Source organism: Vigna umbellata, chromosome 7, assembly GCF_029865625.1.
Source record: "Vigna umbellata cultivar VRB3 chromosome 7, Vumbellata_1.0, whole genome shotgun sequence".
Classification (NCBI taxonomy): Eukaryota; Viridiplantae; Streptophyta; class Magnoliopsida; order Fabales; family Fabaceae; genus Vigna; species Vigna umbellata.
Window position 1 is genome coordinate 31,680,522 of NC_142171.1, and position 120,270 is coordinate 31,800,791.

Genomic DNA, 120,270 nt, shown 5'->3' on the forward strand with positions numbered 1-120,270 from the left:
TCGTTGTCAACCTTTTCTCGCATGATAGTGAATGATCCCATTTATTTAATCCATTACGCATTTAATGAATGCACAAAGGTAAAACAAATGCTCAAAAAGTCCAACGGGTAGTTGTGATAATCGATTATTGTAAGTCATAATCAATTATGGATAATAAATTATGGTAAGTCAAAATCAATTATGGATAATTGATTGTCATTCTTTGGTAATCGATTATTCTAGAGGCCAAAATAGAGTTTTTAACATTTTTGAAAACCTCTCTATGATAATCGATTATCTTAAGTAGCTAATTGATTATTGTAGATTATTTTTTACTCCAAGGAAAATTTTAAAGCATAAATTACAAGGAATCAAACAGAACATTAAGCCTTATACATAAACTACTTAAGTACAAAAGCTTTAACACATAAACAAGTATTCATGAAAGTCTTCTTGCAAAGTGATCACTTGAGACTTGATTTGGGCATCATGAAAACTTCTATGTTTCATGATTTTGCTAACAATGCTTTTTCTCGATAGGTAACTCTACTAGTTCCCATGTCTGATTGGACATTAAAGTCTTCATCTCATCTTTCATGGCAAGTCCCTACTTACTAACATTTGTCATCTATCATGCTTCCTCATAATTTTTAGGCTCTCCTCCATTAGTTAGCAATAAATAATTAAGATATTTTATATTAGATACAAGAGGCCGAGAAGACCTTTGCAAAATAGGAGCTAAAATAGAAAGTTCTTCATCATTATTATTTTCAATTAATTCCTCTGACTGAGGAGTCTCAATTACAAGAGTTTCTAGGACATCGTCCACCTCCACATACATTGGCCTACTCTTATAGGAATTGTTATTGAATGTGTTATCCTTGTCCTTATACATCACCTTTTCATTAAATATCACATCTCTACTATGGATCATCTTTCTATTTTCATTATCCCATAACCTGTAACCAAACTCATCTTCCCCATAACCGATGAAAGTGCACTTTTTCGATTTAAGATCAAGCTTATTTCTACCTTGATCACTAACGTGCATCTATGCTACACAACCAAAAACTCTAAGATATGAAAGTTTTATCTTTTTACCACTGTATACCTCTTCTGGTATTTTGTGCTCCAATAGAACCGACGGAACTGGGTTGTTTAAGTAAGTTGTTGTGTTGATTGCTTATACCCAAAACTGCTTTAGTAAGCCTGATTGCAAACGCAAGCTACTGGCTCACTCTGTCAACATTCAATTCAAATGCTCTGCCACACCATTGTGTTGAGGCGTACCTGGCATGATCCTCTTCATTCTGATTTCGTGCTCATAGCAAAACTATTTAAATCTAGTGTCTTCATATTCACCACCATTATCTAATCTAAGCTTTTTGATCTTTAATCCTGTTTTATTTTCTACCATGGCTTTCCAAATTTTGAAAGCCACAAATACTTCAGACTTACTTTTAAGAAATTATGTCCATACCTTCCTATAGTGGTCATCAATAAAAGTCACAAAGTATCGTTTACCGCCAAAAGATAATATAGTTGTTGGACCCCAAACATTAGAGTGAACAGGCTCAAGCTCTTTTTCTTCAGGGTTCTTTCACTTGTTTGAAAGCTAACTCGTTTTTGGTTTCCAAGTATACAGTCTTCACACATGACAATTTCTATTGACCGAAGACTTGGTAGTTTCTCCTTTGAATGCATGATCCTCATCCCTTTCTCACTCATATGAACTAACCTTGAAGTACCTGGAAAAACATTAGAAGGGGGGATTGAATAATATTATAGGAAAACTTTTACAAAGGACATAAGATAACATTTTTGTCAAGGATTGAAAAGTTTGGGTATATTATTAAACGTTTGACCTTAAAGATCAACTTACACAAGAATTATTTTTAGCAAGTGATTTTTAGTTGTTTAAAAATGTATACTATAGTATTTTGATAAAATTTTCTCTTTAATAAGAAGTAGTTTGGTAAAGGAGAATTTATATCAACTAAAACAAAGTGCAATTGCCTAATTTGTAGAGAACCGATTAAAGAGAATAAAGCAATAAACACACGGTTGTTTTTATACATCCAGTCTCCTCTAACACCTTAGAGAGTTTCACTATAATCTTCAACAAGATTTCAACTAAGTATTCTCACCACTCTTGGTATCCCTAGTCACTCCAAGTAACCTCGTTACTCTGACTAGTACCAAGTTTCACTCACTCTTAGTTGTGCAATATTCTTCACCACTCTTGGTATTCCTAGACACTTCTGGTATCCTCTAGATACACTTGTCTAGTTGAGTTTCAAGGTTTCCACTAGATACACCCGTCTAGCTACTGTTTAACTTCACCAAGTTAAACGTTAGAGTTTCACCCACTCCTGGTTTCCACTAAACACACTTGTCCAGCTACTGTTTAACTCTTCAAATTTAAATGTAAAATATTTTAATTGTCTTCAGAATTTATAATCAAACAATTGGTTACAAGTCCTTAAACAATAACTCTCAAAAAAAGGAATATGTTCAATGTAAATCAATCTAATAGACTCACCGAGTGTTTTCTCTCTTCTTTCTTCTTACAACAATAAGCTTATATATCGATGAAGCTTAAGAGTGTTTCTTTTCTTTAGTTTATATCATCTAACACTTTACAAGGTATGTTACTAACTAACCTAGATTTCCTTGAAAAATAAAATACACTAAAACACACAAATATATACAAACGACATACATTATCTACGTCGTTTTCTTTATTTTCTATAAATAATTTAATCCTATTTACAATGTCTTTTAGACTTTTTGAATTAGAACTAAATAATTGACTATCAAGACCACAAAAATTTTCATCAAAATTAACCTTCAATCCACCTACACCTAATCCTAAACACATACATACATCCACCATAGTAAATGGTACCATTCTTTGCATCACACCGAAGGATTCATTAGCCCTCACCCAATGACTCATAATCTCCTTCAGTAATAGTTTTATAATTGATTTCGTTGTTGTAAACAAAGAAAATGATAACTCCAAGACACGAAAAAAGAAAAGGGAAAATCATCGAATAACAAAATCCCAACAACAAAAAGAGTCAACTCTACAAACAGAGTCAAACAAACGAAAGGGCGACCAAAGAAAACAACAAACACATACAAGACTACTAATGAATGTAGATTTATACCCTCATTTAGCCTTTAATATTAGATTCTTAATTGGTTTTTGTACTTTAATAGAATATTTTAATTAGGATTTGTTATAAATGGGTTAATTTAGCATTAGATACAAAACATGTTAAAAATAACTTTTTAGTTGCATAAATGTTCTTTGGATAATTTCATGTGTGTTTGTGCAGTTACAACTAAGTTGAGCTAATTGAGATGTGAAAATAAATTATTAAAGTTTCATGACACCTTAAAGATAAATCCAAGAATGACAAATAATCAAGACCATAAGAAGTCAATCCAAGCATAGCATTAAAAAGTAAAGAAATTTGGCTAAGCCAAGAAGATGGAACACAACAAAAATTAGATCTTGCGGTTTTCTTTATTTTTTCTACTAAAAGGGATTTAATAATTGATAAATCTTTATGATTAAAGATCATTTTGGGAAAATATGTCTTAAGATATTTTATTTGATATTGTTAAATAATTACCTTATTTAACTATATCAATAAATATCAAAAGATAATATTTACCAAATCCTTTTTAATTTAGCATATATTTTCTCAAATATTTTTAAATCTCTTCCACATCAATCAAAAATATTTTGAAAATATTAGATTATTTAGAAGATAATTGAAGGAGATTACATTATCATAAAGAAGATTACAACAAAAAAAAAAGTCTGAAACAAAGCCCAATCCTATTTCTATATAAAGAGTCTTAGGAAAACACATTAGGGGAGCTTAGGAATCCTTTAGGGGTTCAAATTTCGTCCAACCTCTCTTCTCTCATGTTTTCCACTCTCTTCTTATATTTTCATGTTATTTGAACATTCCATGGAGTGCTAAGCCTCTGGGGTTGATTCTACTATAATTTCTTAATTGGATTCTAAGGTTAAATAAATAAATTTGTTTGTTCTTTTTTATTCTTGTTGTGATTTATTTTTATCTATGTCTTTTGCTTCTTAATTAAGTAAAAGTAATGATTTTTACATTATAGCAATTTAGCATGATGTTAAGTCTGCATAACATATCAATCATATGAGTCCAAGGGTTTTTATTTTTAATTGAGAATTTACTTTGATTAAAGTTAGAAACTTTCATGTGATAGAATGGGTTTTTGCCAAATAATTGAGAATGTACTTTGATTAGTGATAAAAACTTTAACAAGAATTAATAGGAATGTATTTTGGTTAATTAGCTTTTTACTTGATATAAGAGGTAAAATAATAGATTTGATTAAGCACAATAATATTTAATTGAGAATGTACTTTGGTTAAATTTACTATGATTAATCTACAATGTTCTTGCTTTTAATTGAGAATATACTTTGATTAAGAGTGAGAACACGAACAAATTAATTGAGAATTTACATTGATTAATTTGAAAATCTAAGACAATAATTAGTTGAACAATAATATTTAGATAATCAATGATGAATCCTATTTTGGAAAAGGAGTTAAATCAACCTATTTTCTTTGACATTATTTTTATCTCTTTAAATCTCTTTATAATTTTTTTTCTATTTTTGTAACTTCATTCTTTAATCTTTTCCTTATCTTTATCATTTTTCTTTTATTAACCCTTTTATATAGTTTTTATAAGAACTAATTTGTTATGAATCAGTTCCATTAGAGTTGAATATATTCTTTCTATTTTGTTGACTATTATCTTAACAATAATAAAGTTGCTATAGTGTAATAATATTAATTTGATCGTGTCAAAACGTTATCAACTACCAACAATCAATGCCAAGGTTTTTCGAAAAACTTAATTTTCTCGAAAGGATTTGAAAACACGGAAACATATAACAAAGACGAAGACAATGATGATTGTGAAAAATATGTCAGAATACAAAATCCAAAACACAAAGACGAAAAACATCAAATCAAGTAACACCTAAAAAAATGAAGAAACTGACTACTCACATAACGAGATGCTTATAAAATGTAAAAAGTTAAAAAAAATGAGTTTGGAAAATACGCACTTTCGAAAGCTTTAGCGTTTAACTCGAACTCACCCAATTTTCACAAAATTACCATTCCACATCAAATTTTTCTTTTGGTTTAATCATTCACGAAGTCCCTATTTTCGCGTGGAATATCAATTTAGTCCCTTTATTTCTGGAAATCTCAATTGGGTCCCAAATTTATGAAAATTGCAACAATTGGATCCTTTTCGTTAAATTGTGTCCAACGGCGTTAGTGTGTGTTTGACGTGGCACGCTGTAGTCAGTTTCTTAACTGACGTGGCTGACTGAAGCAGGGGTAGTGAAGCACGTGGATAATAACAATTTTTTAAGTAAAAAGAAAATAAATGTTTTAAACCAAAATGGGGATTCAGATTTTGTGCGGATCGAATTAGGGATTGGGATTCTTCTGAGTACTTCTAGGGTTCGGTTCGTCCAAAGTTCATTTCATTTCACAAAATTGGGGTATCAATTTGGGTATTTAGGGTTTAATCGAAGTTGTGGTTGAAGATGCATCCCTGTTCGTCTTCGTCATGCAGCGGGTGGCGGAAGCAAGACAATAATGTGGTCTGTGGTGGTGCTCGAGGAGTTAAGAACAACAATGGTGGTCCATTGTGCTATTGTGGGATGAAATGTGTTGTCAGAACTACAAGAACAGTTAAGAACAGAGGCAAGCAATTTTGGGGCTGCCCTAAGTTCAAGGTAAGGTTTTTTGTTAGGTTTTTTTGTTGTTCTTATTTTGAGTTCGAGGGTGCCCTGATTGGTGTTTTGTTGTCACAGAATGGTGGTGAAGATGGTGGTTGCAATTATTTCACATGGTGTGCAGATGATGGGGTTGTTGAAACGAAAACGAGTGCAAAGTGTGAAGGCAAGTCTGAGTCTTTGCTGAACAGAGAAGCAATGGAAGGTGGATGGAAGATTATAAGTGATTTGGACTTGTCTGTGAAGAAATTGGGAAATAGGCTTAATGTCTTGTTAGGGATTGTCTCTGTTCTTGTTGTGGTGAACATTATTGTACTTACAATAGTGTTTTTTCGTTCATAGGAATGATTTGCTTTTGATTACGGAGAAGAAGTAAGTGTGAGATTTAGAGTTTGATGGATTTTATTTAGGGATGACAAAAAAATTTAAGTTTGCAGATATCTGCGGATAAAATCTGCAATGGATAGGTATCTCTGGATATTTATTATCCGCAGATATTTTAATATCTTCTTTTAAACGGGTCGGATACAGGTATTATATTATTCGTATCACGGATATATGTTACCTATAAAAAATAAAAATAAAAATTAAATTAAAATTAACATTAATTTATATTTTATAAGGTTATATTTAATTAAAATAAAATTTTAATTTATATTATATTTTATATATTTTTTGTAATTTTATTTTAATAATATATAATAAAAAATATATTACAAATTATTAAAATATAATTTAATTTATAATATAATTATTAAAAATATAATTTAATTAAATTTTTTAAAAAATAATATATTTAAAAACTATTTTCTTTCTCTTTTCTTATTTCTTCTCTACTACAAACATATTATTGATAAAAAATAAAAATTATAATATCACTTTCTCTCTTTTTTTATTCTTCCCTACATTGAAATTTCTTCTCAATTTATTTTTCTTCTCTACACCTTTTGCTATCTATTTCTTTTTTATATATATTAACTTATTTTCTATTTAATTTGTTGATTTCCTTAATCTTTTCCTTTTCATTGATTTTTATTAGATAAAACATTTTTTGACCAATTTTAACAATCTCCCATTTGAAGAATGATTTCAATCTGTCTTCATACCCTAATCATTACAACAATCTTCTATAATATTGTAGCAAGCCAACTAAAGTTGAGCACAATTTCAATTTGTCAATGGTTGCCACTTTTGTTAACATGTCTGTTGGATTCTTATTCCCAAGAATCTTTCTCAATGTTAGCACCTCATCTTCAAGCAAATATCTAATGAAGTTATAATGAACATCAATATGTTTTGTCCTAGTGTGAAATGCTTAACTCTTTGCCAGATGTATTGTACTCTGACTATCACTATGAGAAAAACACATCTTTTGGATGAATCCTAACTCCGGTAACAATCCTTGAAGCCATATTAATTCTTTACTACCTTCTGTTACTGCTACATACTCAACCTCTATAGTGGATAAAACAACAATCTTTTGTACCTATGACATCCAACTAACAACTGTCATACCAACAATAAAAATGTAACCAGTGGTACTTCTTCGATGATCTACTTCACCTCCAAAGTCTGCATCTATGTAACCTTGTACTCTTAACTCTCCTTTGCTAAAGTACAAATACTTCTCTGTAGTGCATCGTAGATATCTCAAAATCCATTTAACAAATTCCCAATGAGCTTTACCTGGATTTGACATAAACATGCTAACAACTCCCACTACATGACCAATGTCTGGTCTTGTAGAAACCGTCATGTATGAACTCCTTTTCTTTCTCCGTCTAAGGGGACTATTCTTTAGACAGGCGAAAATGACTAGCTAAAGGTGTGCTAACTCCTTTGGTGTCACTCATAATCTCTACAAATCACGATTAATGTACTCTGCTTGAGATAACTGCAAAATACCTTTTTGTTTATTTCTTGTGACAACTAGTCAAGTTTTGTATCTCTTAGACCCATCATGATCCTTCTTCACCCGATACACCCATTTGTTGTGAAATGGCTTATCAAAGCGGTACGGTAGAATGATTACCATGAACAAATAAACCAAGAAGGGGGTGAATTGGTTTCCTTTCCCAAATATGTGCCTTTTATAACTTTCTCTCAATTTTATCTTACTTGGCGGATAAATTTAACACTTAAAATAGAGTAAGGGATGAGAGAAATTGCACAGATGATTTTATACTGGTTCAGATCACAAGGATCCTACGTCAAGTTGTTAATCCCAAATGGAGATTAACGTTTCACTATCATAAAACCAATAAACTATTAGAATCACACAGAAAAACAAGTTTAAGAGTTTAGACACACTTCTCTTGTTACCCCAAGAGATGAAAATCACCTTCCCTTATGACCACAAAGGATGAACACCTCTTCTGAATGCTTCACGAAGGATGAACACTTCCTTTGACTTTTACAAAGGATGATAGGCTTCACTTAGCAGCAACAATAACACTCAATCACACTCCTAATGAAAGTTCTCGCTCTTACCAACACCAAGGTCTCAAAGCCAAAGTACAAGAAATACAAAAACCCTAAGTCCACTTTACTCAGTTTAAAATATGCAGTTGTGTATTAGAATGTGAGTCTAAAACATCTTTATAAAGACCTCACTTAAGGACACCTCCAAAAATTCGTTGTCAACCTTTTCTCGCATGATAGTGAATGATCCCATTTATTTAATCCATTACGCATTTAATGAATGCACAAAGGTAAAACAAATGCTCAAAAAGTCCAACGGGTAGTTGTGATAATCGATTATTGTAAGTCATAATCAATTATGGATAATAAATTATGGTAAGTCAAAATCAATTATGGATAATTGATTGTCATTCTTTGGTAATCGATTATTCTAGAGGCCAAAATAGAGTTTTTAACATTTTTGAAAACCTCTCTATGATAATCGATTATCTTAAGTAGCTAATTGATTATTGTAGATTATTTTTTACTCCAAGGAAAATTTTAAAGCATAAATTACAAGGAATCAAACAGAACATTAAGCCTTATACATAAACTACTTAAGTACAAAAGCTTTAACACATAAACAAGTATTCATGAAAGTCTTCTTGCAAAGTGATCACTTGAGACTTGATTTGGGCATCATGAAAACTTCTATGTTTCATGATTTTGCTAACAATGCTTTTTCTCGATAGGTAACTCTACTAGTTCCCATGTCTGATTGGACATTAAAGTCTTCATCTCATCTTTCATGGCAAGTCCCTACTTACTAACATTTGTCATCTATCATGCTTCCTCATAATTTTTAGGCTCTCCTCCATTAGTTAGCAATAAATAATTAAGATATTTTATATTAGATACAAGAGGCCGAGAAGACCTTTGCAAAATAGGAGCTAAAATAGAAAGTTCTTCATCATTATTATTTTCAATTAATTCCTCTGACTGAGGAGTCTCAATTACAAGAGTTTCTAGGACATCGTCCACCTCCACATACATTGGCCTACTCTTATAGGAATTGTTATTGAATGTGTTATCCTTGTCCTTATACATCACCTTTTCATTAAATATCACATCTCTACTATGGATCATCTTTCTATTTTCATTATCCCATAACCTGTAACCAAACTCATCTTCCCCATAACCGATGAAAGTGCACTTTTTCGATTTAAGATCAAGCTTATTTCTACCTTGATCACTAACGTGCATCTATGCTACACAACCAAAAACTCTAAGATATGAAAGTTTTATCTTTTTACCACTGTATACCTCTTCTGGTATTTTGTGCTCCAATAGAACCGACGGAACTGGGTTGTTTAAGTAAGTTGTTGTGTTGATTGCTTATACCCAAAACTGCTTTAGTAAGCCTGATTGCAAACGCAAGCTACTGGCTCACTCTGTCAACATTCAATTCAAATGCTCTGCCACACCATTGTGTTGAGGCGTACCTGGCATGATCCTCTTCATTCTGATTTCGTGCTCATAGCAAAACTATTTAAATCTAGTGTCTTCATATTCACCACCATTATCTAATCTAAGCTTTTTGATCTTTAATCCTGTTTTATTTTCTACCATGGCTTTCCAAATTTTGAAAGCCACAAATACTTCAGACTTACTTTTAAGAAATTATGTCCATACCTTCCTATAGTGGTCATCAATAAAAGTCACAAAGTATCGTTTACCGCCAAAAGATAATATAGTTGTTGGACCCCAAACATTAGAGTGAACAGGCTCAAGCTCTTTTTCTTCAGGGTTCTTTCACTTGTTTGAAAGCTAACTCGTTTTTGGTTTCCAAGTATACAGTCTTCACACATGACAATTTCTATTGACCGAAGACTTGGTAGTTTCTCCTTTGAATGCATGATCCTCATCCCTTTCTCACTCATATGAACTAACCTTGAAGTACCTGGAAAAACATTAGAAGGGGGGATTGAATAATATTATAGGAAAACTTTTACAAAGGACATAAGATAACATTTTTGTCAAGGATTGAAAAGTTTGGGTATATTATTAAACGTTTGACCTTAAAGATCAACTTACACAAGAATTATTTTTAGCAAGTGATTTTTAGTTGTTTAAAAATGTATACTATAGTATTTTGATAAAATTTTCTCTTTAATAAGAAGTAGTTTGGTAAAGGAGAATTTATATCAACTAAAACAAAGTGCAATTGCCTAATTTGTAGAGAACCGATTAAAGAGAATAAAGCAATAAACACACGGTTGTTTTTATACATCCAGTCTCCTCTAACACCTTAGAGAGTTTCACTATAATCTTCAACAAGATTTCAACTAAGTATTCTCACCACTCTTGGTATCCCTAGTCACTCCAAGTAACCTCGTTACTCTGACTAGTACCAAGTTTCACTCACTCTTAGTTGTGCAATATTCTTCACCACTCTTGGTATTCCTAGACACTTCTGGTATCCTCTAGATACACTTGTCTAGTTGAGTTTCAAGGTTTCCACTAGATACACCCGTCTAGCTACTGTTTAACTTCACCAAGTTAAACGTTAGAGTTTCACCCACTCCTGGTTTCCACTAAACACACTTGTCCAGCTACTGTTTAACTCTTCAAATTTAAATGTAAAATATTTTAATTGTCTTCAGAATTTATAATCAAACAATTGGTTACAAGTCCTTAAACAATAACTCTCAAAAAAAGGAATATGTTCAATGTAAATCAATCTAATAGACTCACCGAGTGTTTTCTCTCTTCTTTCTTCTTACAACAATAAGCTTATATATCGATGAAGCTTAAGAGTGTTTCTTTTCTTTAGTTTTTCTCTCTCGGATATTCTTTTTTGAGTGTGTGCACTTTTTGAGCTTTTGCTCGACGTTTCTTCGCTTGAGCTTTGTCTTTCTATATACTATTCTCTTGATTCTCTTTTTGAATAATCTTCTATTTAAAACCATCACAAGAATGATCAAGATTTACTATTATGATTACTCTTTAGTAGATACTCATATAGATGACTAAAAATATGCATACAAATAGAGAAAGACTCACATACAATATATAAACAAAAAAGGACTAAGAAAAAGGACTAAGAAAAAGGACTAAGACTCAAATTACATGAACAAAAACATTGATTGATCCAAATTGAAGAGTTTGCTGCAAGGATCAATCCTACAGTTTTGGTTCTTCAATCAGATGAGCAAAGTAGAAAAATTATTGGAGAAAAGCTAAAGAATTATATAAAATGTAGAGAGATGATGTGTTTTAAAATAATGAAACTTGTTCGTAACAAAATGATTTAAAATAAAACCTTTTAATATTAAAATAATCAAATCTTACTATTTTTTAAACCACTCTCGTTTCTAAAATGTTATTTTTCTAAATCTTTACAAGATTATTTTAATTTATTTTAAATATTCAAAATTCTTTATTCAAAATGGTCCTTTAAGTTATATTTATAAACAACAAATTATGTGTATATGATGATAACTAAGATACCCATGGTTGGTATATATTTGAAAGCTCAACACACAAAAAGAAGAAGTGAGAAATATAATATAACGAATAAATATAATAAATTATATTAAAAATTTCATGTGTGTTTATCAAAAATATCAATATAATTATGAAAAACATGAATAGACTTTTAAAACGCATTACATGTATCCATACCAAAATATCAATATAGTATTATCATATAAACAAACAATACACATTACTAATTTATTAAATCAAATACTGAAATTGTATAATTTTAATATTGAAATAATTGTGTAAGACCCTAAGAAAATGTGGTAAGTAAGGAATAATGTGGTTATGAGGCTTGGATATTATTGTTTGGTAATTGGTGTTTGATGATTAAATGTTTTCTAGAATTATAATTATTATGTTTATTATTTAATGTTATTATTGATTAAGTGGAACACATGATTAACATGTTGTTATTTGGATGATTTGTGTGTTGTGTTGTTACCAATATGATGTGTTGGATTGATGGTAGAAAGTGGATTTAGGATTGAATAGGTGTGAGCCAAATTCTAAAGAGAAAAAGAGTTAAGGTAAACTTTTGTTTAATTTGTATTTTTGGGCCCAAGGGTAAAAAGGATATTTTATCTTTATTAATTGGTGTAGAATCAATATAAGGGGGTGTAGAAAGTAAAAGAATAAAAATAAATATGAAATTAAAAGATTTAGTGGATTTTAAAAAGATTTAGTGGTTGTTGATATTTTAAAAAGTAGTTAAGAGAGAATAAGAGATGAAATCTTGGTGATTTTATAGATTAAGTGAGAGATATTATTTTAATTAAAAAGATAGAGATAGAATAAAAGAAGATAAAAAGGAGAAGAGTAAAAAGGGGTCTGCACATTGTTACCCTAATTCCTAAAAACCAAAATTAAAGAGTTAAGGGAGAGAAAATAGGTTTTCTAGGAGAAAAGAGAAAGAGTTGCAGAAAACCTTAGTGCAAGGGAGGACTTGTGATATTTTTGAAGTTAGATAAAGCTCTAGGATTGGCCAAGGTATGAGGATGATCACATCAGAAACTTACTTTTGTTTGTCTATTGTTGTATGTTATATGTGTTCTTGATTTTCTTGATTGATAATCCTTATTTGATACATGTTTATATGATTATGATTATCTGTTGCTATTATAGGGCAATGGTTTGTGTATGCATGGGCATAGGGTTTACATAATATTTGTGTTGAGTTTTCCTTATGAATGTATGTATGGTTTGTTGGGTTATCCCAACAGAGGATTTGATGCTAAGGGAGAACAAAGTTATGATGCTTGGGGTTTTCCATGCAAATATATGCCGTAAGGGTGTTGCGATAATCATATGAAGTATATTTGGGTTTGTTGAGGTATAACCTGTATATTGAATGGGTTTGGATGATTTAAGTGTTGTAATGTATGTGTTTGAGTATGTTTACAAGGGTATGTGATGCTTGAATGCATGTATGATGTCTTAAGCATGTTTTCACATGATTTGGGATTGATACATGGGGGTTTGGACCCTAGGGTTTGGTCCATGAACGTGACTATTTAGGATGATAATCAATTATCCCTTAATGCGTGATGAATTCTGGTCATTTGTTTTGTGGAACCACTAAGATAATCGATTATCTTAAGTGATAATCGATTATCACAATATAAATTGTGTACATGTGTATGTTAGGAATAATCGATTATCACTTATGATAATCGATTATTTTGGAGTATTTTTACTATAAATGGTGCATTTTGATAAAGAATGAATGTGGACTAAGCTTGAGAAGCTGTGGAATGTGATGATAATAAGAGATTAAGATTAATGGTTATGTTTAAGGTTAAATTTGACTTGTGATTGAGATTGGAGCATGAATGAAAGAAGGAATGCACAAGAGTTTGTGTGGTTAATAGCATGAGGCATGAGAGATTAGTCTACTTGTTGTACCTAGTAAATCATGGTTTTATTTGCGGATAGGTGTTCCCTTTGGCATTGGTTGTTGAAAAGGGAAAGATATCCTCTTTGACATTCCTTGTTGAAAAGGGGGTGACTCTCTTTGGCATTGGTTGTTGAAAAGATAATGTTATTCTCTTTGGCAAATAGTTGTAGAAAATAGAATGGTGTTCGAGTGCTGAATCTTCTTTAATGAGAAGGATAAATGTTTTGCCTTGTGTGATAGGGGAACAGGTCTGAAGCTAGAAGAATGATGACTCGAGTGTATTTATATGGGAAAGCTATAGATGGGACTATAGGAGCGACTATAGTCGGTTGAGGTAGGGTACATGAGTGTGACTGAGTCTTGTCATGATGGAGTTCATGGTTTGGTGATGCTTATGGTGTGATTCATGGTTGTGATAATCATAATGGTGTGTATCTATGATGATAATTATGGTATTTGAGATGATCCAAGTGATGTTATGTGATAACGGTGTTACTATAATAGTTATAGTAGGTAGTTGACATAGGTGTTAATGAATGGATAGACCAAGGGTCTATACGTGAGATGTTAGTGATGACATCAAGGGTTAAGATCAAGGATCAAGGATCAATGATCAATGATTGAGGATCGAGTAATTCCTAGTGATTGAATTGTTATGTTAGAGGATTAGGAATTCTTTTGTTATTACTATTATGTATGTGGTGTTTGATTATTGTTGATATAATCAATATGTTCATATCTTATTATTTTGATGGTTTTAGTAGTAGCTTACCTCATACGTGTTTGTGTGTTTGTCAATGAAATTATCGACAATGATCGTATAATGCATTATACGTGAGTAGATGATTTTACAGATGATGTTGAGACATAATTGATTCGAAAGATGAGAGAGGATAAACTTAAAGTTTTATTCAAGGTTATTGCATTTGAATGTTAAGATAATGTAATTGAAACTGTTTTATTTTCTTCGTTATTTTTATTGAACAAATGTTTTTTAATTATTATTTTTTGAATATATTATATCATTTAAAGGTTAAGGTTTTTGAAAATATATTTTCACATTATGATAAAGTTTTTGAATTTTATCAATTTTTAAATAACTTGTAACTTCCTCGAAATTTGACATTACAAATTAAATAATTAATATATACATATAGGCAATTCTTATTATTAACATACAATTAGTATATCATAATATATATTTAATGTATATTATATATAAATTGTATAGACAAACGCACAATTAATGATAAGATATACATAATTGTACACTAATTATTCCTATGATATATAAAATAGTACAATTAATATATATATATATATATATTATTTATACATATTTATTAATTGAACATTTAATATTCCTATGATATTAATTATACATATGAATTTTTAATACGCAGTTAATTGTATAATTAATATTTACATATATACATATACATGATTCTTATTATTAACATATAATTAGTATATCATATTATATATATATATATATATATATATATATAAATTATATATTAATGTACAATTAATGATAAGATCAAAATAATATTATGTAAAAAAAATTAATAATAATAAAAATATTATGAATATAATTAAAATATTTTTAATTTAATAAAATAGTATAAAAACATAAAAGAAAAAGAAAAACATAAGAAGTGATGATAATAACATCTCTTGGAATTCTTTCCGATTAATAGATGAGTAATAATTGTGTAAGACTTTTTCTGGTAAGACAACATTGATCAAAGTAGTAGCTATTTCTAACCGTTTTAATCACACAGTTGTGGAAATGGCTCATAATTTGGTTCACACAGATTTCAGCAACAAGTAAAGCACGACATTAATTTTGAGAGAAAAGAAGTTGCATTAGGAAGAGAGAGAGAGAGAAAGAGAGAGTTGGTTAGCTGTTAAATTCATTAATTTCAGCCACCAAAAGTTAGGAAGCTCATCCTCTCCTCTATTTAACTTCATCATCTTACCTGTCTCTTCACATGCCAAAATTAACCCTTCATTTTCACACTCTTCTTTCTTTACCCCTCTTATAACCCAAAGCCTGCAAGACCAAAATGCTTCACACCAACAAAATGATTCCAACCACTGCCACCACTCTCACCATCGCTTTACTCCTTGCACTGGCTTCTTGTGCCACATCTGCGCCATCTCCGGCACCGGAAACCGCCGCGGCTCCGGCGCCGGGAGTCGATAGCTGCTTCTTGGCACTGACAAACATGTCAGATTGCCTTACCTTTGTGGAAGCTGGGAGTAATTTGACAATGCCGGAGCAAGGGTGCTGCCCTGGGTTGGCAGGGTTGATCGATACCAACCCCATTTGTTTGTGTGATTTGCTTGGTAAACCTGACGCTATTGGATTAAAGATTGATTTGAACAGAGCCTTGAAGCTACCTTCAATTTGTAAGGTTTCTACTCCTCCTGTTAGCGCCTGTGCAGGTAATTTCTCAATGCTTCTTACTTACATTTATGTTTGTTTTGATCTTGTAAATCATGGGAGTTACTCAGCTCAAATTGCTTTCTCTTAACCTAATTATGAGTGAGATTGTGATAATAGAATTAATTATTTCAAATTCCTTCTAGCATAGATCCGTTAAGTTTGGTGTGATGTTGTATGAAGTGTTCGCCAATAGAGATTGTGTATTAATAATGTCACCGACGCCACCTAGAGAGGGCATGTGAAGAAGCTACAACACTTTTAATATTGAAGAAGGCTAACTTGAATAGGGATGGTACTATTTTTAAAATATCATTGGCAAAATAAATTTTTTATATTATAATGCAAAGGAAAGTTTGACTATTAATTACAAAGTTAAATCCTTTGCAAAGAAATTAATTACAAGGAAATTTTTTCATTATATCCTTGATCAATAGCTTATTACCAAGACCCTAAATATTTTTGTAGTTGGTTGGGTAGAATTATAGAAATATTGAAAGAGCTCTGTAGCATTATTTTTGAGAAGTTGTTCACTTTATCTTTTATTGAAATAGTTATTGTCCACCTCTGAAGTAGCGTTCTTTGTGTTGGGTACCCCCACATTCACAATAAATAGCCACTGGAGCTACCCAACCATAACTGACTTTGTAATTTAGTACTGTGGGACCCATATTTATTACCATAACAGCTTTTATGAAACTCTTTACATATTCTTTTCTATGTCATTTGAAAAAAATAATCTAAATTTTAGATTCATATCTAATTCAATTTAGATTCATATCATTTTAATTAAATTAGGAACAGTTGTATATCTCAGATCATTAAATGTGTCCGTGTTAGAAATATCTTTCTTTTTATTTTTCCATTAACATCATTTTTCCATTTAAAAAATAAAATATAATAATAAAACTTACTGCATAAAAAATAATTAATATATAAGGAACAATAAGTTAATAAAAATACAAGACTAAATTTTTAAAATAATTTAAAACTAAAATAATATATTATTATAATGTTAAAACTAAAAAGAAACTCTTCGTGAATAGATAATGAAGTAAATTCTTTTGCAAAGAAATCACGTTAAAATTATAACTTATAATAATAATAATAATAAATAATATATTAAAATTATATTATAAATTAGTTCAGTTTGAATCAGTTTAATTTAATAGTGATTTAAATTAAAAAATTTCAGTCATTAAAAATTAAAAAATTTAAAAGATTTCAAAAGGTTTCGTTATTTAGTTAAATCAACTTCAGTTTTATTTGAAACAAATATTTTCTTTTATTTTTTATCGGTTCAGGAAACTTCAGAAATTAAATTAAGACTCAAAATTTGTAGTTCTTTTTTATATGGTTCAGCTTTCTTTTTTTCTTTTGCCAGTAATTTAATGTGATTATGGTGAATATTATATATCATCGTTTAATATAAATTAAAATTTTAAAAATAAAAGATTATTTTTGTGTATACTTGATGTGGTATATTATAATCTTTATTAATATATAAAATAAATATTTCATTTAGAATTTTAAAAAGTAAAATAGAAAGACATTTAAAATATTTTAAAACTTAAATATTAACAACATTTAAAATATTTTTTATTTTATAAATTTATTTCATTACAGTTTACAAAGAATTAATTTTGTATTTGTATATTGAAGATTATTTAATTTTGGACTTTCTTTCTTAATTGGCAGCTGTGGGAGTCCCGGTGTCCTTGCCTCCATCAAGTAGTGAAGGTTCTCTTTCACCAAGTAAGTTTTCCATCACTTTTTTATTTTCTTTTCCATAGATTGAAGTAACAAAATGAAAAATATAATTGTGTTATACATTGTTAAAATTTTATTTCCATTTTAAATTTTCAAACTCATCATTAATTTTCTTCAGTTATATTATTTATTTTGGTTTAAGTAACCTGTGACTATATAGTTTTAACAATGTTAATAAATTATTTGATTATAAGTAGAAAATGTTAATGTATCTTTTAATATAATATTTGCTAAAGTTTATTATTAATCATGTAATTCTTTCTTTTAACAATTTAACATCAAAATTGCTTAATTTTATTAGTCATGACTTATTTTTTTTCTCGACAATATAATGAAGGTATGGCACCAGAAGCCCCTAGTCCTTCAAATAATCCTGCTTCTAGTCCTGGTAAGTTTTTTAAATGTTATATGCATCTTATCTTCAGTTCTTATATTCATCTAGTGAAAGTTGATTTGAAAATAGAAAACAACAAATAAAATATAGCCAAAATTATATTTAAGTGAAATAACATTCTCACACACTGGATTTAAACTTTGATAATACAAATAAAATACAGCCAAAATTAATTTAGGTTTACCAATTGAAACATTCATTAATTATGTCTATGGCTATGAAGAATAAAGCTTACAGCTATCAAAACAAGCATACCATCTTTCTAGATATAATTCTTAAATGTCTTTTTATTTCTAAAATATGGTTATTGCATTTTATTTTTCGTCTCTATTCTTTATAAATAGAAAATAAAATATAATTATATTTAAAATATTATTAAAAATTTTATATCGATTAGAAATAAAGTCAATTTATAATATATAAATAATTAAATATTTTATCTTATAATTTAGTTTTATAGAAATGAATTAGTTTTAAAGTTTCACTTATAATAAATATTAAATTTAAATTTTCTTATAAGTTTTATGTATATAAAGATCAAGCAGGTGGTCCAGCACCTTCTTCTTCAGATGCTTCTACAAGCCCTGCTGGAAACATAAATGGAGTTTCAGCCATTAAAGCGTCTGCTTTGACAAACTTCATTTTTGGCCTCTCTACTGTCTTTGCCTCTTCATTCTTCTGATTTTATACACATTTATTCTCCGTGTCATTATTTTAGTGGTTGGTTCTTTTATTTCCTCATTATTTGTGTATTTTGTGAGCCACTTTCACTGAACTTTTTGTTGTAATTTAATGCACTCTTCTAATTATTACTGTCATTATTGTTTGTATTGAACCACACACTTTAATAGCTTCTTCCTTGCATTATTAGCTCCTCATTTTTTAATAAAGCCTTTTACATGCCTTACAAAACAACACTTATCTCGCAATTTACTCACCTAACATTTACAATGCTTATCAATTAGCATTTAAAATATATTTATTTAAATATAATAAATATTAAAAGTAAAAGTAATAACTATTTAAAAAAAAACTAAATATAACGAAATTCTAAATCATTGTAATTTCTTGTTAAGATTCTTATGAAGTAACAACTCAAAAATAATTAGCAGAATATCATACTACCAATTTGTTCATATGATTAATAATAGTTAATAATACTATGAAATATATTATTTATTATAGTTAATAACACGATGAAATATATAATTTATTATAGTTAATAATACGATAAAATATATTATTTATTAGTATTATGAAAATGAATTCGAATCAACACAATTTACTTAGGGTTTAGTTCGGATTGACTTTAAAAGAAATTGAAATTTCAATATAGGACAATTTTGAGTCGTATTCACTAAAAACTCGGTTCACTAAGGTTGAATCTATGATAAGTTGGGTTGTCTTACCAACCCATCCAATTTATTTTTAAGTTATATTATTATATTACAAAATTTGTTATTTTTTTTGGATTATCAACCCATGGTAAACTAAGTTGGTTCACCAACCCAACCAATTTGTTATTTTTTAGTTATATTATTAACATAATTTGGATTGCGCTTTATAAGTAAGCTAGTAAGTCAATCAATTTCACTCCCCAACCCATGGTGGACTGTAACATCTCAAAATATAGTATAAACTACATAATAGAATATTTACATAAATTGATATGTTAGACCAATTAGCCACTTAGTAATAAGGAGTTACTAATACAGTTATATCAAATAACTATAAAATTTAAAACTTTGAATCAGAGACCTATTTTACATAAAACTATGTACAAAACCGAACAGTCTGTACTAAACTAGTGGATCTTCTCCTTTCGGAGCTTGCTCCACCGAGACCTCTTCTACTTCTGCTCACATCCATCGGATGATCATTGCAAAGGATAAACCGAACGGCTAACCATGACAAAACAGAAAAGTAGAGTAAGTTAGTGTAATTTAACAATCAAGTTAACATACAATTCAACAAACAAATAAAGCACTCATATATATATATATATGTATGCATGCATATATATATATATATGTATGCATGCATATATATATATATATGTATATATATATATATACATATATATGTATGCATATATATATATATATATATATATATATATATATATATATATATATATATGCATACATATATATGTATATACATACATATATATGTATATACATATATATATATATATATATATATATATGTATATATATATATATATATATGTATATATGTATATATGTATGTATATATATATATATGTATGCATATATATATATATATATATATATGTGTACATATATATATATATATATATACATGCATAAAACACATACAAACATATGACCGACAATTCTACTTTGACTGTCCGGACTGGTATGAATATGTAGCTTTGGCCGTTCGTGCACTCGTGGGTGTAGTAATTGGAAACCCATCAGCTGTCACACAAGGTTAGCCCGTTATACCTCACCTAAGGTCTTTTTCCTTAGACTAGGACCTCCTGCTATTCTCACGACATGAATTACCCATCTTCTACTTGAGATTTGATAATCATTAGAATGTCAGGATGAACACAGTGGATTCCACTATCCATATTCATACCATACTATTACCTTGAAAACCAACCACCGAGACATTCCTCCTTGGAATTCTCTTTCATATCTACCTTTAGAAATCTCATGCTCGATTACAATATCAACATTATTTCTCATGCATAACACATTTAAACACTAAAATAAACACTCATAATACAATATAACCATAATCTTTTACAGACCAAAAACTTATTAGTAATATCGAACCGAACGATGACGACTACCACCCATGAATATGACTGAACGATCAATTGGAAGAATAAGACTCAAACATGAGCCAAATACTGTTTGAGGGTCAAACACTAGATCAATCGATCACTTAGAGTTTAGATCGAATGCTTATAACTAAAACCAAACACTTAGTGTGAGACCGAACGGTCTTTCACTGTCCATAGAACAGGACCGAACGGTCCTTACTAGATAATGTTGAAGAAGTGGTCGAACATTATTATTGACCGACTACTAAAAGTGAGATCAAATACTATAATATTCCGATTCTACAGCAGGACCAAAAGAAATACTATTAAACCAAACACCCCAACAAAACCGAGTACTAATGTAGACCGAATTCTAAAAGAAGACCGAGCTCCACTAAGGGACCGAACTCTAGTGTAGAATCGAACAGACCAATAGTAGGACCGAACGATATACTAAAAATGAATACCAACTCATAACTGAACGATCATTAACTAGTAATGTCCATAAGAGACCGAACATAGTTAAGATAATACTAATACTAGACCGAACACTATTTTAAAATCAACTACTAGTAGCAAACTGATCGATTATTAACTAAAGTTTTCCATAAGCAGAACCTAGGTAAAACCGAACATAAGAAGAAGGCCAAATGGTTAACAAAGAACCCTTACCAAACTGCATAATTCTGTAGAATAACTGCAGAATTATGATCAACCCCAATCTTTACCAATTTCTTTCATTCTTCTTATCTTATAATCCTCCCAATTTTATTATACAAACCTATACATTTGTAAAGAACATCTAAACATTCCTCATACAGACCAAACTCACACCGAACCCAAATTCTCCACTTTTACTACGATAATTCCTTCCAATACCACTCGGTCACTGAACCAGTAATATGCAGAATCACAATCAACATGAATATAGCATATAATATTGTTCAATAACCATATCAAGCACACAATCATTCAGTTTCACACACATGCATCTCCAACACATAGCATTTTCATACATCATAAACTAAGCAACTAAATTAACTAGCTTCCCTTACCTTTTTTACTGAACCAAACTCTAAACAACTGTAGAACTCAATCACAACCAGAACTCCTAAGAACCTAAAATTCACCGATTCATTAGGATAAACCAACCAAAAGATCATATCTATGATCAGAAATGGGAAGAGGAAATGGATGAACACATGCAACTAGAAAATTGACTTGCATGTGTCAAAAAGTTTTGGAATTTCACAAGAACTCAAGAAATCGAGACTTACCAACTCTAAATAAGACTTTGATCGGTGGAAAATGTTGTTTTGGACTCCAAGATGACTTAAGCTTGGTCTGATTAGAAAGTAGATGAAGTAATATGAGAGATTTTGAGAGAAGGAGAAGAAAAGAAGATTTCAGAACTTTGGAGAGAGAGAGTGCATGTAGAGAAAGGAGCAAAATTTTGAAACTTTCATTTATATACTACCGTCAAAAACCGATCGGTCCACTCAATTACATACACCTGTCTTCCCACTTTCTCTGAATTTCTCAGTTCTTACATGGACTAGGCAAGGTAACTCGTTTTCACAGCACTACTATTTATTTAGTCTTCCAAAAAGTGTTTAAAAAATTTTCAAAAGAAATATAAATATTACATTCCTACGAGGAACTATAAGGTATAATATATAAATATATACCTCCTATTCTAACATTTATGTATTAAGAGGTCAAAAAGGTGTCACCTCGACCAACACATCGATGTGGACTAACATGCCTTTTGATGTACACGCTGACAATATTACTATAAGTCATAACCTAAATTAGATAAAAAGGATTAAGGATAATTAATCCCAAGAAGAAACCTAATCACAAGGAGATCGTCTAACATTTCCTGTTTTAAAGTTTAACAAACAACATTGAACAAAATAAGTGTTTATCAATATAAATTGTCTATTAAATAATGTTTTGCGAAAATAGCGTTTGTCTAGCAATAATCCTCTAACAGACAATATTTAACAAATATCGTCTAACAAAAGGAAATGTCTAAGTGTACACTTAACAAAACACTGAAGTTTAAAATTTTATATCTAAACAATATTGAACATATAAACATTTAAAGAAAATAACCATCTAGGAAAATCTCGTTAAACGATATAATAAAACTTACAAATTTTTTTATAAAATAAGCATTTAACATGTTATATCATCTAAAGTTTATATATTAAATGCTTCGCTTCTTAAACGATGTTTCTATCAACGAGCTGACATGTGTTAAATTGTTTTAAACATGCAATATGCCTAAACATTTACTAACGTTTAAAAAATTTATTGTATATACGAAAAGTACCTCTTTGCTTGTATGTTTTATTCTCTTTATCTGTGCACATCATGAAAGTACATGTGCTCAAGATAGAGCCTTATGAGTTTTTCTTCAGTGTCGTGAATAACCAATACACATGTTGTAGCTTCATATACCTCGTCGATGGAGACAATAACTTCTTGTGCAACAACCATGGTAGTGGTTAAAGATCTTCTTTGGATGAGAGTTTTGGCGAGTTTAGGGTTTTAGAAAGACAAGCGCTTGAGAGATAATTTGAGATGACTTAGGATGCACAAAAATGTTTGAGGTTTTTTACGGTTATGTGTTCAAGGGATAAAAATGCTTTCTTGGAATGGTAACCGTAAACCATTTAAGGGCAATCATTTCATATTAATTCCATGTGTATGGTTTTTTTTATTTGGCATTTTTGAATTTTTCTTTTATCTATGAGCCACCGTGAGGCACCAACAACCATTTTCCATCGCCACTGTGAATCGCAAAATGCGAAACCCTTGTCTTCTCCACGTTCGTCCAACCTTCATCACTCCTCAACCCTAATCGCAACAACATTCATCTTCTTCCTCGCAAGAACCTTCATCCATCATCTACTCTATAAAGGAAAATCAGAAAGCCGTCATGCGAACCAGATTTGCCCTCCTCGCAAGCTTCGTCTTCGCCACCACGCACCTATGAAACAAGAACCAAAAAGCCCAACTATGGCAACGCGCTACTATGACTAGCCAACAATCACCAAAAACCCCTCTTATGCGCGGTCTAGACAAATGTCTTTTGCAGATACCCTGATTTGGGTGAAAAAGGGATTTGCCACGTAGCAGTCCCAATTAGATTGCTCTCATCGGGTGAAAGAGTCAACAAAGTCCCAAATATGGTCAAACCAATGGGCTAAAGTGCAATTAAAGAAATCTTCTGGATCTTTATGCAATTTTGAATAAAATTAGAAAGGTTAAATTGGAATTTTTGGAAAGAATAAGTGTGGAAAATCTATTAGATATTTTATGAGATAATTAAATATGGAAAGATCAACAAAAAATATCTCCCAAATATCTTTATAATTATCTAAAATCTGTCAATTATTTAGAAGATATTGCAGTACAAGATAAGAGATTTTATCAACAGAAAAATCAGAATCCAAGTCCAATCAAGTTCTATATAAAGAGACCAAGGGGAAGTAGAAGAGGAACTCAACACTCTACATTCAACAACTCCACCATTCTTCTCACTTTTATTTTTACAAAGTATTTCACTCCATTCATGGAAGGCTAAGCTTCTAGGGTTATTCCACCCTAATTTCATTATGGATTGTAAGGTTAATTGAATATATGTTTTTGGTTTTTTTGTTATTGATTTGGGTTATCTTTTTTTATGTCTTCCATCTCTCAATCACATTAAAAGTAATGGTTTGTACATTATAAGGTGTTTGAATCTATATACATATTGATCATATGAGTTTAATGGTTTCTAGGTTTGATTGAGAATGTGCTTTGATTGAATTTCGGAACTTTCATATGATTGAATGAGTTTTTGCTATCAATTGATAATATACTTTGATTAGTGGTAAAAACTTTAACAACAATTAATATAGAATTTACTTTGATTAATTAACTTTTAATTTGGTTAGGAAATTAAAGCATAAACATGATTAAACACAATAGGATTTAATTCAGAATGTACTTTGGTTGAATTTATTGTGAATAATCTAGAAAAGTCTTGCTTTTGATTGATAATCTACTTTGATTAATTGAACACCACCCTTAAATTAATTAAGAATATACTTTAATTAATTTGAAACTCGAAAAATAATCAATTGAACAATAATTTGTGAATAATCGATGATGAATTTATCTTGGAAAAGTAGTGGAATTAGCCTATATTATTATAATTGTTTTAAAGTCTCGTATTTGTTCTTCATTTAAACTCACAACATTCTTCAATATTAATTTCATTAGGATAGATTTTCACTTTTATTTTTAAGCATTGCATTCCATTTTACTAACCTTTCAAAGTCTTCATAAGAGTCAAGTATTTGAAAATCAATTATGTATTCATTGGAAAATGACTCAGGGTTACTTTAATCTTATCTAGTTTTTTAACTACTAATTTGACAATACTGAAGTTGCCTTGTTAAGTGGTATTAATTTGATAGCGTCAATGATAATGTATCAGACTGACATGACAAATGATAAGATGATTTGAACATGCAATACAATCTAACGCTTATCAACGTTTAAAACATTTAATGCATGTACAATAAAGTGTTTTGATACTTGTATACTTTGTTCTTCATATTTGTGGAGATCACAAAAAGCATAAAGATATTATCAGAATCACTACACTAAAGAAAAAGACATTGTGAGAGAAGAACATTCTAGGAATGTTTATCTTGAAGCCTTCTACTTTGTCATATCATACAAACTTAGAAAAGAAAAGAAAAGAGAGCCTTTGTTGAATATCCACTCTAACGTTTGTCTCCGTGCTCATAGCGTCTATATGCAAATGCTCAAAGAAGAGAAGAGAGAAAACTAGAGAGTCAGCATAAATCAAGTGCTTTGTTCCGAAATTACATCCTCTAAAGCTTTTATCCATAAAGAGTGAGAAGGAGAAATTACAAGAACTCAGACGTGCCCAAGAGTGGTTTATAATACTCAGTATAGTCAGGATTGACTAGGGGACCAAAAATGGTTGGATACTTGTAAACTAGGAGTGATTTATAATACTCAAACTAGACAAGATTGATTATGTGAACCAGGAGTGGTTTATAATACTCGAACTAGTTATGTTGACTAGGTGTACCAAGAGTGGAGCTAATACGCATTGTAAACCTAAAGAGGTTAAACTCGTTGTAATCTTGTTAAAGATTAGTGGAACACTTTAAAAGTTCTTAAGAGAGAACTAGACGTAACTTAGGTTGAGTGAACCAGTATAACAATTGTGCTTTATTGTTTTCATTCTTTAAAAGCTTTTGTTAAGTTCTCTACATCATCGTTTGAAGCATACCCTCATTTGGAAACCTTTAAAAAATCATCAGACATCTTTTGTAAAAGATTTAGAAAACACTATTCACCTCTTTCCCCCTCTAGTGTTTTCTTGTGTATTTCATCAGATGATATATGCTTTGAGGTAGATTAGAGCTAATATTCAATGATCTTTCTTGTACATGTTCTCTTTCTTTCTCTACTCTTCTCTCTTCTATTTTCACATTCTTCAACTTCAACAACCATTTCTTCTCATATGTGAGACTTCTTTATATAACCTTCTTGTGAGATGACAGTTGAACGCACAATTGACTATAGATATACTTTAGAGCCATTTTTAGGTAGATAGTTAGAATTAGGTCTACATTGTAGGCTGACAATGCTTTATCAAAGCTTTCTTTCATATGTAGCTTGTATGGCCTTTTAGTGTTAAAGCTTTGAGGAAACATTCTAGGAATGACTTTTTATCTCTCAACGTCTTTCTGTCCTTTGTGTAGTGCTTCTGAATAAAGCTTATTGTTGACATTACCTGCACAGACAATGAGAACTGAGCATGCAAGAAAAGAGACATTTTTTCATTAAAAAATTAAACGTTTTAAAACGTTGATGATTATTAAGCACGTTGCATGTTTAAAACATTTTGGCACATGTCACCATTATTTGATAAAAGCATCCTTTAAAGGTAAAGCAATTTATGTGTTATGCTTAGATGATATGATACTTTAAATTTTTGTTTCATAAGGTTGAGTAAGCTTCCATCATTTAGTTATACTCATCAAAGATTGACGTTCAGACGCTTTATCATTTTGTTCAAGCGCTATGGTGATTAGACATTCTATTAGGAGTTCTACGTCGTTTGGCACTTTTTATGTCTTATGTCTTGGGCACGTATGAGATATAAGATAATTATATATGTTTTGATAACGTTTAACATGTTATATTGATATCCTATATAATTCATCTTATCAGACGCATAATAGTTCAACACATTTTGTTATTAACTCTTAAGCACCAGCGTATAGTTCAACGTTTACATGAAATATGTTTCCTTTACATCAGACATTATTTGTGTTTAGAAAGATTTTGCTTCGAACATTGTATTCTTTATAAATCTTGTTCGATACATTGGACATATTTATATCTGATAGACACTTATTTCATTTAGTATTATCCTTTGGTATATGTAAACGTTAGACATTATATCTTGTGATCAATATTTAGTTTAATGTTGTTTGTTAAACTTTAAAACTTGAGTTGTTGAATAGTCTAGTCTCTCTAGACGATCTCGACAACCCCTGGTTAAGGCTCTTGAAGAGTTGCCCTCTTTACAACTTCTTTGGTAGGAGGAGGTGGACTTCTCTCCCTCATGCATGCAGGGTGTTCTTTTTCCCCTTATCTACTTGAGGACAAGGGGGGACAACAATCAAAGATGGATTAAGGAGTTGGAGCAAGCTAGGAGGGAGGATGATGCTCGAACTGCCTCTCTTAGGAAGGACGTTTGGTGGCTCGTTGAGCCTCCTCTATGGCAACGGGCTGTGTGGCCTAGGGTAGCGATGTCAACACCTGGGCGACTGGATGTTTCCATCCCTTTGATTCCACGTTGAGCGACGATCTTCTTGAAAAGACCCTTTTTTTGGATTGAGGGAAGCCATGAGATTTGAAAGAAAACAGAGAATTTAACTAAGTTAACACCGATCGCCCCATAAGTGCAGGTAAATAAGACATCTTACCAAACATCTCGTTACAGTGGTTTCCAAACCTAAGGCAATTGACAATAGTTAAGGAAGGGAGGCGATGAGGTAGCTTGTCGATCATCTCCAATGTTTCCACCTCGACCGGTGACATTGTCGCCTTGTGCCGTGAAGTTACTTTCCTCAAATTCTCAGTCTAATAAAAGGGAAACTTGGACCGACCGACCTCATAAAAAAACTTGGATCAGCCGACCTCTGTTATTCAACTATAAAATATTTGGTCTTGAACCCCTTGAAAGAGACGGTGTATAGGGTAAACAACCACCTCCTCTTCTTGGATATGAGGGAAACCCGCCCCTTTTGGACATTGGGTCGTGTGCGGAAATAGTGTAGAGAGATGAGGGAGCGAGAGTGACGCCGATAGTGATGCACAACATCACGAAAGCTTGTGTAAAGACTCAACTGATTAGGTGAAGTTAAGTAGGTGCCAAGTTAAGCTCCCTCAACACGCTAATATGAAATTTTTTGAAGGGAAGGCGAATGAGCAAGTCTTCAAACAGATAGATAGGGGCACATGAAGAAAAAGTACTTGGGACGACCTTCCTTCTTGTTTCCCAACTAAAATGGGACGAGGATATATTATCACCTGAAGAGTTCATGTCTCTGCTGAACGTCCTCCTTGCTCCTTGCTCCAGATAACCAATCAGTGTAGGGGGATGACCTGCAGAATACACTCTAACGCTCAAGTCAAAAATTTTCTCTGTAGGCCTTTTGGAATTCAATAGTGAGTAAAAATGTCTTTACCTCGAAATTAAAGCCTTATTTATAGAGTTTAAAAGAATCTAACCAATTAATTACCTCTTAATGATTATTAATGCAAACCTTAACCGCTTAATAGTAGCCGTTGTGACATTAATTGTGCCTTAACTCTGCTCAACGGTTGTCGGGACTGAGCGGTCATGAGATGCTTTCTCGCACGTCAACTGCTCGGTCCTTTCCAACTATTTTGCTACCTTACCTGATCGGTCAGATATAAGCCCATAGTAACATAGGCCCCCCAAGCCCTAACAACATCTTAGATTTTGCGTAGGGTTTTGAAGTCTTCACCGATTGGTTTAGGGTTCTTGGGTTGTGACAGCTCATCAATCGTCGCGTCCCTTCAATATCTGCAAAATGGCGAAAGGAGCGGAAGTCGAAGAGTCACGACTGAAAAAATGGGCAGGAAAAGGTGAAAACATAACGTCACGACACTTGAACCGTCAGATCTTTTCCCTTTGAATGCTCCATATAGGTTTGGTGAACCGCCTTTACCATCTATAAATAGTGGTAGGGTCACCCCATTTTTTCACTTTCCCCCTCGAGCTCTCTAGCAAACCGAGCGTTCTTCCTACTCTTCCCTTCTAAAAAGCCTTAAACTCTTTGCTTTAGGTAACCATGTATTCTCAAGCTTCTTTTGACTCCGCCGGAGGAGAAGGCGAGGGGTATACTGACAACAGGGTTGCTACGTCTTCCTCCTCCACCTTGGGTGCTGTCGACGAGAGAAATCCCCCTGCCGGCAACCAGACCGGGATGTCGGGCAGTGAGGATTCTTAATGTATTCTCGAAGACAGCGACGCTGAACAAATTGCCATCCACGTGGATTTCACCGGGGCTTGGGATGGAAAGCCTAAAAACTGGCCTACCGTCACCGACTACGATTGGGCTCCCCACGAGGTCAAGCAAAACGCTTCCTTCTTCCATTCTTGTCGTCCCATCAAAGAGCTTATCGCGACATTAGCCTAGTGAAAGCGGCCGAGGATGCAAGCCATTTTAAAATAACCATCTGCCAAATGACCGAGCGGGTGTGTCATGGTCGGGAGGGCTATGCCTCAAACTTCTTTTACCTCCACACTGTTCAAGGATTTAAAAGTCCTTCTTCCTTTCTCTGAGTTCCACATGGGCGTTCTACGAGAGCTTAGTGTGGCTCCCACCCAACTGCACCCGAACGGTTGGGCATTCATATAGGCGTTCTCCGTTTCCTGCACGGCTCTTGCTCTTTATCCCACTCCTACACATTTCTCAACTTTTTCCCCGTGTAGTCTCAACCGAACAAGCCCTGGGTTTCCCTTAATTCAATCCAGGATAGACAACATTTTACGCTGTTCAACACCTCCTGTAAGGATTTTAAGGGGAACTTTGTCAAGGTTGTCCCTCTAGAGGTCGGGCGTCCAAGCTTTTACTTCCCGGATGGCCAGCCCAAATTTCCCTTCTACTGGACCGATTGTCCAATGAGGGTTGTTTCTTGGGCCAAGTCCAAAATGACGCCCGAGGAGTTGGATCTGGTCAGTCAATTAAGTCAGCTGCCCCTCAAGTCCTCCTCCCGCAGGCTCATTAGTTTTTTGAACAATAAGAATCTTCACAATAATGTTTTTAGTAAGCTACTTTTGACCATTTTTCCGAGCAGTTGTTTGTAACTTATCTCAATTTGTTTTTGTCGTGCAGATTATCTGTCATCGATGGATCCTTCCAAGAGTAGCACCTTTGCACGCTTGTTTTCCCTTAGGGAGGTGATTTGAAGAAGTCTAGTGAAAGGACTTCATCCCGTGCACCCATTACTCCTTCCCTACCCATACCAACTGCGCAGGCCCAACAGGCGCAACCTCAACCGACCATTCCTGGGGCCCAAACCGCCGCTTCCGCTCGGCTGGCCACTACCATTGTCAAGAAGGTGGTTGAGGCCATTCACATCTCTTCTGATCCAAATCAGAAGAAGAAAAAGAATAAAAGGAAGGCTGCTCGGGAGCCTTTAGTTTCTTCCAAATGTAGCAGGAGGGCCCTTCCTAACAGTCCTCCTCTTTCCGGGCCGCTCGACCCCAGCCTATGGGTGGCCAAGCGCATCCACTTCGACCTTTTCACTAAAGAAAAGGGCTTTGCGAAAGGGATGACTGAATAGGAGGCTTCAAACATGGCCTTCGAGTTGACCGCTCGGTCAACCATGTGCATGGCCTATGCCGTTGAGAAGAAGGCAACTACCTCGACCAAGCTTCAAGCGCTTCAAGAAAAGTATGAGGAAGCAGTGAAGTCGAACAAGGAACTAACCCTTCAGCTAGCCGAGGTTGAGAAGATGGCGGAGGATGACAAGAACAAGGCAAACACTCTGCTTGCCGAGTCCTGACAACTTGAAGCTTGACCTGCAACGACCCACTAGCAAAAACAAGAAGTTGGTGACCGAGATGGACAATCTTCTAACCGTGCGGAGCGCACTGCGCAACACAATGCTGAAGTTGGAAAATGATAACAAGTTCCTGGGTGATGAGGTTGTCAACGAGCATGTCCTCAGTTTTGAGAAAGCGCTCGCCTAGTGCAACTTGCTTTTTCAAGTGCCTATAGAATACCCCCGCCTCGACGTCGAAATGATCGTAGTTAACAGCGAGCTGGTGCCCATGCCTGTCCCTCCGCCTTCAACCCCGATTGTTCAGGCTGCCGAGCAACCCCAATCATTGAAGTGATTGAAGAAACCGTTGGGGCCAATGCATGAATGTGATAGTTCACCTTGTTTCCTGTGCCAGGTCCGGTTTTAAACCCTTGCTTTTTTGTAATAAACTAATTTCAACTAGTATACAAGTTTTTATCTTGTTTACTCTTTCCTGTTTTTTCATTGTTTGTTCCCGAGCTTTTTTACTTAGCGTTTCCGTGTGTTCGTAGGAGTTCACTTAGAACGTTCGCTAGGCCATTAAGGTAAGAGTTACTAAAACATTCCTTACCGAGCGTTAAACCCTAGGAGTTCACTTAGAACGTTCGCTAGGCCATTAAGGTAAGAGTTACTAAAACATTCCTTACCGAGCGTTAAACCCTAGGAGTTCACTTAGAACATTCCCTAGGTCGCATTAAGGTAAGAGTTACGAAAACGTTCCTTACCAAGAGTTGGACTCTAAGAGTTCACTTAGAACGTTCCCTAGGTCAAGGATTAGGGTGAGAGTTACTAAAACGTTCCTCACCAAGCGTTGAACCCTAGGAGTTCACTTAGAACGTTCCCTAGGTCGTATTAAGGTAAGAATTACGAAAACGTTCCTTACCGAGCGTTGGACTCTAGGAGTTCACTTAGAACGTTCCCTAGGTCAACAAAGATATAACTTACACAAAATATGGATGGAAAGACTGATATTATTAATGGCTGATCAAATAATTTCATCCTAAGCTTTTCAACTAAAATAAAACTTAAGGTGCGATGCATTCCCAGTGTTGGGGATGGCTTTGCCTATCGGATGTGTTAGAAAAGATGTGCTTTGTTTCTCACACCAAGAAGGGGGTGAATTGGTGTTGTATAAAAATGATTGCTTTTGAAATCTTTTTTCGCAAAACAATAAGTCTTTAAACTTTTCTTGAATCACAAGTAAAAATGTATGCAATGCAACATTATGCGTATTCGAATACAGACAGAGTATAATCGATTTAATGCAGAGAGATAGGGAGAAGAAAATTCAAACTCTGAGTTTTATACTGGTTCGACTAACCTACCTATACCCAGTGTCCTTCCGCTCTGTCCGAGATTGGAAGCCAATGCACTATAAAGATCTGAGTTTTTACAACACGGGCTTTACAGCGACCACACTTTCAAAATGTAAATCACCTCTCTAACTCACTAATCTAATATAGGCAAATACAAAAAAGATTAGCAGCAAGAACAATCCTCTCTTCTGTAAAACTTCAAAGCTCAATCTGAAACTTGATATGAAAATTGTTAAACTCAATTGTCTTCTTACAGAATTTCAAATCATGCGTCTATATATAGTGTAAGTCAAATCATACGCATTTTAATCTATTATGCTATTAATCTAATCGGTTTCATTTCATAGTTATAACAGATTAACAAGAGTCAAATCCATTAATTGAATGATCAATTAATGTAATCGATTTGCAATAAATGCTTGGTCAACATATTTAAAAATATGACCGTGGAGACAATTATGTCAAGCAATGAAACAGTTTTCAAACTTTAACAGACTTCATTGAATACATGATCCATGTAATCGGTTAAGCTTTAACACTTATCATATTTTTGAAAGCTTTTCTTCTCAAAATCCATCACAACACACTTGAAAATTAATTTTCCAAACATACGAGTTTTAATCGATTTAACCACTAATGTAATCAGTTCAAAACTTGTTGTTTTGCCACAGTTTGAAAGTTAAGTTGTCTGATGACTTTAATTGATTAACACACCATTGTAATCGATTAAGTCATACAAATATGCTTGGTGCATGTTGTTTTTCCATTTCCAAAACTCATATTATGCATACACGAATATAATCACATTTCAAACATATTAATATGCAATAATCAACACAATATGTCCACAACTATGCTTTGTACAAAACTCATAGTAAGCATAAGCATATATAACAAAAGTAACACAATACATACACATGTGTTTTTATTAACAATGTGTTGTCATAATCAAAAACAGATATCACAGAGATTGTGGGTTCAATTAACACTATGCTCCCCCTATCAACAATCTCAACAGGGTGTTCCAACCGGTAAGCTCCATTTTTAGGTTTTCAACCACCCTGAAAGAACCCTCCCAATTTGCAGCCAGCTTTCCATCCGTTCGATTGCACCGAGCGTCTCCAGTCTTTCGCCACACTAGATCTCCCTCAGCAAACTGCCTTAGTTTTATCTTAGTGTTATAGCGGCGAGCAATGAGCCTTTTCTAAGCTTCCGCTCGGAAACAACAATTTCTCTTCTTTCTGCTAAGGTATCCTCCACCGAACGGCTGCACACAACCATGTCGTCCACATAAACCTCCATGCACTACCCAATTTAATGACAAAAGACTTTGTCCATCAAATGTTGATATGTAGCCCCTACATTCTTCAACCCGAATGACACTACTTCATAGCAATAATTTGACCGCTCAGTAATGAAAGTTGTTTTATCACTATCAGGGAGGGTACATGGGGATCTGATTATAACCCGAATAGGCATCCAAAAAACTTAAAACTTGGAACCCTGACGCCCTATCTACCAAAGCATCAATGCTCGGAAGAGGATAAGAGTCTTTAGGGCATGCTTTGTTTAAGTCTGTGCACATCCTCCACTGCCCATTCGACTTTTTCACCATAACAACATTCGCCATCCAAGTAGTATACTTGACTTCACGAATGAATTTTTCCTCAAGGAGCTTCTTCACCTCGACCTCCACCGCCAACCTTTTCTCCTTCCTAAGCCTCCTCTTCTTCTGCGCCACCGGGCGGGCCTCCTTAAACAATGCCAATTTATTCGACATAACTTTTGGGTGAATTCCCGGCATGTCGGCTCCGATCCAAGCAAACAACTCTCTGTTTTTCTTTAGCTGCTTGCCTATCAGCTTGGCTTGTTCCTCTCCCAACTCATTCCTAATGGAAGTAACCTGGTCCTCCTTGCGCCCAAGATCGAACAGTCTCCTTTCTCCCAGTGGCTCTATCCGGTCGTCAGTATTGGCTCTAACTCTGTCATTGCTACCTCCGACCGTTTGACTTTTCGCCTAGAAGTTGAGGGTTCAACCTTCAGGCTCGCAACGTAAGACTCCCGAGCAACCTTCTAATCTGCCCGGATGGTGCAAATGGTACCCTTGTTAGAAGGAAACTTAAGGGTTAGGTGGGTGTTGAGACGATTGCCCCAAAAGCATTTAGGTAGGGTCTGCCTAAAATCACGTTGTATGGGGTGCTAGCTTCTACCAACAACAATATGGTCTTCAGCTCCTTAGCACCCCGTTTGGTTCCTAGGCACGTTCTCAAATCTACGTACCCTCGGGTATTTACTCTTTCTCCAGCAAACCCTACAATATGCTCGTTGTAGGGCACGACCAAGTGCTCCGACAAATCCATTTGCTATAAAGTCTTCCAGTATAGGATGTTGACCGAACTACCTTGATCGATCAAAACTTTGCCAATGCTGTATCGAGCAATAACAGCGGTGATCACCATAGGATCGTTCTGCTCGAGATCGGGAGCATGAAAATCCTCATCAGTAAAGGTAATCGGTGTCATCGAGCATTTTTTACGTCCACCCTATGCACACTTTTTAGCTCCCTCAAACTCCTCTTCCTCGCAGATGCCGACGACCCTCCTGCAACAAAGCCTCAAGAAATATTGTTAATGATGTCATCCAACAGTTGATCATGACTTTGACTTCCGTTGCGACGACGATCCTCCCTAGGATCAGACCGCTTGGATCTCCCTCTCCTTGGTGGACTTTTTTCCACCCGCTTACTCCTCACGAACCTTCTAAAATGCCCCGCCCTTAACAATTCTTCAACCTTGTCTCTTAGAGTGGTGCATTCTTCACTGGTATGCCCCATATTCTGGTAATAGATGCAATGCTTCGTATCATCCGCATTCTTAGGCTTCAATTTTTTATTCAATGGGGGAAGGAGATCCGCGCTCAGGGCTTCCTCCAAAATTCTCGCCCTTGGCGCATTCAGTTGGGTATACCGCTCAAATCTGGGGTCTTTCGGACTATCTTTGAACTTTTTCCCTTTCTTTCGTTTGTTTGGAACGAGCTTCTTCTTACCCTCTTTCTTCTCTTGGCCTGAGGACGAAGTATTCTCTTCGTGCCGCCTTTTTTGGATAGCTCGCATTTCCTCAATCCGAATGAATTCAGGCGCCCTATCTTGCAATTCGTCCATTGTCATGGGTGGTCGTGCGAATAGGCTTTCCACCAAAGAACAAGGTCTTAAAGCAGTAGACAAGGTGCTCATTATGAATTTCTTACCCACGCCCTTCACCTGCCATACGATCTGATTATAACGGTGGATAAAATCCCTCAGGCCTTCGCCTTTCTCCTGCTTGATTTTAGTCAGCTCCATGTATGTAAGACTTTGCATCTTACTGGAGGCAAACTCTCGCTCAAATAGGTGTCTCAAGGTCTCAAAACTGTCAATGGTCCTGGGCCGAAGAAAATGGAACAGCCTCCCCTTTAACCGATAGGGAAAAAACCCTGCACCACACACTCTCATTGGGTGATTAGATAGCCATGACATCTGCAAATGACCTTAGATGCTCCTCTAGATCCCCTGATCCATCATATTTTTCAAGAGTTGAGAGCATCCTATCCGACATTGGCTCCTCCATGACTGCAGCTGTAAAAGGGTGAAGCGCCCTTTCCCGAGCGGCGTTTGTTGGTCGGACAAGGGGGCTTCTGGAACTGTTCTCCTCCTGATCAGAATCCTCATGATCAGTTTCAGAAAATTCCACAATGGGAGTTCGAGTGGGTGTCGCCGACTGCTGATTCGGCGGGGCCCTCTGTCCCACATCGCGGTCCCTTTGCCCCACATCGCGGTCCCTTAGCGTTGCATCCCGCTCGGCTCTCAAAGTCGTGATCTCCGTCTGCATGGCCTCCATATGTCTTCTCATCTCCTGCATCATCGCTACTGGGTCTTGTGCTGCCATCCTTATGGTCTCGTTAGGGTGTCTTCAAAATCTTTATGGAAATGGGATGAGGATAACCAGCTGAAGAGTTCCTGTCTCTGCCGAACGTCCTCCTTGCTCCTTGCTCCAGATAACCGATCGGTGTAGGGGGATGACCTGCAGAATAGACTCCGACGCTCAAGTCAGAATTTTTCTCTATAGGCCTTGTGTAATTCAATAGTGAGTAAAAGTGTCTTTACCTCAAAATTAAACCCTTATTTATACAGTTTAAAAGAATCTAACCAATTAATCTACCTCTTTATCATTAATACAAACCTTAACCGTTTAACAGTAACCGTTGTGACATTAATTGCGCCTTAATTCTACTCAACAATTGTCGGGACTGACGTCATGAAATGCGTTTTAGCATATCAACCGCTCGGTCCTTTCAGTCTTTTCCAATTATTTTGCCACCTTACCCGATGATGTGTCAGCTATAAACCCATAGTAACACTTCTCATGAAATACCCGTTAGTTTCCCTTGCAAACAATAAGGTTGAAGCAGTCAGCATCTTAAGGGGACTTGTCGTAGCAAGTCTGCTCGGTCCACCATTGCAATTGACTCCCGTAGATTTGATTCATGGATTCAAAATGACTCTAAGTTCTATGTTCACTACTTAAAATCCATCCGTCAGCACTGAAGTCACGAGAAATTAAATGCGTGAAAATCTAAAAAGAGCACATTGCGTAGGAAACTTGGGAACATCCATGACATAGACACCACCGACTTATTCAACATCAACACTTCCCTCTAATTCTTTCATATTTGCCAAAGAATTTAAACATTTTGATCTAATATATTCATATGAACTATAAAATTCTGGTGTAGTTATCTTTGTTGCGCCCAAGAAGCTCTGGTATTTATGTAAAGAATCAGTGTATTCTTCTCTGGCAAGCAGTTGGATTGGGTCAGTGGTAAATTCTTTCTCTATTCTGAATTTTACCATCACTTAGGAACAATCAAAAATGAAAAGTTTGACTAATATGATTTATTATTGTTTTCCCATGTTTTAATTGAAAGAGAACTGGTTAAGAATGTAAATTCCTCCTGAGAAGAGTGGTTTTGTGGTGTCTAAATTGAAAAGTAACTTCTAAAAAAGCAAAACAAAAGGAGTAGTGAATATGAATTGTTCGCTGAAATGCGTAAATATATTCGCCTATTTTCTTTGTATTATTGGTCAAGCTCATTTTGGATGTTGTTTTTCTTTGAATTAAGCTGACAATAGTCCTAAGGGCACAGCCAGAACAGATTGGTCTTCTACAATTGTCTTTTACTTTAAACCTAATTTCAGTTATCTGATTAGATTTTGAGTTGTAATTGATATGCTTGTCCATCTCTTAATTTAAGTGTTAAACATGTTTTAAATGGTTAGAAAGTAGAAAATAAGAATATGTCTTGGTGCCATCTGCATGACTGCGTATGCTGTGATGAACTTATTTTGAATATTCATGTTCTTCTCTATTTGATGTGAATTTTGTCAGGTTAACCACATGTTATGTTTGAAAGAATGGAGCATAAGTTTTCCCAAGTGATAAGCAATACTTGAAATTCATAATGGTTGAGCAGAAAGTTATCGGTGTTGTTGCTTCATCCTCTTACTCTCCTTCAGTGTTATCTTCTAAAAGATATGATGTGTTTCTAAGCTTTCGAGGTGAGGACACCCGCAAAAAATTCACAAGCCATCTTTATGATGCTTTGAAGCAAAAGAAGGTTGAAACCTTTATCGACAATCGTCTTGAAAAGGGAGAGGAGATCTCAACAACACTAATCCAAGTAATTGAAGATTCTCATATATCTATTGTCATCTTCTCAGAGAACTATGCTTCCTCAAAGTGGTGCTTGGGTGAACTCAGCAAGATTATGGAATGTAAGAAAGAAAGAGGACAGATTGTGATACCAGTGTTCTATGACATAGATCCATCCCATGTAAGGAAGCAGACAGGAAGCTATGAGAAATTATTTGTAACACATAAGGGAGAACCCATGTGCAACAAATGGAAAGCTGCTCTCACTGAAGCAGCCAATTTAACTGCATGGGACTCTCGGACATACAGGTAAACTAATTTGAGAGTGAGTGAAGTTGAGTTGTCCAAATTTGGTTTTAAATTATGCCAAATTTGATTTTAAATTAAGAATTCATACAATTGTCTATCACAGCTTGAGAAGCTTTCATACTAGTTCTAACCAAGCATAAACACCTTTCATACAATCTGTTTTCAGAATCCAAATTTGATCTTAAATTAAGCATGCATAAACACCTTTCATACTAGTTTGCTTGAGAAGCTTGCTGCATAGAAAAAACAAAGGCTTTTATTTGGGTTTAGTTCAAACTTTAATTTGGTCATATCACCATGATCTTCAACACATTTTGGTTACTCATCTGCACTACCATTGTTGGTCATGGATTATGTGTAGTACTTTCATAGTTGCTTGTTTTAGTTTTGAATTTGTTAGACTATCTACACATCATTTATTTATGTTTCTCTTTTCACATGCAAGGGTTGAATCTGAACTCCTTAAGGATATTGTTGAAGATGTTTTGCAAAAATTGGCTCCTATATACCCAAACTGGCACAAAGGATTGGTTGGAATTGAGGAAAACTATGAAAAGATTGAGTCATTGCTAAAAGTAGGGTCAAATGAAGTTAAAATCTTGGGAATATGGGGCATGGGTGGAATAGGTAAAACCACCCTTGCTTGTGCTCTATATGACAAACTATCTCACGAGTTTGAAGGTCACTGCTTCCTTGAAAATGTAAGGGAAGAATCAGACAAGCATGGAGTCAAAGCCTTACGTAATAAGCTTTTTTCTGAGTTGTTAGGGAATAAAAATCATTGTTTTGATGTAGCCTTTTCAGTAACCAAGTTTGTTTTGAGTAGGCTAGGACGCAAAAAAGTTTTCATAGTCTTGGATGATGTGGCTACCTCTGAGCAATTAGAAAATCTAATTGAATATTTTGATTTCATGGGACTCGGAAGTAGAGTCGTTGTTACAAGTAGAAACAAGCAAATATTTAGCCAAGTTGATAAAATATATGAAGTCAAGGAATTGAGCTTTCATCACTCCCTTCAACTTTTCAGTTTGACTGTTTTTAGAGAAAAACAACCTAAATATGGATACGAAGATCTATCAAGAAGTGCAACCTCCTATTGCAAAGGTGTTCCTTTGGCTTTGAAAGTTCTTGGTGCAAGTCTTCGTTCAAGAAGTAAGGGAGCATGGGAATGTGAATTGAGAAAACTCCAAAAGTTTCCAAATATGAAAATTCACACTGTCTTAAAATTAAGTTATGATGACTTAGATCACTCTCAGAAGGACATATTTCTAGACATTGCATGCTTCTTTAGAGGGAACCAGAGAGATCATGTGACAAACATGTTGGAAGCTTTTGATTTTTCTGCAATATCTGGGATAGAAGTGCTTCTGGATAGAGCTCTGATAACAATTTCAGGGGGCAATCGACTAGAAATGCATGACTTGATACAAGAAATGGGTTGGGAAATTGTTCATCAAGAATGTGTCAAAGACCCTGGAAGACGAAGTCGGTTGTGGAAACATGAGGAAGTGCATGAAGTCTTCAAATACAACAAGGTAAATTAAAAACATTTTTGCTTCTATATGTTAATTTAAGTATACTTTAAGAATTTAGCTAGTACCTGCTAATGACTATTCCATGTTTGTTTTGTTTGGTTTAGGGAACTGATATTGTTGAAGGCATAATTTTAGATTTGTCCAAATTAATTGAGGATATCTATTTGAGTTCTGATTTCCTTGCAAAGATGACTAACGTGAGATTTTTCAAAATCCATAGTTGGAGCAAGTTTAACATATTTAATGTGTATCTTCCTAATGGTCTTAATACTGTGTCTCATAAAATGAGGTACCTTCATTGGGATGGATTCTGTCTTGAGTCTTTGCCAGCTAACTTCTCTGCTGAAAAACTTGTGGAGCTTTGCATGCGTTGTAGCAAGCTTAAAAAGCTTTGGGATGGTGTTCAGGTATATGTACTACATTTATGATCTCAGTCAAATTTTTCTTATGCTTGAGGCTCATCATTTTGAATTTAACAACTTTTTAACAGAACCTTGTGAATTTGAAGACTATTGACCTGTGGGGATCCCGAGACTTGATTGAGATTCCAGACTTATCCTTGGCAGAAAAACTTGAAAATGTTTCTCTTTGCTATTGTGAAAGCTTGCATGAGGTCCATGTCCATTCAAAATCTCTTCGTGTACTGAACCTCTATGGTTGTTCATCACTAAGAAAATTTTCAGTGACATCAGAGGAATTGACAAGATTGAGCTTAGCTTTCACTTCTATATGTTCAATACCATCATCAATTTGGCACAAAAGGAAGCTCAAAGCTCTTTATCTAACGGGTTGTCGCAATCTCGGCGAGTTAACTGATGAACCAATAATTCATGGCTCTCACAAGCACTCCCTCACAGAATTGGCATCTAATGCTGAGAGATTTTCCATGAAGAACATCAAAAGCCTTTCAACATTGAGAATGCTTTGGTTAGATGATTGTAAGAAACTTGTGTCTTTGCCTAAGCTTCCACCATCCCTTGAGAAGTTGAGTGCTTGTAACTGCACTTCTCTAGACTCATACATGACTCAACGTCTAGTGTTGCAACACATGTTGCAGAGTCGCATACCCTACTTACGCAAGAACGATCTAAGATGTTATGAGGAAGAGTATTTATTTCCAGGAAACCATGTGATTGATGAATGTGTGTTTAACAGAACAGGGACTTCAATAACTATTCCTTATCTTTGGAAAACTGAATTGTATGGTTTCATTTATTTCATCATTCTCTCTAAGGGATCACTCTTGCAGTCTGGTGTTTCGTGTTCTGTTTATCAAGATGGCATAAGGGTTGGTTGGCTCCAGAGATTGTTGGAATACGAAAGTTTAACTTCGAATCACGTGCTATGTATGTATCATGACATTACTGAATTTGATGCAATAACTGAAGACGGGCATGGCCATTTCTTCAGCAACGTAACATTTATTTTTGAAAATAGTGAAGCAAGCATACAAGAGTTTGGCATCTTTCCCATATATGGCTCAGAATCAGGGTTGAAGCTGGTTGGGAGCAGATAAATTTGAGTCGAAATTCATTGATTCTGAAGTATATATTTACCAAAATTCTACTTTGAGTAATATGAAGAAGGAAAATGTTGAAAACTACTGTAGAAATAATGAAGAATGGATAGTTGTTCAATAAACCTCTTATATGTTGTTGTGTGCTATGAATGAATTTGCAATTTTCGTCACAAAAATTGTATGAAGGACTGTAAATTTTGACAATATTGTTTGTAATTTTGTCCGAAGAGTTGAAAAACAAGTTTGCAGTTATTATGAGAAAAACTATATGAGTTCGATCTCAAAGTTAAATTTATTGTCTACTTTTTTCCAGTAAAGAGGTTAAATGTAATGTATAATTTTATGTTTCCAGGAGCTTATTTTCCTATTGTCTAGTTCCAACAAAATTCAGTACTCAAATCTTTAAGGTTTAATACCTCTTTTGGTCCCTCGAAAGGGGGCAAAAGTTCAATTCGGTCCTACCTTTTTTTAGAAGTTCAATGTGGTCCCAACTTTTGTAAAAAGTGTGCAATCAAGTCCTTTTTGGAAACGGCGTTGTGTTTTTAACGGAGCAGCTGACAGGATGGACTGAAGTTAGCTACGTGGCTGTGTGTGGGTAATACGTGGCTGTGAGAGGGTGATACGTGGCTGTGAGAGGGTGATACGTGGCTGTGAGAGGGTAAATGTGATAATATTACTGAGGTTAAGAAATCAGAAGTTAGGGTTTGAGTTGCAGAGAAATTGGTAATTTGGGATTTATCATCGTGGAGGAAGTGTGTTGAAATCTGAAGCGCGAATTGGATACCGGAAATCTGAAGCTCAAATTGGAAACCGCAAATCAGGTTAGGGTTTATGTTTGATAATTTTATGACATGTAGTTGTTGTATATGTTATCACTGTTGTCGCTTTATAGGGGGGTTTAAGTAGGGGTGAAAAGTTGTCTTGTTTTGATGGTTGATAGTGGTCCCATAGATATTAGTTTAACTTAAATTAGTGGTCCCCGTTTGCATTTGCAGGGTTGGGGTAGGGATGGGTGAAGACATGTTTCAGGTTGTGGTCCATCACGGTGGGACCTTGATCAAAGAAGTCCCCTTTAAGTATATGGGCGGGGACATAGTTTATTGGGACGTAGATCCCGATAAATGGTGTTATCTTGGAGTATTAGGTTCACTTAAAGATCTGGGTTACATGGAAGTAAAAGAATTATATTACAATATCCAACATGTTTTACATAAGCTTGATGATGATAAAGGAGCTATGAACATGATGAAGGTGGCTAATTATTTGGGGAAAGTGAACCTGTATGTTGTGCATGGGGTGGACGAACCAGCTATTGTAGAAAATGATGACAATGAGATTTTGTACCTATGTGAAGGTCCAGTAGACAGTGGTGAGGGTAGTGACGTTGGAGGAGAAGCACATGTTGAGGGTGACAAGGAGGATCCTAAGAATGAAAATGTCTGGGAGGATGACAAGGAGGATGCAGAAGATGTTGAGGTTGCAGTGGAGGTTGAGAATGAGGACAGAGTTGAGCTTGAAAATGATGGATTAGTGGAAGTGCACATTGAGGATGGAAGGGAGGTTGAAAGTGAAGAAGAATTGGAAGTGGACATTGAGGAGGGAGGGGAGGTTCCTACTGAACAAGAAGTGGAAGTGGACATTGAGGATGGAGGGGAGGTTCATATTGAACAAGAATTGGAAGCGGACATTGAGGATGGATGGGAGCTTCATACTGAAGAAGAATTGGAAGTGGACATGGACAGTGATGATGAACCAGGAATGGATGATCTGAGTGGTGATGAATATGTGGATGCAGACAATGATCAAGAAACCCAACAACAATGCAGGGGTTTGTTAGATGATGATTGGGAGTCTGATATGCTTGTAACTCCTGAAAACAGTTCAAGTGAGGAGGATGACAACGAGGATAGAGTATGTATAGGTGGTTTCTCAAAATATGCAAAACAGAAGTCCATGGCAGATTACAAGTGGCAAGTGGGCACCATTTTCAGTGGGAAGGAAGAGTTTAAGGATGCTATTAGAAGGTATGCTGTTCATGCTGGGAGGGATCTAAAATTTGTGAAGAATGATAAGCGTAGGGTGAGGGTGCGTTGCATGGGTGGCCAAGGGAAGTGCCCATGGGTAGCTTACTGTGGGTACTTGCCATCACGCAAAATTTGGCAATTAAGGAAGATAATTGATACTCACGGTTGTAGTAGGCAACTTAACATCAAACTAATGAATGCTCAGTGGTTGAGTGAAGAAATATATAGGTCTTTAGTTGACAATCCTAATTTAAAGGTGAATGATATTCGTACTAAAGCATTAAGAAAATGGAATACAAATGTGTTAATATCCAAGGCACGAAGGGCAAAGTTAATTGCCACAAGACAGCTTGAAGGAGATTTCAAAGAACAGTATAAAAGGATATACGACTATGGACATGAGTTGTTGAGGTGTAACCCAGGTTCAACAGTGCAAATTAAAGTTGACTCTCATAATGGTGACCCAATCTTCCAAAGAATGTATGTTTGTCTGAAAGCTTGTAAAGACAGCTTCAAAATTTGTAGGCCCATTATATGTTTAGACGGATGTTTTTTGAAAGGTTATTACAAGGGAGAGCTTCTCACTGCTGTTGGTAGGGACCCAAACGATCAAATGTTACCCCTTGCCTATGTAGTAGTAGAAGTGGAGAACAAAGACAGCTGGACATGGTTTTTGCAATTATTAATTGAAGACCTCGGGGGTAGTGAAGTATGTAGGGGGTGCACGTGGATGTCAGACCAGCAGAAGGTAAATATACACCTTATATTCAATTTTAGTTAATGCTTTGTTAACGGATGTTGTTTTATGACTAAAATTATTTGTGCAGGGGTTGGTCCCAGCTATCCAAGAGCTTCTTCCTGGGGCAGAACAAAGATTCTGTATGAGGCACCTGTATGCAAACTTTAGGAAAAGGTTTGGTGGTCAAATTTTAAAAAATATGATGTGGACAGTTGCCACAAGCACATATCCACAGGCTTGGGAGAGAGAGATGCTGAAAATTAAAGAAGTCAATATTGAAGCATATAAATACCTCATAGGCATTCCCCCGAGGTAACCCATTAGCCATTACATACAATTTACTATCCTTGATGCATTGTAACCCATTTGAGTGCGCAACAGGTTTTGGTCAAGATCTCGCTTCACAGGTCAAGCAATGACTGATACACTAGATAACAACATCAGTGAAGCTTTCAACAGTGTTCTTATTCATTCAAGAGGAAAACCTATTATAACCATGATGGAGGATATCAGAGTTCATCTCATGAAAAGGTGGGCCACCAATAGAACCAAGGTGGCATCTATGGACTTCACAATATGCCCAAAGATAAAGAAGAGACTTGAGAAGGAATGTAATCTGTCAAGATTTTGGGTGTCAAGGTAATATAACTCAATTTATTTTATATACAAGTTATTTATCTACATTGTTCATGTGCTTCATTTGTTTCAGGTGGTCTGCACGAAAGATTTTTGAGGTTAGGCATACTTCATCAGTTGGGAACAAGTTCACACTGGACCTGGACACAAAGGAGTGTAGCTGCAGAAAGTGGATGATTAGTGTCATTCCATGCTGTCATGCAATTGCAGCAATGAACTTCTCCAACGTTGATCCACAGACTTTTGTCCCCAATGTGTTCACAAGATCCACCTATGAAGAGGTATATGCGTCCATAATTTTTCCACTCAATGGCCACCTACTATGGGAAACCACAAATTTCAATGATGTACTACCACCACTGATCAGGAAGATGCCTGGGAGGCCAAAGAAAAAAAGGAGGTTGGAAGCATGGGAGCTAACTAAAGATCACACTCAAATGCGTGTTGGTGGCCATAGGAAAAAATGTGGTATTTGTCGTCAGATGGGGCACAACAAGAATAACTGCCCTTTAAAGCCCCAGCCAGCAGAAACAACACAACCATCACAGCCACGTCCAAGTTCCCCAACCCCTGAACCATCACAGTCATCAAGTCCCCAATCATCCCGGCCAACAAAATGCAAAGTCAGAAGAAAAGATACTTAGATGAAATTGGGTTATTAGATAGTTAAATTACATGGTGGTGTAATATGTACTGTTTGTTACATGGTGGTGTAATAGATACTTAACTTACTTACTGAACTTATTTTATGTATTTCTTTTATGTGTCGTAATGAATGAAACTGGTTTTATGTTTTTGTTTTATGTATTTGTTTTATGTACCATTATTCAGCATCATATGCATTATTGGGGTGACCTTTGTGAACAGTTTTAAAGCAAATGGGGGACTCATTTCAACATTTTTAAAACATCAGGGGACTGATTTCAATATTGTTAAAACATCAGGGGGACTGATTTGAACATTAATCACTGAAATTAACTCATTAAAATAGTCAATACGTAATACATTCAATTGCTTAATTGATCTTACACCTTTCAAAACATAGGATGTTACAATCTAACTAAATCAACCTAAACAGAACCTGAACAAGGCACACCACAATACACACACACAAAGCTACAACTAAGATCTTCATCATTTTCTGCAAGTCCTTCACTGAATTTTCCAGCTGACTTATCCTCCTCACCATTGTGCAATCTTTTTCATCAACTTTCTCTTCAACACACCACTTGAAAAAGTTACACGAGCTGCCAATTGAAGATCCACCCTGTTATTCACCAAGTTAGGGAATCTATCAACAAATGCATCAATTCAAAAAAACTTTAACTCTAAAGGGTATACAACCTACCTTGTAACATGGACAACCCCAGAAATTTCTCCCAGCATTCTTCGTAGTTCTCGCCACTTTGGTTACAGCAACATCACCACAGTAACAAGTAGGGATTATCCCACCTCCTCTCACACCACAACCATGGGACCACCCAGAAGATCCTTTGCCCCAACTTCTCGAACACAACGAACACCCTTCAGAAGAAGCCATTCGTATCTCAAATTACCAATTTCTCTGCAACTTAAACCCTAACTTCTGATTTCTTAACCTTAGTAATATTATCACATTTACCCTCTCACAGCCACGTATGACCCTCTCACAGCCACGTATTACCCACACACAGCCACGTAGCTAACTTCAGTCCACCCTGTCAGTTGCTCCGTTAAAAACTCAACGCCGTTTCCAAAAAGGACTTGATTGCACACTTTTTACAAAAGTTGGGACCACATTGAACTTCTAAAAAAAGGTAGGACCGAATTGAACTTTTGCCCCCTTTCGAGGGACCAAAAGAGATATTAAACCAATCTTTAAATATACAAAATAGTTATCCAAGTATTATTTTTACCGAGATGTGAAGCATGGATATTTAAAAAGATAACAAGATCCAAGTGGTGGTTTGCGTAAAATTCCGTTTTAAGAGATTGTGAATAATTATAAAACTTTCTTATAAGTTAAAAATTACCAAAAACATAATTTGGAAACTGATGTAATAAAAATCTTAATTTATTATAATACCAAATAAATGAAAACTTATTCCAATCTTGTAAATTTTAAATAATAATACAAAATAATTACATTAAATTAACTCGAAATGTTTAAAAGTAAAACAATAAGAATTTTCTCTAAGCACTCCACAACATCTCATTGTTCTATTCATCCGTTAAAACATATGTAATAACATCTACTTTCATATAACAACATGAATACATACAAACCATAAGGGTGAGCTACTAGATTAATCATCCAATAAAATAACATAACAACAACTATTAGTCAACATACGAATACTATCAACATGGCAAACCCAAGAAAGTCACTCAAAGGTAAGTCATCCTAACCAAAGCCACAACAAAGCAATTCCAAAACAAGTGTCGTCTTTCTGTATTCTATCGTACAAAACCTATTTACCAAAACAGGATTGTTTGAGTCGTCTTCTACTCTAGCTTTGGATCTAACTCCTTGGCTCCTTAAGGAATTATGAGTAAAATCTCAGTTGTTGCTCACAATGAGCACTATACTCAGCACGACCCGAAAATCTGCGAACAAGACATCCTTCTCTTTCTACTACTTCGAAAGACGAAGGACAACACTCAAACCTTATCTCTTCTACCGTCTCTCAAACGAAGAGAATCACCTCTAAATTTATGAAGTACGACAAGGAGACACAACAACCACACATCACCACAACATCTAATAGCTCGGGACACATACCCAAACAAGGTAGACAACTGGGCAACCACCCATAGCACCTCAGCCAACATCAAAGGACACCATGAGAGGAGTAGTTTATGTGAATACTTGGAACTAAAGATGTCAAAGACAAAATCGTCTATCATAGTCATGACAACACCATGAGCATCACCGTACCATAATACCATAGTGGAAAGAGTCCATCTCACTTTTGTATCCTACCTAACTGACTGTAGTCACTCCTACAGCCCACTTGTAGCCTCCCCTACGGACATTTGTAGTCTCCCTTACATATCATCTCCTTCCAATTCACACAAGACAAAAGGAAGCACTTATTTGCAAATAGAATCAGGATTGATGAGGTACAACAAGTAGACTTATCCTCTACTCTCATGTTCATCAATCACATACTCAGGTACATCCCAACACTCACTCATGCTCCACTCTCAACCATAAGTCAAATTGACCTTAAACATAACCATTAGCCTCAATCTCTGATTATCATTATGTTTCATAGCTCCTCAAGCTTGGTTCACGTTCATTCTTCATCAAATTCACCATTTTTCACCAAAATGTACTATGATAATCAATTATCACTTAAGATAATTGATTATCTCAGTGAAATTTATTCATAAAATCACGCAGGAAGAGATAATCAATTATCATCCCAGATAATCGATTATTTCGGAAACTACACTCAAAACCAACATCCGCATAATTGATTATAACTAATGATAATCGATTATTACAAAATCAAAACTCATCCTGGACATCATTCAAGCATTCAAACATACATACATCAATCCTAGATTACGTGGAAACATAGTTAACACATCATACATGCATTCAAGCATCACATACCCATGTAAACATACTAATACACATATAATACATCACTTGAATCATTCAGATCCAATCACTGACTGATGAGTGCATATTTATGCCCACATTTATGTTTTAAAATTCAAATTTTTGATAAAATTCTTGTGCTTAAATGATTGATTTAAAGTGAATTTGTGACGATTGAATTTATTGGGTTTGAGAATTAAAGATACTTAAAATGTGATTCTTAGTTGCATAAATTATTTTGGATGTTCTAATGTTTATTTGTGCAACTGAAGTTAGAATTTTATTCATTTAAAAGCATGAGATTGAATGGTCAAAGCTTGTCCAATATGGTCAACTCAGGGCTCCTATGTAATTTTGAAAAGAAGAGATGGTTAAAGTGTAGATAGAAGAAATTTCAGGGTTTATGTGCAATTTTGAATAAAATAAAAAGGGTTGAAATATAATTTTGGGCAAGTTTAAATCTGTTAAATATTTTAAAAGATAATTTAGAGAAAATATATCTTAAGATATTTTATTTGATATGGTTAAATAACTACTTTATTTAACTATATCAATAAATATCAAAAGATAATATTTGCCAAATCTTTTTGAATCTAGGAAAGATATTATCAAATATTCTCAAAAACTGATTAAATCTGTTGAGTATTTGGAAGATATTAGATATAAGATAAAAGATCTTGTGAACAGAATTTCAAAGTTCAAGCCCTATATAAAGAGACCAGGGGAGACAAAAATGACACTTCATTCATTCTCAAACTCCTTCACTAGAAGTAAGCATCCACCACTCCTCTCATTTTTACTTCATCATGTGTTTCACTCCATTCATGGAGGGTTAAGCTTCTAGGGCTATTCCACTGTAATTTCATTATGGATTATGAGGTTAAGTTGAATTAATGCAATTGTTTCTTTTGATTATTGATTTGAGTTGCTCTCTTTCTATGTCTTTCATCTCTCAATCATATTAAAAGCAAAGATTTTTGCATCATAACGTGTTTGAATCTACATGCATATTAATCATATGAGTTCAAGGGTTTCTAGGTTTGATTGAGAATCTACTTTGATTGAATTTAGGAACTTTCATATGATTAAATGAGTTTTTTCTATCAATTGAAAATGTACTTTGATTGGGGGTAATAATTTCGACTATAATTAATTGAGAATTTACTTTGATTAATTAGCTTTTATTTTGGTTAGGAGATTTAAGAATAGACATGGTTAAACACAATAGAATTTGATTGAGAATGTACTTTGGTTGAATTCATTATGAATAATTTAGAAAGGTCTTGTGTTTGATTGAGAATCTACTTTGGTTAACTACATGATCGCCCTCAAATTAATTAAGAATGTACTTTAATTAATTTGAAACTTAAACAATAATCAATTGAACAATTATTTGTGGATAACCGATGATGAATCTATTTTGGTAAAGCAGTGGAATTAGCCTATTTCATCATAATTATTTCTAAGTTTCTTCTTTGTTCTTCAAACATTAATTCCATTAGCATAGTTTCTCACTTTTATTCTTAAGCATTGCATAACATTCAAAAGAGTCAAATATTGAAAAGCAATTTCGTGTTTGTTGGGAGACGACTCAAGGTTACTTTAACCCTATCTTCTTTATTGACTACTGACTTGGCAATATTGAAATTGCCTTGAAAAATAGTATTAATTTGATAGCTTCAACGACAGCGTATCACTGACATGTTATACCCCAATAATAGGGTGCAAAAGAGCCTTCGATAAAACCACCAAAATAGGGTTATCAATCAGCCAAACTAACTAAGCATAATGCTTACAAATGAGAACCAAGAAGATGAAAATTCTCCAAAACAGAGTTGCTAATGTGAGATTGTTTTCTCCCAAACTAGACCTTCGATTAACAATCCGAGAGGTCATGATGAAGAACCATACGTTTGGAACTAACTGTTCAAAAATCAACCCGATCCAATGGTGAACGACGAAAACACTAGTGCAGATTTTATGAAATTCTCCAAAATAGAGCTACTGATGTGAGGCTATTTTCTCCCAAAATGGATTTCTGATTGACGATCCGAACGGTCATAATGAAGAACCATACGTCTGGAAGCCACTGTCCAAAACTTAGCCTGATCCAACGGTGAACGACTTTACAACAATGAAAACACGAGTGCAGGTTATATGTTATGCAGAAATTACTTCTTCTCTTCCTTTCTCTCTCAGTTGGCTTTTCCCTCTTTTCAAATGACTCTAATGTGCCCTACTAGTCGAACTCATCTCCAATAAAACAAAGTGAGACATAATGGTTCATATTATTTGGCCTATTCTCCACATAGGAAGAGATCCTAATAACCTACCACTTACAACATATATTTGCATGGAAACCCCTAAACATGTATCAACAAGGATTATCAATCCAAAATAACCAAAAACACATATAACATACAACCATAAATAAACAAAGGTAAGTTTCCCGATACCTTGGCTAATCATAAAGCTTTATCTAAAACCTTAAAACACTACCAATCTTTCTTTACACTAAGAGTTTCTCGTCGTTCTCTCTCTTCTTCTCCCAAAACGTCCACCTCCTTTCTTCCTTTGTTTTCTCTCTTTGATTTAGAGCTTCTAAACACAAAATCATCCCTTTCTCTATATCTTAATATTTATGAATTCACCCAACTCTACCTCTAATATTTTCTCACTTATAATAATACATTTTATTCTAATTTATTATGAGTCTATCAATATCATATATTATTATTATCTAGTCGCAATATCTAATTATATATAATGATATCTCCATATATCATTTAAAATATCTACAATAACTAATAATAATAATAATATCGTTTTTTAATATCTAAATCCACCAAAATTACATCTTATTTTCTTTCAACTACTTTAATTTTAAAACTCTTATTTTTCGATATCTTACATTACAAACACAAGACTACAATTAGTTTTTATCACCACATTATTCCATTTAAAAAAAATGACCAGAATAAATTAGAATTTCAAATATTAAAACTAAATTAAATATAAGACACACTTAGGTAACATTGATCATAATACGTGAGAACTTAACACATAACCTAAAACGTGACATTTCTTTTTCTTAAAAAAACCAAAAAAATAAAAAATATATATATAAAGAAATTAAAAATTATATATATATATATATATATATATATATATATATATATATATATTACCTACACGCATAATATAAAAATGACTTAATTATATAATTTTTTAAAATTAAAGAACTTAATTGCGCCACATTTAATTTATTATCGACTAAATGAAAATGACTTAATTATATAATATTTTAAAATTAAAGAACGCGCCACATAAAATTTACTAGTCGTTTCAAATTTTGGTGGAGCAAAGTTAATTAAGTGACCTATAAATATCTTATTATGACGATGTTTGAAATTTTCCTTAAAAAAATTCTATAAAATACCTCTAACAATTTCAAAATCAAATATCTCATCACAAACTTATGAATTATGCTAACCAAATAATCAAATGTTAAATAAAGAAGTATAATCCACCCTGTTTATCTCCACTTGCTGTTCGCTGCTGTGGAGTGGATAGGCCCCAAACGCATACTCATTTGATTTTGAATTGCTTCTTTCCTCCTTCTACTTGTTTCTTCTTTCTATTTGATTTGATTTTGGCACAAGGAGGAAGGGGTTATTGTGAAACCCTAACCTAATCATGGCGCACAGGTTGCTCAGAGACCACGAAGCCGACGGTTGGGAGCGCTCCGATTTTCCTATTATCTGCGAATCCTGCCTCGGCGACAGCCCATACGTTCGAATGGTTCGTTTCCTTATCTCCTTGTCTTTTTTTAAATATTCGAATGGTTCTGTTTTGTTTTCGTGGGATAAAATGGGTTAGTGATTGTTATGTGGTTATCAATTGTGGCCATCACTGGTATTTTCCTTTAGGTGATTATATGATTATGAATCCCTTGTCCTTGCTATGATACTGTGATTATTGAAAGGCTGAAGAACAACTGAGTTTGATTTAGTATATCGACGATCCTCATGTGATCAGCAATTAAGAATTGAATAGTGGATTTGTGGAATAGTTATAGGTTAGGTTGCGCCTTGCGGTTTTGTTATTATGAGGATGGGGGATTTCTAGAGGCAAGTGTTAAGTTTAAACCTTTGTTGATAGTGAGCCAGGACAATGGTTTTGTTTCTGTACCGTTAGGACTCTCTTCAACTTTGACATTGGATGATGTCTTAGATGGAGTAATTGGATTGCAGCCGATGTGGTGGGTTGGCTTCAGTACATGGTAATTTGGATCTCACTTTTTGAGGAAAACATGTCTGTTTACCTTGGTGAAACAATCTCCATAAAGGTAGTTTGAGGTCTAACCCCACAAGCTTACATGTCTTGACAGTCAAGGCCCACTATCCCTATAAGGGGTGGAGATTAATGGTTTCTAGGTGTATAAATAGACCTCTATACCATCACTAGGTCTCTTAATGTCCTTGAGTTGTTGTAGATTAATTCTTACTGGGCTTTTTTTTTTCTTGATGGAGGATCCATTGTATGTGTCTGTGTCTGCTTTCAGATTTAGTAGAATTTTGAGATCCTTAGAAATAAAACTGAGTTACGAGTGTGTTTTCTATTGTTTGGTAATTTAAACTTAGTAATTATTTTAATTTTTTTGATTTGGTTCTATGGAACACTAACTTTTTCAATCAGAGTAGTTCGAAACTATCATTATGTGAAATTGTTAATTTCCTGATTTACTATGAAAAATCATGTTGAGAGTGTTGATGAACGTGAATAATTGATAATTTTCAGATTTCAGCATGTTTTATTGAAGATGAGATTGTGGGAGTCCATATGTATATTTAATTGTTTTTTATGTTTATCTCTGGGTGCAGACCAGAGCAGACTATGACAAGGAGTGCAAGATATGTACACGGCCATTCACTGTTTTCAGATGGAGACCTGGTCGAGATGCAAGATATAAGAAATCTGAGATTTGTCAGACGTGCAGTAAATTGAAAAATGTCTGTCAAGTGTGCCTTCTGGACCTTGAATATGGACTACCAGTTCAAGTTCGGGACACTGCTCTCAGTATTGATTCCAATGATGCCATTCCAAAGAGTGATGTTAATAAGGAGTATTTTGCTGAAGAGCATGACCGTAGGGTGTGTTTCCTTAAATTAGGTCATATTTAAGGTTGAATCTAATCTTTGATTAGAAAATAATGGTGTTTTGATGCTACAACTAGTTTGAAAATCAAGATGCTAGATGTTGATCGTTGTTGTGGATGAAAAATGACCTTCTGTTCATTTAAGTTAATCCTTGAACTTTCTCATAATCTGGGTGTGCTCTTCTGTGTCATGCGGAAACCTTTTAGCTACCTCTTTTTATCTGATTGACTTTACTAGTGTATATATATGTTCAACTCTGACAGTTTTTAAACTCTGAGCTGGTTTATTTGAATTCCAGTTGTGTAGTTTCTCCATGAAATTATCTACCTTATCTGATCCCAGTCAAGATTTTCCTTAAAAAAAATCATAGGAGTAATTAGTTTAGGGTCAATCTATAAATAGTTGTACCCAAATTGTTGTTTTCGTGACTTGCATGGTTTTTGTTATATTGTGGCATTTTTTTTATCTTTTCGAATGCAGAATTCTTCAACCATAGAACTCCGATTTTCTCACACTCATTTGACAGCAGCTGTGAAAATTTCAAATTTTCATTATATTTTTTTAAGAGTCTGACTATTTTTTACTTCTCTTTGATCATTACTTGATTGGTATCTTTTTACTAAGAATGAAAGGATGGTGCAGGCTAGAGCTGGTATAGATTATGAATCCTCATTTGGTAAAGTACGCCCAAATGATACTATCATGAAGCTTCAAAGGACAACACCATATTACAAGAGGAACCGAGCACATATTTGCAGTTTCTACATAAGGGGTGAATGTACCAGAGGAGCTGAGTGCCCTTATCGACATGAGATGCCAGTTACTGGGGAGTTGTCTCAACAAAATATTAAAGATCGTTATTATGGGTATGCATGGTTATAAATGACTTTATTTGCTTTTTACTTACTTACTTGGTCTCTCTTTTAATTGTTATTCCAATTTATTTTTTTGTTTGTCACTTGCACTGGGAAGCAACTCAAGCATTTTTCATGCTGTTAGTTTATTAGGCATTTACTTAGTTCTTTTATGTTGGTTATGTGTGATGACCTGCTGCATAGCTAAGATAACAAGTTTGCATGTTACTTTTATTCCAGCAAAAGCCATTTGATAGTTCTGCCTGTAGGAGCTATGTTAACCGCTATTTGACATTAACATTTGAGTGTAAGTGAGGGGCTTTTATTTATTACTATGTTACCAACTGCCATTTACTTGGAATTTTATTCTATATGTGGCCAAACTCATGTATTTTGTTGTGTGTTTTTTAGTGAAATGGAATGGCTATTCTCGCCTTCATGATCATTCTTTTTCAGTCTCATGTTAACCTATTGTTCATTTTATTCTTAGTTTTCTCTGCTTGATTTCCTTGTAACTACGGACTCTCATGTTATAGTTGTGTATTTGTTCACATTTTAAATATCGCCTCATGCTTTTGACTTTGTTAATTTTCCATTTTTGTTTTTAAATGTTTAGAGTGAATGATCCAGTGGCTTTGAAGCTACTTGGCAAGGCAGGAGAGATGACCACTCTGGAGGCTCCTGAGGATGAGAGCATTAAAACTCTTTATGTTGGTGGACTTGATGCTAGGGTCACTGAGCAGGATTTGAGGGATCACTTCTATGCCCATGGAGAAATTGAATCCATCAAAATGGTTCTCCAACGGGCTTGTGCTTTTGTAACATATACAACCAGGGAAGGTGCAGAGAAAGCAGCAGAAGAACTCTGCAACAAATTGGTTATTAAGGGCCTAAGGTTAAAGCTGATGTGGGGCAGGCCTCAGACATCAAAACCTGAGTCTGACAGTTCTGATCAAGCAAGGCAGCAGGCATCTGTAGCTCACAGCGGATTGTTGCCTCGGGCAGTTATATCACAGCAGCAGAACCAGGACCAAATCCAAGGAGTGGTTTACTATAACAATCCTCCACCTCCTCAGCAGGAAAGAAGCTACTACCCATCAATGGATCCTCAAAGAATGGGTGCTCTTATTCCATCCCAAGATGGTCCTCCTCCTGGTGGGCCTTCTGGGTCAGGGGAGAACAAGCCTGGTTTGGAAAAGCAGCAGATGCAACATTATCCCCATTCATTGATGCCTCCTCCACCTGGTCAATATCATCATCAGTATTATCCTCCATATGGTTATATGCCTCCAGCTCCCCCTTATCACCATCATCAGTATCCACCTCCATACAATGCTGCAGGGCCTCCATCACAGCCATCAGCAGGAAATCATCCTTATCAGTATTCTATACAGCCAGTGTCTGGACAGGCCACAACTGCCCCAGCTGAAACTGGAACATCAACTTCAGGGTCACAGCAGCAATAAAATTTCTCATATACTGATGTTTCCAGTTATGTTCAATTATTGTTCGAAGTTTTTCAATAAACTGACCATGCCGATAGGGAAGATATTCACACTCAAGCTATCAATTTACTATCTCTGCTGGCATGATGTTAGCGTTTGGTGGCTTGAACAAGTTATTCTATGATTTGATTTTGTGCTCTTTTAACTCTTAGCTTCCTTGTTAGATCATAGTCATGCTCAGCTTTAGTATTACTCTTCACTGAATTCTGTTGTTACAACTAATGTTTTGATTATATAGCACTCAGTAAAGATGGTCAATTGATTTTGTATACTATTAGAATACGTGAAGAATGTAGACAGATTGATTTAGAACTTTCAATTGTTGAGGATCGTATTCTTCCTTGTATTTTTTAAAAGATTCAAGTTGGTTCTTCATTGATTGTTGTATTAGTAGTTTTATAAATAGCAGAATTAGTTTCTCTCTTCTTTTGGTTATAGTACACATCTTAATCATAAAGTAGTAAATGAATTTAACTAAGATAATATAGATTCCTTAACAGTGCATTTACAGGTCACGTTGTCATACCCTTCTTTAGGTTGTTGCTTCTTGCATGAAGTATGAAAAATGTGAAAATTATAAGGATTTATTTCCTATCTCGATAGCTTCTTGTACGCATGCTCATCCGGCTTAGTTCATACAAATCCCATGGCAAGAGACAAAGAATGCCTTGAATCTCACTTCCGTATTTGTCGTTATGTAAGTAGTAACATTCAGTGCCAACATAAAAACTTAGTATAAGCAAAAGAAACAAAAATATATAGCTAGAGCACTCTAAATCCAAGAAATTCTTACCAACTAATGATTCATATAAGGAAACTAACACGAACCCGATGGAAGTAGTTGGTAGTAGTAAAATGGCTGAAAATCATGTAATTGTTGCATTGGGTCTGTTGGTGTGTGGTTGGTCATGGGTGCAAGGGACGCGTGGGGAGTACTTGATTGGGGTTGGGAGCTATGACATGACTGGTCCTGCTGCTGATGTGAACATGATGGGTTATGCTAACATGGAGCAGAACACAGCTGGTATTCATTTCAGGCTAAGGGCAAGAACTTTCATTGTGGGTGAGAGCCCTGATGGCCCTAGGTTTGTTTTTGTCAATCTTGATGCTTGCATGGCATCTCAGCTTCTAACTATCAAGCTGCTTCAGAGACTTAAGTCAAGGTACCAACTAATTTGGACTCCCTTTATACATTACTCATTAGTTGCATCATCATAGTAAGTAACACTTACGTCATTGATTCGATTAGGTCTACCGGTTCATACTAAATTAAAGGTATAAACAAGTAACAATAAATAAATTTCAAAATCAGTAATTATTTTTTAAATTAGGAAAAAAACATAATTTTATTTTTTATATAATGAACGAAAGATTACTACTTCATTTTTTTGGGTGGTACGGTTTTAGGAGGTCTGCATTGTGTGAATGAAAAATAATTAATTTTTTTATCAATAAGGAAAATATGTTATATGTAAATTACTAAAGGTATTCCATCCCATATGATTATATAAATAATAATAATAAAAAAAATGAAGATGGTACAAGCTAATCAATTCTTGGTTATTAGTTCTAGCCATTTATCTCCTCTTCTTACTACCTCAAAACACCCATGATATGTAATTCTTCTTCATCCATTTTATATGAAGACTATAATTTGGTTTCCCCTCATAATAGTTTTATATCATGATATAATAACCATTCTGCATTCTTCTGCATCATATATATATAGCAAAGAAAACTTTGTAATGTCTGAAATTATTAGTAGATTATAATTCAAAAAAGGAGAAGCAAATGGACATACAATTGCATCATCTTGATTGTACTATATATGTAACAACCAAATTCGTAACAACTTATCTATTCCCATTTTCTACACTCTATAAACCGTCCTCATTGGACATTGATGCCATTATGTGTAAGAAAATTCAACACTGAATTTGATTTGCTCCATGGTGAAAATTTCCTTTGCATGAACTTTTACTTATCTAAAAACAATGCTATTCTTGTGACTCTCTATGTTTCATATTACATATATTCATAATCCCTTACACAGTGCATTTCCCTTATTGTTAAAAATCAATACCGTTGATTACTGTGTTGTTTTTATATCTGTCTCCAAATTATATTTCTCTTCTTTTAAGATTTTCTTTAGTTGTTTAAAATTATTCTTCATCTGAAATATTCAGACCCTAATACTTCAAAATATCTTCATCTTATCATAATGTTTTTGAATTTTTTGTATAAATGCATTTAAGAGTAGACTTTTCCATCTCCTAATCTTTCTAAATCTATGTATCTCACCTTCTCTATCTAATGATTTATGTGTTAATATAGGCATCAATTTTATTACTTGAGCTATTTCCTATTCAAATAATTCTTTCCTCCAATTCATTTTTTATTTCCATATGATATTAATATATACTTCCATCTGTTATTAATATATGATAAATAGAATTTTACGGTTGACTATAATTTAATATTGACATACAATTTGGTTGAAGATGATATTTTACATTATTAGATACTTTACATTTTATTTAGAAACGAAAAATAAACTTATATAATAATTTATAAAAAAAAATATATTTAATTCTGTTTTTTATTCGACTTACTAGTTTAGAACAATTTCTTTTACAAATTTTGTAAAATAATTTTTGGTTTTAAAAATAATCTTTTATCATAAAAAAAGTTTATTCTTTTATTTTAGCTCATATTTTAAAATTTATTTTAAAAGTAACTCTATCTTAAAATTTAACTCATAAGTTTAAAAATAAGGTTAGCCAAATTTCTTAAAAAAGGGTGGAGAAGACTATTTGTTTAAGAAATTTTTAGTTAACACATACTTTATAAAACTAAAATCTAGCGCTGTCAAAATGGGTCACAACGTGTGAGTCAATCCGACTCACTACGAGTTCAAATCAAGTTGGGTTTGAAAAAATTATATTTTTTATATGCGGGTCAGATTTAAACCCGGTTCATTTAAACTAGGTTCATGCAGGTTGAACACGTGGTGGGTCGAATTAGCCCACCAACCCACCTACCTAATTTTATTTCATTAAAATTTAATTTTAATTTTATAAAAAAATATTTTATTATTTTTTTTTGCTTGAAAAAATTATTTAAATTCCTCATTTTCAAAATTAATTAAACACTGGGAGTGAAATTTGTAAGTGAAATTTGTTTAGATTTGAATTATAGAAAATTTGTAAATTTTTTTTATTTGAAAAAAATTTTAATTAAGCCAGTAAGTCAATCCGTTTAAGTCAATCCGTTTACCCATCAATCTGTGATGGGTCGAGTCAGATTCGAAATTTTCTGGCTCGCTAATAAATGAGTAGAGTTGGATTGACTCACCAAGTGATTAATCCGTGGTAAGCTGGGCTGGGTCGGGCCGGTGGTCCGTTTTAACAACTCAACTAAAATCTATCTCAAAATGTTTATTTTAAGAAATTGATGTGTCTTCGTTGTAACGTAAAATCTATTTTAAACTCTTCTACCAGAATATTGTATCACAAACTCACAAACGCACACAAAGATGAATGAATGAATGAATCAATAAATAAAATTATGCATAAGTCCTTTAAAATGAAGTACAAGTTACAATTTCGCTGAAATAGAAATAGATTTATTTTTTAATTTTTTTAACGAAATGAATAATTTTTGTTGATTGTTAAAGGTTTGGAAATCTGTACAGTGAAGAAAACGTAGCAATAAGTGGGACTCACACACATGGTGGCCCCGGCGGTTACATGCAATATTTGGTTTACTCTGTCACTTCTCTTGGTTTTGTGAAACAGTCCTTTGATGTGATAGCCGATGCAATCGAACAAAGCATTATTCAAGCTCACAACAATCTCAAGCCTTCTGCCATATATATGAATATAGGTTACACATTAATGCCACCTTGTTTGTGCATCTCTATAATTTCAACCAAGATCCTTGTGATTTGACCTTGTGTCTTGAAATTGTTGCATGTTGGTTTGGTTGTTTTGTACAGGAGAAGTGAAGGATGCGGGCATAAACAGGAGTCCAAGTGCATATTTGCAGAACCCTGGAAATGAGAGAGCAAGATATCCCTTGAATGTTGATACAGAAATGACTCTTTTGAGGTTTGTGGATGGAGAAAGTGGTGAAAGTATAGGAGCATTCACTTGGTTTGCAACACATGGAACTTCCATGAGCAATAAAAACAAGCTGATTACTGGAGATAACAAGGGTGTTGCAGCAAGACTTTTTGAAGATTGGTTTGCTTCTCAAAACACATCTTCAACCACCAACTCCTCAGTACCAGGTATCTTACACTTTTCGGTTGATTTTCTTTTCAAAAATTATATATGGATAGTAATCTCTCCTAACTTATCTTAGTAAATTATACCAAATCATAATATATTTTAGTAATTAAGATGCTAACTTTATCTTTCAAAACTTAATTTTATAAAGTTTAATTAGAGACAAACTCATTTATTAATAATAATAGTCTTAATTAATAAACAAAAATAAATAAAAGAATGATAAAAATCAGGACTATACCTATTTAACAGAACAACAAAATATTAATTATTTTAATTTTAGTTTTGTATCTTAAATAAAAAATGGCAATAATTAAAACTATCAAACAAAACTTCTCGTATTAAACATGGTGAACAAATTCCCTGTTTGTATAAGAAAATCATTTAGGGATTACAAATTACATGTTAAATAGAGTAGATAAGTTTCGTTTCCGATTATATTATACCATATAAAAGAAATTTAATAATCTATTTTGATATTGAAAGAAAAATTAAAAGTTTGATTTAATTTGATTCATTTAATAAAAGTTCATCTAATAATAAGTTTTTTTATAAATAGAATATAATCCATCACTATTAAAAAAATAAAAAATAATTTTTTGAAAATAATTCGTGAAAAAATAGTCAAAATTAAATTTTGTAAACCAAATTTTAACATATACTTTCGGAAATTCTTTAGAAAGATAAATTTAAGAAATAATTAACTATAAAAAATTAGTTGGATTAATATGGATATATTTAATATGGGTAAGGTTATTTTTTGGATTTTAGAAGATGATAAACGAATAATTAAGGGATCCCATTAATCTTGTCAAGATTACATGAGTTTATCCCACTCCTGGTTGTAAGTATTGTTACACCACTTTTAGTTCCCTAGTTTATCCTGACTAGTCCGAGTATTCTTACACTACTCCTGGTTTTGAGTATAATCCACTCTTGGTTGAGTATTATATGCCCCTCCTGACACCCCTAAACAACACGTCTAGTCTGAGTTTAGCCTCCCCAGGATTTATCCCTAGACAATTGTCTAGACCGAGTTATCCACTCTTGGTTGAGTATTCTAGCCACTCTTAGCACCCATAGACAACATGTCTAGTCTGAGTTTAGCCTCTCCAAGATATATCCTTAGACAACTGTCTAGATTGAGTTTACCCACTTCTGGTTGTAAGTGTTTTAGTTCTCTCAAGAACATACAACAAATCCACTATGGGATATTACAAGGTACAAATGTTTAACTCTCTTAGAGAGTTTATATTTACAATCTGACACTTGTATAGTTACAAACTCTATTAACTCTTCTAGAGAGGATAAGTGTAATGATGTGTTGTCTTGTAACTTGGAGGTTTCTTCCTTTGTTGAAGAACATCAAATGTTGTAAGCTTAATGAGTAGTAATATTGATCTTCAATCTTCATGTTTGTGCTTCCTCTTTCTCTCTTCTCTTCAGTGAGGTTGTTCCTTTGATTAGAGAAGCATCAAACGATGTAAGCATGAAGAGCATTAGGACGAATATATTGTTGGAAAAAGTTAAACTTCAAAACTTAGGTTGCTAGACGACCTATCTCTCTAAACGATCTTGTCTTAACAGACTTTTTTCTCCAAATGTCATAATGAACTAAGACAAAAGGAATGAAACACATTGTAAAACACTTCTAGGGAAAGAACTATGATTATGTTTTCTTATTTGACACGACTCACAAGTTGTTGCATCTTGACAAGGCTGGGATGATTTAGCTGAGCATGAATAAGAGAGGAAGAATCCATTATTAAACCAACATGTGCATTGTCATGATAAAGACCATGAGACTCATATTCAGTGTCAATTATCTTATTTAAACTCCACTCTTATAAACAAACAAAATCTTTGGTAAAGGGAATAAAGAATATTATCAATAGATAGAGAAAGAAGAAGATGAATAGTACCAACATTATGTGAGGAGAGTCTAGATCCATGGGACATGGTAATAGAAGGTAATTAACTTGAAGTGGACATGAAAATGAACAAATATTTATTACCAGTAATGTGATCTATGACACTTGAGTCCAAAACCCAAGGGTCAAGAGAGTTGGAATGAGTCAGGCTAACAAAAAATGTACATATGTGCGCAACAAAAGTAATGAAACCGAAGATTTAGCAATCCTTATACCATTTGAGAAATTCGTTAATGATAATATATTGTTCTAATTTCTGATGGATTAGACAAGATAGGAACAAAAGAAGAGGCCATATGCACTTACATAGAGAAAAATATTTACCAGGATAGAAAATAAAACTTAGAACATAGTGACATATTACAATGATACTCGATCATAACAAAGCTGCAACTATAGAAAAATAGTGTTGAGATGAGTCAGATGGTAGTGGTGAGTATTGAAATGGAGTGTGGAGGTTTGTCGAAGCTTTGATCGTCACGATTCTTGTAGCACAACAGTCACTTGGCTAAGGCTAATAGAACCATGGTGTCGTCAGTCCAAACGGTTGTGTCACATTAATGTTGATGACGATGATGGTAGCGACTATTGTGGCAGTGGCACTAGTGACGGTGATGGCTACTGTAACCTTAAAGCAATCTCAACTCTAATATGTAGAACATACACATTCTGTTCCTGGCTCATAGCAATAGGGCACACAATCCTCTTGATTGTAGATAGACACTGATCTCCAAGAATACACCTCAAGTGAAGAATATGATCAATAATGTGTAAGAACAACTATCTTACAAGAATCTTTATGAATTTCCTTCCAAATGAGTAATCTTGATTCTCTAAGAAGTCTAGCCCGCTCCTACTATTCAATACTCAACAAATAAATCAGTTATGAAAGTGTAAGATCATTAATTCGTATTGAAGGAGCGCGCAACACATCTATTTATAGAATTTTTCAAACTAGACATTGTTTAATCGATTAAGCACATAATGTAATATGTTACGCTTTTCCTTCTACTTTAACAGTTTCACATATGTTTCAGATTTAAGAGATTAAATGGAGCATGCAATCAATTATGTAAATCATATAAGCCAACAACAAACAAATATGACCTTTATAGGCAGTTATGGCTTTTCAAGAAAATGATTTTTACAAGAAACACATTTTAACTTATTAGGAAAATAATGTAATCGATTAAGTTCCATACTTAAGCAAATTTGAAAACATTTTCCATTCTAATCACATCAGTGCAGTCAGCAATGAATGCATATACCAATCGGTTCAAACACACACACACACACAGTAAAGATCAATAAACTGTTTTGCCATTTGTTGTGCAAGAAACTATAAAACATTGGTTTTGTTCATCATCAAAAACTTATATGTGAGATGGGTTTTGGTATGTATAGTTTTCCGTATCAACAACTACAACATGGCAAGGAGAACAAATTAGGTGGTGGTAGAAATAAAGGATGGAAAAACACTTAAAAACAATGTTTGAGAAAAGAAAAATTAACACTAACTAATAGTGAATTCATCGTAAAGGCAGGGAATTAATCATGACTCTCTAATCATGGTTATGTATATATAAATTGGAAAGTATAACGAGATAAATTCGGATACATATAACAAAAGGGAAAGAAGGAAAAACAAATAATGTATATTATATTTTTGGCTTAAATGCTTACTTCGTCCCCATGTTAAGAGTTGATTTTTAGTTTAGTATCCGGTTTCAAAAATGAAGACATTGGGTCCCTATGTTATAAAAATTGTATGACTTCAATCCTATCCATTTAACGGCGTTAAAATTAATAACGATGAATTGACTGTGGATGTGAGGTGTGCAAAAAATGTCGTCGTGGCAATGAGTTGGACTAAATTAATTGATGTGGTAGCCAATAAATTATATTACGTGTTTTTAAATTGAGAAAATTAAATAATTAAGGTTTTTAATCATGGAAATAAAAACATTAGGAAATTTAGGTCATAAATTGGGGATTTTCTTCCAAGCATGAGTTGTGAAATCTCCAGTTGTGTCTTCATGAAAAACTGCATCCTCTGCAATTCCAAATCCTTTGCGAACTTCATCCTCTGCTTCTCCATCTCCACCACCTGCTGCAGCTTCGAGCTCTCCGCGTGTTCATACACCTCGCTAAATTTCAGAATCGCCTACGTTAGTTCCCTCACTGCGCTTCCCCAACCCTTCGCCCTCCGTCTTCCTTCGCTTCCTTTCCCTGCGTTCGAACTCATCACCCACGACCTCTTTCGCTCGAAACTCTCTGGGCGAAAACTGTCACTCGAAGCTGGCAATGACGAGCCGCGCTCGTCGGAATCTGATTCCAACGGTGGACCACGACGCTGGAACTGAATCTTCTGGTTCTTCAACGGAACCGGCTACGGTTGTTGTTGCTGCGCCGACCTTTGAGGACGGTGATACTGATTCACGCCGTCGCGAATGCCGACCGGAATCCCTAACGACACTTTGTGCGACTGTAAAATACTGTTTCCAACAGCGCTGGAAGATGATCTAGTGGGAAGGTTGAAAGTTTTTGTATATGAACTTCCAAGTAAGTATAATAAGAAAATTCTGCAAAAAGATCTGAGATGCCTCAACCATATATGTTTGCTACTGAAATCTTTATGCAGCGGTTTCTCTTATCTAGCCCTAGCCGTATCCGAATCCTTAATTCGGAAGAGGCTGACTGGTTTTATACCCTGTATACACCACTTGTGACTTGACACCAAATGGCCTCCCTTTTCGCTTCAAGTCACCACGAATGATGAGAAGTGCCATACAACTTATTTCTTCAAACTGACCCTATTGAAATCGCATAGAGGGGGAATATCACTTCTTTGTGGTTGCTAAAAAATAAACCATCCAAATTAAAGGATATTTTCATATCTGTCATTGCTAAAAAATGTGCTTTTGCCACGCTAAATAAGTAATTTGCCACATCAATTAACATTTAACGTCGTTCCTACCAACTTAACGGATAGGACTGAAGTCATACTATTTTCATAACATGGGGACCCAGTGTCTTCATTTTTATAACCGGATACTAAACAAAAATTCACCTCTTAACATGGGGATGAAGTAAACATTTAAGCCTATATTTTTTTATGCGGTACATGTCTTATATAGGTTGATTTTACAAAGTATCTTAATAAACTACACTAACTCAACCTATAAAACCATTAAAAATTGTCAAAATAGGTGACAATAATAATTTATATATATATATATATATATATATATATATATATATATAAACCAAAATAGTAGATTATATAAAATATAAGAATCAAATTTCTAATAATTTAAAAGTAAGTACTAAAACTATGGAAAAAAAATAAATAAAACCAACGAACTTTTGTAAAATACAGGGATTGAAATTACGCTAAAGTCACTAGAATCTGAAAAAATAGTTTTTCTAAAAATGTAGTTTTAAATAGAAAAAGAATAGAGTTATGAACAACACATATTTTAAAACTTTATAGCATTAATTCAACTACGGTTACTGCGTTGATTCATAAAAATGTCCCTTGAGTTGTTGCTTGAATTGTTACTAATGCATGACGCAGATGTTGGGCAACTAGTGAAGATGGCACAATCAATTAAGGCCACACGAGGAAAAGAGAGCAGCAAACAAGCAAGCCAAGCATCCAAGGTGAGGAAGAATGATGGATCCTTATTTGTTGCAGCATTTTGCCAATCAAATGTTGGAGATGTGTCACCAAATGTTTTAGGAGCATTTTGCATTGACACTGGAAAGCCTTGTGATTTCAACCATTCTTCATGCAATGGCAATGACCAACTTTGTGTCGGCAGGGGACCAGGGTAATGAATCTATATCTAATCAAATAAGATCTACAAATGTTTGTTTTTCATGAAAACCAACATTTAAATAGAATTATGTCTTTCCATGAATTTACCACATCAATGTTAGACTATGCACTTATACTTCAAATATTTCTTGCTATATTATACAACATATTTACTAGGACTTGAAGAATCTAATGTAAACTTAACATGAAAAATTAGTGTCCAATAACTTTCAAAATTTGTGATATCTATTGTGCGATTGCTCCTTGTTGAAAATGTTGTGCTTATAAGTTTGCATGGGTAGGTACCCAGATGAAATATTAAGTACCAAGATCATAGGTGAAAGACAATTCAAAAGTGCTGTGGAATTGTTTCAGTCAGCTTCTGAGGAAGTGAAAGGGAAGATTGAGTACTTTCATGTGTACCTTAACTTCACAGACATTGAAGTTGAATTGGAGAGTAATAGGGTGGTTAAAACTTGTCCTGCAGCACTAGGTCCTGGTTTTGCAGCAGGCACTACAGATGGGCCAGGTGCTTTTGGGTTTCAACAAGGAGATTTAAAGGTAAGTGTCTTTATTATATATGTATATATATTAAAAATAATTCTAGGATATGTTTCAATCCAATGATCATTGGTTACTAGGTTTCTAGCAATGGTAACAAAAGGGGGAGGGGGATGTTAGAATTTGAGAAGTTTCTTCTGGTTTAATGGGTTACCTTCTAACGTTGTAGTATGTAGGGGAAGATGTTAGTTCTCAAACTCCGTTGCTTGAAAAGATAATTTTAGCAAAACTCGAAAGTCAAAATGAGGAAAGAAGAGCATTTGCCATTATACAAATAACTTTACATGATGATATTTTCCTTAAGATTCTTGAAGATTGTTACTCTCGAAACTACTAAGAAAGCTTGAGATTAGGTTAATGAGGTTTGAAGGAAGTGACAGAATAAAAATGATGTTAGTTTTAAATTTGTGAGGAGAGTTTGAAGCAATTATAATGAAGGAAAGTTAATCTATTAGATACTTAACAAATCTACTTTTAAGGGTGGTAACATGTATGATGTTGTTTAATCTAGAAAACTGAGTGACTGTGGAAAAAAAAATCTTAGTTTGTCTACCTGAATGATTTCAATAAAAAAAATATCCTATCTAGAAGAGAACAAGGTTTTTTTACATGATAACAATGAAAAAAATCTATGAATGCTTTTGATATGACCTTGAGAGTTTTTTTAAGGAGAAAGGAAACAAAAAAACAAAACAGTTGTTAGGAGGGTTACGAGGACAATTAGGCGGGTGGCTGTTGTGTGTTGTGTGTGGGGGGTTAGCTATATAAGGAAAGAAGAGTGTCTTAGACAGGACACGTCTATTTTTTTTTTTTCTGACATACATTACATCACTTGAATCATCCAAAATCCATCATCATGCAGATTTCAACCCAAACAACCTAAAAACTCTGGATATGATTATCATACCATCTTTATAACATATATTTGCATGATAAAATCTCCATTTATCATAACTATGTTTTCCCTTGGCGTCAAACGCTATTATGGTATAACCCAACAAAACCTTAGATACATTCATAGGGAAAACCCAACACAACAATGATAAACCATATTACCATGCAGAACATATTCCCATACATCCACATGCATCAAAATAACATTACCTTTCAAGATAATCAAAAGCAAACCCTATTCATCATACTAACAAATAAGAAAACAAACAAAGATAAACTTCTACATACCTTGGTCAATACTAGGGCTTTATCTATACTCCCAAAACACCACAAATCCTCTCTTATAGTAAGGTTTTTTGCAGCTCTTCCTCTTTTTTCCTATAAAACATCGTTTCTCTCCCTTATCTCTCTCAATTCTTTTTTAGAACTAGGGTAACAATATTCAGACCTCTTTTACTCTTCTTTTTATCTCCTTCTATTCTATCTCTATCTTTTTTAGTAAAATAAAATCTATCACTTAATCTATAAAACCACAAAGATTTCTTCTCTTATTTTCTCTTAACCTCTTTTTAAAATTTCAACAACTACTAAATCTTCTAAGATTCACGAAATTACCCTTTAAAGTTTCAGATTTTATTTCATTCTTTACTTTCCACACCCCTAAAATAATTTATGCACCATTTAATAAAGGTAAAAAGACTTTTTTATCCCTAGGCCCAAAAATACAATTAAAATCTAAGTTTCTCTTAAACTTTTCTCCCTAGGAATTGAACCCGCATCAGTTTCATTCTAAACAATATTTACACCAACAAATCAACACATCATATTGGTAATATCACACACACACATAAATCACCAATTTAATAACTTACCAATCATGTGTTGCACTTTATCAATAATAACCTTAAATAATCAACATAAAAATTATAATTCTTAAAAACATCTAAGTATTAAACACCAATTACCAATCAATAATACTCAAGACTCACAACCACGTTATTTCCTAATACCACAATTTTCTCGGTCTTACAAAAAGTGTATGAACACCAAATAACGGACAACATAGAATCATCTAAGCATCAAGCCAAATCTTATCTAAGAGTACACTAGGCATTTAAATATTAAATAGTGAAAGTGATACACTAAAATGACATGACGTATCCTTGAGAAGAAGCATATGATCAATAGGAAAAGCCTACATATACTTGTCAAGACATTATGTTTAAAATCACATATACACTCAAGAAATGATGGGTATAAAAGTGCCTAAGTGGACCTTAACAAAATTATAGGCGCAAAAATCTATCAAATGAAACAGGCTTCACAACATTGTTGGTAAGACAAGACTGTCTAACACTTTCATGTTTTGAAGTTTAACATACAACGATAAACGAAATCAGTATTTGGCAAAGTATAAAACCTGTAAAAATAATATCGTTGAATGAAAGACGTCATATGAAAAAGCGTTGTGAAATCTGAATGTTTAAGTAAAAGTATTTAGTAAACATGTTATTATGACAATAGACACACTATCAAATGATATCATCGTAAACGTATCAATATGTTATATGAGAGTCTTGCCAAATGGGTTCTTGCTATATCTTGCTAAACAATGCTAAACGAGCTCTCACTATGCTTTGCAAAATAATGAGATACATAATAGTTTTGGTAAACACGTTAAAGGAATAAACAACACTCCAAAAACAATATGTTGGAAAGAATTTTCCTAAATGCGCTCTCATACTAAACGAAGATCACTAAACAAAGCGCTAGTAGCTAAATGTCTTGTAAAGACTAAATGATACCTTGATACAAGATCCAACGATGAAAACCTTATAAATCATACTTGGTATCTTGTCAAAAGCACTTAAACGATTTACAAAGTTGTTTTGAACATGCAATATAATGCAATAAATGCACAACATTTACAAAAAATGAAATTTATGAGAAAAAGGACATATCTGCCAAGCATGCATTTCTAATCTACATTATGTTGATGCCTATTACAAGTATTCACCTGCTCCATCATGAACAAGTCAAAAGTGGACGTTAAAGACAAACGAGATATTCATGGAATGTTCTCTCTATCAAAAGTTGTCCTGAAGAGTTTGTACAACCTACTTTTGATTAAATACTGCAAAAAACATACCTGCTCTAACACATTGACTTCCACCTATGGCTACCACCTAGGAAAAGGCTACAAAGAGTTTAAGATCAAAGACAAGCATTGTCTAACAAATCTTTTCCCATAAAGCCTATAAAGAAAAGATCACTTGAAGAAAAGAGAATGTGTAATGAGCTCAAAAGCAACGAAAATAGTATTCATACTCGAGAATACACTATTGAGCTTCATAGAATCATAAGCTTACATTTGTAAGGAGAGAGAAAATTCTACAAGGTCTATTAGATTAAGTTGTATTGCAAACACATCCTCTTTGTGAGAGTTATCGTCTAAGACTTGTAAACAATCTAGTTAATTGTACATTCTGAAGAGAATTCAAACACTTGGTAATTAACTCATTTGAGTTAAACACTTACTAGACAGAGTAACAGATGTTACCAGGATTGTCCAGTGGAAACCACGAGTAGGTGAAACTCAAATTATGCAGCGTATCAGGTTGATACCAGAATTTTCTAGTGGAAACTAGAAATGGGTGGAACTCAAATTAGGCAATGTACTAGGTTGATACCAGTATTGTCTAGTGGAAACCGAGAGTGGGTGAAACTCAAACTAGGCAGCGTATCAGCTTGATACCAAGATTGTCTAGTTGAAACCATGAGTGGGTGAAACACAAACTAGGCAACATATCAAGTTGATACCAAGATAGTCTAGTGGAAACCAGGAGCGGGTGAAACTCAACTAGGCAACGTATCAGGAAGATACCAGGATTGTCTAGGGATACCAGGAGTGTTGAAGAATACTACACAATCAGGAGTGGGTAATACTCAGCTCTAATCAGCGTAACAAGTGTTACCAATATTGATTAGGGAAAACCAGGAGTGATGTTAATACTTAAGTGTAACCTTATTGAAAATCTAGTGGAACCCTCTAAGAGGTCTTGAAAGAGAACTAGACATAGCTTAGTTGAGTGAACCAGTATAAAACAATTGTATGTTTGTTGCATTAGCTTTAAAAATACGTTATTTATTAACACTACAGTTGCGTACAAAGTTCACCATTGATAAAAGGTCTTGTATTTCCTTAAGAGTGATTTTTCTTAAACACTGTAGTAAACTTGCTAAACGCTTGAAAAATACTCTAGCTTTGAACGATTCAAATTAAATAGCGTCTTATAAAAGAAGTGTCTAACAATTTTTGTAAATCATCTAGCCACTACCAAGGTTGTCAAATGTCATTTGTGAAATTTTTTTCAAAAACACTATTCAACCCCTCCTTCTATTGTTTTCTCGTAATTTCAATCACGTTGGTTTGACAAACTAAGGTGGAAGAAAGGGAGAAAAGGAAGGAATAGTTGATCTCCAGCCAAGCCACAAAACTTGAAGATGTCTTGGGGAAATATGGAGAGATATTTAGAGAGCCCATAAAATTGCCAACTAAGAGATACCTCGATCATAAGATCCCAATTAAGGCGGGAATAACCCTATTAACATGAGGCCCTATCAGTATCCTTATCTCTTGAAATTTGAAATAGAGAAGCATGTGGCTGAAATCCTGGGAATGGGAATAAATAGGTCCAACAACTGCCCCTACTCTAGTCTTGAGGTTTTGCATTGACTATAGGACCTTAAACAAGGCAATCATTCTAGAAAAATTCTTAAAATCCATTATAGAGGAGCTGCTGGATGCACTACATGGAGCAAACTTCTTTTCAAAAGTATATATCAGGGTTGGGTACCATCAAATACGGATGAAAGAAGAGGACATCCAAAAAAAGGACCTTCTGCACACACCAAAGGCATTATGAATTCCTAGTCATGCCCTTTGGCCAGTCAAATACCCCAACTACTTTTAGTGTGTGATGAACACGGTCTTGAAGCCTTATTTAAGGAATTGTATTTTGGTCTTCTTTGATGACATACTAATATACAGTAAGTCATGGGAGGAGTATAGAGAGCACCTCAAATAAGTGTTACACACACTATGGAAGCAGTAGTTTTTCGCTAATAGGAAGAAATGTCAGTTTGGGAGGAGACAAATCAGGTACTTGGGCCATGTGCTATCTGGACAGGGAGTAGAGATGGACATGGAGAAAGTGGATGTTGTGTTAGAATGGCCTATTCCTAGAACCATCAAGGATCTAAGGGGATTCCCAGGCCTTATCGAATTATAGGAGGTTTATACGAAAGAATAGTCAAGCCTTTAACAAACTTGCTAAAGAAAGGAAAGTTTCACTAGACACAACAAAGCACGAAGACCATGCAAGGCCTTAAGGAAGCCATTACTACAACTCCAATATTGGCGCTGCCTGACTTTTCTCAAACTTTCCATGTGGAGTATGATGCATCCAAAACAGGGATGGGAGTTGTGTTATCATAGAATAAGAGGCTTATCGCTTATTTCAATAAATCATTGTGAAAATGCTCTCTTTCCAAGTCTAATTATGAGAAGGAGTTGATGGCTTTGGTGTTAGCCAAGATTGTACCTATTAGGCTAGAATTTTTTGGTTCATACAGACCAGAGGAGTCTCAGATACCTTTTGGAACAGAGGTACCACCCAAAACCAACAAAATTGGTTGGCTAAACTGTCGGGGTATGAATTTAAGATAGAGTACAAGTTTATGACCTTCAATAGGGTGTAGATGCCTTGTCTAAGAAGGTTGAGGAGAAGGATAAGGAGGATAAGGAACTTAGGGTGATTTCTAGACCCTTTTGGCAAGAGTTCCAGGTTGTTTTAAAGGAGGTAGAAAGAGACCTGGTTCTATAAACAAATCAGGAAGTATCTGGTGGAAGACCAGGTTCTCACTCAGCTTTCACATTGGAACATGACCACATTCATTACAAAGGAAGTTTGGTCTTATCTGCCTAGTCAGCATGGATCCTAAAGCTGATAGTAGAGTTTTATGTGACTACCATAGGAGGGCATTTCAGGGTCTTCAAAGCGTATAGAAAGGTGACTCAGTTCTTATATTGGGTAGAGATTAAAAAGGCATTAACATATTTTGTGGCTGCTTGTATGGTCTACCAACAGCATAAGTACTTAGTTTCTTCACCTCAAGGGTCATTACAGCCTCTACATATTCCACAAGTTGTATGGGAGGAAATCAACATTGACTTCATTGTAAGTTTACCCAAATCCAATGGGTATGACGTAGTGTTGGTCATGGTGGATAGGCTTAGTAAATATTGTCATTTTATACCCATTAAGCTCCCATACTCGGTCTATAGCATAATTTTTTTGTGAGGGACATAGTAAAACTGCATGGTATACCTCTATAGTCAGTGATAAATATCCAACCTTCTTTAGCTTGTTTTGGAAGGAGTTGTTTAGGCTCTAGGGTAATAAATTACTTATGACCATTGCCTACCATTTGGAAATAGTGAAGTACTTGAAAACACTAAAAGGGAGAGTTGAATAGTGTTAGTGGAAAACTTTTTCACAATCCTTCTGATATAGCACTTTCGTCGAGTGTAAAGATTTTTACGTAAGTTGTTAAACGCTCAACCTTGCGATAGGCTTTAAACAATAAATTCTTTTCAAGTGTTATTCAGAATATTGTTGCAATATTGATAAAACTTCATTTTTAATGAACAATTGTTTAGTATAGGAAGCTTTTGTATTTAAAACGAAAATTCAACTACGGGTTTTAATAAGATAAGCATTGAGAGAGAGTAAAATAGTAAATCCACAGATATTTTTATTTTGGTTCCACTATAATATTCAACAAGATTACAACTGACTATTCTCACCACTCTTGGCATCCTTAGGCAATCTTAGTATCCCCTGATACGCTGCCTAATTGAGTTTCACTCACTCCTAGTTACGTAGTATTCTTTACCACTCCTGGTATCCCTAGTTAGCAAATAACTCATGTTACCCTAGATTAATTGAGTTTCACCCACTCTTGGTTTCCACTAGAAAATCTAGTATCCCCCTATATGCTGCCTAGTAATCCTTAACTCCCTTGAGTTACACAACAAGTGTTTGAATTCTCTTCAGAATTTGTAATCAATCTGATTGCTTACAAGTTTTTAGACAATTACTCTCACATAAAGGATATATGTTCATTACAATACTATCTACAGACTCGCTAATTGTTTCTCTCATTACTCTCTTCTTACAAATAGTAAGCTAATATTACAATAAAACTTGAGAGTGTTTCTCGACTTTTTCTTTTTCTCTTCTTCTCAAATATTTTCTTTTGATCTTAATCTTTTTTGTACTTTTCCATCTCGACGATATTGATATTCTCTTTTTCAAGCTATTTTCTTGATTCTTTCTTCAAATCTTCTTCTATTTAAAGGCTTCTCAAAATATATCTATTAGACTTGAGCTTTTTCCTTGAATCTTGTGTTTTCTTTGTGTTGTTGTGTGAAACAGTCGTTGGTTAAAGTCAACTTGTTAGAGGAGCCTTGCTTTCTTAGTACTTTGCTAGAAGTAGGTTGTACTATTTTCTTGGTATGACTTCTGATGCAGAGAACATTCCGTGAATGTCTTCTTTGTCTTTAACTTACACTTCTGATATATCTAGAATAAAGCAAGTGGATGCGTGTAGTAGGTGATCTTCACAAAATAGAGTAGATATGCATGCAGAAAATATGTCTTTTCTCTTATCACTTTTGTTTTTTTTGAACGATAAGCATTTAATGACATTTAATACTTGTTCAGAACAACAAATTGTTTTTTACATTTTTCACCATTGAGGTAGCGTTTTATCATTTAAGCTTTTCTCTAAGATACCAAGCGTTGAATAAGAACATCATCATTGGACGAAGTGTAAACGCTTTTGATATTCTGCTTTCTTCAGCTAGAGCATTTGGTAGTTCTACTTTCTTCATTTTTTGGGATTTTACTTGAGACCCTTAAGGCTTTACCATAAACATTGTCTTGACACTTTAACATCCTTATCTGTTTGAGAGTTTAACAGATTACTGTTTGGTACAATATAGCTTTTGCGTTTAGCATAAATCTCACAAACGCTTTAATTTGGGAATTGTTTAACATATCGTCTCGTTTAGACCTAAGTGTTTTTCTAAGGTTTTTCCTATGTTACTAGATAATTAGGAATTTTGAGCCTAACACTTATGTTTCTGTTATCTTTATATTCTAGTTATAGCATCTTTAACTTCCCATTTCGTTTAATGTTATTTTTTAAACTTCAAAACATATGAAAGCATTTATACATATAAGCTTTATAGACGATTTTGTCTTAACAAATAGATGAACAAACAGAGGTTCTTAATCCTTAGAAACTTACTTAAGATGTTTTAGTTCAAAAAAGCCTAAAAGTTGGAGTTATGTTCTTCCATGGGCATAATATTGGTATAACACCAGCTTCCAAGGTTCAACCAAGTGCACTCCCTTTGAAGTGGTGTGTGGGAAAGCTCCTTTATCCCTAACCCGTCTTGTGCTAGGAGAAACAATAGTGGAAGCAGTGGCACAAGAGCTACAAAATAGGGATAGCAAGTGGTAAGGGAATTATTGGAGGATCTACAAGGGGGAGGGCCAATTTCTTGTCCCGTCAAAGTGTTGAAAATGAGAACAAATCAATTATAATAAGAACTAGTGCCACAAGTTCTCATTGAGTGGCAAGAAGGAGGACTGAAAGCTACTACATGGGAGGACGAGGTAACCATAAGGGAATAATTTCTATACTTTCACCTTGAGGACAAGGTTGTTCAATGGTCGACGAGTAATGTTATGACCTTGGGAGTTATGTAAGGAGAAAGGAAAAAAAAAAGCAGGACATAGTTGTTAGGTGGGCAATTAGGTGGGTGGTTGTTATGTGTTATGTGTGAAGGGTTAGCTATATAAGGAGGAAATAGTGTCTTAGGCAGGACACGTCTGTTTTGTATCTTTGTTTTGATAGGAGTATTACATCTTGTGTGAGGGGAGAAATACTTCCTTGGATGCTTACAGACATCATTCTTGGTTATAAGAATAATTATCGAGTTTATTCCCTTGTGACATTGAGTGTTCTGTGTGTTTGGTTTGCTAACCTGAGTGTGTCTTAGGTTTCTTGCCACCAAGAAACATATAATCTTTACAAGCCAATGAACACTAATGGTTTCTTATAATGGATGGGAGTATAAAGGTGTCCTAATAAGACATACTTCAGCCTTGAGTGTTCTGAGCACCTCCCTTCAGGTCAATTTTTGCCTGAAGTACCTGATCAAGTGGCTCAAACAACATTATCCTCCGCTGCTCATGTGCCTCTTAACCTAGTAAGCCCTTCAACCGAGAGCATGGTCAAGTCCTTGGACTCCTTAATTGCACACACAATATTCTTGAAGTCCTTAGTCAATGACCTTAGGATCTTCCACACAATACGGTTGGTAAATAACTCTTCTCCATTTCTTCTAAGTTGATTCATTATCGCCTCCACTCGAGATATATACTCGACCACTCGTTCTCTACTCTCCATTCTTAGACTCTCAAACTCGCCTCTGAGAGTTTGAAGTCTAACTTGTTGTACATGGTTATCGCCTTTGTAAATTTTCTCAAGAATTTTCCACGCTTCTCTTGAATATTTAACACTCACTATCTTCGCAAAGCCAGACTCATAAACAACTCGATACAATATGTGTAGGGCAGATTGATCATTCACTCGTGATTTTCTCAATGCAGTAAGTTGGACCGCTGTCTGCTCTACATCTTTCGCGAGCTCTTCATAGTCATTTGCTACAACATCCCAAACGTCTTGGGATCCAAAAAGGGCTCTCATCTACACACTCCAATTGTCAAAGTTGACTTTCTTTTTCAACTGAAGCAAGGACATATTGTTTGTTAGGATGATCATCTTTCTCTCACTATCTCTTTCTCACTCGGACACTCAAGCTCTCTCAGCTATGATGCCAATTTGTTAGAAAATGGCACTCACTTAGATATTTCTGAATATGCTTCTGGTGTATTTTCGTTTCACTTAAACCTTACAATATATAGGACTAACATAGATCTTTCATCTACTGACCATAATGTTTCCAATTATTTCAAATAATACTTTATAATGACGGTAAAACACAACAGAGTAAATTCATGACTCTTTCTCTCGTAATGCTAATACACTCTTAATAATTATTTGATAACTCCTAAATTTAAGTTTATTCCAACACTTTATTTGGTAACTATTAATAATTGTTGTCTCGTCCTTGTTTGTTAAAAGTCTTTTAAATATAGACTCAGGTGTTGTATTGAACAACTGATAATTAGATTCTTTCAGAAATTCAAATTCACATTTGTCTACACACTTTCTTTGTTCTTCTTTTCCTTCCACTCAGAAATTCTAACAATTGATAGCGTTTTCTAAGAACTAGACGAAACATACATATCCAAAGTCATTATCCAAAGTCATTATAGGCAATGGAAAATACATAACAATAGAAGGCAAATGAGTTGTGTTCATTGAGACGGCATCATATGCAAAATATAGGTTTTATTTTTAATTGAACTAAGTCCTAGTAAATTGAATGTGGGAAAAATAACAGAGAAGAACTGTTCTTTAATTTCTTAAAAACTAAACTATAAAACATTTTATCCATTTGGAAGTGAGTTAATGACCTTCTAGTGAAAGATAGAAGTTTTCCGGTTGAACAAAAGAAAAAAAAAAGGAGCAAGTTTTTGCAAGCAAGTAGACAACTTAAATTATTTCACTTTTAAATAAGTGAGATCAGAGTTACAATAATTGAAGGTCTTTAAAATTAGTTGACAATGAATCTATAAGATAGAGCAAAATAAATTTAATAAAAAATTGAAGGAGAATATGGTTCTTGAAAATTTGCAACCAAAGAACATTTTTGAGGAAATGCAAAATTATGGCATGACAATTAGTTCTGTTCAGTTCATTGTTATGAAGCAACCAAATTATCATAAAATTGTTTTGAATCTTGTTGAAGAACTAAAGAAGTAAAAATGAACAACTTAATGCTAAAATAATTTTGTTGTGAATTCAAATGGGTAATTAAAATACTAATGTGACATATCAGATGAATTATTCTTTTTTAAAATGTAAGAATGAAAATCAAATAGTAACCATTTGATATTACCATACATAGTTAAGATTAAAACACAAAAAAGTAATGTTAAGTTTTTAAAGTTACATGACACTTTTAAGTGAACGTGAATACAAATAACTTGTATAATTTGACTCACTTTTGAAGTACATTTAGCCAGCACTTAGAAACCTCCCCGTTTATTCTTGATTATTTTATTTCTTCATTTTTTGCCAATGTGCTATTAAATAAGAACCATTTGTTCATTCAGATTAATCCATTTTGGAAGAATTTGAGGGATTCCCTGAAAGAACCAAGTCAATATCAAGTGGACTGCCAAAACCCAAAGCCAGTTTTGCTGAGCACTGGCGAAATGTTTTATCCTTATGCTTGGGCGGTAAGACTACATGTTAGCTACTTTTGTGAATAAGGGTAACAACTATCTGCATAGTAAAGTACTGATCAAGAATATTTTGGATGTTGGTACAGCCAGCAATTCTTCCAATTCAAATCCTAAGATTGGGAAAGTTGATCATTCTTTCTGTACCAGGAGGTTTGTAATCTTTAATTGTGAAATCTGAGATTGAATAGGAAACAAAATTTGGGTTTTAATTGGCTAAAACTAATACAACTCTTCCAAAAGTTCATTTGAACTTATGCAACGACTTAGTTTGTTTCAGTTTTTCTTGCTATTTTTTCCTGGTAGGTGGTTAGGAAAAATGAATCCAAACAAGCTTTGCTCTTTTATATGAATACATGCTTCAAGATGATCTGCATAATTGTTAAGTACAGAATGAAACACAAGTACACGCTCTAACTCTTGAGTATTACAGAGTTTACAACAATGGCTGGCAGAAGGCTAAGGGAGGCAGTGAAGGAGACATTAATATCTAGCAGCAATGGAGAATTCAATGACAAAACACATGTGGTTATAGCAGGACTTACAAATACTTACTCACAATACATTGCTACTTTTGAAGAATATCAGCACCAACGGTACGAGGTATGATGAATACAGGTGGATTGAAATTCATCAAGTTATAAAAAACTTATTAGATATTATATTTAATAGAAGCAATTGAGGTGAAGGAATATCTATCTTAAATTTCATGAGTGGTAACAAGCTAACTTACTTAAGCCTATATAATATCAACTTAATCAAAGTACTTTATTAACCTGGAATTATACCATAATCAGGCATAAGAAAGCAGCACATACTGCTAGCAAATCATACTTTTTGTGTATAAAACTGATTTATTTCTGTGTCTTATTTCATGTCAACTCAACATTACAATTTATAGTACAAACATTTGGCTTTTCATCTCGAAGCCATAATGTCTCCAATTATTACCAAACATAGCACTATAATGACCATTTATACTAAAACATAACGCATTAACCTCCTGGATTTTGCTCTCCTAAAACATTAAAACATTACTTCTCATAATAACTGTCAAATAAGCTTAGGTAACCTTGAAGGTATTTCCAATTGTAGAAGCAAATTCCTAATACTCTAACTTGGAGACCAAAGTAAAATCCTCTTCATTAGGAGGATGATACATGACCACTAGTAAGGAGAAATCTTCTCCATTAGGAGCATGACACATGATCACTACTAAGGAGAAATCCTCTCCATTAGGAGCATTCCACATGGCAAGAGCATGTGTCTCATAAAAGAGAACAACTTGGAGACCACTCTAGCCAGGCTCACAAACTTCTAGAAGGTTTGCTCTCCAAGCTAAGTTTTTACCCTGAATCCATGTCTCCTTAGGGCTCATCTCCTCTAGGCCTAAAACCACCAGTTTTTAAGCTTCCTCTTTCAGTTTCTAAGCTCTTTCTTCTAGTTTTCAAGCTCCTCTTCTAGTAGACATCTCCTCCGAGCTATTCCATTTCCATTCATTCTCCTTGTCAATTTTAACATCTCAACTTACAATGACCTTTGTTGCTATTAGGTTACACAGCTTCTAAGCTTTTGCTTTTTCATCATACCCAATAAAAATATATTTCTTACTACTATCTTCAAGTTTGGTCCTATGTTGAATAGGAACATTACCTTGACCCATGTTGTTGAACATTTAAAGGTGAGTCACACTCGACTTCTTTGTACTCCAAGCTTCTTGTGGTGTCTTCTCGTTTCACTTAGCATATGGGCACCTACTTTGTACATAAATAGCACACTGTATTGCTTCTGCCCAAAACTTCTCTAGCATACTTTTACTCTAAAGCAAGGTCCAAACCATATCAAGAATGGTTCGATTTTTCCTCTTGACTACACTATTTTGTTGTGGTAAGTACAGAGTTGTCAAGTATCTCTTTATGTTGTGATCCTCAAAATACTTCATGAACTCGACTGATGTGAACTAGCCTCCCCTATCAAATCGAACAACTTCAATGTGCTTACCAATTTCATTTTCAACCATCATTTTGAACTTCTTAAACACCTTAAATACCTCATATTTTTTCCTTAAGAAATATGCCCACATCTTTCGGGAAAAGTCACCCACAAAAGAAATAAAGTACCTCTTACCAGTGAAGGATTTAGGGGTAATCAACCCACACAGGTTGGTATAGACCAATCCGAGTTGTACATTTGCTTACTACTCGGCTCTCTTTGGAAACTCTGTCCTTGGATGCTTTCAGAGTATACACTTCTCACAAAACCTTTTGTCAAATTCCATACCTGGTAATCCGTGCACCAATCCTTTCTTTGCCAGCTTGACCAGCCCACCAAAATGCAAATGGCCGAAATGAAAATGTCACACCATGGCTTCATCCTTCACGTTGAGTTTCAAGCACTTCTCCCGTACTATCTTCAACTCCAATTTCTACATCCTGTTCTTCTTTATTTCTGTTTGAGCAATCAAGCGGCCAAATTTATCTTTTAAGTATAATACTCGGTGTTTCTCATGACTGAGTTGTCGTTCTCCATTATTTGACCCATGCTTAGTATATTGCTCTTGAGATCGGGTACATAGTAAATGTCTCTAATTACTCTGACTCGGCCATTCTTCTGCAGGTACCAGATTGTACCTCGCCCTTTTACTGCCACCTTGAAATCATCTTCAAATGATACATGCCCGATCTCAACTTTGGAGAGCTCTTTGAACAAATTCTGATCACCGCACATATGATTACTCGCTCCTGTATCAAGATACCAAACCGAGTTGTTTCATCAGCTCAAACTTGCTTGGCTTCCGATCTCCTTGAGATCATACAACTCGGACTAAGATCGACATCTGATCTCCTCAACATCCTCAATATCCCTATTTCTTCCTCAACTTCTTCAATAAGGAAGTTTGTCTCCTTCTTTCTCTCAAACTGATAGTACTTCACTAAGTGATCGACCTTCCCATCATTATAGCAATTGATCGATCTACAATCATTTGCATAGTGGGTGTACTTGCCACATTTAAAGCACTTACCTCCTGAGCTGTTTGACTGACCTCCTTGGCCTCTCCCTTCTCCTCGACCATACCAATTCTGCAGACTAGACTTCTCTTTACCATCTTCATAATCACCTTGGCCTCAACCTCCTTGTCCCTGACTTTCTCGACCTCTTCCACTAGGACCTCAGCCTTGAGTGTTCCAAGCTTCTTCCTTCACATCAAGTTTTTCTTGAAGTGCTTAATCAAGTGGCTCCCACTTCTCTTTCCTTTTTCGCTGCTCGGTGCCTCAAGCAAGCTCTTCCACCAGAGCATTGACAAGTTTGAAGTCGAACTTGCTTTACTCGATCATCCCCTTTATATGTCTTCTTTAGTATCTCCCACATTTCTCTTGAAGATGTAGCGTTTGTTATCTTCTCAAAGTCGGACTCATCCACAGCTCTGTACAACATGTACATAGCTATTTTGTCCTTTACTCGCATTTTTCTCAATGCAGCAACCTGGGAAACTGTTTGTTCTTCATTGTCTATTGGCTCTTGGTACCCATTCTCAACTACATCCCACGCATCTACAAAGAAGATCCTTCATTTGTAGACTCCAGTTACCATTCAGTGTTGAACTAGGGCAAGGAGACACTATTTGCAAGGTTAGTCATCTCAATATTTCTTTCTCAAACACTCAATCTTTTCACTTAGACACTTAGGCTCTCAAGCTCTGATGCCAATTTGTTAGCAAATCACACTTTTCATATATAAAACTGATTTACTTTTATGTGTCTTATTTCATGTCAACTGAACATTATAATTTATAGGACAAACATTTGGCTTTTCATCTCTAAGCTATAATGTCTCCAATTATTACAAAACACGACACTATAATACCATTAATACCATAACATAATAGACTAAACTCCTGACTTTTGCTCTCCTAAATCATTAAAACAATATTGCTCATCATTACTGTCAAATAACTCCTAAATTTAAGTTTTTCCGAACACATACTACCATAGCTTTTAGGCTTATCTTTGAGAAAAACTATAACTAAATTATTGCTAATTAATAATATAATCTCAGGCTGCCTCCACGCTGTATGGTCCTCACACATTGTCAGCATACATCCAAGAATTTAAGAAACTAGCACAAGCAATGGCTGAAGGACAGAACATCACTACAAAAGGTCCCTCTCCACCAGATCTCTCATCTGTACAAATAAGTCTATTACTTGATCCGTTTGAAGACTCACCTCCTGAAGGAATCGAATTTGGTGACATAAAAGAAGACATAGCCTTTCCAGAAAGAGGCTATTTTAGGAAGGGAGATACACCAAGTGCTACATTCTGGAGTTCTAATCCAAGATATGATCTTCTGACAGAGGGCACATTTGCTGCAGTGGAGAGGCTGCAAGGGGAAAGATGGATTGCTACATATGATGATGATGATTTAAGCTTGTTTTTCAAGTGGAAAGTAGATAATAGTTCCATGCATGGATTAGCTACAATAGAATGGGAAATACCATTTGGCTCTGTTTCTGGAGTATACAGACTAAGACACTTTGGAGCAACAAGGAGCACCATTACCTCCCCTATTAGTTACTTCACTGGTGCTTCAAGTGCATTTGCAGTGCAGTAAAATAGAAGCTGTTTTATTGAATATGTTTTATCAAATACATAAAATCTGGGAATAAATGTTTCATGTTGCATAACATCATCAAGGACTAGGAATGCTTAACAATGTACTCATTTACCCATCCAAATCACACATCGAAGACACTTTCCTGTACTCAATAAATCAAAAGCTTTGTTGATGTCCTTAAACTCCACCTCATGAGTGACAAATTCATCCAACTGCAATTCCTATCAATATATGGGGAGAAATTTAATAGACTAGAAATGTCCCAAAAGCTTGATATTTCATTATTTTTTCATTACAAATTTTACATAATTATTTCCACTAATCTAATACATACATATATATATATATACATATATATATATATATATACATATATATATATATATATATATATTAATCTTGATGGGACAGACAACGTTGTTCAAAAGTGAAATAAAAGCAATTGCATACTTTACCTTGTCCACGTAACGTTTAAGGAGAATTGGTACATGAGACTTCGGTTTGAGACCTCCAAACAAGGATCCCATGAGACACTTCCCATCATGAAGGACCTCATGGGAACTGAGATTTATCCTGGCTCCTGGCTTGTCCACTCCTAAAACAATTGTTTTTCCCCAACCCTGAAGACAAAATCATCAGCTTGCAACTTATGCTTTCACGAAGTATATATTTGTGGAGCTCATATTATTGGCAATTTCAAACCAAGGAGTCTTTTTTCATTAAGTAACATATACCTTTCTACAAGAAGCATATGCTTCATGCACCACTGATGCCGTGCCAACACATTCGAAGCAATAATCTGCTCCCCCACCAGTCATCTCTATGATAACCTGCTTAGCAGCCACATTTGAATACAATGGCAATCAAATAGTGAAGACATTGAACTTATATATATATATATATATATATATATATATATATATATATATATATATATATATAAAGTACAATATTAGAAAATTCTTTTAATCTTTTCATTTCATCACATGCAAAGAGAAAGGGATTTCAACAAAAATTAAAGATTGGTGTTTGCATAAAGGTTAGACCTGGCTCACAGGTTTGTCCCCACATTCTCCGGCATGGACAAAATCTGTGACTCCAAACTTTTTTCCTGATTGAAAGAGAAGAACAAACCCATCAAATTTAGAATTCATGCTTGAACAACATCGAAAGAAATCACAAAAAACATATATGATAGAAACTAAATTTGGATTAGCCATTCCAGGATTTCCCTTGTCAGATTTAAAATCATTTGGTATTAACCAAAGTAGTATAAATATATATAACTCAATTAAAAAATTGAGACTCAAAAAATTAAGAGTCAGCCTTAGTAGTCACTACAATATCCTTTGCACCCTTACATCTCTTTCTCCTTTTTTGTAGCTTAATAATTGGAGCATGGTTAACAATAAATGGTTACTATGATGTTACTAAACAAACAGTGCATTACCAATTTCAAATTTTTCTGGATTGACGTCAACACCTATAATCTTAGTTGCTCCACAAAGTCTTGCTCCCTCTGCAACCTATGCAGGCAATGAATTGCAACAAGCATTTTAGCACAGATAACCAAAGTTACAAAGAAAAGTAAACATTGTTGAAAGAGTTCATACTGCTAATCCAATAGACCCCAGCCCAAATATGGCTACTGTAGACCCTGCTTCCACACCAGCGGTTCTCCAAGCAGCACCTACCCCTACATGTGGAAGCAGCATTTTATAACATTCAATAAAACATCGGTGTGATTTGCTAATATGATATTACATTTCAGCTTATGGGCAAAGTTGTACGTTAGATTTCAGCTTAAGGGTAGCTTAGATGCTCGACATATTTATATATTTATATTTTTTTTATACCTTATCTTTACACTCCATGCTAGTAATGCCTAATATCATAAACCCAGATTCTCTTTTTTTTTTGGCTTTTCATCCTTCTGTTTTATTTTTATCATGATATTTATGATTGGGAGTTACTGTTTTATTATAAAACTGTTTTTCTTTTTAATTAACTGTTTTCTTAAATTTAATCGTTTTTTTAAATTATCCGTTTTTTAAAATTTAATTATTTTTTAATTATAAAACTATATATAAAATAAATAAAAATTAATTACAATACAATTATAAAACTTATTCATATTTAACTTTATAATTATAATAATAAAAATAATAATTATAACAATTTTATTATTCTTTACTATCTAAAAATAAATAAACCCACGTGCACATAACATAAGTATTTTCACTTGTACTTAATATAAAGAAAATTAATATTAATATACAATTAAACCTTAAAGCAATTAGTAACGATTTTAAATTTACAAAACCAAAAAAAAAAATAAAGAATAAAAGACTTTTTTAAAATTTACAAAAAGTTAAACAAAAGGTAAAACGCTCCCTTAATTACATATTAATATTAATTTTCATTTTAATAAACACAAACCAGTAAAATCCAAACACGTGTCGTTAGTGGAATTCACGTGTCAAGAGGAAGGCTCGACACTCAGGTGACGAACGCCAGGTGTCAAGCGAAGGAGACTCGGAAAATCAGTTAGTGGAAAGCAGGTGTCGACTGAAGAGGGGACGTTCGTTGTGACGGATGCAGCAAAACTTGGATTTTCAGAAAATCTGCTCCACTCTCTGCATGCACCCTCTTTTCACGTTTCTGAAGAACCTCATTTTTTCCTCCTTCTCTCTACCTCCTCTTCATCTTCTCTCTGAGTAAACACTCACTTTCTCTTCTCCGATCTCCATTCAGGCACCGTAGGAGCACTTCCGGCGTCCCAAGCTTTAGTTTGATCCGATTGGTTTCAAATTCTGAACGGGTAAGTTTTCCTTGTCTTTAACCGTTCGTTCTTGAAAACATGCAAACCAAGTTCTGGTTGCATGGGTTCTTAGTTTCATTCTGAACGAGTTTGGACTATGTTTTATTTTGGTTCGAAGAGTCGTTGAGCGTTGAGGGTAGAAAGGATCGTAGTTCGGCGAACTGAGTCTCAGTCTGTAGGACGTACGTTCACGCTCTAAGGTAAGGGAAGCTTATTTAATTTAATTTGTATTTGTATGTTGTTGTACTGGATGAACGTTCGTTATTTGACTGAATGACTTTGATGCATGATGATTGATATGATTAGATTGCATGAACGTTCGTTTGTTTAATGAGTGGACATGAAATATAGTTGAGTTATGTTTTAATGCATGAAAGATATGAACCTTATATGATATGGATTGTATGAAGTATGAAAGTTGATCATGATATGAATGTATAAAGTTATGAAACTATATGTTAAGAAAGGAGATAAATACAAATAAATTCTGAATATGAAATTTCTCATATGAAAGTGTACGTTCGTAACTGAACGGTTATTGACCGTTCGGTTCTTCTGGTAAACATAGTTGAAATGGGATTCTTTCATTTGGAGAGAATCCTAGTTGAGGACGAGCGTCCTCGTGTGGTAACACTATGCTTGAGCGTTCGGCCAAGCACAGTTGTATCTGGGTATCCTGTGATAACTTAAATCTTTATATATATGTAAAGGTATATTTTCGTTGTTCGTATACCCTACTTCTATAGTATCTGACTATATTTATCAAGCCTTTTATTTTAAGTTCATTAGTGCTCGGTCTTACACCAAGCGCTCGTACAGAGTAGTGCTCGGTTCTACACCAAGCGCTCGTTATCGTTTCTTATATAATTTATGTTGACGAAAAGTAGCGTTCGTCTAACTTAAATAAAATCTTCTCCTTCACCGTGCTCGGTCATTGACTGGCATTCGGAATTCTTGATGTAAATTTAAATAAGCTAAAGATTCTTAAGCGTTCGGTTTCTTCAGGTGAATCCTTCTAAGTATTCTGCTCTGAAAGTCTTGAAGTGTATACGTCCATTTGGTTCCGGCTTAGAGCTTTAGTATTTGGCCTAATTCTTTCTACGTTCGGTTAGAACTCTCAAGGGTCAGTTCATCTAATTGACTCACTTTATAAGTAACGTCCGTTCTAGTCATTCTTGCGATATGCAGTTGACCTCGATTTCTTTCGTAATTCGATAGTAACCCTCTCGGTCTTATTCTATTCTGGAACTAAAGATCTCTCTGTCTCGTTCCAAGTGTTCGTCCTCGCTCTGAGTGAGGATTGAACGTTCGGTATCGAGTATCCATAAGAATCTTTGAACAAAGATGAAATTTAAATTATTGGTAATGAAAGATGAATTTGAGAAAAGTGATAATGAAAGATGAAATTGAGAATGATTATGAATGAAATAGGAAGAGAATGTGATATGAATGAAATGATGTGGATTTGAACGAGCGTTCCAGGGAGGAACGACTCATGGATGAATATTGAAATTGGTAAAGTATGACTGTGGGCATGCTAATGCTGGCAGTTCATCCTGATGTTCCGTGAGTACTCGTCCTCACGTAGAGGAGGATAGGTCATGTGTGGGAACGGCAAGAGGTCCTAGTCCTTAGGGGTACTTTGGACGGAACGGACTAACCTCGGGTGGCAGCTGATGAGAGTATTCCAGTTACTACATCACCCGGGTGCACAAACGCCTGTAGCTACGCAGATTTCATACAGTCCGGACAGTCAGTCTAGTGATAGGCTTGTATGATACGTACGTTGAAATTTATCTGGTGTTGAATTATTGAAATGTATGTTTATGCATGAATTAAATTACATAAGCTTACCCTGCGTTTCCTGTCGTGTCTGGTTTTGTACGTTCGTCCTTGTCGTTGCAATGATCATCCGTGTGGATGTGAGCAGAAGGAGATGAGCTGCTGAAAGAGGCGCTGGAAGAAGAATATTTGGAAGAAATCGAAGTCAAGACCGAAGAGTAGGACGTTCGGTCAATAGTCTAGTTATAGTAAGGTGGACGTCCGCTCACCTTCCCTTTTGTTTAAGTATGAACGATCGGTATTGTTATTTTGTAAACCGGTCGTATAGTTTGTGTAGTGAGGTACGGCTTAAATTTGTAACTCTTTCAGTAAGGCCGTTCGGCCATGAGCGTACGCTCGTCTCTAGTGTAAGACTAATCTGGATTATTATTAATATAATTATTCTATCATATGGTTTATTACTGTATTTTTGGGATGTTACACACACTAATAACTATTATATATCTTGTACTCAATTATATTATCAAACCTGTACTCAATTATATTAATCATCAATAAAGTTTAAACAAAACTAAAACAATTAAATTTATTATATTAAGATGATAAAATTTTCTTATTATACTAAAAATAAAATATGTGAATATTAATTTTACTAAAGCCGTTATTTTTCCTTGAATAATTAATAAAAGTGACTAAAATTCAACTAACGATAAAGAATGTGTTTAAAATATTTGTTAATATTTTTGAGAAGAAAAAATGTTCTTGTATAAAGTAATTGTGAAAGAAACTTGCCTGTTGAAACACCACATCCAAGAAGGCATGCCCTGTCAGGAGGAATTTGTGGATCAATCTTGATAATATTGGCAATGTCGACCACAGTGTACTCACTGAAGCTTGAAATAAACAGAAAATGGCTTATGATGTCTCCATTCTTGTCGGTGAATCTAGAGGTACCATCTCGAGGCATCCAGGGAGACACCTTGAAAGGGAAAATAGAACAACGATTGCTCTTGCTTGATTTGCAATCTATGCATTCCCCACATTCTGGTAAGAAAACTGTAATAACCACATCACCTTTTCTAACTTCAGTTACATCCTTCCCTACACTTTCCACAACCCTGTAATCATATAAAAACTTATCGAAATCAAGCATATCATCAGCTTTTAAGCCTTGTATGTTTGAATTGTTAGAAGTTCACGTACAAGATAAACTAACTTATAGATAAGACTAATTTATAATATATAAGTAGATAATCTGTAGAATTAAATTAGGTTTAAAATCGATTAAATCCCAGAAGCAAAAGAAATTAGATAACGCAAAAGGCAGCAAATAATTTACAGCCATCATAAGACAAATGGAGAAACATATATAGTGACAAAATACTCATCGTAAATCAGTATTCCACTAATTTTGTTGAAACCAAAATCAGACATGTAATTCTTTCCTTCATAATTATATATATTCTTGTTAGAATTTTGTAGATATGTAGGAATTATATACATACTGATAATATTAGAGCCGCTAGACTGATATTCATCTATTAGCCTAAAATAGGGTAACTAATCGTGTATCTCCTCTAATAAATTGAATGACTGTTTTCTAAACAACGAGAATCTACTATTATTTTCTTTCTTTTCAATATACTTTCTTAACAAAATCAGATTCTATTGTGCCATCTGCACATTAGGATGACCGATAAATTTGTCTTCTTTGGTATTTTTCAAATTTGTCTCGACTTTAAAAAAAATCTCTATATTAATTGAATATATATAGATAATACTTAAATTTTAAAATTAAAAAATGAGCATGGGTAAATCGTCTCCATCCTTGTGCCGTCCTTGTACTCACTTCCGTATTTGTCTCCCGTTTTAAGTTATAAGGTAATCTAAGAAATTTATTTTGTTATTCTTTTCCGGTAATCCTTATTACTTTATTTTGTCTCATAAATCTTCATTTTCTTTCTTAGGTGTTCTTTAACTTATTAAATATTCATAAAATTCTTTCATGTTCGTAAGGCATTTTTTCTATTACCACAATTTCAATTATAATTTTTTTCTTTGTTTGACATTTGAGGATATCTAAACCTCAATTTCATTAAATCAATTAGTTTCTAAGATACACATTTCATTATTTTATTCCTTTTCAGTACTTTTATTTATTGTTTCTTTTTTCATACAAGAATATCTAAATTTTAAGTGTTCAATTGATTAAACTCTTATAATATTAAGATAGCAAAGTCAGTCACAGTCCACAAGCTAACCTGCCAACTCACCTTACCTAGCTCACCAAATTTGCAAATCAAAGGCAGATCAAGGTGGACTAGCTTGGAGGCCCATTTTCTTTAAAATTAAAATTTAAAATTAAAAATAATTTGAAATATTAACATTTTATATTATATTACTTGAAGGCATGGTAGTAAGTATTGTATGATACACATATGAATAATACGATATCATAGGATTCTCCACCTCCATCATAAATCCCTTGAAAACTTATTTTTGCTTTCGTATAGTATGATTCGATCTCCAAATCGCATGAGTTATTCTGAATCGGATTGAATTGTGGCTTGAGTTACAAAATCCACAAGCATTGTTGTTAAAATCATGACTAAAATCACAATTTGAATAGTTCTGGTTGCTCATCACCATCACACTCACCAACGATTGTTATTCTTATTAAGAAATAAATTTTAAGTCAAATTTAATCTTACAAAACAGACTTATAAAGTTCAATTTACATCTGTTTACATATTCTACATTGGCCTAGTATAATAATAAAAAGTTATTTTGTGTTTGCATAAATTGTGCTTTATTTTGTAAACACAGAGAGTTTGTCATATTTCCTATTATTTTCTTTCTTTTCAATATACTTTCTTAACAAAATCTATTGATTCTAATTTTGTTATCTACACGTTAGGAATTATAGATAAATATGTCTTTATGGTCATTGTTCAAATTTGTTTTAATTTGAACAAAAATGTCTACATGTATTACAGGATTAGAGATAGCAAAACAGCTTACAGTTAGGTCGACCCACCAATCCATCTTATCTAGCTTACCAAATTGGTAGGCCAAAAGTAGGTCAATATAAACTAATTTATTAATCCACTTTTTAATATACATATACAATGTAATTTAAATCATTAACCGTTTATAATAAAATAATTTAACATATAAATACAGTAATTATTTTAATTTATCTTATTAGAAGTATTAATTAATCAATAAAAGTATTATAAAATATTTATATAATTAAATATACTTTTAATATTTATATATATAAACAAATTTTAAAAATTAAAAAAAAAAAGTAATCGACCCCTGTTTCTATTGGTGAATCAGCCCGATCCACTCATTTCTCGTGAACCAAACCAAAACCGCCAAACAATCCAGTTTTATCACACCTATACAATATGCTTCCTTTTAACATTAAAGTATTGACAATATCATATTTTCTTTTATATGATTTTGTTTGTTTTATTTTGTAAAAAGTAATTTAATTAATATGTGAAACAATATAAATGTAGATACAAATATATCCATTATTTGATAAACATTTAATAAATATTTAATACCTATTAAATATGATAAAAATAAAGATAAAGTTTTACTTTAAATAGAATCACATTATACAAATAATACTTATCTTACATGTCAATTTTACAACCTAATATTATATTTAAACCACTTCTTAAAGTTAGAATCAGAGCCTAACAACAAGGAACCCCAGTGCCTATATCAGAATGCCATTGGCCCAAATCTACCAACAACTACTGCTATTCAAAATCTTTTACTGTGCTCATTCAGGTTAGCTTTTTTAAGAACTAATTATTTATTTTATTTTTAGTAACATGTTTTTCAAGAAATAAATTATTTCCCAGAAATAATCTATTACTGAACACCTATATAAAGCTCTAGTAGTTTATTTATATTGAATATTCAGGAGAATAAGATAAAGTTTCAGTAAATAAAACCATTATAAAATTGACAAAACTACAGAAACTTACCCAGATGCCTCATGACCCAGAATCCTTGGAAAAATGGCAGGAGGAACCTTCAAAAGAAAACAAAAGTACAAAACAAAAATCATATAGTTTGGAGCTGCAATGTCTGATCTGCTTAGACATGTTAAAATGAGTTTCTTCTTAAGCACTTTTAAGAGATAAAAATATAAAAAAAAAATTGAAATAAATTTCTTCACAAATTAATTTATGTATAAGTTATTTATAGAACCTCTTTCATATAGTTTATTTAAATTTTTTTAAAACTTTTTTATAAATTAATCTTAATTAATGGAGAAGCTCATTTATTTTATTTAAGTTTTTATGGGTGGAATTACAAAGTTTTATATTGTGTTTGGATGAAAATTTATAGAGAATTATTCACTCTTATAAAATCTTTTGGAATGTTTTAACATAAAATAGGTGATATGGATAATTTTTTAAAATAAATTAAAATATTAAAATCTTATGAATATAAAATTTTTATTTTCAGTTAAAAGTAAGAATTTCGAAAGTTCTATACTTATTTTTGTTTTTTCTATGTTTTTTCTTTTCATATTTTCTCATCACTCCATCTTAACTAAGATATTATTAGTTTAATCTTATAAAAATCATTGTTAAATTAATTTTGACCGATATAATCGAATCATTTATGATTAAAATATCATCGATTTAATTTCACTGTAAGCAGATATCATCAGTTATGATTAAAATATCATCAACTTAATTATATTGTAACGTAATCCAAATTAGTCCAAAATAATTTTCAAAAAAATCATTATTAACGTAAGTTAAAAAAGAAATCGGATAAAAAGTATCATTATTAAATGTTATTTAATAATAATTAAGATATTTTATTGAAACAAAAATTTAAAATGTAATATATTGGAATAAAACAATTAAAATTGAAATAATAAACAACCTGGAGGTTCCGAAAAGTGAGGTCACTGTGGCAGAGAGAGGAACAGATAACACGAATCCGCACCTCACTGGGCAATGGTGGCGCCACAGTTATCTCTTCAATCACCAATGGCTCACGAGCTTTTCTAGCAACTGCAGCTGCAATTTCGCAACGAAAAGAAATTCAGAAAACGCTCTGATGATAATCAAACCTCAATCGAAGAGTTTGTGAGAAGTAAACATTAAGAAATCGACGGAAGATGGCATACCTTTGCATCGTATTGGTTTTCCTTCGGTTGTTGAAGCAGGAGATGAAGCCTTGTTGTTATCTTCCATGGCCAACTGTGGAAATAGGAACGGTGGTTTGGGAAGAAGATGAATAGCCACCTCTTATAGAGTCACCAAGATCCTCTCACGTGCTCCGCTTCACATTTAATGGAAAGCCATAAATGACAGAAAAAAAGTGGTAGATAGCTTGTATATTGTTTTCTTTTTTCTTGGATGATATTGCCACGCCAACTAAAACTTTTGAAAAAACATAAATCCAACTTGTACCTTTCCTCACAATTATCAAGCGTAGATAGAAATAGGTTTAGAAATTTGAGTGCCTAGAAATTGAATTTCTACCTGTCAAATAAATATATTAAAGAGTAAATTTAAGGTTTAAACCCTCAGTTGGTCCTCTTATTTATATGGAAATCTCAAATGGGTCATCGTTTTTTTTTTCGATCTCAATTGGGTCATATTTTTTTGTAAAAATGAGCAAATTTTACCCTAACCGTTAAATTGTTCCAAATGGCGTTAAATTAGGTTGAGTTGTATTTTTTGCATTGATGGCGTAGCATTATGCATTTAATTGAACGAGTGATGTGTTTTAAAATCATCAAATCTCTGTGGCTACAGTGCTTCTTCTTCCTCTCCTTTCACCTCTTCCGCTCCTCTGCCCAAGCTGCTTCGTTTCCACTCCTACCTTCAAACCCTCACTGAGGTGCTTGGACTAAACTTGAGGTGACATCCAGCTATCTTCACGCACCCAGCAGCAGCGTCAACCCACGCGGACAGCAAGTGTCACGGTCTTGGTCCAAGGCAGCAGCAACGGAGGGTAGCGTCAAAAAGAAAAAAAAAGGGGCTTTTGGCTGGAAAAAAACGAGCACGCAGCAGACGCCAGGAAAAAAAACAATTCATTTCTCCATTTATGAAGAGCCCACGGACGAGGTGATGAGTAAGCAGTCCAGCAAGGATTGGGGAAAGAAAGGGGTAATTGAAAGAGAAGGGTCCAGCTGTCACTGGGGGGCTTCACGGATGTTTTCATTATTTTTGGAGAAAAGCATGGATTGAGTAGAAGAGTGCACGACGCCTGGGAGGCATCTTCTTCATTTTAAGGTTGCTCCAGCTGCCACGAATAAGATGATTATATTCGAAAGAAAGACAGATACATCATAGAAACTGCATCAGTTGACAGCCTAGAGCATGACTGTAGCTGTTCCAGATTACATTTGACTGTTCCAGATTGGGGTTTCTGTTCCAGATTGGGGTTTTTGTTCTCACATGACGGTAGCGTTTTTGAGAGGGAGAAAGGGTGTGTCTGGGGAGTGAGGGTTTGAGGGTGGGAGTGGGAAGAAAACAACTTGGGCGGAGGAGCGAAAAAGATGAAAGGTGATCAGTGGTTGGAGGAAGAAGAAGCACTGTAGCCAAGGAGATTTGATGATTTTAAAACACATCATCCATTCAATTAAATTCAATTAAATGCATAATGCCACGCCATCAATGCAAAAAATACACCTCAACCTGATTTAACGCCGTTTGGAACAATTTAACGGTTAGGGTAAAATTTGCTCATTTTTACAAAAAATATGACCCAATTGAGACCGAAAAAAAAATGATGACCCATTTGAGATTCCCATATAAATAAGAGGACCAACCGAGGGTTTAAATCTAAATTTAATAAGGTTTTATTTTGGAATTGTCTAAAATTAATATTGAAATAGTCCAAAATACATTTTGAAATAATCCAAAATATATCTATTAAGTTTTTTCACGAAATTGTAATTAATCTCATCAATTTGATATTATGATTATTATTTATGTTAAGGTATCACTTCGTCATTATTACCTACTTGAGATAAGTATTATTTTAATAATATTATTTTATCTCAACATAGATCAAATGTTAGTCATATAAATACAACTATTATTCTTCAAGAAATACTCAATCATTCTAATAATCACACTTATACCTATTACTCTATTTGTATAAATCCTAAAATTTTTTTACTAACTTGAGCGTCGAAGAGTCTTTTACAAATGGATATTTCCCCGTATTCCAATCCTCAAAAGAACACGTCAAAGACCTAAAAGCCACTTTGACCATACCACCTATTCAAAGAACCACACTTAGGATCCTGATAAGAATATTTGGCACTCAGTATGGGTCTCGTTAAAACTTTTCCCTAGCCTCACTTTCCCATGGTCACCAGCCGAAGTCAAGCCTAACTTCTAACAAGTTGAAATCTGTGACAACTCTTCAATATCATATGCAAACGTTACTTCGAGAATGAAGAACAACACGAGCGTTATGATTCCAAATTGCAGCCCTATGCGCTCAACATTAGGCGAACCTTCAAGAACTCCAACAGAAGTTGACCGATTTGGAGAACGAAAAATCACCTCCCTGACCTCGACCTAACTCCTAGGAAAAAGGTTTGCATAATACCAAAGAAGAGTGCAACTCGCCAACATGGTGAGGTTTGTGTGAAAGTCGTGACCGGTTCCCTTAAAATAGAACTTAAAGAGACTGGAGTAGGTCAACTTGGTGCAAAACGGAGGAACTCGTGGATGTTCCCACCACTAAAAACGGGACCATAACACAGAAAACATCGTCAAAGTCCTAGGATTCCACAGGAAATCTTGATAGACACGTAAATCGAGAATAACGTTAGGCTTCCCAAGTACACGCCCAAAATTTCTGAGACAAGGCAACTTGGTTGATGTCCTATTCTAACGCACCTTTACAAAGTTGGACATCCCCACCAACGTAATTCAACCCTATCCAAAACCTCTGTTCGATTTCGCTAGAGAACGAGTCCATACCAAAAGGTATATTGACCAACTAGCAACCTTTGTAATGCCTAAAGCCCATCGAGCTATGATGGTAAAATACCTCATAGTTGACACAAGCACATCCTACAACATCCTGGTTGGAAAAAAACGTTGAACAAGCTCGAAGTCGTTGTGTTCACCCTGCACATGGTAGTGAAATTCCCGGTCAAGGAACATTTGACAATCATCACTACCAAGACGAACCCGAAAGAGGCAAGCATCTATTATGCCCTCAACCAGAGGATGACACTGTATACTTCCTCAAGTAATTTGGTCAACACCAGCCCTTCACTTGACCCGACAATAATCAAGCAACCTGTTTCGCTGTAGATAGAGCTAAACCTAGGGGAGTAATGCAATCATGTCAACCAACATTTCTAGGTCACTAAAGCTGACCTAAATGGCAAACACCTTTGATCTTGATTTGAGGGCCAAGCTTCCATGTGATAGTCGACGTTCTTTCAAACACATCACTCCATGTCCTCAACAATTCCTTAGCTAGCACGACATAAAACATCTAGTAGAGCTTGACGAGACTTCCTAGAGACGACAACACATAACCTCCAGGGCGAGCTTGATCTCATACCTTTTACAATTAAACATTTCAAGGATGTATGCACCATTTTTCACTTAAAGACGTATGTCGAGGATATGTTACTTTTTTTCCTTCTCCTAGATTTTATTCGTAAGTTACGTTTTGTTGGGAAAGGTTTTAATTACGCACACCTAATTTCCAATAAAATCCTCATTTTAACTTATATTCATGTATATTGTTTACACAAAGCCCACTAGGCGAGACACCAAGTTACTTAAACAAGTAACATCATCAATAAAGCCTTATAGGCAAGACACTAAGTTACTTCCACAAGTAACAATATTAATAAAGCCTTTTAGGTGAGGCACCAAGTTACTTCAACAATTAACATTATCCAAAGAGCCCTCCAAGCGAGGATTGAGTTATTTCAACAAGTAACATTGTCCAAAACCCTCTAGGCAAGACATTGAGTTACTTCAACAAGTAATATTAGAAATATTATGTTTGTGCATAGACAAAATCATGAGAGGGTGAATTGGTTTACATAATAAAATTTATGCCTTTTAAAAAATTCTTTGTTTATAAACTGATTTTATAACAAGAGTAGATTACTTTAAATAAGAATAATAAAGTTAAAAAGTGTAGGAAAAGAGAAAGTTGCACAAACAGTTTTATACTAATTCGAATCAAAAGATCTTACGTTCAGTTGTTAATCTGTCTTTGAATTGGTTTACATAATAAAATTTATGCCTTTTAAAAAATTCTTTGTTTATAAACTGATTTTATAACAAGAGTAGATTACTTTAAATAAGAATAATAAAGTTAAAAAGTGTAGGAAAAGAGAAAGTTGCACAAACAGTTTTATACTAATTCGAATCAAAAGATCTTACGTTCAGTTGTTAATCTGTCTAAAGAGGGATTAACTAATCACTAAATAACTAGAACTTACAACAACAAATAGTAGAGTAAAGGTTAGAAAACACCTTTCTTGAAGATACAAGAGATGAATAACACTTGCTTTGACAAACAAAGGATGGGCAACTTTTCCTATCCGTGCACATTCACTTAGACACACTAAGTGAAAGCACTTACTTCTACTAATACTAGGTTTTACAAGCTCTTTTCTTAAAGCACAAAGAGTTTCTTTGCAACAACACTAAATTTCTCCAAAATAATTAATCGTTCGAAATTTGTGGAGGCAAAGTATATATAGGCCCAAAATTTTAAAGTTAGGTCAGAAAATTGAAGAGTCATTTTGCAACTACTATTAATAATCGATTATCATAACTGATAATCAATTATTCCAAAGACTTTTTCAAAAAAATATTTCTCTCTATGATAATCAATTAACACAAGTGGTAATCGATTATTCTATAGGCTTTTTGAAAATTATGAAATTAACCAGGATAATCAACTACCACTTGTGATAATCGATTATTGCAGAGTATTTCTAAAATAAGGATTTTTCTTGAGTAGTCTATGCAACTTGCTATGTATCTTTCTAAACTAAGTCTAATGTATAACTATAAATGACTTATTACAAAAGCTTTAAAGTGAACAACGAATTATTCTAATATATCAATTGTAATGTGTTGAATTCATCATCAAAACATTCTTAACTTCAATTCCTCCTTTTGTTGCTAACTATCTTCCCACTTTTTATGATGATAAAAATACAATTTAAAGTTTTTTGTGATAACATGCATACACAGAGCTTTAGACAAGAAAATAGTATTAGATGAATTTTAGAAATATTTTCATTGCTTTAAAACTTATCATGTTTCTCCCCCGTTTTTTATAAACTTCTTTTGGGAAGAGAAAGAATACTTTTATGACATTTTGCTCAATATGACCATATGTCAAAATTTATTTTCTTTAATTTTATGATTGACAAGTCACCTTGTACAATTTTATTAATTTTTAAATTTTTTTTATTAAAACATATATTTTAAAGTTTTAATAAAAAAATTTATTTATGCTAAGAATTGACAATAAACATGCACGCATCTTTAAATTTTTATCAACAATGATATCATATGAATTTAAATCTAATTTGTTGTCCTGTTTTAGCAACCAATTTTTTTTCTTTTGCAGCTAAGTCAACAAAGATCATCACTGAAATTTTATTTCCATTGTTCACATCAACAAATTTGATGTGTGGAGTGTGACTTCAACTCAATTTCAGCATCATCATGTGTATTATGATGACTAACAAGATCATCAGTAATCCTCATAATCTCATCTTGTGTGCAAAAACCTACACCTGAAGTAGTTGACTCTGATCTTAACCTTTAGTAAAATTTATATGCCCATAAGTAGACATATATCACTATGATGTGATTCTATAGTTAATTGTTGATTTGATCTTTGAAACATGAATTCGTTCACATCAACTATCAGATTCTGCAACCTCTGATCCATGTCCTTAATCATTCTCATTATTTCAATATTCTGTTCAACCAATATCTTAAAAAAAATCTATATCGGGATCATTTAGTTGATGTATAGTCAACTTACTTATATTAAGTGCAGTAGTAGGTGTGATAACTTGTTGATAACCAAATCAATCATGTGGTTGTTGTGGATAGTAATCATAATTCATTTGAAACTCTAACCAATTTATTTATACACCTTTATGAGCTCAACTTAGTTGCAACTGCACTAACACACCTCAAAATATCCAAAGAACATTTATGCAACTAGAAAACTATTTTTTATCATTTTTTTGCATCTCATGCTAAAAAACCCAATTATAACAAATCCTAATTAAAATATTCTTTTAAAGTACAAAAACTAATTAAGAATCTAATATTAAAGAATAAATGAGGGCATAAATATGGATTCATCAACTTGTAAAAGGAGATTAATGTATCTTTGGCACACCAGACCAAATTTACCTTATGTTCTTAGTATGGTTAGTCAATGCATGCACAATTAAAGTTAAAAACATATAAATGTTATACAAATTTTAAGGTACATAAAAACTCCTTTTTTTTGTTCGAGAAGAACACAATCTACAAAGATATTATGGTTTATACTAATGCAAATTGATGATAAAAGATCAACCTTTGAATCCTTTATATTTTGTAGGAATAAATCTTGTTACATGGACAACTAAGTAACACATTACCTACATCTAGTATAAAAATTGAAATTAGAAGAATGATTCCTTAGACTCTGTCAAGGTTTGTGGCTTAGACTACTTCAATATTTAAAATATGCACATATGTAACTCATTCAATTATATTGTGATAATATATAGTTGTGTGTGACATTACTCACAACCTCTTCAACATGATTGTACAAGCATGAGAAGTTTGATAATTTTTTCATCCAGAAAAAAAAAGCCAAGTAAAAACGTTCTAAAATTGCTAAATATCTTATCTAAAGAACAACTTATAAATATTCTTACCGTAGTTAGTTGTGATATCTCTGTTTAAAATTGTAGATAAAAATCATATAATATATTTTATTTCAGTTTTATTATCAGAAAATAACTTTAAGTGTTCTTTCTACATCATTCATTATACGTAGTTTTCTGACAAAATTTATGTAATTAAGTGCCACATAATATTATGAACTCAACATCAAGAGATTATAAGAAATAATTTAACACTCTTCCACAAAATAACACCTTTATGCATACATAGCCTCAATATCACTTTGAAGACAAAAAAAACAAAAAATCACCGTTATCGTTTGTGAATTCTCGTTGTCATCATTAGAGGTCAATTAGAAACTTTTCTATTTCAAAATGCTATTTTAATGCAATTAACACAAATTCTATATAATGAATTATTAATTAATTATTATTTTTTATTAAATATTTAGAGAACAGTCAAATTATATGTAAAATAATAGTCCATTAATTGTATATTTAAATTCTTTGAACACAATTATATAAACTAAATAAAAAAATATATTTTAATTCACATCCTAAAATGTATATGTTTCAACATTTAATTTTAGGTAAATGGTCATTTTCATTCCTAAAACAATTTAGTTCCTAAATGAAAAAAAAATTATTATTTAGTCCTAGCATATGCAGAAAAGTGTAAAAATGATTTTCTGTTGTTAAATTTCCAGAAACCATTAATAATGACAATAATTTGAATTTTAAAGCCTAATTTAACATTAAGCTGCAAATTTTTGGACTAAATAGTATTATTTTACAAATTTAGAAACTAAATCACTTTTCCCTTCTTTTATTGATTAAATTTATTTATTAGATATAACACAAAACTTGCTTTAGGTATTTAAAAAATGATAGGAACTAATTCATAAATAATAATATAATAGTTATAATTACTATCTCTTCCATTCTGTACTTACAATAATGCTAATTTAAGATACAAGCACATCAGATGAGAGGGAGATAATAACAAATAGGTTCCCGAATTTTTATGGCTTTGTGACATTAGTCTCTGTATCGAAGAAAACTAAAAGGAAAATCCTTCAAAGTGTAAAGTTAATAATCACATTAATTTAATTTGCCGATAAAAAAACATTAATTTAAAATTAAAGAAAAAAAAACATGATACGATAAAACTAGCTTATTTAGGGAGTATAAAAATGATCATGTTTATTTAAATTCTTAAGGAGTAAAGTTAAATTATAAGTAGCTAAGATTAGGGAGTAAAGTTACAGAATTGCACTTATTTCAATTTTCTTACTTTAAAGATTAATACGACAATACATCTTTCAAAGATTAAATGATTGTTTAACCTTCAACATATATATAAAGCATATTAATTATATTTTTTAATTTATATGTTATCTTCTCAAGAAGACAATAAAAAAAATCTCATATTTAATTCCTGTTCTTCTTATAGTAAGTCATTTAAACAATATTTTATTGTAAATCTTTCTAATTAATTATTATATATATATGGATTTAATTATTTATTTTTCTGTTAAGTCAATGCACAAATTTGGCATGTAAGTACAAAATAAATCTCTTTACTAGACTTTCCATAAATTCAATCAAGTTACACCTCTAATTTATATGTATAAATAAAACAACATTTAGAATGAAAGACACACATTGAATTAACATTTCCAAAATTTCTTTCTTTCTTTTTTGTTTTTGCCATTGTCATGACGAGGAAGAAGGTGGATCTAACATACATAAAGAATGATTCAAAGAGGAAGACAACATTAAACAAAAGGAAAAATGGTTTGCAAATGTTCTTTCTTTAATTCTTTTGAATTATGTATTGTGAATCTTATAATTATCGGCTAATTTTTTTTTTATTGTTCTTCTATTGAGTTTTCAAAATTCACTAACATTGATATATTACAAATGTGTATTTTGAAGACTGAGTAGATGAATAATACAAAAAAAAAATGTACTTGAGAATCTAAATTCCCTCGTACGATGTATTATTTTTCCTTTTAATGAAATTTTTATCAGTTTCTGTTATTTGTGATGATGGATTTTGAAATGTTTCTAAACAGGCTTAGTGAAGAAGATTAACGAAATCAACATTCTTTGTGGGATTGAAGCATGTGCTATAATTTATACTCCAGATAATCCTCAACCAGAGGTTTGGCCATCTGATAGGGCAGTCCAAAGTGTGCTTTCTAGGCTTAGGACAGTGTCTGAACTGGAGAAAGGCAAAAAAAGGTTGTGTCAGGAGAGCTTTTTGAGGCAAAGGATCATCAAAGCACAAGCACAACTGAGAAAACTAAGGAATGAAATAAGGAAGAAAGAGGTGACCCTTCTCATGTTTCAATACCTCAATGCTAATAACAACTTTGACAATTCAAGAATGATTGATCTTAATGATATTTCAAACTTGATTGATCAAAACTTGGAGAAAATAGAAAACAACATCAGCATAAGCCAAGCCCACAAGGTGAAACCTATTGCTGAAAACGGAGGAGAAACCATGAGTTCCCTTGTCAATAGTGTCATACATGTTGAGGCAATGCAACATGATAACTTCTCTATGGACCTTAACAATGGCTATGGTGATGAGATAAAACCATTGGCTGAGGTTAATGTTGTTCTGAGTCCTTAACTTAAATCATGTTCTTTTCACTAAAGTTTGAAGAGTCTCTTTCGATTTCAACCAATGTTTAATTGTCATAGCTTTTGTCTTTTAACGAGTGTCTAGTCTTATACACAGGAATAATACCAAACAACTTTGACTCTTCTTCATCAGTTCATGATATATAAGTTGTGTAATACCTTATATTATTGAAATTACATTTACCTATTTATATGTTTTGAAAGGACAGATATATAATAGTTTTTTGTCGTTAAAAAATTTAAAAGTGTTTTATTTGGGGCGATGAAATTTTGTTGATTTGCATCTCTAATTTTTTTTATTTTGTATTTAATTTTTGTCCTTTGTATTTTTACATAATATGCCACAAAACATATACGTTATTATAATAAAAGAAATCCAGTAACCAAAACAGATCTAAAAATAATTAAATAATTAATTAAAAAAATAATGATAGAGACGAAATATAAATACATATTTTTAGAAACCAATTTTAAAATTTTGTTAATACAGACCAAAAGTATAAAAAATAAAATTATTACGGACTGCATTAAATTAGTTATCTAATATTCCATAGTAATTAGGTTTTAAATGCATTTTTTTATTCAAGACAATTTTAATTAACTAGTTATTTCTGTTGTAGAATTTGTATTAAATTTCAAATCTTCTAAAATCTATAATTTTATTCGCACTTGCCACAGGACTAGGAATTTCTTTGGGGATTGTATCATTATGAATTTATGAACTTGAGTGTTACTTCCTCCACCACTCCATCTTGTCCCTATACCTCTCTAATTTTTTCCAAATTTTAATTTATTTTTTAAACCCTAATCCCTTTTCACTTTCACTCTTTCTCTCTCGCAAGCCCGCACCTACCACCTCCCATCCCCACTTTCACTTTCACTTTCTCTCTTTCTCTTCATTTCCACATCCATTAACACCATTTTCTATTAACATCATTCTCCATTTCCAGCTTTTCTTCATTCTTTATTCTCTATGTTGGTGGTGTGTTGGTGATTCATGGCGATTCGTCGGCGGTGGTGGTTCGATCTGATGGTGGTTCGTGCGTAACGGAAGTCGGATATTCGTTTGGCCTTCAACAGATACCGACATCCGTAAACGGATATGAACATCTATTTCAGATTCTTACCCACTTACATCACTCAGACTATAGTTCATATGGACAAAGGTAAGAGATTGACAAAAAGTAAATCTCATTTTTTACATGAGAGACTGTACATTTGAAATTGGAGAATCCAACATAATTTTTTCATTTACTTGTGTAGGTGGACGAGCCATCAAAATATGGTGTGGTTGTGATGGAAGAGAATTTTAGTGCATTTCAAGGATTTGGGAATTTTACTACTGAGGGAACTACTTTTGGCTTCTCAAATTCAGATTAGCAGTTGAGTGGTAGTAGGTTGTCAACTGCTGTTACCCCCCAAACAATTTCCAAGTAGGAGGAAACCCTTTCGGATGATATGAAGTTTTTGTCTTCTTGCACCCTTTTTTTAGTCATGCATCAATGTTTTGCACCCTGTACAAATATAGTTGAAGTTTCTGTCGTTTGTCGATCAAAACGAAACACATATGGAGAGATTTATGGTCGGTCACCACACGCCCATGGTTCGAATTAAAATATTTGCGCTTGGCTTTGTAAATTTGTTTTTTGTTACAAGAATGAAGGCAAAGTCTGCCTCTAGAGATAAAGGTGCTCCTACATATTTTCTTGTATTATTTTGTAATCACATAATTTTTGTGAGGTCGTTGTAACATCCTAGATTATATAAAAATTATATAATATAGTAGTGCACATTTTAATATAATAGAACAGTTAGAAAAAAAACTTGCAAATAAAGTCTTAAGGTTACACTCATCCCAAAATGACTATAATTTAAAACTTTAAACACCCATAAGAGTATTTCAAAATACAATAACATCTATGAATCCTAACTAGGCTAAGCAGCGGCGTCATCTCCCTCCAAGGCCTGCTTTAGAAGCACCTCATCTACCTCTGCTCACATCCAAATGGATGATCATTGCAACAGAAAACACAACACAAAAAAAAGACAAACACAAGCAGAAGGGTGAGCTAGATATACAAAAATCATGTTATAACAATCACACACAACATGCAAGTTTAATTCACATATCCTGGGTCACTTAACACAACTTGTTACACTTTAAACTTGACTCGTCCGGACTTAGAATGATTGTCGAACTATGGCGGGTCATGCACTCGTGGTGGCTTCTACTGCTTTGCAAAGTCATTGCCAATGAGTTTCACCCTACCACACTCGCGAGGTTAATCTGTACCGCACCTTGGAGCATACTGGAAGCCTCCAAGACTAAGACCTCATTCTACTACTCACGACATGGTTCAATCCTCTCTACTTGAGAATGATTGACCATTCTAGTTTCAGGATAACCCCCAAGACTGAGCTTCCATGCAAATCATTCTAAAACACACAAAGGGCACCACCATGGATCCTCTCCTTGAGGATCATGGAATTACGTCCATAACATAGGGCACCACCATGTAACCTCCCTTTGAGATCCATGGAATTACGTCCATCAACCACACTTTGTTACATTCAACCACCAATCATACGTTCACATACTTTCAATGTAATCACATTACAACCATCATACTATGCATTTCAATCATTCCACACACTTAATTCAACCAAAGTAAGAGCAAAAGAGAAATCTGGACTCAAAGGATTCGCAGAGCGCATCCTACTCGCAAGGCGAGACAACAGAGTCTCGCATAGCGCACTTCTTAATTCGCTATGCGAATTAACTCGCTGAGGCTACAAGCCTCAAGTCTTCTCGCATAGCGCACTCAAGTCGCTATGTGAGTAGATGGATGAAGAGTGGTAGTGCAGGAAATTTGAAAATGGTTTGAGAGGAGACATTAAGTTGCTAGTGAAAGGGCTACGTATTAAGGAGTTTCCTAAGTTGGTGGAGATGGCCCATGTGATGGAGAAGACTAAGAAGGAAGTTGAAGGACAACACAGTCAGCCTGTTAGGAGTGTGGGACCATCTGGGTCCCGTGATGGGTTTAGTTCTAAGAGGGCTCCTTACTCTAGACCATCATCCTCTTCTGAGTCTAAGGGTTCATCCTCCCAGCCCTCGGTGCATTCAGGGCAGTCTAGCCACTTAGGAGGTGTGCGGTGCTATTCTTGTGGAGGGCAAGATCTACAGTCTTTGTGTCCTCAGATGGTGGGTTACCGGAGGTGTAACATCTGTCGAGGTGAGGGCCACTATGCTAGGGATTGTCCTAAAGTCAGGAGGACTGGACCCCAAAAACATCAGGCAGGAAGATCCGTTCAGAGGGGTGGTGCCAGACCGTAGGCAACTAGATGAGTTTATGCTTTGACTAGAGCAGAGATAGTTAACTTAGGTAACCTCATAGTCAGCTGTTGTTTGTTGTTTGGTGTGCCTTGTGTGGTATTGTTTGATTCGGGGGTGACTCATTCCTTCGTATCGGAGGCGTGTGTTGAAAAGTTAGGTTTGTCGGTAGAGGAGTTGAACCTTGATATGGTGGTGTCTACTCCACCATCGGGGTTAGTCAATACGTCATCCGTTTGTACCCGTTGTCCTATTATTGTAGAGGGACATCGGTTTAAGGTAAACCTCGTTTGTTTACCTTTGCAAGGGCTAGAAGTGATTTTAGGTATGGATTGACTATCTGTCAATCACATCCTTATCGACTATGGTGACAAGGAGTTGATATTTCCTAGTGAAGATGAAGATATGTCCTTGTCGATAGGCGTGTTGAGGCAAGACATAATGGAGGGTGCCAATTGTTTCTTGGTGTTGTCACATATGGAAGTGGCACAAGATTCAGATCATTCGGCTCACGAGAATCAGAGTGTAGACCTTTTGGTTGTGAACGACTTCTTGGATGTTTTTCCTGAAGAAGTTCCTGGTTTACCTCCTCCACGAGAAGTGGAGTTCTCCATTGATATAGTCTCAGGAACAGGGCCAATATCCATAGCCCCTTATCAGATGGCTCCGGCTGAGTTGGCCGAGTTGAAGAAGCAGATTGAAGAGATGTTAGAGAAAGAGTTTATATGGCCCAGTGCTTCATCATGGGGAGCGCCAGTGTTGCTAGTAAAGAAGAAGGATGGTAGCTCAAAGTTGTGTGTTGACTATCGGTAATTGAATAAGCTGACTATTAAGAATAAGTATCTGTTGCCGAGAATAGATGATTTGATGGATCAATTGTACGGAGCTACGGTGTTTTCTAAGATTGATCTGAGGTCGGGCTATCATCAGATCTTAGTGAAAGCAGATGATGTGCAGAAGATGGCGTTCAGGTCTAGATATGGCCACTATGAGTATGTAGTTATGCCTTTTGGTGTGACTAATGCTCTAGCCATTTTCATGGGCTATATGAACAGGATTTTCAGACTGTTCTTAGATAAATTTGTGGTTGTCTTTATAGATGACATACTTATTTATTCTAAGACACATGAGGAACATGAAGATCACCTTAGGATAGTTCTTGGAGTGTTGAGAGAGAGGAAGTTGTATGCCAAGTTGTTTAAGTGTGAGTTTTGGATGGAAGAAGTTCAGTTTCTAGGTCATGTGATATCCGCTGGTGGAATTTCTGTTGATCCAGCTAAGGTGCAGGTAGTCCTTCAGTGGGAGAGACCTAAGACGGTTACGGAGATCAAAAGTTTTGTGGGTTTGGCGGGCTACTATCGTCGTTTTATCGAGAGTTTTGCGCGAATTGTAGCGCCGTTGACACAGTTGACTAGGAAGGATCAACCTTTTATTTGGACCGACCGGTGTGAATCTAACTTTCAAGAGCTAAAGAAAAGGTTGACTAGTGTGCCGGTGTTGGTTATCCTTGACACAAGTAAATCTTTTGAGGTTTTTTATGATGCTACTCATCAGGGATTAGGGTGTGTGATGATGTAGGAGAAGAAGGTAGTGGCATATGCTTCAAGACAACTCAAAGTTCATGAGAAGAATTACCCCACTCATGACTTAGAGTTGGCAGCTGTTGTCTTTGCTTTAAAGATCTGGAGACACTACCTGTATGGTGCCCAATTTTAAGTATTTAGTGATCATAAGAGCCTGAAATATCTCTTTGATTAGAAGGAGCTTAATATAAGGCAAAGAAGATGGATGGAGTTTCTTAAAGATTTTGATTTCGATCTCCTTTACCACCCTGGGAAGGTAAATGTGGTAGTAGATGCATTGAGTAGGAAGTCAGTGCATGTTTCAACATTGATGGTCAAAGAGTTAGAGCTGGTAGAAAGCTTCAGAGATTTGAGATTACAAGTGGAATTTGAAGCTGATAGTATCAGATGCAGCAGTTTGGTGGTGACTAGTGATGTGTTAGCACGTGTCAAAGAAGGGCAGTTGAAAGATGTTGAGCTCCAGAAGTTAGCGGGTTTGATTGGGACTGAGCAAGGTAATGATCTGGGTGATTGTAGACAGGTTGACCAAGAGTGCTTACTTCTTGGCGATTAATTTGAGGATGTCGATGTTGAAACTGGCGCAATTATACATCAAGGAGATTGTGAGACTGCATGGAGTGCCTTCTAGCATCGTATCAGATAGAGATCTACGGGTCACATCCCGCTTTTGGCAAACACTTCAGAGTGAGATGGATAGTAGGCTACAGATGAGTTTGGCGTATCATCCCCAGACTGATGGTCAGTCAGAGAGGACGATCTAATCACTTGAGGACTTGTTGAGAGCGTGTGTTTTGGATCACTTGGGAGTCTGGGATGAGGTGTTGTCATTGGTGGAGTTCACCTTCAACAACAACTATCAGGCCAGTATTGGTATGGCGCCGTTTGAATCCCTGTATGGAAGACGCTATAGAACACCTTTGTGTTGGTTTCAGGAGGGAAAATATGTGTTAACAGGGCCAGAGTTGATCCAGCAGACTACAAATAAGGTGAAGCTCATTCAAGAGCGGATGCGGGCTTCTTAGAGTAGATAGAAGTCCTATGCTGATCAGAGACGTAGACCCTTGGAGTTTGTAGTTGGGGATCATGTATTCCTTCGAGTGACTCCTACTACTGGTATGGGAAGAACCATTCGTGCTAGGAAGTTGTCACCAAGGTATATTGGTCCTTATCAGATCCTAAGACGTATATGATCAATTGCCTATGAGATAACCATGCCACCCCAGCTGAAAAATCTTCATCCAGTGTTCCATGTCTCACAACTTAGGAAGTATGTGCTTGATCCGTCTCATGTACTAGAAGCTGAAAATGTTCAAGTCAGGGAAGATCTATTCGTGGAGGTGCAGCCTGTCAGAATTGAGGAGAGCTTAAACAAACAACTTGGAGGCAAAACCATCAGTCTAGTCAAAGTTGTCTAGATAGTAGGACTGGTGACTCTACTTGGGAGTTAGAGGGAGTCATGAGGGAGTCCTATCCTCACTTGTTCTCCGATAAGTCTAATTTTTGAAGTCGAAAATTTTTTATGTGTGGGAGAATGTGAGAACCTAAAATTGGGATTAAACGAGTGTATTAGTGCATTAGACTAACAGAACCCGATTTTTTTATTTTAGTATAAATATAGATTTCTGAACAACCTATTTCATTAGCCTACTTCCACTATCTCCCTAAAATCTTAAGTTCTTCTAAGTTCTCCTCCTTCTCTCTACCATTTCTCCTCACTAAGCCATTGGATCTCTAATCAGGTGGTGCCCAAACGTCCACAACGTTGAGGGCTTCGAAATTGACCGATTCATTTTGGGTTCTAGGCTGGTAAGTCCTTACATGCAGTTCTTCGTTGTTCTTGAACTGGGACGTGCATTCTTGTTGGATTGCATGTGCCTTGTGATTTCCTCTTTTTCCTTCTCTACTCAATCATAGATCTAAGAGTTGTTTCCACCATCATTTTGGTGGTTTGTAGGGTTTTGTTGAGTTCCTGCTGTGAAAGGTACTGTTGAGGAGTTCTTGTGAGTTGGACAGTTCGACTCTAAGGTAAGGAGAGCTAGGATACGTTTTAAATTGATTGCATGTGATGTATGTATACTGAGTTTTGTATTGCTATGTTGATTGGTATTGTGTTTTGATTTGGAAAGATTTGGGTGCATGTGTTGGACTGTATGACAGTGGAACTGGAGTGTAATGTTTGTAAACTGTATTGGATGTATCTAATTGTTGTAATTACTATGTTGGAGTGCTTGGGGTGAGAGATCTGTTGTAACATTGAATAGATAGAAAATTTGGTGTTCTATTAGGGTTTTAGATCATTTTGAGAGGAAGTGAGATAGTGATTTTGAGCATCTGAGGTCTAGAGTGTTTTTGGGTTGTTGGGGCATCCTTAATCAGTGTATTGTGACTTGTTTGAGTCACCAAAGTGGTCTAAATAGGTGCAAGGTAGTAGAATTGGATTTGGGTCCCTAAGTTGTTTATTTTGGTGTTCGAGAGTAGAAATTGAGTTTAAGTCACTTTAAAATTATAGTAGGAACGCTTATAATCATCTAGACAAGTTTAATTAGGTGTAAAACAAGAATTAAGGGTGTTAGAAATTGGAGAAACGGCCTAGAAATGGTAAGGATTGGTGTGAGTGCATGATTATGCAGAATTTGCGTTCTGCAAATGATGCAACTCGCATAGCGAGTCCCTACAGAGGTTGCTCTCTGTTTGAGTCATTCGTTGTGCGAGCTGATGCGCTATGCGAATGACTGGAGGGTACTGCTTTTGTCTAGTGATTCGATAGTGAGTCGGGTCGTTGTGCGACTGGTGGTGACCTGGAACCACTGCCATTTTAATTAGAAAGGCGAGAGGGGCGCAAAGCGAAGAGGTTTAGGGGTGTGCTCTCTATTTAAGCTCTCGCATAGCGACCTGGGTGTGCTATGCAAGAAGACCTGAGGCCTATAGCCTTAGCGAGTTAATTCGCATAGCGAATTAAGGGGTGCGCTGTGCGATACTCTCTTGTCTCGCCTTGCGAGTAGGATGTGCTCTACGAATCCTCTGAGTCCAGATTTCTCTTTCGCTCTTGCTTTGGTTGAATTAAGTGTGTTGAATGATTGGAATGGATAGTATGATGGTGGTAATGTTATTATATTGAAAGTATGTGGATGTATGAGACATGTTTGGTGGTTGAAAGTAATAAGGTGTGGATATTGGATGTAATTCCATGCTCCTCAAGGAGAGGATCCATGGTTGTGCCCTTGGTGTGTTTTAGAATGATTTGCATGGAAGCTCAGTCTTGGGGGTTATCTTGAAATACAATGGTCAATCATTCTCAAGTAGAGAGGATTGAATCATGTCGTGAGTAGTAGCAGGAGGTCCTAGTCTTGGGTGCTTCCAGTATGACCTAAGATGAGTGATAACAGACTAACCTCGTGAGTGTGATAAGGTGAAACCCATTGGCAACGACTTTGCAAAGCAGTAGAAGCCACCACGAATGCATGACCCGTCATAGCTCGACAATCATTCTAAGTCCGGACAAGTCAAGTGTAAAGTGTAACAAGTTGTGTAGCGTGGTCCATTAAATTTAAATCAAACTTGCATGATTGTGTGTGATTGTTATAACATGATTTTTTTATATCTAGCTCACCCTTGCTTCTGTGTTTGTATTTTGTTTGTGTGTGCATTTCTTTTACAATGATCATCCACTTGGATGTGAGCAGAGATGGATTAGGTACCCTTGGAGCAAGCCCTGGATGGTGATGATGTTGCAGCTTAACTTAGTTAGGATTCATAGACGTTTTATATTTTGAAATACTCTTATGTGTGTTTAAAGTTTTAAAATTATGACTTCTTTTGGATGACTGTAATCTTAACAACTTATCTGCACGTCTATTCCTAACTGTTCTATTATATTATAATTGATGACGTCAATATTATGTATTTTCTATATAATCTGGGACATTACATTTATACTCGTGGTGGCTTCTACTGCTTTGCAAAGTCATTGCCAATGGGTTTCACCCTACCACACTCACGAGGTTAGTCTGTACCGCACCTTAGAGTATACTGGAAGCCTCCAAGACTAAGACCTCCTACTTCTACTCACGACATGGTTCAATCCTCTCTACTTGAGAATGATTGACCATTGTAGTTTCAGGATAACCCCCAAGACTGAGCTTCCACGCAAATCATTCTAAAACACACCAAGGGCACCACCATGGATCCTCTCCTTGAGGATCATGGAATTACGTCCATAACATAGGGCACCACCATGTAACCTCCCTTTGAGATCCATGGAATTACGTCCATCAACCACACTTTCTTACATTCAACCACCAAACATGTCTCATACGTTCACATACTTTAAATGTAATCACATTACCACCATCATACTATGCATTTCAATCATTCCACACACTTAATTCAACCAAAACAAGTGCAAAAGAGAAATCTAGACTGAGAGGATTCGTAGAGCGCATCCTACTCGCAAGGCGAGACAAGAGAGTCTCGCAGAGCGCACCCCTTAATTCGCTATGCGAATTAACTCGCTAAGGCTATAGGCCTCGGGTCTTCTCGCATAGCGCACCCAGGTCGCTATGCGAGAACTTAAACAAAGAGCACACCCCCAAACCTCTTCGCTTTGCGCCCCTCTTACCTTTCGAATTAAACTGACAGTGACTCCAAGCCACCACCAGTCGCACAACAACTAGATTCACTATGCGAATCACTAGATAGAGAGAAGTACCCTGTAGTCATTCGCACAACGCACCAGCTCGCACAACGAATGACTCAAATAGAGAGCACTCTCTTTAGGGATTCGCTATGCGAGACAACTTGGATAGCGACTCTGCATCATCTGTAGAACGCAAATTCTGCAGAATTATGCAGTCACACAAACCCTTATCATTTCTAGGCCTTTTCTCCAATTTCTAACACCCTTAATTCATGTTTTACACCTGATTAGACTTATCTAGATGTTCCTAATCCTTCCTACTACACTTCTAAAGGGATTACAACTCAACTTTTTCTCCTCAACATCAATTTCCACAACTTGAAGATCCTAAACCCCATTCCACCACTTTGCACTGATTTGGACCACTTTGGTGATTCTAACAAGTCACAATACACTTGGTAAGACTGCCCCAACAGACCACAAGATCCTTAGACCACTAACTCTCAAATTCACTATCCCACTTCTTCTAAAATAACCTAAAACACTATCAAATTCACTCAACCTACACCTAAGCTCTCACAGCAGATTCCTTCATCTAAAATACTCAATTTCAGTTACACATCACATCCAAATCAATTCACAAACATCAGTTTATAGATTCACAGATGCACATTCCAATACATATTATTCCATCTACTCAAAACTTAACATGCAAACCAAGCAGCAGAAATAATACATAACTCAGTATATACACATACATGCAACTAATTATAAAGAAGTATTTCTAGCTCTCCTTACCTCAAAATCACAGCCCACTCACAGGAACTTCTCAACAACACCTTACACGGCAAGAACTCAACAAAACCCTACAAACCACCACATTGGTGATAGGAACAACTCTTAGAGCTAGGATGGAGTGGAAAATGAAAAAGAGGAAAGCACAAGACACATGCAACCAGCAAGAATGCTTGTCCCAGTTTAAGAACAATGGAGAACTGCATGTAAGGACTTACCAGCTTAGGACCCAAAATGAATCGGTCAATTGTGAAGCTCTCTACGTTGCGGATGTTTGGGCGCCACCTGATCGGAGATCCAATGGCTCAGTGAAGATAAATGGAAGAGAGAAGGCAAAGACTTGGTAGAGAGAAGGCAAAGAACTTTGAAGATCTGAGTTTTAGAGAGAGATAGAAGGATTGAGCTAATGAACCAGAGTGTTCTGAAATGTATTTTATACTGAAATAAAAAATTTGGTTCTATTAGTCTAACATACTAATTCCCTCTTTTAAATCCCAAATTTTTAGGTTCTTACAGTCGTTCTATTTGTTGAGGTATGTGAAATCTCCCTGTTAAATAATTTTCAAGTTTGAGTTTTATGCCTCTCTGTTTATTGAATTTTTTATATGTGATTGTGGTTGATTTTTTTCCTTTTACATTATGCTGCATAAGTGTTACATTATCGCTGCAGTACATAATCTTAAATTTTATGCTTGATCACTTATTTAGTGAATTGGTCTATGTATAAAAAGTGACTTTGATAAAAATGAATGGGAAATAAAAAGTAAAATAGGTAAAGGTAAAAGTAAAAGGGGTAAGATTGGAATTTAGAAAAAATTGGAGAGGTGTCGGAAGAAGATGGGGTGGTGGGGGGAGTAACATTCTATGAACTTTAGAAAGTAGTTCACTTCTACTTGTACGAGTTTCACCCATAAACCCATTAATCTTACATTACCTAACCATTAATCATAAGTAAAATAATTAAATAAAAATGTTGTGCACAAGTGTCAAATTGAATCTGAAAAATAATGAAAGTACAGTGTAACAAGAATGAAAATCACACCATCAGAGGAAAAAAAAATAAAGAACAAATAAAAAAATTACAAATATATGCTAAACTTCAATTATGCAAGATTGTGAGTAAAATTGTATCTCAACTATTTCTAATTGGAACACATACTAATGATTCTTAAAAAAGGTTGAAATAGATACAAAGTTAATTAAAGTAGACATATATTTAATCTATAAATTAATTGATGCAATGGTTACTAGACTTTATTTTTTAATCAAATGGAGACAAAAAAAAACAAAGAATAAAATTAGAAATACATAAAGTTCTTGTACAGTAGGGACTGGACGAACTGTGAGATAATACATATCAAGAAGACCGGACGGTGCTGGGGAATCGAGAACATCTAAACAGCGGATAGATGTTGCTAGCTAGGAACAAACGGCCCTATCAAGGCCGGACAATCTTAGTCGATAGATAAGCTTCCTTTGCAAAGATTAAGGTAAATGGTAATTAGAAGTAATGGGCTGGGATTGGACCAAGATTAAGGTTTCACTAATCTCAAACCCATATCAAACACTATAAGTACAAGTCAAAGGTAAGAGGTAGATGATCGCATTTACTGTGCATTTAATATCACTGTTCTGAGCACCATACGAATTGTTTACTGACTTAAGCATCGATTATTTCACTAAGTGGGTGGAGACGGATGCCCTAGCCACGATCATAGCCAAGTAGGTGCAGAAGTTCGTATGGAAGCTGATTTGCGTTTCGAGCTGCCCCGAACAGTCGTCACCAACAACGATAGGCAATTCATCGATAGAAAATTGGCCGAATTCTATAAGAACTTGGGAATTAAGTATTTCACCAGTTCGGTAGAACACCTGCAGACAAACGATCAAGTGAAAGCGGTCAATAAAACAATTCTCACCGAGTTGAGAAGAAGGTTGGGAGAGAAAAAAGGAGCTTAGGTCGACGAACTACCTAAAGTCTTGTGGGCATATCGGTGTACCCCGCATGGGAGGACCGACTTAATGCCTTTCAACCTCACGTATGGCCCTGATGCCATGCTCCCCGTTGAAGTAGGGGAACCATCACTATGAAGGCGACTGGAGGACGTCCAACTAAACGAGGGAGATTTAAGGGTTGAGTTGGAAACTCTGGAGGAGCGACGAGATTCGGCGGTCATACGGTCGGAGGCTTGCAAACGATTGATTGAGAAAAGATACAACACCAAGGTGCGGCCAAAAAACTTCCAAGAAGGAGACTTGGTATGGAGAAAACTGGTGACACGAGACGGACGATAACACATGGCAAGCTAACTAACAAGTGGGACGAACATTTTAGGGTGACAGAAAACCTCAAGAACGCAGCCTATCACCTCGCCCATCCGGACGACCAATCTATCCCTAACACCAGGAATGCTTCCCACCTAAAATTTTACTTTAGTTGAATAGCCACTCATTGTATTTCCTTTTTTGTCAAAGTTAATACAATGTTCATAACATTTTGTCCATAGAAATATTCTGCATAATAACAACGAACAGACAACCGGATTCATTGAACGAAACCCAAGTTGATGAACCGAGAGTTCAAAAAGAAATCACTGTCAGCTTGGTCGAACGATGAACGACGAGTTTTTCAATGAACCACTGTCGCCTGGTTCAAATGATGTTAATCCAAGTTGATGAACGAAGCATTCCGAAATGAACCATTGTCAACTTGGTCGGGTAGTGAACGATAAGTTCTTCAACGAACCACTACCGCCCGATACGAATAATAATAACCTAAGTTGATGAATAGAGCGTTCCAAAAGGAACCACTGTCAACTTAGCCGGTGACGAACAACAAACGAGGAAAAACATAATAATTGCAAACTCAGGTAAATAGTAAATAACACCACATGACTACGAGGTCGCTGAACGTCCATAACTTAGCATAAAATAACAAAGCGATAAAGTGTTCATGCGAAAGGAAAAAAGAAACTATTGTATTGAATGATGATCTTGGGGTACACATTGTATCAATGGGCCGATGAATTAAACACCCTAACAAAACCTAAGTGTTTGTCGTCCGACCATATCCAAACAATCAAAAGGAAATCACAATAAACCCCTTAAATGCCGACTAGGCCAATCCATTCCCCGGCAGCGCCGTCATTTTCCTGGGCATCCGTTGGTTCCTCCTCGGGAGCCTCCTCATTCACACCATCGTCGTTATCAAGCATCTCATTGAGGGGGATTAAATTCCCCTCACAAACCTCTTTCATTATGTCAAAACCCTTGGCATACGGGTCGACTCCCAAGAGTAAGGACACCTGGCGGAGAGCCTTGTTAAAACCCTCCTCATGCTCAATCATGATCTTGTTCAAACTCGCAACCATCTCCTCCGCCTTTGACAGCTTAGTGGTAAGTGCCTTATTTTGATTGGTCAACTCTCTCTCTTTCTTTGTTTGCCTTGTCACCTCAACCTTCAGCTTTCCATACTTCTCAACCGCCCAATCACTCGTTATTTGGGCAACCCACACGTTCTTGGAAGTTTCCTTCAGCTCCCGTCTGGCCTTATCCAACTTTAGATGAAGGTTAGCCTGATGCTTCTCACATCCCTTGTGGACGGCCGCCATCGCCTCTAGTTGGGTGCGAAGGTCGGCGAAAAACTTATTCTTTTCAATGAGATCAGCTTGCACATCCTCTGCACCCCTCCGGTTGGCAAACTCGCGAAGGTACCAGGTCAACATCAGCGCCCAGGTCGACAACTCCAAGGCGACACTAGTTATGTCCCTCTCGAACAGTGGCTCGACGATCGCTTGCTGCGACGAGTTCATATGAAAGTTAACCTTGTGGCTAACATGAAACTCAGAACTGAATATGCCGCCCAGAAGGGGTTGAGGGACGCTCCCCTTGTGACGACTCTTCTTTAAAGAGGATTTCTCGCATTCCTTGTAGGATTTCCTCTTTTTCTCCAAAAGAGGAACAATCGTGGCAGTAGCTGCACCGGACGACTGCTCAAGGTTTACCACCGGTGTTGGTTGTGGGACCCCAACCTGAGCGACCGCCTGGAGAGTAGGGGATGGACGACTCTTTATAGTCATAGTCGCATGGCTTGGAGAGGCCGATTGAGGATCCTGGCTCTTTGAGGTAGTGCCACTTGTTTGCTTCGTAGAGGCGAAGAAGTTGGTTTTCCTAGGAGGTGGGAGAGACATAATGCTTGAAATAAAAACACAAACTTAGCTAAGTTAACACCAAAGCACCAAATAAAATAAAGGTTTAATACGTATTTTGGTCCCTCTTTTCGTAGGGTCTGTTTAAAGTAGTCCTCCTTTTTTCAATTTTTCAAAAGTTCACTAACATCCTACTTCTCGCAAAAATGATGCACGTTAGTCCTTTTTGGTTACGGCATTAAAAAGACTAACGGCACAGCTGCCCAACTGGCACAAAACTGATGAATTGTACAATTATGGTTGAGGTGGCTGATGACAACCCTGTAACAAACTTATAACAAAAACAAAAATACCCAAAAGTTCAAAATTACATCACCAAACCAAAAATTAAAAGTTCTTAAATCACTGGGTTGCCTAACGTCACTAGCTTGACCCAATAAAGCTCATGTTCCATCTTCTTTTTCTTCTTTCTACTGAACTTCTTCAGAAATTTGATCAAACCAGGAACCTGTTGTAGTGTCTCAATCATAGGAACTTTAATCTCCAATTTCTTGAAGATTTCCGTAAAGCACTTAAATTTCTTTTCCTTCCTATGATACTCCTTTAGATGGGGATGGGGTTTTTCATATGATTTCTTCTTCTTTCCTCTCATCTTCTTTTTCTTACTTTTCTTCTCCCTAAATTTTCTCTTTTTCTTTTCTTTTCTTTTATTTTTTTCTTCCCTTCTCTTTTTCTTCTCAACTTCTTTATTTTCACACAAATTTTCTTTCTCTCTTTTCTCTCAACCACTTCTTTTTCTTTTTCTTCATTTTTATCTTTCTCACTCAACTCTTCTTTTTCTTTTCTCTTTATCTTTTCCTCATCTCTCCCTATTTTTTTCTCATCAAAATTCTTGTCACTTTCAATGACAATGGCTTGACCTTCCTCCTTAGGGTTAACTTCAGTATTAACCTTAAAATCGTTCAATCTCTGACTAATGTAACGAAGGTTCATCTCCATCCTTTTACATGATGCTTCAATGTTTTTCTGAGTGGAGCTGGACACCTGCAAAAATTGTTGAAGTGCGTCCTCCAATGCTGGCATTCTTGCCGATAGAGAGGGTTGTTGCTGCCATTGTTGTGGTGGCGGCCTATCAAATTCTTCGACAGCTTGAGTGCTTTTGTGATGACAATTAGATATCGGTATGTACTGTTGAAGTGCGTCCTCCAACGTTATCCTTCTTCCCGATAGAGAGGGTCTTTGCTACCATTGTTATGGTGGTAGATTCTTAAATTGTTCGACAGCTTGCCAAAATTGACTTTTATTCATGCTTGAGTGAGGTTCCCACCAATGGTTGAAATTCCCTTAGTAGAATTGAGTGCCCATATAGTTAAATTCTTGACCGAATTGCATCCTGCAGACATTAGGCACAAAACCCTAAAAACAACTGTTAGCACAAAAAGATAAAGAAGATATAAAATCAGAGATAAAAATAAAAAACAGAAAAATAAACAGAAAAAAAATAAAAACAGAAAAATAAAATAAAAATAAAAACAGAAAATAAAATAAAATAAAATAAAAACAGAAAAAATAAAAACAGAAATTCAAAATTCAAAATTCAAAATTCAAGTCAAAGATAATCAATAATCACACAAATGAACTAGTTAAACCACGAGTCCCCGGCAACGGCGCCAAAAACTTGATGACAAATTTATGAACACCGAAAAACGGCGCCACAAACTTGTTTAACAATCAGCAAGTGTGACCGAATCGTATCAAGTAATAAAACAAGGTAAGACCAAGTATCGTTTTCCCAAAGGACTCACGGCCTAGTTAGCTATATGATTTGTTGATTATTTAAGACTTAAGAACAAATTGATTGTAGGTTTAAATGCAAAAGACAGTAATTAAATATGTATGCATGAATTTGATCAATGGAGAAAAACAGAATACAAACACTTCAATGAATTAGATGGATGAGTATGTTGTTGGGGTTATCAATTTCATCTTATCCACTCTCATATACTTTTAGGAATTCATCATTCTTATCATCAATGCTAATGCCACTCTCTAAATCACCTTGCAAGAAGGCCTATCCTTAATTACGAGTTCATACAATTCCTAGCATTCCTAGTAATTAGTTCTTAAAGTGCAGGAGCTTAAAGGCAACCAATATGCTATTGGGAGAAATTATTCGGATCTAGACTTCCCCGTATGTTCCCGTATCGACAAAATCAATAATCATGGCAATGAATGAGTTAAACAAAGCAAGCAATAAGCAAAGAGGAAAAACCCTAACTAAAGATGAAAGAAAGCATATATCTTAATATAAGACGTTAAAACAAATTCCATATATGAGAGTTTCACAAGACTACATTGATTCCCCAACAACAATACAAGGTTTAGTTCACCATATTCATGGTGAAACTAGATGAACAATAATGAAAGAATGAAAGATAGAACCCTAGAAAGAGGAGGAGGTAGCCTGAGCATCCAAGATCTTCCTTCAAGGGGTGGAAAAGTGAGTGTTTGCTTCGTCTCTACCAAAGATACAAACCCTAGGACGTCCTAAAGCTTATATACTATTCTAAAATTACAGAAAATTAGGCCCAAGCCCAAAATAGTGTCGCTCAACGGTAAGTGCGTGACTTGTTTTTCTCCCCTCAGCGGCCTTTTCACCCCTCAGCGGAGCCAACGTGACTGCCTGAGTGTCGCTCAGCGGTAAACTGCCGCTGAGCGGCAGTTGCGGCTTCTCCTTTTGCACTTTTTGATGTCTTTTCTGATTCCATCTCTATCCTTCTTCACGTCTTTCACCAAATTCACCTTAAAACCTGCATAAAAACACTGAAATCAAGCATAAACCTGTCCAGCTCTCTTATTTCTAATAATATAACCAAAAGCATGATTTCAAGCTAGTTTCTAAGTGTTAAAGGTTGCTTTTAGTATCAATTTTAAGCATGAAAATAACAGTTTTTCAACTGTTATCAGTGGCACTATGAATTGCTGATTCATCTTGAAAGCAAAGAGATTCATGGTTGTTTTTCCCAAATTAAAAAGCAATGTTAGGGTTGTTGGTGATTCGTGCTACATTTGTTCCCAAATCTAAAAGCAAAGGTTAGGGTTGTTGGAGATTCGTGCTACTGTTGTTCTGAAATTTAAAAGCAAAGGGTTAGGGTTAGGGATGACTTCATCATAAAGTTGTTCTTCCTATTTGAAGGCAACGTCCAAAGGATTTTTGCAATCCTCACACGGTGTTGTTTCGAGGGGAGTTGGGATAACCCCTATTTGCCACTGTGGTGATATTGTTGTAATGAAAGTTCCCAGAACTTCAAGGAATGTTGGGAGGAAACTTTGGGGATGTCGTCATTACAAGGTGTTTTGAATACCGTAGTGACTTTTATGTGTATTGGATTTTATGTGTTTTAACATTTTTGTGTTCTTGGTGAACAATAGAGTGGATTTTCAACTGGGATGTCATGTAATTTTTTCAAGTGGTGTTCCGAGGACAACGCTGATGATAGATATGGTACAATTGTGAGACAAAGCAACAGGATATTTGATCTGAAAAATAATGTGAAAGAGTTGCAGAGAAGGATAAAGTTCTTACTTGGAGTTGTGTTTGCTGTTATTGTGTTGAACATTATGACATTGCGGCTGTGTTTAGCTTGATCTTAGGTGTGCAATGTGCAATTTATGTTTTGTTCATGTAATGGCTTAGGTGTTTAGCATCATGTTTTGTTGATGTAATATGAGTGAACAATCTGAGTTCGTGCAATAAAGTTCGTTTTAGTCCCCCCTTTGCTTTAAAAATGTTAAATGTGGTCCCGCTTTGCTTTAAAAATCATTCACGGTGGTCCCTCTTTCCTTTAAAAATTGTTCAAGGTGGTCCCTTACGTATATGACTGTAATACATATTAAGGA

At 34.7% G+C, this 120,270-nt stretch overlaps 8 protein-coding genes across 9 annotated transcripts; 6 read left to right on the plus strand and 2 right to left on the minus strand.

The window, feature by feature from the left end:
- Positions 1–15,564: 15,564 nt before the first annotated feature.
- LOC124826928 (non-specific lipid transfer protein GPI-anchored 2-like) lies at positions 15,565–19,116 on the plus strand. The gene is made up of 4 exons (XM_047299897.2): positions 15,565–16,090; positions 17,787–17,843; positions 18,196–18,246; positions 18,789–19,116. The coding sequence occupies exons 1-4, from the start codon at positions 15,709–15,711 to the stop codon at positions 18,932–18,934; spliced, it is 636 nt and encodes a 211-aa protein (XP_047155853.1). The 5' UTR covers positions 15,565–15,708; the 3' UTR covers positions 18,935–19,116.
- Positions 19,117–37,066: 17,950 nt separating this feature from the next.
- Positions 37,067–41,758, plus strand: LOC148195739 (disease resistance protein RPV1-like). 2 transcript variants are annotated; one of them, XM_088094503.1, is made up of 5 exons: positions 37,067–37,388; positions 37,956–38,528; positions 38,974–40,063; positions 40,168–40,470; positions 40,554–41,758. In XM_088094503.1, exons 2-5 carry the CDS (start codon positions 38,029–38,031, stop codon positions 41,577–41,579), a joined length of 2,919 nt encoding a protein of 972 aa, XP_087950629.1. In that variant the 5' UTR covers positions 37,067–37,388; positions 37,956–38,028; the 3' UTR covers positions 41,580–41,758. The 2 variants fall into 2 exon arrangements, with proteins under 2 accessions (XP_087950629.1, XP_087950628.1); XM_088094502.1 differs by having other exon boundaries at positions 37,067–37,381.
- An 832-nt stretch (positions 41,759–42,590) lies between these two features.
- Positions 42,591–45,297, plus strand: LOC148195740 (uncharacterized). The gene is made up of 6 exons (XM_088094209.1): positions 42,591–42,948; positions 42,979–43,190; positions 43,287–44,354; positions 44,434–44,657; positions 44,727–44,984; positions 45,071–45,297. Exons 1-6 carry the CDS (start codon positions 42,591–42,593, stop codon positions 45,156–45,158), a joined length of 2,208 nt encoding a protein of 735 aa, XP_087950335.1. The 3' UTR covers positions 45,159–45,297.
- A 744-nt stretch (positions 45,298–46,041) lies between these two features.
- On the minus strand, positions 46,042–46,521 carry LOC148195741 (uncharacterized). The gene is made up of 2 exons (XM_088094249.1): positions 46,330–46,521; positions 46,042–46,248 (listed from the first exon to the last, which is right to left on the minus strand). Exons 1-2 carry the CDS (start codon positions 46,519–46,521, stop codon positions 46,042–46,044), a joined length of 399 nt encoding a protein of 132 aa, XP_087950375.1.
- A 5,517-nt stretch (positions 46,522–52,038) lies between these two features.
- Positions 52,039–56,463, plus strand: LOC124845338 (zinc finger CCCH domain-containing protein 40-like). Its single transcript, XM_047322416.2, has 4 exons — positions 52,039–52,371; positions 53,454–53,723; positions 54,372–54,595; positions 55,200–56,463. The coding sequence occupies exons 1-4, from the start codon at positions 52,267–52,269 to the stop codon at positions 56,047–56,049; spliced, it is 1,449 nt and encodes a 482-aa protein (XP_047178372.2). The 5' UTR covers positions 52,039–52,266; the 3' UTR covers positions 56,050–56,463.
- Positions 56,464–56,943: 480 nt separating this feature from the next.
- LOC124845340 (neutral ceramidase 2-like) lies at positions 56,944–82,702 on the plus strand. Its single transcript, XM_088094118.1, has 10 exons — positions 56,944–57,251; positions 59,765–59,973; positions 60,086–60,379; positions 61,397–61,413; positions 65,852–66,141; positions 66,431–66,689; positions 77,963–78,088; positions 78,181–78,244; positions 78,525–78,694; positions 82,148–82,702. Exons 1-10 carry the CDS (start codon positions 56,944–56,946, stop codon positions 82,700–82,702), a joined length of 2,292 nt encoding a protein of 763 aa, XP_087950244.1.
- Positions 82,695–92,757, minus strand: LOC124845339 (Zinc-binding alcohol dehydrogenase family protein). Its single transcript, XM_088094119.1, has 10 exons — positions 92,479–92,757; positions 92,232–92,368; positions 91,316–91,362; positions 88,101–88,426; positions 84,319–84,401; positions 84,156–84,231; positions 83,752–83,816; positions 83,440–83,535; positions 83,161–83,325; positions 82,695–82,926 (listed from the first exon to the last, which is right to left on the minus strand). Exons 1-10 carry the CDS (start codon positions 92,543–92,545, stop codon positions 82,810–82,812), a joined length of 1,179 nt encoding a protein of 392 aa, XP_087950245.1. The 5' UTR covers positions 92,546–92,757; the 3' UTR covers positions 82,695–82,809.
- Positions 92,758–100,940: 8,183 nt separating this feature from the next.
- LOC124845341 (agamous-like MADS-box protein AGL80) lies at positions 100,941–101,898 on the plus strand. Its single transcript, XM_047322419.2, has 2 exons — positions 100,941–101,019; positions 101,301–101,898. Exons 1-2 carry the CDS (start codon positions 100,941–100,943, stop codon positions 101,864–101,866), a joined length of 645 nt encoding a protein of 214 aa, XP_047178375.2. The 3' UTR covers positions 101,867–101,898.
- The last annotated feature ends 18,372 nt before the right edge of the window (positions 101,899–120,270 follow it).

Excerpts from the sequence above, each read along its gene's own strand:
- LOC124845338 (XM_047322416.2), top strand. The coding sequence starts at position 52,267 with ATGGCGCACAGGTTGCTCAGAGACCACGAAGCCGACGGTTGGGAGCGC. Across the intron at positions 53,724-54,371 it reads CTGAAGAGCATGACCGTAGG|GCTAGAGCTGGTATAGATTA; the intron begins GTGTGTTTCCTT and ends AGGATGGTGCAG. Across the intron at positions 54,596-55,199 it reads ATTAAAGATCGTTATTATGG|AGTGAATGATCCAGTGGCTT; the intron begins GTATGCATGGTT and ends TTAAATGTTTAG.
- LOC148195739 (XM_088094503.1), top strand. The coding sequence starts at position 38,029 with ATGGTTGAGCAGAAAGTTATCGGTGTTGTTGCTTCATCCTCTTACTCT. Across the intron at positions 38,529-38,973 it reads TGGGACTCTCGGACATACAG|GGTTGAATCTGAACTCCTTA; the intron begins GTAAACTAATTT and ends TTCACATGCAAG. Across the intron at positions 40,471-40,553 it reads AGCTTTGGGATGGTGTTCAG|AACCTTGTGAATTTGAAGAC; the intron begins GTATATGTACTA and ends ACTTTTTAACAG.
- LOC124845339 (XM_088094119.1), bottom strand. The coding sequence starts at position 92,545 with ATGGAAGATAACAACAAGGCTTCATCTCCTGCTTCAACAACCGAAGGA. Across the intron at positions 92,369-92,478 it reads AAAACCAATACGATGCAAAG|CTGCAGTTGCTAGAAAAGCT; the intron begins GTATGCCATCTT and ends GCGAAATTGCAG. Across the intron at positions 83,817-84,155 it reads TCCAGAAAAATTTGAAATTG|GAAAAAAGTTTGGAGTCACA; the intron begins GTAATGCACTGT and ends TCTTTCAATCAG.
- LOC124845340 (XM_088094118.1), top strand. The coding sequence starts at position 56,944 with ATGGCTGAAAATCATGTAATTGTTGCATTGGGTCTGTTGGTGTGTGGT. Across the intron at positions 66,142-66,430 it reads TGTGTCGGCAGGGGACCAGG|GTACCCAGATGAAATATTAA; the intron begins GTAATGAATCTA and ends TTGCATGGGTAG. Across the intron at positions 78,089-78,180 it reads TTTATCCTTATGCTTGGGCG|CCAGCAATTCTTCCAATTCA; the intron begins GTAAGACTACAT and ends ATGTTGGTACAG.
- LOC124826928 (XM_047299897.2), top strand. The coding sequence starts at position 15,709 with ATGCTTCACACCAACAAAATGATTCCAACCACTGCCACCACTCTCACC. Across the intron at positions 17,844-18,195 it reads TGAAGGTTCTCTTTCACCAA|GTATGGCACCAGAAGCCCCT; the intron begins GTAAGTTTTCCA and ends AATATAATGAAG. Across the intron at positions 18,247-18,788 it reads TAATCCTGCTTCTAGTCCTG|ATCAAGCAGGTGGTCCAGCA; the intron begins GTAAGTTTTTTA and ends ATGTATATAAAG.
- LOC148195741 (XM_088094249.1), bottom strand. The coding sequence starts at position 46,521 with ATGGCTTCTTCTGAAGGGTGTTCGTTGTGTTCGAGAAGTTGGGGCAAA. Across the intron at positions 46,249-46,329 it reads GGGGTTGTCCATGTTACAAG|GGTGGATCTTCAATTGGCAG; the intron begins GTAGGTTGTATA and ends GGTGAATAACAG.
- LOC148195740 (XM_088094209.1), top strand. The coding sequence starts at position 42,591 with ATGGGTGAAGACATGTTTCAGGTTGTGGTCCATCACGGTGGGACCTTG. Across the intron at positions 42,949-42,978 it reads ATGTGAAGGTCCAGTAGACA|CACATGTTGAGGGTGACAAG; the intron begins GTGGTGAGGGTA and ends TTGGAGGAGAAG. Across the intron at positions 43,191-43,286 it reads ACATTGAGGAGGGAGGGGAG|CTTCATACTGAAGAAGAATT; the intron begins GTTCCTACTGAA and ends GATGGATGGGAG.
- LOC124845341 (XM_047322419.2), top strand. The coding sequence starts at position 100,941 with ATGACGAGGAAGAAGGTGGATCTAACATACATAAAGAATGATTCAAAG. Across the intron at positions 101,020-101,300 it reads ATTAAACAAAAGGAAAAATG|GCTTAGTGAAGAAGATTAAC; the intron begins GTTTGCAAATGT and ends GTTTCTAAACAG.